The sequence below is a fragment of the Equus quagga genome, chromosome 15, assembly GCF_021613505.1.
Source record: "Equus quagga isolate Etosha38 chromosome 15, UCLA_HA_Equagga_1.0, whole genome shotgun sequence".
Classification (NCBI taxonomy): Eukaryota; Metazoa; Chordata; class Mammalia; order Perissodactyla; family Equidae; genus Equus; species Equus quagga.
Genome location: NC_060281.1, coordinates 47476326 through 47620504, shown reverse-complemented (window position 1 = coordinate 47620504; position 144179 = coordinate 47476326). Strand labels below are relative to the sequence as shown.

The 144179-nt window shown below is 40.8% G+C and overlaps 1 protein-coding gene and 2 long non-coding RNA genes across 5 annotated transcripts; 1 reads left to right on the top strand and 2 right to left on the bottom strand.

The window, feature by feature from the left end:
- Window positions 1-75527: 75527 nt before the first annotated feature.
- LOC124225997 (uncharacterized) lies at window positions 75528-105021 on the bottom strand. Of its 2 annotated transcripts, XR_006885183.1 has the most exons (4): window positions 104700-105021; window positions 93084-93227; window positions 77021-77094; window positions 75528-75758 (listed from the first exon to the last, which is right to left on the bottom strand). It is a non-coding gene; the product is annotated as an uncharacterized LOC124225997 (long non-coding RNA). The 2 variants fall into 2 exon arrangements; XR_006885182.1 differs by having other exon boundaries at window positions 75528-77094.
- A 34-nt stretch (window positions 105022-105055) lies between these two features.
- STMND1 (stathmin domain containing 1) lies at window positions 105056-130721 on the top strand. Its single transcript, XM_046638739.1, has 5 exons — window positions 105056-105304; window positions 115106-115286; window positions 119477-119628; window positions 126081-126212; window positions 126901-130721. Exons 1-5 carry the CDS (start codon window positions 105224-105226, stop codon window positions 127183-127185), a joined length of 831 nt encoding a protein of 276 aa, XP_046494695.1. The 5' UTR covers window positions 105056-105223; the 3' UTR covers window positions 127186-130721.
- A 444-nt stretch (window positions 130722-131165) lies between these two features.
- LOC124227307 (uncharacterized) lies at window positions 131166-140844 on the bottom strand. Of its 2 annotated transcripts, none has more exons than XR_006885447.1 (4): window positions 140653-140844; window positions 140125-140209; window positions 133583-133759; window positions 131166-131648 (listed from the first exon to the last, which is right to left on the bottom strand). It is a non-coding gene; the product is annotated as an uncharacterized LOC124227307 (long non-coding RNA). The 2 variants fall into 2 exon arrangements; XR_006885446.1 differs by lacking the exon at window positions 140653-140844 and adding an exon at window positions 140437-140568.
- Window positions 140845-144179: the final 3335 nt, after the last annotated feature.

Here is a 144179-nt window from a genome sequence, read left to right as displayed (position 1 = left end):
ATCCTCCGGCCTGGGGAAATCAAAAGAGCATGTGGTTTCTCTATTGACTTGATGCCACAGGAGTTTCGAGAAAGGAGAGGACCACATGGATCAGCGTAATCCAGGAAGCTGAACCCAGAAGGACAATTGGACTTTAGATGAAAAGAGGGAGGGCATTTCGAGGTGGGAGAATAGCACGAACCAAGCAGGCAGGAAGAAAAAACCTTGATGACACACAGCAGAGATTTCTAATGAAAAAAATCTGATGGTCTGTGTTGTGTTGGGATGACTGAAAACTAAGCCATGTGGCCAGAAACCCAAGAATAGACCATCCAGCCCTCATGAGCTCTTTGCACAGGATCCTTCTCAGGTCTCCACTGGAAACCGCCTCACACCCAGCCTTGGCGGCTCTTTCAGTCAGAATGGAGCAAAGGGATTGCTCTTTCTGCCCCAGTGCATGGCAGGGGATGGGCTTATGAGGACATGACCAGTGGTTGCAAACTCAAACGCTGCCCCGGCCAAATAGTTAACGTAAATGCATGAAACAGACTGGGTGGAGGATTCTGGCATTTCAGAGATGTCAACTTTGGTTTTAAATTTTGCGGTGACATTTAGCTAGCCTAGAGTCATGAATGCAACTGGAAGTAGTGGAGGCTGTGACAAAAAAAGGGAGGGCTGGGACCTTCTTACAATGGGCAGCAGTGACTCAGCTCTGGCCAGTTGTTGCTGTCAGGAATGCAGGTCTGCTTGCCAAGTATTCCACGCCTGCAAAAGAAGTACATTATCTCAAGTTGTGTGTGAAATCTGTGTTTAAATGTTGGATCTCCTTTTTAAAACATGGTACAGGTCAAACAAAACATTTGGCCTGCAGGTTGTCACTTTATGAATCGGGGCTCCGATTAATCAAGTTTATTCTGAAAACTGTTCTAAGACTGAATTAAATAGACAAATTTTACTATAATTCTTATGATTTGGGGGAAAACGGTTGAGTGTGGGGACCACCTTACTTTCTTTTTGATGAAGGAGGGAAGTATTTTTTCTTTGATGGCTGCCTTGAAAGGAGCTTGCACGGAGTTCCAGGAGCCCTTTGCTCCTCTCTCCATACCCCTCGTTGGCAAGTTGGGGTCACCTTTCTGAGCCTCTGTTTTCTTTTGTTTATTGAGACATAATTGACATATGTTAGTTTCAGGTGTACAACAGAATGATTTTGTGTTTGTGTATTTTGTGAAATGATCACCACAATAAGTCTAGTTAATATCCATCACCACACATGGTTACAATGTTTTTTTCTTGTGATGAGAACTTTTAAGGTTTACTCTCTTAGAAACTTTCAAATGTGCAGTAGAGTATTATTAACTATGGTCACCAGGCTGTACATGACATCCTTGTGACTTACTCATTTTATAACTGGAAGTTTGTACCTTTTAACCACTTTCACCCATTCCACGCCCCCCGCCCCCGACCCTGTGCCTCTAGCAACTACCATCTGTTCTCTGTATCTATGAATTCAGTTTTGTTTGTTTTTTGTTTTTAGATTCCAGATATATGTGAGATCCTATGGTGTTTGAGCCTCTGTCTTCTCATCAGTAAAATTGGCAATCTAATTAGAGGTCCTTTTAGTTCAACAATCTCTCATTCCTAAGGTGCCATCTGTGTTTAAAATTCCATGATTCTTATTCCAAGGTGGAAGAAGATGTGTTTTCCAGTTGATTTCACCTTACAGAAAGCTCAGAGAGAGTTTCATTTTGTGTGCTAGGCTCCTGTCATTCTTCTTTTTTTTTGAGGAAGATTAGCCCTGAGCTAAGTAATGCCAATCCTCCTCTTTTTTTTTGCTGAGGAAGACTGGCCCTGAGCTAACATCTGTGCCCATCTTCCTCTACTTTATATTTGGGACGCCTACCCCAGCATGGCTTGCCAAGCGGTGCCATGTCCACACCCAGGATCTGAACCGGTGATGCCGGGGACATGGAAGCAGAACATGCAAACTTAACTGCTGCGCCACCGGGCCGGCCCTCCTGTCATTCTTTAAGGGAGGCAGTGCAGTACAGCAAGGTCATTGTCAACCTTGGCCGCACATTAGAATAAACTGGAGAGTATTGCAACAAACCCAATGCCAGGACCCTTTCTGAGCCACTCAGACGAATTGAAGGGGACTCTGGCAATGGGTCCCAGGCATGGGGATGTTTTCACGGCTCCCCAGGTGATTGTAATGTGCAGCCATGATTGAGAACCACTGGTGGAGGCAGAGGTAGGCTTTCAACCCAGGTTCTGGAATCCGGCAAACCAGGGCAGTGGTGAGCCACAATGGCACCTGAGGCAACAGGAAAAACGTGGCCCCTATATACACTTATCAAAACACCCTCCCCTAGTTTGGACAAGGTGGGAAAAGATAATAAAATCTCTACAGAAATCATGACGACTATAAGGTCTGTGTTGCCCAATCTGTTCTTGCACTATTGTCAGCCTTTGTCAACCTGGTGGGGACTTGATGGTCGGCAAGGGTGGGAACCGAGAGCTGATCGGAAAGGATTGTTCCTGCTGTGCAATAATGCAGAGTTGTAAAACGAACCGCCAGCAACAATAGCCTGTGTTTAGTTAACATTGTGATAGTTTGCTCATCATGGATATTTTTGCATTAATTTAGACTTTTAAAAGATATTGACTTCAAATGGTGTTTATCTTGATTACTCAGTTTTTTGCCCCTGCCTTAAATTCTGCACCCGAGTAGAAAGCTTTACTCATCCCACCCTAATCCCAGTTCTGAACCTGGGTTCAAATCTTGCCTCTACCCGGGTAAGTGACTTAATCAATCTAAGCCTCACTTCCTCCTGTGTAAGATGCGGTCAATGCTAGCACCTCCTTTACAGCGCTGTGAATTTTAATGAGGTGATGTAGCACAAAGTGGGACTTGTCTAGGATGCGCTAATATGGGTTGGCCAATATTACATAGGGAGATTGTGTAACACCATGGAGACCATGGTTCTAAATCTGCCTCCTTATTCTACGAAAGTTGGCTTACCAGGGTTTGCCAGCTCTCTTTGGGTGTAGGATTGAGGTTGTTCAACATTATAAACTGTCTCCAAGCAAGGGGTTCTAGATTAGAGGTGTTCAGACTCTTCCAGAGAACCCTAGGGATCCAGGAATATTTATAGGACAATATAAATTACCGGATGGGCATAATTATTTTAATCTGTTTTATATATTTGACTCTATGCAAATTTTATTTAAATCAATTTAAAGAAAGAGTTTCATTGATTGAAAATGTTTGAGAACTACTCTTCTGGATTATGTTTCTCCACAAATAATTCTGCTGGGGGCCGTGTGAAACTTTGGATTATGATCCAGCAGGTGTGGGGTGGGGCCTGAGGTTCTGCTTTTGTAACAAGCTCCCAAGCAGGATTGGGTACAAAATTTGTGGGGCTCAGCACAAATGAAAACACAGGACCTTTTTTTCAAAAGTTAACAATTTCAAGATGGTGATGACAAAGCATTAAACCAGGTGCAGAGCCCTTCTAAGCATGGGGCCTGTGCCACTCTACAGGCCACAGGCCCAGGAAGCCCACTCGGCTCCCAGGTTATACCCACGCTGCTGACCCACGACCACACTTTGAGTAGCACGGGTCTAGTCAGTGGCGTCCGATAGAACTCACTGTGATAATGGAAGTGTTCTAGATGTATGCTCTTCAATACAGCACTCAGCCACATGGGGTTATTGAGTACTTGGAAGGTGGCTAGCGTGACTAAACCTCAAGTTTTATTGAATTTTAGTTAAATGTAAACAGCTCCATGTGTCTAGTGGCTACCATATTGGACGGTGCAATTTTGAAATTTGATTGTTAACTTTCCCCAGCAGGGCAGCTTCTCATTCTTAGCAAATTGTCAGTCTTCAAGTTGACTACAGAACATTATAGTTAAGGGAAGTCAGGCCAGGTGATTTTCTTTGTGCTTTAACAGATCTTTCTAATCTTTTTTCTATTTTAATCTGACAGGTAATGCAATTCCAAATATTCTCACGGCAAAGACCTGGCCTCATCTGGGAAATAATAATTTTTTACATTAAAAAAAATTCTATTTAATTTACTGTGGAAAATATTGGCAATTCATATGTTAAACCTTTCTTGTCTCTTTTCATAGGAAATGATTGACAGCCTTTAAGTGCTGTCTGTGTCTTTTAAAACTAACGTGAGTGACACTCTTCAGGCAGAACACACTTTCCTGAGGCTGGAAATGTGACTTGATCTCCTTGATGTGAAGATGGTGTTCAGGTGTCTGGGCTGGTCCTCAGGCTTTTAGCTCTCTGTGGTCAGACATCTTGTTTCTGGTAATTAGACTGAGCCTGCACACAGAGTAAGGACGAGGAGGACTCGCATGAGTGCCACCAGGCTTGCTATTATGAAACAAAGAGGCACTTCAATTCTGAAGGATTTTTTTTTCCTTTTAGCTTGGGCTGAATGAAATCTCCAAATTGCTAAATTGCTGATCTCCAGAGAGGTTTTCTCATTTCCAAACTCTGTTCAAGACTTTAAACTTTCTTTTTGAAACAGGATTAATTGGGCACTCAATGAGAGAGAGAGAAGATAAAAATCTAATTTCTTGAGTCAAAGAAATGGAAGAAGATGCTACCTGATGTCAGAAGACCAGGAAGGAGAGAAAGAATGTGAGAAGGGGCTCGTTTAAAAATAACAGCCAAAAAGCCAAGCTCCATTCAAATAGGAATTTACAAGCACCAGGAAAAAAACAGCTCTCGGTTTCTGTGACTTTTTTCTTTGGATCTGTAGTTAGTTCTTGGCTCTTGACATCAAAGCACAAAGCACAGGAAGGATTAAACATTCTCCAAACGGGTTACTGCTTCGAAGCCCCAAGATACACTGTTTAGAAACCTAACACCTCAAAACAGACCCAGGCATTTATAAGAAGTTAGTAAATGAGAGAATGACAATGGGGGAAAAGGTGGTATTATTCTAAAGTGTTAAGTCAACTGGCCAAACATTTGGGGGAAATAAATATTGCTTAATACTTATACTCTAGAACAAAATAAATCCCAGATGGATTAAATATTTATGCGCTAAAAATAAACAAAAACCCAAACTATAGAAGTGCTGGTAGAAGAGTGAAATTTCAGGGTCAGCAGTGTGTGTGTACTTAATTTGACCACAGTTTACTCTCCCTCTGGCAGTGCGGGAGTGGTTGCGTGTCTGTAAATCCACACCAATACCTGACATTACCTGGCTTCTGGTTTTTGCCATTCTAATAAGGCATAAGTTTGTTTTAAAATGCATTTTTTGTATTACTAATGAATTTGAACATCTCTTCAAATAATTGTTAGTGTTTTGGGGATCCCATTTTCATAAAATGCCTGCTTATATCCTTTGCTCAATTTCCTTTGGGATTTCTGTATTTTTCTTCTTGATTTGAGAAGGTGCCTTGTGAATTCTAGATATTAATCTCCTGTCAATTTGGACACTGCAAATACCATTTTCCTCTTCGTCATCTATTAACTTTATTTAAGTTAGTCTTTGTTGCACAGAAGTTCTTCATTTTGATGGAATGAAATCCATCTCACACCGATCCATAAGTGGATTCAGTGTGTCTGTGATGGGAGCTGGAGGCAATTAGAGTGTCCGTTGCTGGGAGAAGGAGGACTGAGTGAAAATTAGAAGCAATGAACCAAATGCACACAGAACATCAAGGATGGACCTTAAAAATATAGTGCCTCATGAAACAAGTAGGGAACAGAATGAGGTATAAAACACAATATCATTTCTGTCAATTAAACGTGTGAACATTATATAATACATATTTAGCAAAACATATGCAAATGAAAAAGATACATATTTAGCCCATTAGAATGGTTGTAGGGGGGAGGTTGAAATAGCAAATGAGGATTAAAGGGAATAAATAAATAATAGAGGAGCCTAGGAAGGCTCAAGCACTGATAGTGTCTTATGAAATGAAGAATATAACTAACTGAGTCGACTGCACCCATCTATCCTTCACTCAAATACTGAAAGAGAAAATACTGGTAAATATTTTTATCATGTTAAGGTAAGAAAAGACTTTCTAAACATGATGCTAAGGACAAAGACTATACAGGAATAGGATGATAAAGCTAATGACAAAATATTTTTTAAATTGTGGTAAAATATAAATAACATAAAATTTACCCTCTTAACCATTTTTAAGTGTACAGTTCAGTCACCTAAAGGACATTCAGATTGTTGTGCAACCAATCTCCAGAACTCTTTTCATCTTACAAAACTAAAATTCTGTACCCATTAAACAACCTCTTCTCATTTCCGCCTCCTCTCAGCCCCTGGCAACTACCATTCTACTTTCTGCCTTTATAAATTTGTCTACTCAAAGTATCTCAGATAAGTGGAACTGTACAGCATTTGTCCTTTTGTGACTGGCTTATTTCACACAGCATAATGTCCTCAAGGTCATCCATGTTGTAGCAAGTGTTAGAATTTCCTTCCTTTTTAAGGCCGAAGAATATCCCATTATATATACATACTACATTTTGTTTATCCATTCATCTATTGATGGACGCTTGGGTTAGTTCCACGTTTTGTCTACTGTGAATATTTGTCTATTGCTGCTATGAACAGGAACATACAAATACCTCTTTGAGATCCTGTTTTCAATTCCTTTGGGTATAGATCCAGAAGTGGAATTGCTGAATCATACGGTAATTCTATTTTTAATTTTTTGAGGAACTGTCATATTATTTTCCATAGTGCTGCATCGTTTTACATTCCCACCAACAGTGCACAAGAGTTGGAGTTTCTCCATATCCTTGCCAACAGTTGTTATTTTCTGGGTTGTTTTTTTAGTAGCCATCATAATGGGTGTGAGGAACATAAAATATATTTTTAAAAAACATACATGAAATTTTAAAAACATCTAAAAATCTGGGGAAAATGTTAGCAAGATACATGGTTTATATTTCTAATAAATAAAAGACTCAATAAGAAAAAGATGAATAGGAATTAAAAATAGACCATGGATATAAATGGCAACTTATTAGAGAAGAGCACAAATAGACTACAAGTAGCTCATAAACATGCATACATGTTCCTCCTTTTCAGTAATTAGAGAAACGTAAATTAAAACAAGATGATGCCATTTAGAGCATGTCAGTTGGCAAAGATGGAAAAAAATGGTAATACTCAGTGATGCTGAGCATGTGGGGAGCAGGTGCTCTCAGACAACACTGGTTGAGGAGAGAAGAGAAACTCTAGTCGTCTTCAAATGTTCATTCTCCCCATTTTCCTTGGTAGTTGAATCCATTATTTTTTTTTTTTTAAAGATTTTATTCTTTTCCTTTTTCTCCCCAAAGCCCCCAGGTACACAGCTGTACACTCTTCATTGTGGGTCCCTCCAGCTGCGGCACGTGGGACGCCGCCTCAGCGTGGCCCGACGAGCAGCACCATGTCCGCACCCAGGATCCGAACCAACGGAACACTGGGCCGCCTGCAGCAGAGCGCGCAAACCCAACCACTCAGCCACGGGGCCAGCCGCCTGAATCCATTGCTTTTTAAGCCAACTACACTGTTGCTTGGAACAGAGACAAGATCCCAGGTTCTAGCTGTGACCGGTTTTGGCTGATGAGATAAAAGTGAAAGTGTTGTGTAGGAATTCTGGGAAGCTTCCTTAAAAGAAAGGAGAAGGGTGTCTATTTTTGCTCTTCTGCTTCTTCCCACTGCTTTAATGGAATATAACTGTGATGGCAGTCACTCCAGTAGCCATCTTGGGCCACAAGGTAACTTTGAGGATGGAAATAGGGTGGTACTGGTGCTAGGAAAGAGAGACCTTGAGCATAGATTTAGGTGTCTGAAACTTGGCCTCCTGGCTCCTATATAGCCACCTACAACCAGAGGTCTCCATTAAGCCACAAACTGGCAGTGGAAAACTCCCATTAAAGACAGGTGAGCAGGGGCAGTCACATATCTCTAAGGGGACCCCTGACCTTTATAAGCCTCCATCCCCTCTGAAGATGACCAATGTTGCCTGAAACAAATATTATAATAAAAAAGTATTATCAAAAGTTCATAAAATGCAATATGTGTAATAGAAATTTAAATGATTTAGCTTTCCACTGCTCTGTTTTGTAAAATTTTAGCAAATAGACTTCTGAAGTTATTAAAGCTTAAAGCTGCACTAAGACTTGTGGAACGCCTCATGTGACAGGTAGCACTTCCTTTGACATTAGTTTCACTTTAGCTACTCGTGCACATGTGTGGGTGATATACTTTCCGTTTCTTCCGAAAGCCTTTCTGTTCCTTTTTAACTGGTGCTCTATGCACGTAGAGAGCTGCTAACGTGAACTCACTCCCTGCTCTCCAAAGTCATACTATTTCCAGGAAGTTATGAATGAGGTTGTTGAATCAAAGCAAAGGCATGGGAAGAGGTTTAAAAATGGGGGGACTGGTGGGTTCGTTTGGCCTGGAGAAGACGAAACTCAGCACAGGATAGCGTCTTTAAATTCCTGAGGGGCTCGAGAAGCAGAGATTACATAAGGAAGTGCTTTCTATGAATAAAAGCTGTCCATCCAAGAACAGGGCTCTCTTGAGAATTCATGAATTCCCTGCTTCTCCTGTAGAGGACGTTGCTCCAGTGGACTGCACCAGGTCAAGGTCCCATGATGCACTGGGGTTTTGTGACTGACTAAACACACAACTGCCTTATCAAAGGATGAGAAGAAGATCTCAGTGGGAATTGAATGTCTGAGGAGGAAGCTTTGCAGCACACTCCTGGCAGCATGTGGGGAGTAAGTCTGGGGTGTGAGCTCAATTTCCTTAATGCCCTACTTTCCAGTTGACCATCAGCGCCGGCTGGACTGCTCTACCCATTGTCTTCCAGTCCCTCTCTGCCATCTAAACTGCCTTCCTCTGCCTACTCAACCTAACCATTTTCCAACGCCTCTTTCTCCACAGAACCTTCTCTTCAAACTTCATCCTGCAGTTCTCCCCTGCAGCAGTTACTGCGGGTCTGCTTCCACATTACTGGTAGACATCCCCGGGCTCTACACACCTGCCCACTCGCCACAGAGCAGTAAGACATAAAAGTTAAGAGAATGGCCTTTGGAGTAAGACCAAAGCTGAACTCAGGTCCTACCAATAGGTGGTTATGGGTTACCATTACTCAGCTTTGGTTTCCTCATCTGTCAATTGGGGAGGATGATGCAAATGATAGCTCATGTTTGCACCAGGCGCTAAGTGCATCAGATGGATACTCTCTCCTAAAAGGTAGGCACTCTTCATTCTCTTCACCTGACCACCCATAGGATTGCCGTGAGGCGTGTGGAGTGCTTCATCCCATGTACTCTCAGCACCATATAAATGCTACCTGTTGTTATTACAAGGCAGGTCATGGGCTCAGACACCGTTACAGCACTGGTAGCCTAACTCCACTCCTTTCTCCCTACTGGTCGTAACAACCTTCCATGACATGATGGCAAAGTTGAGAACAGCTAGTCTGTACAGTAATTCAGCACTTATTCAAATTCATCCTGGACTGTTATTACTGGGCTGCTCACGTGTCTATGTGTGTCTTGTCTCTGGAGGATAAGAACCATTGTGACACTTCCGGGTACCTCCTCCAGAGACTGATGAGCATCCTGAGTCTACACAGTGATGATGAATGGAGAATGAGTGTTGGAGGAGGTGAATCCCAGCTTGGGCAATTCCTCCAAGTCAGGTTGGGGAAGCGAGCCTTCCCAGGCGCCAAATGGATGCCTTGGAGAGAAATGACAGTCGGTGGGAGGGACCTCAGATACTGGAGAGCTCTGGGGCCTCACAGCTTCCGAGCTTGCCTTGGCAACAGCTCTTTTCCCTATTCTCTGTTGAAAGGGAATTATGTGACTGCTGGCACTAGGCAATTATCATTTGTGAACAGTGTTTTTCTTGTGTCATGTCAGAGAAAGACACACACAAACTGTGCCTATGAACAGTACATTCAGGAATTATAGGCATAAACCAATCTAGTTTTAAAAATGATGTTGCCATCTAAATTCTATTAACCCTACAATGAATCTCCCTTAGACCAAAATATTGCAATTTCCTTCTCTTTTCACTTTCTTTTTCCCCAATTTAATTTGATTTTTGCTCTCTTTAGAGGATACACAGTAATCGGGTTAGGCCATCATCCTTTCAGTATTGCCCTTAAAGTTCCTTCTCTTTCTATTTCAGCCCATTCTCTGCTTCTTCCTTAATCCACTTTCTGCCCAGTGAATATTCCAAGAAGAACTGGACAGAGATAAATCATTTTGCCTTGGAAATTTATCAGGTTGAAAAAAATAAACAAGCTGATGCCCTCCAAAACTCAGAAAATCACGTTAGCCTAAGCTACCAAGTCTGTTTATTTTCCTTTATCTAAGGGATAGATTTCATTATGAAACCTGGGCCTGACCGAATGGCCAAAGGAGTCCCTAACGCTAAGGAAGTGCCAGAAATAATAAATGGATGTGTTTGCTGTTGAAATAGTCCACTCTGGGTTTCAGAAGGGATTGTGTTTGTTTTTTTGGAGGATAGTGAATCATATAGGTTTTAAATAATAATTCTGCAACTTCAGCCCTTTTTGAGGGCATGCAGAGTTGTTTGCCAATTCCTGAGAGCCCAGAGAGTAATTGATTTAAGAAGACTAAGGCAATATTGCTTTTTATGCAGCTTCAGGTATAAACAAATATTTCCTTTTAACACATTTCTAAAGTTTGGTATAATAACATTCATCAAATTAGATGAAAACAGACATATCTTTTAAAAATCCAGGCTTCTTTCATTCCTTCTTTTTCTGTCTCCAAGAAAATGAAGAATAGAATGAATAAGCTAGAATTGGGCAGCTGATGAAGGCTAAGTGGCTTGTTTATTTCTCTCTTATAAAGTTTAGTTACGTGTTGCCTTGAAAAAGAGAGAGCTCTCTGCCTACAAGATCTAGTCAAAAGTGCCTTTTTTATTCTTTCTGAAAGGAAAACGAAGAAGTAATAACAATATGATGACACTTCCATTCTGGCAAGGCGACCCCATGTGTGGTAGTGCAGCTGTGGAGAGTGCCGTGGTCTGGAATCATTCAAAGAAGCATCTTTGGCAATGGGAGCCTCAGTGAAACTCCACAACAAAAAACTCAGGCGATCAGACTCATTTGCTAGCTCCCATGTTCTGGTCAGCCTTTCTACCGTCCTTGGTCTGGCTTCACACACTGGCATACCAACCTAGTAGGATTCTGCCACCCTGAGACAAGACGGATTTGATGTTAGGATGACCTTGAAAGACATCCTTCTGTTAACAAGCCTGCCAGGTTACAGACATCCTTGGTTACAGCTCAACCAGTGTGGCTTGGAAAAGTCTCCAACCAGGATGACTGGGCATGAATCAGTGGGCGATTCCTGCAGTCAAAAGATAGGGTCCATGCTCCTCCAAAGGAGAAAACAAGTCGTTTAATATGCAGGGACAAGATAGAATATGTAAAGGCCCATTGGCAAAATCTTGGTCTCTGTCAAATTTAAAATTAGATGGGTCACTGATAGAGAGATGAATGGATCTCTCCAGATATCAATAAACATAAACCAACAGGACTGTGTCTGTCTGTCTAGTGAGCTATCTCTCTATCACGATATAAATATAGTTCCAATTAATATGTTTTGCTAATACTTATTATACTTTATTTACACAACTTAACTTGGCAAATAATGCCATGATGTTTACTCTCGTTTTTTTAAATGAGCAAAATTAGAAGTAGCTCATCCTTAGGCAAGGCAACAAGCAAAAGTCTGTGATCGAATCACTGTCAATGACTCGTAGCGGGCTGTAGAGAAGACTCTTAGAAATGAAAATTGACTGGAAGAGTAGGCTTGTACACTTTGTGAAGCAGACATGAACACAATTACAATTTGCCTCAAACTTTGCAGGCAATTTACCTTTGGATTGATGTCAAACAGGGAAAATTTCAGCCTGAGGACACTTTTTAAAGAAACTGATCAGTGTTGAAAACAGAGGAAACAGAGAGAACAAGAATGGGTGTGTTAATGGGAACTCCATCTCAGTCATGCCGGTGGTGCTAATGCGAATACGACAGTGGAACGAATATCATTGAAACAGATAATTCTTCTTGTTCCTATTTCCCCACCATTCAACCTGCCAACCTGTCATGATTTGGAAGTAGGAGCTTTCCTCCTCCTTTCTGTTTTCAGTTGACATTTATATCTGAGCACTAAGGTGCTGCCAGAATGTACCTGTGAAATGGCCTGGAAGGGAGGGGTAACAGGCCAAGGTCCACGACCACAAAGAATACGTGAGGATCTTCAGTATAACTAGAGACCCAGCAGAAAACATACCTCAAAGCAACTTTATCACAAGTGACTATCTTTGTTTATCAAGTGTCAAGCTTATTATGATTGGTTACCTTTGTTTAATGTGTCCACCTATTTATTTGTTCAAATAATACATATGTGTCATTAGAGTTATCTGAAACCAATGTAATTCATTCAAAGCGTCTCTGCTGAATCTTCTCTCCATTATCTATCTCTGCTGTCCAGGGAGGGCCTAGGTCATGATGCCATCTGCTATGTCAATAAACAAGCAAAAGGCAGGGGCTGGAGTTAGGTGATATGCTTTCTGTTCTAGTAGGCATGTGCTTTAGTAGGTACGTCTTGGGCCCAGAGCTGAGCCTCTGTCTCTTTAGGTACTGGAGTAAGTATAAGCAGACTATATAGGCATACACTGATGTCATCTTATCCCTACTTCCATTTTTAAGGGAGAAGTCACGTAGAGTGAAAGGTCCAGTTGGGAAAAGAAAATGAAGGCCAAAGGGACGGGCTGTGGGATTCTACCTGGGGTTCTCATCAATCCTATCTCCTTACTGTGGGGCTATCTCTGTAGTTGTGGGTAGATGGTTTTCTCCTTGGCTTTCAATTCATTCCAGTTCATTCCAATCCAATTTAATTTCTCAATACACACACACACACACACACTCCCACACTCCCCTCTACCTTTGTCTTCACCTGGGAAAGAAAGAGAAGAATAGCTGAGGTGAGAGTGGAAGCCATAAGTCAGGCCACAAGGGAAGTAAGAGGCCAGCAAAGGAAGCAGATAAGGCAGCAAGGAGAAGCTTAGGAATGAGGACTGTGAGAAGTACAGTCTTGGGTGAAGCATGGATGACTCAGTGGGTGAAATCACGTGAAAGCTATTTTAGCTGCCCAGTCTGTAGTCTCACCCCATTCCTCGTGTTTGTTTTTCTACCTTAGTGGGAATTTGTGCATATGTACTGGGGTAGGGAGGAGAGGATGGTGGGTTTGGAGTAGCAGGAACAGAAATATGGGAAGAGGAAAGGAACAAAAGGGAGAAGGGAAAGACTGCTAATGATTCCCTTGATTCTACACTTTCTTGACTTTGCCTCTATGTTTACTCTGCATAATGTGTGATTACAAGAGCAGGTACTGCAGATTCAGCAGCCAAGGCGTGAAAATTGGAATCACTCACCTTCAGAGAAGGACACATTTGTGATAGGATAAATGGAATGACTATGTTCATTCATCAGAGGCTGCTATGCAATGAATTTCCAACTGGTTAACGTCTAAATAACAAGGTTTGCTATAATGAAGGCTGAAGGGCACTGGAGTTTGGTTCTTATACTACAAAAAGCATCCAAATTTACACTTATTTTAAACTTGGTAGGAAGTTATTAATAGAAAGAAATAACAAATCCTGACCAGCGGGTCTTCATCAGTGTAGGCAAGTATATGAGAAATCAGTGGCCGAAAAAGAAAAGACTATGGCGAAAAGAGAAAGAACGTTGTAGAGATAAACTTTAGTAATGCCTATCCAAGCACCACTTAGGGGAGAAGATGCTCCCAGGCTGGTGTGAGCTGTGTCCCCATCTTAGTGAGGGATGTGTGCAACTATCATACTCTATGCTGTTAAACATTCAATCCAATTCTGATGCCCTGCTCACAAATCCCCCTGTGATGACCTGACTTCCCAGAGAGCTTGCCTCAAAGGAGGAGAGGACACAGTTCGGGCTAATGCAAATTTCTGGGCTATCCAGAGTTACATTTCCTATTGTCGATTAACATGCTTACATGTTATGTATGTATTTTAATATTCTAATTGCAATTCTCCTGAGTCAAAAATGACATCCTACAAAGCTTCCTTCCTTCAGAGCCATACGTAGTAGACATTATCAAGATCAGCAGTTGTTTCCAAATGGGCAGCTCCCACAATCATCCCCAATTTTGGCATCCCCAAAACAATGAAATCAAATTGTATAAGATAAGTCAATTTCAAAGGTACCTTAAGTGAGTCATTTGGCAGGGCTGACTCAATTGGTTATGTATTGGTTTTGAATTTACATACCACATACTTTACTTTCCATTGCTAGTTTCATCTTGCTCTTTAGCCTCTGTTTATGCTGATGGCACAAAACGTGAGCTTGTCATCCCTTCTAGCTTAAAGTCATCTCCTTGGGTTAACTCTCCAGTCTTTCAAGATTTCTCCCCTGTTTGGTTGGTGGGGCCGTTCTCTGGGTCTTCCCAGAATCTGTGGTGGTGTTGCTTGACCCACCTGTTCTTTTGAGCATCTAGCTGGCACCTGCGCCTAAGACTCTGGATGTGGCCATTGCCTCTAGGGTTGAAGTCTCCACCCTCTGTGGCCTCCTCATCCCAACCCCAGCCTTCTTTCAGCAACCAAATCTCTAAGAATATCGAGAGCTCCCGAGGAGGTTCTAAGGCTCAGCTGCCAACCCCTGAGCTGTAGGTCTTGTACCCCTCCATGCCATGTTGGGTGTAGAGCCATGCCACTCAATTCAGCTTTTATTCCAATGCATGGCTGGAGGGATCTTTTAAAAAGTCAGATGCTTTTTCATCATCCCTTCCCCTGAAGTATTCAAAAGCTCACTATTGCTTTTAAGACAAAGTTTCTTAACAGGGCCAATGGAGCTCTGCACAAGTTGCTCCTGCCCTGTTCCCACCCTCATTAGGCTCTATATTCTCTCCGACCCCTGACTTCTGCTGCAACCCCACTGACTCTCTTTTGGTCTGTACTATCCACCATGCTCCAGCCCACCACAGGGACTTTACACGTGTTGCATCCTCTGCCTTAAATGTTCTTTCTTTCCTCTTGCCTGGTTAACTATTATTCACCCTTCAAATCTCAATTCAGCCATTAAGTATTCAATGGATGAATGCACTGCTAAGGTACTTAGGCATATCCTTTTCATGCCAAGGGTTTCAAAACTGTTTTTAGCAGCTATCATCTTATTTCTTAGTGAAGCAGGAGTAGAGGACCAAAACTCTGCCCTTCACTTCCTCCTTGCTTTCAGGCACTGCCTTAGACCCCAGGACTCTGACAACCATAGTGGGAAAACCACTGCTTTCAGCAATAAAGAGTCCTTTGAAGAAGAGGAGGGCATGAGGACACCTATGCTTTAGGAAGATCACTCTTGCAGCTGTACAAGTTTTATCAAAGTGGGTATCATACATCTCTCATATACAATTTCAGATATTTTCAGTCTCTCCTTTCTCTTGTTCCAGCTGCAGCCATGTCAAACAACTCTACATGGGCTCTGGCTGAGCTAATGAAGGTACATCCTAATGGTTGCTTGCTTCTTCCCAGGGCCACATGCCTCTTGCCTCCCACTGTGGAGTCTCCTTGTTGATATCAAGGTGGGATGCTTCACAAGATCCTGCTCGACACTCAAAATGCTCACCCAGTACATTCAGGAACTTATCACCCCATGAGGACGAGTTCTCCCTTTTTCCCCTAGAAGGTTGGTCCTCAGATGGAACTTATGTGCTTTTCAGAAGATGTTTTTCCAGAATCAAGCAACCAGTCGCTCTTAACAATGGCCAGTGTGGTCATACATCCTATGTCGACTCTCCCTCCTTCCATGTCTCTCTCTTTGTCCTTCACTACTGTTCCCTCGGTATGTGGTCCCTAAGAAAGCAACAGCTTCTACCTCTGGCTAAGACAGAGGGCCAAGACTCCAAGGCAGAATGACTTCCAGCAGGTTCCAGTCAGTGGAAGTCCATCCCTGCATCTGGTTAATTTGTGGTTTGCCAATAATTCATGTGAAAGACGACCTAGGTCTCATCACAAGGAGTGGCTATGGGGATGGAGAAAAAGCGGTAGACTAGAGAGATATTTCGAAAGGAGAAAAGGTAGGATGTAATGACCAGTTAGATTTGGTCTAGGATGACTCCCAGCTTTCTAGCTGGTCCTCTTGCATAGGAAGATGGAAGTTTAGTTTTGCAAATGTTGTGCTTTTGGTACCTGTGACCTTAAAGATGTAAGACTCATCGGGATGCCTGGAGTCAAAGAGAGTAGGGGCTGGATCACCCACAAAAAGCATGTAGAATAAAAAAAAGAGCCAAGGAAGCCTCTGTGGGGTGAAGTGGGGTAGATCAAAAAAGAACAGCTATGGAAGAGGAAGGTGAAGTCCGAGATGTAGGAGCGTATGAGTCAGGTGGTGTCTAGCTTAATCATGTGACAAAATGACGTCCAATACATTTTTCCATGAGGAAATGGAAGATTTAAGAGACAAGGTCAAAAGAACTTTGTTTATACAAAATTAACATAGTGACTCCTGACTTGCTTTAATGTATATAGATATATAACATTCAACATAATATGGGCACTAAACTGTAAATCACTTTCAAACTTTGAAAGATTAAACAATATGATCTCTGCAGAAATCATGGTATTTAGGGAAAAAAATGTGCACTTCAAGACGGAGAAAAAAATCAACTTGCATGCAAATAAATGGGCATTTCAGTTTTAGGAACTCTAATATAAGGATTTTTTTGGCTGCATCTATACTGTAGGCCCAAATGTCCATTTGGTGGGTGGGAAGGGTAACTCCTTTTTTAGGTCTGTAACTATATTAAAAAATATAAAATAAGCATTTAAAAACAAACAACTGGTTGGAGTTGTAGAGTTTTTAATGGTCATTTACAAAAGTGGCTATTACAGACCTTTTGAAAAACCCACTTTAATCGTGTATTCTGGAGCAAACTCAAAATATCGTGAAAGCAAAGTGAATACTTACTAATTCATTTAGATAAGTTTGAGAAAAGGCAACCTGAAACTAATATAAAGTTATACGTCACTGAGATATGTTCATATCTCAATTAAAAAAAAAAAAAGGGTATGGGGCCAGCCCCGTGTCTGAGTGGTTAAGTTCGTACACTCCGCTTTGGCAGCCCAGGGTTTTGCTGGTTCGGATCCTGGGCATGGACATGGCACCGTTCATCAGGCCATGCTGAGGTGGTGTCTCACATAGCACAACTGGAGGCATTCACAACTAAAATATACAACTATGTACTGGGGTATTTGGGGAGAAGAAAAAAAAGATTAAAAAAAAAGAGTAAGGAAGTGATCTAGTTTAAGAAGCAAATTTAGCTAAAATACATGAATAAAAATTTCTGGATACCACTTTAATTTTCTCAAAGAACATTCATAATTTAAAAAATAAATTCATACAAAGTTCACTTGTTTTCCCATATATATTTTTATGAGCACATTTGATACATATATATGTATATAGAGGTGTGTGTGTGTGTCTAGGTGTGTGTGTAAATATAAGTGCAATAAAATTCTATTTTACACACACACACACACAAAGTCAGGTTCAGCTTCTAGTGTACTCAAAATAATTCTGTTTTTTGAAATAGTGAATCATACTGTTAAGTTCTAAAGCCTCATTGCTCTACTAAATGATCAAATGATAATATCTATGCATTTGTCCACTAATATGAAGTCAATGAACTTTACTTCTAGGAGCAGTTTTTTCTTTTGTTGTGTTTTTTTGGTGAGGAAGATTGGCCCTGAGCTAACATCTGTTGCCTTCCTTCCTCTTTTTGCTTGAGGAAGATTATCGCTGAGCCAACATCTGTGCCAGTCTTCCTCTATTTTGTATGTGGGATGCTGCCACAGCATGGCTTAATGAGTGGTGTTTATTAGGTCTGCACCCAGGATCTGAAAATGTAAACCCCAGGCCGCCAAAGCAGAGCATGTGAACTTAACCACTACACCACCAGGTTTGCCCCTGAACTTTATTTCTAATTAGAACAATGGTGAAGAAACTAACAAACAGATCTTAAGCTGATATCAATAGGTCATAAATAGGAGCCAAGGGACTATTATAACATGGCAAGATTTCTCATTTAATCTTGCCCAGCAGGGTAACTGCTTTTAGCTACCTGTGTCACATGATGTATTGACAAATATATAGCTTTGTAAAATACACGTCAAGATGGATTTGGTTGAATAATATATATTTGGCCTTATTTTTCTCCCTGGCTTATGTTATAGTCACAAAGTCGCAATGACTTTGGATAATGGTGGTTGGATAAATGAGGGACAGTATGTGGCTTTTGATTTTCTAAGAAGGCTGAGTTATAAAAACTTTACGTATCTGTGAGCTTTGGATAGAGATCCAATGTAAGAAAAGTCTTTTAACAACCCCTGGAGATGGTTCCATTCAGCAGGATGAGCTAACCTGGGAAACAGTCACTTCTGGCCAGTTACCCTGCTCCGGTTGCAGCTGTTGATTTGGTAAGCAGTTTAGTTGGTTGGTTGGCAAAGTGCTGTGAGAGCAAATGTGAAACCCCAGTACACACACACACACACACACACAGACGCTATGCACCCATACGAGGTTACAATCACTGAACCTAAAAGAAGAGACACAGATTTTCTTACAAAGTGAAAATGAATAAAGCTACATGTCTCAGTATCTGTTATCATCGTCCAAATGGCATTCAGGCATCAACTGGGACATTTGTTAGCTATTCAGCTTCCAAGATTAACTCAACAATAGCAAACAGGAATAGAAATTTTAGTAAATGACAAAAGACCCAAAAGGAAAATGCATCCTCAAGGTCTGGCTTCCTTAGCAGGGAACTTCCATCCTCCAGCACTCTTGCCTGAGATAAAAGTCGTGAAGGGGTAATACCTTAAAGAGGTAGTGTGACTGTGGCCTCTGCAACTCTAACCAGTGGGACAGCTCCACTCTTTGACAGGCAACACTCCAGCAATTTCGAGTGGCCATTCTAACAGAACGGGATCATTGCCAAAGGACCATGAAATACATATTCTCAACCCAGGGGCCTTGCTTCTCTGTGTATATGGACGTCTGTTTGGATGCATTGTCCAGGTGTCCATGTGAGATCAATTCTCATTCTCTTTTCTCATCTTACTCTTTAAAATGCAAGCTTCAATATCTTAGGAAGAAAGCTTTTCTTGGAGATAGATTTAGAACACATGGAACTAAGTCTACACAAGGGAAAAGGACATTAATGTGAATTTAGTAATGTGGGAAATACTCTTACAACAAGCGGTCTTATAGAGCTCCTTTGTGTCTCTCCCACAATGATACCAATGCATTGCTGTACGTCAAGCAGGTCACTGCTGAGTTTTTCACAGTTAGTAATGGATGCTTCTGATCTGGTTGCACAGACAACAGGCAATAAGTGACATGAAATTTTGGAAATAAATCATTGGGCCCCTTGAGCCCAAGGATGCAATGTTTCGGGTCACAATTCTTTCATGTATAAAATTATTTCCCACTTACTCCATTTACAAGTCTCTTTACTCTCGTTTCTTCTACACACCATTGCCAGGTTGATTTACATAATGATAGCTCTGCTCTCAGCCCTGCCCTGCTCAGAGGCTGCTCTTCACCTTTAGACTGATGTAGAAATTTTCATCCACAACCAAGACCTGCTGGTATGAAATTCCAGCCAATCGTTCAACTGTTTTCCTCACAATGTTCCTGCTCATACTGCGCACTTGAGCCAAAGTGGACTGATTTTCATTCTCTGTATGTCTTTACACTGTTCTTTCCTCAGTTTCAATCTTTTAACGTCTTTCTTATCCCCTAAAGTCCATCTCACATCTCATCTCTTTAATGAAACTTTTTCCTGGGTCCTCCGATAATACATGGTCCTCGCTCTTTCAATAGTAACCGAGCCTTGTATTTCTCTTAACTAGGTCTCTTAATGAGGTATTTCCCTCCTAGACGTGTGTGTACTCATTTCCATGCCCATCCTCCAGTTCGACTGAGAGTTCCTCAAGGGCAGGCATTGTGTCATAATCTCATCTGTCTGCCACTGCCCAAACCCTACAGCACAGTGCCTTGCTCAGAATGGATATCTGTGGGAAGGCACTGAATCAATATATTTTCTGTTTATTTATAAACAAGCAAAGGAGTGTCAGGTACTAAATGGGGCTATGGAAGTGAAATATTAGATAAGAAGATTCCACAAGGAATTTGTTGTCTCTCTTCCCTTTAGAGAAGAAAGAATACCTTCCCATCCAGCTTTCCTACTAACCTGTTACTGTCCCATACCATAAATATCCCAGTGAGGTCAAGAAATAGCAACAGAGAAAAACAGGATTTCTGATGTCGTGGTACCTTTGGAGTGCAGGGGCCTTCGCTTCTCCCAGCATCATTGTAGAGAGTCTGTGAATGGTGGGGGAAATGCAGAGAGAAATAGAGGGGTTTGGGAACACCTTACTACTAACAAGAAATCAGGGAGGGAGTGGTGAGTGTGGGGATGGGAAGAAAGAAAGAAAATGGGCTACTAAGTTGAAGATAAAAAACCTTCCGGTTGGTTGAGACCAGGCCTGTTGAGAAGCCACCACACAGCTCTGGCTCTTCTTATAACTTCATCTCTGTCCTTGCCTGCTTGTCTATGAAATTCCACAGAGACGCTGAGAGTCCAAAGCACTGGAAGATTCTTGAATCAAAAGGCAGTATGTAAAGGCAAAGCATTGTCATTATTATTATAAGGAAACTGTCATAGATGGAAACAGACACCACAATGCATAATTTTTTAAAAATAAATACCATGCTGTCAAATTGGATAGTGACTGGCTGTTAGATAATTTGGCAACTGCGGAGAAGCAAATGTTCAGGAGAGGTGAGTATTTTTCCACTCTTCCAGAAGGCTGGAAGCATAAACAGCAACAATTTTTGCATCAGTCTTTCAGTCGTGTCCATCAAATTAGGCTTTCAAGTTTAATGCTGAATAAAATACCCTAAACACAGCAGAGAGCAAGCCCAGACTGAACATCTTGAAAGCGGTAAGCTGAAAGAGAGAGCGTGCACATTCCACGTGAATGTTTCAGCAGTGTCAGAAAATGCAGCACATTAAAAAAATCAGTCTGTGGTTTTCTTCAGTGCCTTCCCTTTTAACAGTCCAAAGGGAATTCGTGTTTTAACCAGACGATGTACTCTCATAGCAATTTAGACAGAGTTGATAGCATCAGAAGAGGGGAGCAGTTAGCTGGGCACCCTGTACTCCACAGCAAACTAGGACACTCTGAGTGCAGAGGAAACTTACACAGTAGGTGTGTCCCTCACACAGCCCAGCTCTTCATGCCAACGACGGGCACAAGGTGGAACAAAATCAGCTGTGTGTCTGGATTTACGACCAAGGGCACAGTGAGGGAATGAGAGGGTGCAGCGACACACTTGCCCATGAGCAAAGAGATTGGCTAATAATAGTTGTGTTTATACCAGGGAGAATTGAAGCCACAACAGAAGGGGAAACTAGAGACATTAAATTTTAGTAGAGCTAATTTTGGAAGAAAGGGGAAAGTGCTGAGGGAAATGAAACAGGATAAAGCTGTTGAAGAGAAAACCACCAAGGAAATAGAAAGTGTTCAAAGATAAATTAATGCATGACCAAAATCACTACCAGCTACCCAGTCATAAATATTCCAACAGGGTAAAAAAAAAAACCAAGGTGGATTAAAAGTGGGAATCAATGGTAAGAGAAACAGAAATGCTGTAAAATAAGAATTTGTGGAAGTATAAGAAATCAAGGATTGGCTAAAAGGCTATCACTAGATGAAAATAAAATGTGGAGAGGCAATTTTTTTGTTGGACAAACACCTCTATTTACTCCTCTATACATTTTCCTCCCAGTTCACTTTCTGTCATCCTATAAATACTCCCATTTGTACTTTTCTGCCTGGAAACCCCTTCTTGATTCATCTCATGTTTGCTCCTGTATGTTCTTGATTGAAGGTAAGGAGGTGGTTTATCTGAAACTGGGGGGAAATCCACCTCAGGGAAAATACTGAGGACTCAGGCAATGGCTAGACTGCCTCTTAAGAATACTTCCCTCAACATCAGAAGAGGAGGTGAGAGAAAAATTTCTGAGGTACACTACGAAGAAGTCAAGGTGTCAGCAGAAGATATTCAAACCAGCGCCTCCTTATGGAGAACACAGAGTTGCCGATGAAGGCACACAAGAGTATTTCTGTTGCACTGTTCCCTTAGGGACAATCCTGTGAACTCAGTGGGAAGAAGGCACACGTCTATCTCGGTGGCTTTGCACAAGGGGAAGGAAGGCATGAGGGACCCACAGCTTTTAAGTCTTAACTTCCTAATAAGTAGGTCAAGTGGACGTCTGCAAATTAAACATGGGAATCAAGAAGGGGCAAAAATTATGCCTCATGGCTAAACTACCAGCAAGTGACTCCAACTCAGCATGGTAAAAAGAGAAGAAAACAATAAAAAGAATTGAATCCTCTGCTCTGTGGAAATCAAATATGCTTATCAGCAAGCACACATACTCGGCAAGCCAAAATAGCCTGAGTTTTAATATTTCACTTTCATAGAGTATAGGGGTCTTGGTTTGGTGAGTTGCTTTCATCTGGGAAGGTTTTCTAAATATTAGTAGTTACTACATACAGATGAGTCCCTTCTAGAGGCCCTGCTGGGAGCAAGCCACAGGTCAGGAATTTCCAGTCAACTCCACCATCTTTGTGTGAGCTGTACTTGGAGGGGAATGGACACGGCTAGACTTTCCACATATACCTCCTACAGTAGAGAGAGTAACATTTCCTCACTAAGAGATCTGGTGAGTAAGAGTCCCAGAAAATGGAGTAGGGTTGGAGCCAGCTTGAAGACTGAGGACAGCAAGCTGATTCTTAGATTCTGGAGAAGGCTGGGAAAGAAGAGGCTATGCCTGGCTATCCTAATGTCCTAGATCACAGTACATTAACAACAGGAAATTAGCAGAAGGCTGTACTGGGTTGAATAATGTTCCCCCAAAGTGCATATCCATCCAAAACCTCAGAAAGTGACCTTATTTGGAAATAGGGTTGTTGCAGATGTAATAGTTAAATTAAGATGAGATTATATTGGATTAGGGCAGGCTCCAAATCCTATGACTCATGTCCTGATAAGATACAGATACAGACACACACACACGGGGAAGATGGCCGTATGAAGATAGAGCAGAGATTGGAGTGATGCACCTACAAGCCAAGGAATGCCAAGGATTGCAGGCAACCACCAGAAGCTAGGAGGAGGCAAGAAAGTGTTCTTCTCTAGTACCTTCAGAGTGAGTGTGGCCCTGCTGACACTTGATTTTGGACTTCTGGCCTCCAGAATGTAAAGGAATACATTCCTGTAGTTTTAAGCCATCCAATTTGTTATGACAGCCCTAGGAAACTAGTACAAGGGTGATCACAGGCAGATATTCTGACAATAAGTGACAAAGGAGTGAGGAAACAGTCAAAACAACTACAAAAAGCTGACCCAAGGACAATAAAAGCACTGCCTCTCAGGACATTTTATCATAGAGTAAACAACCCAATGTGGCCCCCACACACAGTTGGGGGTGGAGGGAAAAGTCAGAGGACACTTTTAAAATTAAAATTAAAAAGATTCGTCTCAGGGCAATTTTGATGTGCATGAAAGTAACACTCAAATCTCCATTGTCCAGATCCTACAAAGGGAACAGTGAGCAGGGGCAGAAAAGAGAGCATCTTTTGTTTCCAGAGGTCAGTGTTCCCAGCAGCACTCTGCTGGAGCTATTCCTTCCCCCCTGAAAAGCACAGGGGAAGATAAATTGCTCCTCCTAGGCAGGTTGCAAGGGGAGACCAGAGGGTTTGTTGGAATCAGCACAGTAGGAGATTCAGGCACTTACAATAAACCATGGAAGTCAGGCTGGGAAGATGTGTGAGGTAATGGCTTCTCAGGTGTTCTGCTATATGCCTATGGCCAGTTTCTTCTTCCATTCCTCAGTGTGTATTTCCAAGCCTTCGAGACTTTCCCTGAGGCTCCCAACCTCTTCCTTCTGTTCTTTTCTTCCTTGGTTTTAGACATCCTTGCATTTTGCTACACAGAGAAATTTCAGGCTATCCACCATGCATTTCCTCAACTTCCTGCCTCTTGTTCTACGAGTACTCGTTATACATCTTTCCTTCCCGTCTAGAAAGAACAGTGTCTCCTTCATGTTAAAAGTCAACTCCCCCACCTGCTTCTGCATTTTCCACTCTTTTCAGAGACCTTGCTCCATCAGCTCTTTCCTCTTTCATTCTCCAGCCTCTTCTTGTTCCCTTCGGGATAAAATATATTCAATCTTCCTCAATTTAGAAAACCTCTCCCTGGCTGCTGTGATAGCTCCCGTCACCCTCAGTAACTACCCTCTCCTACTCCTTCCCTTCTTGAGGCTTCTAGGAAGAATAGACTGCATTCGACAGGTGCATTTTTGCACCATCCTGCTGCAAGTCTGTCTTTTGGCCCCATTACATTGAAACCATCAGAGACAAGGTGGTTGCAAAATTAGTGGACACTTCCTAATCTTATCTTAGTTGATATCTCCATTCTATTTGGCATTGCTTCCTTGAAATTCTATTCTTCTTTGACTTAAATAACATCACTCTCTCCTTGTTTTTCTCCTACCTCTCTGGAAAGTCATTTTTTATCCCCTTCCCTTGATCTCCTCTTGTTTTGGGATTACCCCCAGGGTCTTCCAATAGCTTCCCTTTGTTTACAATGAGCCCTTTCTTTTTTATTCTGAGAGAAGAATGCTTGGGAACATTCTGCCCAAAGGATACTATCCACGTCCATATCTTAATACATGCTGATGATTCCCAAATATAGAGCTAAAGCTCTGTTCTTTCTCACTAAATTCATGTCCCACAGGCCTTCCCAATTCAACATGTTCAAAGTTAAACTAATCCTCTTGCTCCATTCATCCTTCTTTCCCCCCACCCCCGCCAATCAAAAACCCTCTTCTCCTCTTTAGCTTCTTTCATTCACTGTTGATAATTCACCTAAGGTTTCTTGACATACAAAACACTAGATGCTTGGTCCTGAGTTTGCAGAGATAAATGAGATCTCAGAGGACAGAAGGAGAGAAAGACAAATATATATATTACGTTAAAGTTTAACAATGGAAACAAAATAGGAAGTCTGTACAAGATATAGAGGTAGCATGGAAAAGATGATGATTTGGATCAGAGGAGGAGTAGATTAGGTCAGCAGTGCCAGGGAATGCTCCCAAAGATAGATGAGACAGTCTCTTCCCTCAAAGAGCCGCTGGTGGGTCTCAGTTCATGCCCACCACCACCACTCCACCACTGGAGCCTGAAACCTAGGAATTTTCCTAGAGTCATCTTCCACATCTGATCAACTCTTATTGTCTTTTATGCAAAAATCTCTCAAAATTCCTCTTGGACAATTCAATTTATCTCCCAATTGGCTTAGCTCCCACTGCATCCCCAGTTCTACCTCCATGAGAGCAAGGATTTCGTCCACCTTGTTCACTTTTCTATCATGCATAATTAGATCAATTTCTGCACATAGTGGGTGCTTAATAAATACCATTGGGAAGCAAGAATGCTTCAGAGTGACCAGAGTGATATTCCTAAGCCCTAGATCTGATCGTGCCACTTTACTCTTTACAAATCTAAGTAAAATAGAAAATTGGCTTAGTCAACAAAGACCTTTACATGCCAGTCTCCACGGTTCATGGCAGCACACATATCACTCTCTCAAGCTTCCGTGTCTTTGATTGTTCCCTCCCTTGAAATACATGGACCTTGCTGGTCCACAAGACTGCCTTCTACTCATCTTTTATGATTCAGTGTAGGCGTCTTCTTTTTATTTCTCCCATGCTTTCTGACCAAATAAAGCCACGACTTGTCCTTGATCCTTTGTGTTCTTAGACTCTCATGTGTTTGTCACTAATGATCTCTTTGACATATTTACATATCCACTTCCCCACTAAAATTGTGAGCTCCTTGTAGACAGGGCCTGGGAGTCAGAACAAAAAAAGCCACCTAATTAGCACGTGATGGTGTCACTCTTGGGCCAAAGAGAAAACCACAAGTACAAAACAAACACAGGCTGATTTGAGATGCTTTTTCTACTCTACACGTATTGCTGTCTCCCTGGGTGAAATTATATTATGTTTATATAAGAAGGCAATCAAGTGTGTAATATATTTAGAAAGATTTCTATCAAAACGGTTCCGATTTTTAAAAATATTTGGGAGCTTACAGAGGATAAGCGTTAATTATCTAAAGACTCATTGGTATGGAACACCTCATTGCCTTACAAAACTAGGTAAATGGATATATATAAAGATTACAAAACACGCAGCAACACCTTCAGAGACAACATGAGATGACAAACTCCATTGGTATGATTGGCATCGTTGAGCCCCAAAGGGAAAACTAGAAAGACCGTGGATAAAAGCCACAAAACAGGGGAGACTATAAAACATTCAGCAGGAGAAAGGAAGGGAGATACAGTGCTGTGGGAGGGACAGAGTTCTAGAGGCCTGAAAGGGAACTTTCTTCTTTTAGACATAAAGGGAGACTGCTGCTTATAAACTGCTTTCAATAAGATGGCATTTAGCATGACTTTGACTCTCCTGATTTGCAAAGCATGATTGTGAATATTAACTAACTGATCAACCTGCAAAACACTCTTTAGAATTCAGTAATACTGGATCCCAATTAAAGAGGAGAAAACATGCCAGGAGAACCCACATAAAATCCTGTGGTTGAGCTGGAATCCTCAGTAGCAATGAGGTCAGCCATTGCAGATGTAAATTGGTCAGGTCTTAGGCATGGGCCAGCATTTCACAAGTTCTGGAACCTTCATGAGATGAGTTTAGTGGGTAAAGGACAGACCTTTTTTTCTAGCTTTATTGAGAAGGACAGTTTTTTTTCTGAGGAAGATTCACCCAGAGCTAACATTTGTGCCAATCTTCCTCTATTTTGTGTGTGGGATGCCACCACAGCATGGCTTGATGAGTGGTGTAGGTCTGCCCCCGGGATCTGAACCCACGAACCCAGGTTGATGAAGCAGAGCACGTGGAAGTACTAGGCCACGAGGTTGGCCCTGAGAAGGACAGATATTTTTAATTTTAATAGTTGATTAATTTAATGTGCCTTTGGACAACTTCTAAATATAGCATCTTATTTGTAATTATAATGCTTAAGATGAGTTAAAAATTTAAAAGGTAAGTCTATTCAAAGAAAAATAGTAGTAGTACCCATATCATGTGCCAATGGTGTTACAGGAATAACTGAAGTTTTGGGAAATGCTGAGCAAGAACAATACTCACTGTTATTGTTTTAAATTTGTGCCTGTTTATCCTTCATGTCTATAACTTAATGATTATAAATTTGTAAAGCTTTTATTTCTGATGTGGAGTTAAAGGAAAAGGGATAGAAAAGGAGGATGATATGAGGAAAAAGGAAGCAAGTAGGGAGAGCCATACATGCAAGCTCTAAAAACCGGCAGAAATAAGTTCTTTGAATACAGTGTACAAAACAGCCTTCATGAAGATGCAGCTCTATTTTATTTAGAATTTGGCTCTCTTGAGTGCCCTGGGGAGACAGGCATCTCATTTTCTGGAGGGGCCCAGAGAAACAGCAGTCACTCGGCATTCTCCTTGCCAACATCTTGCACAAACAGCACACAGCAGCAGCTCGATCTAACAACACTGAGCACTAAGAGCCGAGCTCTCTCAGTGGAGACAAGGCTCCTGGAGGTGTCAACTAAAAAAAAATAAAGGATTCTTTTGAAGTTCCTTTTTTTTTTCTTTTTTCAAATTACCTCTTCTAATTGCATGCTTGTGGTTGATAGTAATTTCACAGAAGAAACCAGACTGAGAAATGTAAGAGAAGAGGTGACACAGAGACACGTCATGTCAATTCTGCAGATTGCTGAAGCAGGAGCCAGTAACCAGATCTGCCAGAATACAAGCCCGTGACATCACATTTCAGCCAAAAAGGGATGCTTTGTGGTTTCCTATAGAAGGGTTCAGCCTCTGGCCCTTGGCCATCTCTCAGCCTCATCTCTGACCACTCCAGCTGAGATAGCCCATTCTCTCAGCCTAGTTGGTACCTCTTAGTTTTTCAAGACTAAGCCCAATCTCGCTTCTTTCAGAAGACTTCCCTGGTTCCTGTGTTCTGAGTCAGATCCAATGCTCTGGGCTCCTGTAGGGCCCTCTTCCTCCTCCCTGCCTCCTTCCCTCCCTCCCTCCCTCCTTATCTCCCTTATTAGATCCTTCAGCAAGTATTTACTGTGTACCAATGACTGTTCTAAGCACTAAAGCTTTCATGGAGTGCACATGGGGAGGGGTTGGGGTGAGAAACAAAACGCAGCCCTCTTCCCCCGCAAAACACTCCAAATTATAAACGATATAATTTTTATTTTTATTTATTTATTTTTTTAGGAAGATTAGCCCTGTAACATCTGCCACCAATCCTCCTCTTTCTGCTGAGGAAGACTGGCCCTGAGCTGACAACTGAGTCCATCTTCCTCTACTTTATATGTGGGACGCCTACCACAGCATGGCCTTACAAGTAGTGCATAGGTCTGCACCCAGGATCTGAACCGGCAAACCTCGGACCTCCAAAGCAGAACCTGCGAACTCAACCGCTACACCACTGGGCCAGCCCTTAAACAATATAATTTATGATAATAAAAGTCTGTGATGACAACAAAAAGGGTCCTATGTAGTGACCTGAGGAGAGTTGTTTACTTTAGATTGAGTAGACAGAGAAGGCCTCTCTGATGAGACCATTTTAAGCTGAGACGTTGATGACACAAAACAGCTATAAATGGGAAGATGTGGAAGGTCAGCAGCAACGGTATATGAAAAGCTTCTAAGACAAGGAAGGGCTGGTGGGAGTTTCAGGAAGAGAAATGAGGTCAGTGGTCTTAAGTCACTGAATAAAGAAGGGGTCAATATGGGGTCAAAGAGGGAAGTAGGGGCCAGGAACCACCGGGCTTTGGGCTTTTTAGGCCATGGCAAGACAATTGTCCAAAGGCAGTTGGAAGCCACCTACATAAGTGGTTTTCGACCAGCGTGAGGTGGGAAGATCTTATCAAAATCACCTGAGGGTCTATTTTTAAAATTCATTTGTTGCCAGACATTCTGATTCCACAGGTCTGGGTAGACCAGGCAACACATTTGGTGAACCGTTGACCAAGATGCTCTGTAGACACATTAAACTTGACCTGATCAAAACAAAACTCATCATCTTCCCCTCACTCATCTTCATTGCCCTTGTTATGTGCCGCCAAGTCAACTCTGACTCCTGGAAACCCTGTATATGAGTGATGTCCACAGTATCCGGTCCTCAACAGCCTTACTCAGCTTCTGTAGACTCTTGCATACGGCTTACATCTCACCAAAATGGCTCCTTTTGTATCCTATTGCTGACATTGGCAGTGCACAGTCAACTAAGTTGGAAATCAGAGTCATCCTTGATTTCTCCTTCACCTTCACAACTAAATTTAATCAGACTGAGTCCTGTTCATTTTATCATCAAAATATCTCTTGATCGGGTCTCTTCTCTCCTTCCCACTGCCAACTGCATTAGTTCAGACTTCATTGTCTGTCATCTGATATTTGTAGTAGTCTTCCCAACTTGCCCAAGGTCTCCACGTGCAAAGTATCTTCCACACTGTAGTCAGTGTTCTCTTTCTAAAAAAGGGGCCATGATCACAGTGGGTAAGTCTCTGTTTGAGAGGGAGTATACTGATATTTCCTTTCAGATATTGCCGGCTTTCTTTCCTGTTAAATATCGCTGACAACTCCACGTGCTTACAAAATAAATCTCAAGCCCTTCCCATGGTTTATCAGACCCTTTTGAATCTACCTCAATTTATGTCCCTCACACCTCTCCAACACTCGATTTCCTACAATTACTTCTTGCTTCTAGGACATTCCCTGCCTTTTCATGCTTCTCTGTCTTCTCACAAGCTGTTCCCTCTATCTAGACTGCTCTTCTGCCCAGGCAAACTTCACTTGTTTTTAAAGCTCTGGCTCAAATGCATCCTCCTCTATAAGTGTGGGTGCTCCATTATCAGTGCCCCCACATATAGCTCTTAGTACTTTATATTTTCACGACTTCTCGTTTCGGTTATAAATATTTGAATCCCTATGAACCTCTCAAGAGCAGAGACTGGATCTCATTTATCTCTTTCTTTCTAGCACCTACTATAGTATCTGACACAAAGTGCCCAAAAAGATATTCATTGAATGGATAAACCAATGAATTACCTGTGTCCCCCACCCCCGTTTGCCATGTATTTTTATATCCAACTCCCCCACCCCATTTGCAAGCAAACAAGAAAACAAACAAGGTCCAATATTTCAAGCCAGTTCTGTTGGATGGCCCCCATGGATACCTCTTCAGTCACAGATTTAAATAATGGAAGGTGATGCTAAATTGGAATTATCTTGGCACAGTTAACTGCCTCTGAGATTTATCTGAGTTTGGGCCAAAAGATTTCATTTTTCAAGTGCTTTGCCAAAATGGCTAAAACAGAAACAAGCAGCCACTGCTTTAAATATAGTTTGCTTCCTCTTCTGTTCAGGGAGTTACTGGCCCACTTTGAAACTGGTGAAAACTCTCCAGGGGAGAAAAGCAATGATCATTCCTCTTAGTTTAACTACAGGTAGGACAGCCACCCAGAGACACTGGACTGTTTGAACTATTTGTCCTGGCACTTTTATTTGGCTTTACCTGATATAGTGCTCTGCTAAGAACTTGCTAATGAAAAAGTGGTGTTATTAACATTTGGCTGTGCTTAGAAGCCTAGGCAAGAAGGTCAGCAAGATCTAGAAAGAAGATGTCAGTATGTCTCCGTTGGAAAGGTTTACCCACTGCAATCACAAAGCAGAACACAGAAAGCAAAGGCAGCTGTAGGGCTGAGTTAGAAGACTTTTGATGCACAATCACGTTGAAACACAGCCAGAACCTAGGGAGAAAGGGGCTGCCATTGCACAGAGAAGACCTCTGTGTTGGCTCCCTTGGATTGTTCAACTGTGTCCATCTTTGCCTGGTTAATGGAAAGGAGCTTCACTGAGCTGTGCCTTCACTGTATAGAACGCATGTTGCCCAGCTTTAGAGTGAAGCCAACCCTACTGGCAGGTTTCCATTTCCTCATCTGTAAAATAGGGACATTCATGTCTAGAGGAGTTTGAGTCTTTGAGTTCAGAGGAACCAAAGATTGCTAACGAGGGATATGACTCACATCAGGGAAAGCTGCACAGAAGCTGTGGGCTTTGAGCAGTACCTGGAAGAATGCACAGGATTTAGAGTTTGAGAGAGGAGGACAGTGCTGTTCAGAAAGGGACACTGATGCATGGAGGGCAGAGACAGGAAAGGGGGAAGTATGTCGCAAGGAAGGTTAGTAAACCATTTTGGTAGGAGAGCTAAGTTCCCCCATATCTGTCATTTAAGTCTTTTATCTGCTAATGTTAATAAATTTCCTTGTATATACTAAGCACTGTACTAGTGGCCTAGGGAGGTAGAAAAAAGTGTTCATGTCCTCAAACAATGCATAGTCTAGTGGAGGAATCAGACAACTAAACAAATTCAGAGCAATATGATGGATACTGTGGTAAGAGGTGGAAGCAAATACCTTGGAAGCTCATATAAAAGACTGCAGGATTGCCCAGAGAATTCACAGAAGCCTTCATGGAGGTGATGACCTTTGGATTGAGTCTTATAGATAAGTGGAAGCTTGCTAAGTAAGGCAGAAGAGAGCTCCAACAAAGAGTCTCTCTCTAAACCTCGCCTCCTGTTATTGTATGAACCCTCAAGTACTTCTAACTTCCTTGATGTTCCCATATATGCCAGACTCGTTTCTCCTCTTTCTCATCATTATCCACTCTTTCTCCTCATTACCTACTGTATGTGCTGAGCCTGGAATGCCCATTCCTAAATACCAAGACCCAGCACCTCTTTGAAGCCTTCCACATGGTCTCCCCAACTATAGTTAGTTGGAGAAATAATATCAATGCTGATACATCTGAGATGTCAGGAGATGAGACAATTTAGTGTATAACAGCATAAAGGTTGGTATAAACTCATACAAAAGAATTGCTCATTGGGGTCCTTCTACTCCTGTTCCCAAAAACGTCTCAGGAAAATGTGATGCCAAGCTTGCAAATGGCTTCCACTACTCCAGTCCATGGTGTTCTTTCCCTGCTTTGAAATTCTAAAACGCTCTTAGTTTGTCCTGCCAACTCAGCATTTATAAATTTATCATTTAAAACATAAATTCATCATTTTTATTGTTTCTTATGTGTCACTAACTAAACAATAGTTAGTTGTATAGTTAGTTGTATCTCACTAACTAGAAAATAAGCTCCTTCATGACAGGAATCAACTCTCATATTCTTCTGTAAGTAGTGTGACCCTATGCCTCTGGGATCCAGTAGCAGTCCCGGTCACACCAATTACGTGATTGCCCTACTTCGAAGCTTCCCAATAATCAGCCCTGTACTGGAAACAGTTGCAGGCACATAAAAATTATCTGAATCATTGATTTCCTCCAAACTTTCACCAGCCACCTGATCCTAAAGACAAAATGCCTCAGAGCATCGCCTTGCCTGAGACAGCGGCTCCACAGAATTCAATGAATCCAACAACACCACTTTTATGGAAATGATTCCTCAAGCGACACCTTGAGCCCTGACACGTCACGTGGTCTTCAAGACTCCCATTGCCCTGTAACCCCAGGCACTTAAACTCAATATGTCCAGAATTCATCCTCACCACCTTACCCTGAGACATGCTCATTCTCCTTCCTTTCTTATCTCAGGGAGTGGCATCCATTCTGCTGCTCAAGCCGAAACCCTGAGACATCTTTCTCTTCAAACTAGAGTAAGCATAAAACTGTCACACTCTTGAGAGTGAACAGAGGTGCCAATAGTAATTACTCTGGCACAACTAGGACTGCTATGGACAAACCAGGACCTATGGTGACTCCACTTCTTATTGTCTCTCACCACTGCCTTTCTTGATGATTAATCAGTTGCCAAGTCCTGTTGATTCCATGCTCTGCTGTCCCTGTTGCATGTTGCCATCATACCACGCTTTGATTGTTGTGAGGGTTTCCAAACACATTTCCCTGCTCACAGTCTTGCAAGTTTCCAATCTATTTTCCTCCTAACAGAGGGATCTTTCTAAAACATGCATTTAATCATCTCACTTGGTGCTTAAAAACTCTTCAGTGATCTCACATTTTTTTAGGAAAAAAGTTCAAGCTCCTCAATCTGGTCCCCATTTACCTCTTGGACATCATCTCTCATCATCCTTGCAACTTATGCTGCAGCCAGATTGAAGAACGCTATGTTTCCTACCACTGCTGTACTCTCTCATCATGCGGCCTTTACACGTGCTCTGCTCAGAGTCTGAAACCCTTCTCTCCCCTCACATCTTTCACAGGGTGAACTCTTCTTTATCTCTCAGTACCCCTTCAATCTTACCCCCAAGGTTTACAACTAACTTCTATCCAACAACTGGAAAGACCTCGCTAAAACACAAATCTAACCACTTCGCTTCTTTGATTAAACAATTCAGTGATTTCTGATCTCCTACAGCATAAATTCCAAGCTCCTTAGTAGATCTCCACCTGGAATGATCCTCCATATTTGGGGGATCATGGTGCTAGATTTGACTCTTGGTTCTAACACTTAGTAGTGGGGATCTTGGGCAAATTTTTAACCTATCTCTGTGTTAGCTTTATCCTCAGAACAATAGAAATAATCATAGCATCTATCTTAGAGATGATATGAAAATTTTGTGATGACATGAGTGTTTTTTATTTATTTATTTATTTACTTATTTATTTATTTATTTTGGTGAGGAAGATTGGCCCTGAGCTAACATCTGTTGCCAATCTTCCTCTTTTCACTTGAGGACTATTGTCACTAAGTTAACATCTGTTCCAGTCTTCCTCTATTTTATGTGGGATGCCACCACGGTGTGGCTTGATGAGCAGTGCTAGGTCCATGCCTGGGATCCAAACCTGTGAACCCCAGGCTGCCGAAGCAGAGTGTGTGAACTTAACCACTATGCCACAGGGCTGGCCTCTACATGAATGTTTTAAATAGTGACTTTCAATGAATATTAGCCATCATCATTAGTATCCTTATTGTTATTAATGGTCTAGACATCATCTCCTCCAAGAAAGTTTTGTTCAACCTCCAGCTTTCATTCATTCACTCAGTAATATTTTTTAAACCCCTATGGTCTTCCAGAGACTCTCTAGATACTAAGAAATAAAGATCAGTAAGATAGTCATCTGCTTTCAAGAATATCATAGCCTAATCCTTCCCCCATGTCACTAGTGGTAATTGTACCACTTTACCATGATGAACCAGTTTCACTATACGTCACCTTCTCCATGAGTTTGTATGATCCTCAGAGGCAGAAATGGAGATATTCACTCTTGATTCCCCAGTGCCTAGTACACTTCCTGGCACATAGTAGGTCCTCAATTAATGTTTGTTGGACTGAATAAATACCACATTTCATCATTCTAGTCTTATACAACTCTTAGCAAATATTCTGCAAGCAAGTCTCAAATTCATAAAAACCAGTTTATACCAGTTCTAAAATTTCCTTTCTTGTTTCTGCTGTGCTGAGGAAAATAAAAGTGATACTGCACAGTTTATCTATTATATCTGATGATTTCAGAAGTCTGCAAACTTGAGACAAAATGTGCTACAGCCTGTTATAAGTTATGGATAGAAGTGAAACAATATTCTACTTTTCTTAGTAAGCTCCATAAAGATAATCATTGTGTACTTCTCTGAAGCATCAATAACAGCCCTGTACTGTGGACAAATTTCAGTAAGGATCATTCTAACTTCAAGCCACCTGTCCATCCTCTCTTTGTCCATCCATCCATCCATCCATCCATCCCTCTATCCACCTGTTCATTCACCAATTAATATCAATTAAACTTAAACCTAGGGCTGGCCCTGTGGCTGAGTGGTTAGGTTCGCGCGCTCCGCTGCAGGTGGCCCAGTGTTTCGTTGGTTCAAATCCTGGGCGCGGACATGGCACTGCTCATCAAACCACGCTGAGGCAGCGTCCCACATGCCACAACTAGAATGACCCACAACGAAGAATATACAACTATGTACTGGGGGGCTTTGGGGAGAAAAGGGAAAAAAAATAAAATCTTTAAAAATAAAAAAAATTAAAAATTTAAAAATTAAAAATAAGATCTTATTCTAAAAAAAAAAAAAACAAAAAAAACTTAAACTCTATGACCAGAATGATGTCAAGGAACTAAAGTCTTATGTATTTCAGTATTTCTTATAGAATTTTCCGCATTAAAAGTAGGAGTAAAGAAAAAGATAATATGGTTGTCTAATTTCTCCTTAACACATTTATTATTGGTATTTTAATTTAATCGTGAGCAGTTTTGTCAGAGTTTATAATAAATATGCCAGTTTGGGGAAAAGTTACCTTTTTAAGAAAGCAAAATATTCTTTTTAAGCTGCTTTGAGAAACTAAACATGAGTGAACAGATGAAAGGCCTAAGAATTTAATAGAGGTAGAACCTCAAGGTCTAACGAACAAATGGAAGGAGGTGATCACGTGGTTCTACGTTAAAGAGAAAATTGCCCAGAGCTCACTTGGCAAATTGTAATCATTACCAGCTCCAAGCTTGCTAATAACATTAATAAATCCAATCTCCCAAACCAAACTTAATCAACCCGGAATAATTGCAAAGAATATCAGCCATAGTAAAAGGGAAAATGCTTAACCATGGACTCTTTGTGTGGTTGCATTCTCTCAGAAGCAACATATCAAGGAATACTTTCTTCAAAGAAAATCCCACGAGAACAATTCTATCACCATAGTCCATGGTGTTCAGTACTCTCCACAAAGTCTGATCCCTTTCAAATCAAAGAAGAAAAATCTCCAGGCCTAGATATGTCATTTCTTGCATAGTTATAGAGCTCCACCTGCTGAACAAGGCATGGACAGCACACTCACAAGTCAGGAAATCTCAAGGGTGATAAAAAGATTGGCTCAAACCTGTGATGACCAGGAAACAATCACACACTTAGTTTTGCGAGAACTCTTTTTCGGGAACCCTGAGCATGTAAACCTTCGGCCAAGCTCATTTAACTTCATTAAACATCAACAAGCAAAGGTTGTATTCTTACTTTGTATAGTCTAGTCCCAAGGGGATAATCAGGAAGTTGGAGGAATTTAGGGCAGTTCCCAGGCTTACCTCTCTTCCTTCTGCTGTACATGAGGGCCTTCAGCTCCTAATCCTATACGGAAGAAGACAAATATATCCAACTATAAATAACTGATGATATCATCCCAGAAAAGCTTGCTTTCTCTCTCTGCTCTAAAACCACTGCTACTTTTTCCAGGTGTTTCTCTTGAGAAGGGACCATCAGCACTTCACAGAGTACGCTGCCCACCTGCTCTTCCGGAAGCAGCAACCCACAAGCTCAGTGACAATAGCTGAAGTCATTTTCTTCTTTGGGGTCCTTTTATAGCAAGTGTCTCATCTTTAAATCTGAAGAGGCTGACAAATAGGACTTTCTTGGTGGAGGAACTTAGGGACACCGTCTGCCAAGGAACAACTTTCAAGCCTTCTGGGCTCTGTCATTGTCTGAAAGATCGTAATTCCTCCTTAGTAATTAGTCACTGTTTCCTAAGATTCCCTAAGGCTTTCTAATTATCTAAAAAAAACCTGTAAATGGTGTGTTTTATATCCTACCTGTAGATTTTGCTCCCTCACTTTGAATTCTAGTTTGCCGGTTACTTACTTATGCTAGAATCATCTCATGGAATCGTCGGCTCAGTAGTCTTATGCCTCGTGTCCTCTCCTATTGCCCAGGTGCAGCTCTCTGCCTGGAGGCAATCATCTACAAGGGGACAGACTCATGGACTGGGATGTCGGGAAGCCTCTGAGAGACCATGCAAATCAGGCCAGCCTTTCCAAGTGCTGAAATGAACCTGCAGGAGCCTTGCAGGCAAAGGTATATTTTGGGACATCAGCACTGCATATTTAGTGTCAAATCCCCTGTTACATATTAGTGTTTCTCTATCTCTCTCTTTCTCTTTTGCTCACTCTCACTCTCTCTCTCACGCGCACACGCACACACACACACACACACACACACACTGAGACACATAGATACAATCTGTGTGTTTCTCACTGTGTCTGATTGTCTCCTTCTGTGTCTGTCTATCTTCTTCTGTGGCTTTCTATTCTCTCTTTCTGTTTCTCTCTCTGTGACTCTGTCTCTCTTTATCCATTTGCTTTTCCCATGTTACTTTCCCCAGTGTATCTTTTTCATTAAAACAAGAAAATCCTATTGTCAAATGGCTACCAGTAATTGGTCACATGAGCCAGTGTGACCTACCCTGTTCTTAAGTTATTCTTCTTGTACTGTAGAGACCTGAGAGGATAATGGTTTTCCAGGGAAGAAGAAACTGATGTTTTTGTATTCCCAAGATTTGGATGCTTAAGAATGGTCTAGCAGTCTGCCAAAAGATATAGAGAGAAGAAGCATGCCTCTGGGAATACGGAGTGCCTTGTCTTCTAACCATGCCCAGGCAATTGTCAGGAATTCGATCACTTCATGAGAAGTGATATGGAGCTGAAGCCCAAGTCACATGCCATCAGGATTCAGATTAAGGCTATTTTGATGATTTTAGCAAATGGAGAGTATTCAGTCCTTGCCATAGGAATGTTTCAAATCAGCCTTCGACAAATTTCTGATGAATAGACCTAAAAGCGATCTCTTGTAGCCATCCCTCCCCCACAAGGCTCTCCAGCAGTCTCATCAATGTCTGGTGGACATTCTGAGTGGAATCTTAACTTCATAATTGGGAGGAGGACAGTGGAGCGTTAGTAAGAAAGAGAAGGAAGGATAACCGGAGGGGACAACAACACTGTAGAAAAGCACTTTTTAAAACTTGGAATGAATATATTCCAAGTTGGGAAATGACCCACTAAAGTAAGTAAAAATTAACTAAAGTTACCAATTTCTAAAGAGTAGATTCAAAGAGAGTATTTCTCACGTACTAAATTGGCATAGATTCTAAACTGAGAATACCTGCAGTGCTGTTAACGGTATGGTGGAAAAAGTACTCTTAGGATACTCATAAAAGGATACAAAGGTTTTGGAAATCAGTCTGATGGGATGTCAAGATCCTTTAAATTTTTCATATTCATTGACACAGTAACATAGAATTTTGGGTAGAATTCTAAGAATAGGTTCTGAAATCGATTTAAAAAACAATGCACAGAGATCTTCCTTACAGCATTACTCATCATTCCATAAAGAAAGAAAAACTAGAAACAATTTGAATATCCACCATAAAGGAAATAGTTCAGGAAAAATAGTTTGCAGAGAATTTTAAATATAGAGGAATGCTTATAATAAAATGCTAGGAGAAAAAGAGCAAGATATGAAATGATCTCAACTATGACATGAGTAAGAAAAACTGAATGTAGAATTATACGTAGTTTTTTTACTTCTGTTATTTTAAGACCTTCCAAAATCTCTACAATATGCAAATACCACTTTAATGATGAGGGAAAAAATGGCGCTCTTTTGGCTGTAATCTGAGAGGTAACAGCTTTCCAATACTTTGATTGAGACCTTAGAATTTAAACTCTTCTCACCAGTGCACAATGCTTGATTAGCTAAAGTGTTCATTTATAGCATTAAAATAATCCTCTTAGTTCACCATAATGCATTCTACTTTCACCCTCAGAAAATTGCAGAGGGCAGAAATTCAAACATTCATATAAATCTTCTGAGTGGACTCACCATCTAATTCTCTAAAGTTTGGTTCCTTGAGAAAAGAAACTGTGTAAATGTTTCCTTCTGAGATTCGTAGACTCTGATAAATTTCTATATTTATCTTTTATTAAATTATAATAACCACAGCCCTGATTACCCACTCACACATAGGATTTTCAGAAATCTTTTGGAGCAGCTTCCCAAATCCTTCCGGCTTTTCTGTAGTTGTAAAACTCAGACGGTTTAGTTAAACTGGCTATTGCATGAAAATATGGTCTTACAAGTTGGCTTGCAAATGTTCTCTGGTAAGATTTTAGTAAGCATATTTTGGTGAATAAACGGAACTAGAAGAGTGACTGAATCATGTCCTAAGATGCCGTTGTCCGGGAAAGGATAGTCTTGCTTAGAAACTCTCCCCTGGGCCCTAGGGCTGGCTCCAGGGTACCATAGGACTATTGTCAGTACCTGTTTCCATCTAAATTTAGTAGGCTCTCGCAGAACCTGTTGGTTTGATAATTTCTTGCTTTTGATTTGCATATTCTGGATGTCTATATTTGTCACATAAATGTCCTGGTAATATTTTCTCCTAATCTGTGGCTTACAGATTCATTTTCTTAATAATGACTTTTAAAATTTTTGATGAAGTCCAATTTGTTATTTTTTTCCTGTTAGTTTTAGTGTTTTATGTCCTTTCTAAGAAATATTTGCCTACCTCAAGGTCACAAAGATATTCTTCGATGTTTTCTTCTAGAACCTTTATAGTTTTAGCTTTTAAGTATAAGTCTATGGTCCATCTCAAGTTAATTTTTATGGGGCATAAGTTGGGATTCAAGGTTGATTTTCCCCATGCCTTTGTTTAATTGTTCCAGAATGATTTTGTTAATAAAAACTCTACTTTCCTTGTTGAATTCTTTTGACACTTTTGTTGAAAATCAATTGACCATATATATATATATATATATATATATATGTGTGTGTGTGTGTGTGTGTGTGTACGGGTTTATGACTAGACTCTATTATATTCCACTGCTCTATTTGTATATCCTTATACCAATATCACACTGTCTTGATTACTGAAATATAGTGATGCAATTTTTATTTATTTTATTTTTTATTTATTTATTTATTTTTGTTTCTTTGGTTTTTGGTGAGGAAGATTCACCCTGAGCTAACATCCATGCCAGTCTTCCTCTCTTTTGTATGTGGGGTGCCTCCACAGCATGGCTGATGCGTGGAGTATGTCCACTCCTGGGATCCAAACCCACAAACCCAGGCTGCTGAAGCAGAGCATGCAGAACTTTAACCACTTGGCCACGGGGCTAGCCCTATAGTGAGTCTTTAAATTGCATATTATAGGACTTCCAACTTGGTTCCTTCTCTCTTTTTTTGTTTTCAAGATTGTGTTGACTCTTCTGGGTCCTTCACATTTCCAGATAAATTTTAGAAAGAGCTCTTCAGTTTCTACAAAATGGCTGTTCTGATTTTGATTAAGAGTATATTGAGTCAACAGATAAATATGAGGACAGTTGACATATTAGGAATATTGAGTCATCTTATCCATGAGTGTGGTGTGTCTTTTCATTTATTGGGGTCTTCTTTAATTTCTCTCAGGAATATTTTATAGTTCTCAATGTGGAGTTCTTGTATGTCTTTCATTAAATTCATTCCTTACTATTTTATGGTTTTTTAATTGTTTTAAAAGGATTTAAAATTTTTTCATTCTCCTATTCTTTACTGTTAGTTTATAGAAATGCCACTGATTTATGCATATGGATCATGTATCCTGTGACCTTGCTAAATTTACTTATTCTAGTAGTTGTTTTGTAGAATATTCAGTATTTTCTATATAAATTATCATGTTATCTGCAAGTAAAGACCATTTTATGTCTTCATTTGCAATCTGTATGCCTATTTTTCTTACAGCTTTAAGGTATAGTCATCATACAAGAAACTGAACATATTTAATGTATACAATTTGATACGTTTTGACTTATGTATGGACCCATAAAACCATCACCACAATCAAGATAGTGAATATATCCATTACACTCAAGTTTTCTTGTGGCTTTATGTACTCCCTCCTGTCTGTATCCTCCTCCCCCCCATCTAAATGCCTTTATTTCTTTTACTCATCTTATTGCCTTGGCTAGAGCTCTGAATTACAAATATTAGAAATAAAAGTGGGAAAATCACTGCACATCCTACAGATATTAAAAGGATAATAAGAGAATATTATTAATAGCAATATTTCACAACTTAGATAAAATGGACAAATTCCTTGAGAGATATAGCTTACTAAAACTGAAACTAAATGAAATGGAAAATCTGAATTACTCTACATCTATTAAAGAAATTGAATCCATTTTGTTCCCTCATTTTCAAAAGATTCTCCCAGATATTCCTAGTCATTTCCTTTGTTTTAATTGTCTCCTCTACCCTGATGAATTCCAAATCTCTATTTCCAGTCCAAATTTGTTCTTGAGGCCCAGATCTTATATCCAGCTGCCTATTTAACTTCTCCACGGGAGTGTCCAGACTTAGCATACCTCAAGCTGAACTCATTATATTGCTCCCCACTTCCACTCCACCTTGTCCTACTATGTTCCTTATCTCATGAGAATGGGAAGTTCAGTTGTTTGTATCAAAATCTAGGTGATATCCTCGACGGCTCTTCTTCCTGGATCTCCCACATTCAATCAGCTGCTAAGTTTTCCAGTTGGACCTCCTAAATATCTCACAAAACCATCCAATGCCTTCCAACCCCACTATATTATCCTAGAGTAAGCCACCATCAATTCTCACTTCAATTCGACATTCGTGTTCTAATTCTTCTTGCTCTCAGTCGTTTCTCCTTCTTATCTGTTCTCCACATTGCAGCCAAACTGGTATCCTAAAACTGAAATCTTATCACGACATCACCCTGCTTAAGACCATTAGATGGCTCTGCGCTGTTCTCACAATGAAGTCCAATGTTCTTAACATTCCCCTGGGCCCTGTGTAATCTGATTGGTGAGTGGCCCCTCAGCATCCTAAACTTCCCCTGTCATAACACTAATTACGTGATAATATCTCAAAATATCATCCTTTGTCCTTTTCTTTTCCCAGCATCCTTATGCTTGCGTGACTTCTCCATTTGTCAGAGGCATCTACTCTGCCTCGAGGAAACGTAGGATTGTTAAAGCAAGAATTTAAAAAGCAGGAACCAGCCGATGTTCGGTATTTCTTTTTTTTTTAACCTCTAAACAGGCTTTTGAATATCTGAAGAGAAGTCCTGAGGGAATCAGAGAACAGAGTTTAGACCATAAAAATAGAAGTAGAAAGAAGATAAGAGAAAAATGGAGCATCGCCTCCCCACCACTACATCTAAACGGAGGGTCCTTTGGGCTGAGGAGCAGGAGCATGATAGAGTGGAGGATGGGCATGGCCTTAGAGGAAGCAGGGACTGGGAATGAGAGGTCTGACTGAGCAGGACAAATATAGAGAAGCAGCGTCAGCGTCAGGAGAATTGCTAACCATGGTATACCAGGGATTCCTGTTGAAGCAGAATCAAAGCCTAGAGACAATTTGTTGCCATTCCAGGGCATACCACACACTACCCAAATGGGGAAGTCATGTCAGCTATTCATCTTGTCCTTGACAGCTTCTATTATAATAGTTAATTGTTTATTTCTTTCCATCTGAAATGTATGGGTAGTCACTTCTCTCCTTCACTTATTAAGAGCTTAAGATACTCACAAATTCTTCTCCCAACAGAGGGTGATGGGGCCTTGGCATGCAGAGATGAGACGGTGGAAGGAACAGTCCCAGCACTGAGACTTGGGTGTAAGTACACGATAATAAAGAGCATTTATATCAAACACTTACTACACAGTAGCATAATAACTTCATTACTTTTCCTACCCTCCACTATTCTGTAAGATTGTGAAGGCACAGATCATGTTGATGTTGGTCAGCATTAAGCCCCACTGCCCACTGCAGTGCCTGGTATGTTGTAGGTGCTCAGTAAACATTGGTTGGTTACTTTAATGATTTCATAAAGAATGAGTGACTTTAAATTCATTGATTTTAGTGGTTTCTTTGAATAGTGATTGATCGATTTCTTTAAATATCAAGATGGTAATATCTTTTTATCCTAAGCATATAAGGTCTAACACTTTTAAAAATTAAGGTAAGGAACCGAACTATGAATAATTGTAAAGTAATTTTCCATTTTCCTGTTCTGTTATTAAGACTTTCAAGCCTTAGAAGCCTGTTTACAGTCTCCTGTATTCATCCTTTGGATGTCCTATATATACTTGGCATTTCAAATGGGAAAATCATTGAAAGTATGACACCCAGAGAGTTAGAACATGCATGTATGTCATTATGAGCAAACTCTGTTCCTTCCATTTGCAAGGAACAGTTTATGTACAGAAAAGTATTAATTAGACATTTTTCTTTTCTATTTGTGGTAAAGTGAATAATGCCCCTCCAAAAATATCTATGTTCTAAGCCTCGGAACCTGTTACTTTATATGGCAAAAGGGACTTTGCAAATGTGATTAAGTTCAGCATCTTGAGATGGCGAGATTATCCTGGATTCTCCAAGTGGGGCCAATATAATCACAGGAATCCTCATAAAGAGGCAGGAAGGTCAAAGTCAGAGAAGATACGATGAGGGAAATATAGTCAGAGGGAGATTTGGAAACGCTCTATTGCTGATTTTGAAGGTGGAGGAAGAAGACTTAGACCAAGAAATGCAAAAGCTGGAAAAATCAAGGAGATAGTTTCTCTTCTAAAACTTCCAGAAGGAACACGGCCATGCTGACACTTTGATTTTGAGACTTCTGACCTCCAGAATTGTTAAGACAACAAATTTATGTTGTTTTAAGCCACTAAGTTTTGGGTCAATTATTACGCAACAATAGGAAAATAATATAGTTCTAAAACCTTATCAGTTGCATTAGGCATATCCAGAATGCTCGCTGAGAGAAGGTGTTTGAGAAGAACTTTATGAGATGATGTTCAACTGGGACAGAAAAGGAATTCTATAAACAGATCCAGTGATGCTAAGGAGCTTAAATTATTCATTTATGTATGAATTGCCTTATGAATATTTATGAGCATATGTCTGACTATTATAAACATATCCAGATTATATATATATATACATATATATATATATACACACACATCGCACACAAATACACACATATACACCATCTTGGGAGAGGTGTAAACAGAAGAGTGTGATACAAGAGTACCTAATCCATTTTTAAATTACACATGCCTTACCCAGATTTTCCACATATAGTACTGTATTTTTCTTGAAAAAAACAAAGTGTTGTAAGAGTTGGTTTTGGAGGGAGGAGATAGAGTTCTTGAGAAGTAAATGAATTGATAGTTAGAATTAATTAAATGAAACAATACAAAGATGTACCAGTGTTTCATAGTAGAGTGGCTATTGACTTTATTGGATTTTCTCTAAGAATATGAAAAACCCTTATCTTTGAGCATAACCATAAAGCATTTTACGTCTGCTTTATATGCCACAAGGGTCAAGGCCAAGTGTATAAATAGAGGTCATGAGTTGTGGTGCCAACTTCTAAGTGTAAATTCTCCCCAATTGCAATGCTTTGAGAGGTACCAGTGGGACCCTCCTAGCCAAAATAATACTCTCCACCTTCATCAAAATGCCTGAAACTCAATTAGTAGCAATTTGTTCAATTATGTTAGCAACATCTTTAGTCTTAGTCTTCTCTTGAGATGCCAGCATCCATAAGATAGGGAAGCTCTCCAGGTCATCGTCACCAGTGACCTTAGCAGGAATAATTAACGTGGATTCCTTTTTAGGGGAGTAGGAGGTGAGCAAGAAGGAGAACACTAGAAAAGAAGGAAAGAAACCAGAATCTGCCTAAGGCTGGCCACAGCTAGGGTCTAGGAACTCTGCGCTCAAATTTTTACCAAACATAGCTGCAAGCAAAATTGCAAAATAACGATTGCTAACTGCATTAACTGGGATATCGCTTTAACCTTACAACAGCCCTGTTTATTAGATGGCGATACGATTCCAAATTTACAGGTGTAGTAAGTGAGGTATAGAGCTCGAAGTGAAAGAATCAGGACTAAGTGTCAGATCTGTGGGACTCACTCTGCTTCCATTTCTCCCACGAAGCTTCTGTTTGGCACCAGCCTCTTCCTCCACTGCTCCTTGACTCTCCATCTCAGATGCTCTGTGCTCTCCTACGTCGCTCAAGGTGTCTCACTCCAGAACCCCCACTCTGCTAGGCCTCAGACTCCTTACGATTCCTTCTCTAAGTGGAGGAGCTGGGGTTTGTTTAATGCAACATAGGTTGCAGAGGCACTCCTGAGAGAACTATCATGGGCTTAGCAGGAAGTCCAAGGCGGCAGAAAGTTAGTACGGCACTGATTTAGTTGTAAGCAGCAGGCCGTTACTGTACAGGCATGTATTTAATGGCCAGTGGAGGCCTGCTCTTCACAAGGGAACTGTGGTAGGTACCGGACAATTGCAGTTAGAGCTGGGGAAGTCTGAGAGAATGCAGTGGACACACAACCACAAAGCTGGGAGTTTAGAAGCAAGACTTTAGTATAGGAGGAATAAAGCACAAAAGAAGATATTGTGCTGGGCTCCCAAAATTGTGAGCCAGTATTGGAATTGGAGTACAAGAAACAAAGCAAGAGCCTGATTGCTAGACTCAGACTCGAGGTGAAAGTCAGCTGAGCAGAAAGTTTGCCTTGACCTTGAACTATACATCTAAGACTCTAAGTTCCTACAGCTGATGGTCATATAGACTGAGCCATTGTTTTTCAAACTGCAGGTCATGACCCATTAGTGGTCATGAAATCAGTTTAGTGGGTGGTAAAGACCACTCTTGAAAAGAGACTAGAATCAAATAGAGAGAAAAGAAGATAATGCAGTACATTGCATATAGTAAGTGTTTCAGTTTTAGATATATGTGTCTTGTGATGTAAAATATCTTTCTTAAACTTACAGTGAGAATTTTGAAAACTTATGATTTAAAACTGGAGGATATAGAGTAGGAAACCAGGTTAGGCAGTGTGTTTAAATTATTTTCTGCTTTTCCCAAATGACCGTGAGCTAACATAATAAACCAATCCAGACTGTGGTGTGGCTAGATATGAATGAATTAAGGAGTACAACTTCCTTCGTGGAGATTTTCCACATGAAGCCCTGCTTGAGAAAGAAAATTGGAGAATAAAGATAGAGAGCTTTTAAAGCTAAATGAGCTATTGGTGGTTTCCATGCCTGCCAGATTCCTTTACATGTTAACAAACGTATCACAGGATCACTAGCTTGGGAACCATTACGCTGTTCTGCCTCCATGAGGCCATGAACTAGGACCAGCTTTGAGGATCTCCCTCTGGCCAATATGGCAGTGCCCTTACGTGGCTGAGTCCAGAGGTTTTCACCTCTTGGTTTATTGCAATAGTTAATACCAATGAATCCAAAATCTGGATCCCAAAACCTTCCTTTGTCTCCAGTTCCACATCTTCAGTGACTCGCTAGATATTTTCACTTCAGCTTTCCTTTCCCTGTCCAATCTTATCCAAAAACTCTATCTTCTTTTCCCAAACAAGCTTCCCCTGCTACCTTTTCTGTCTCTATTAATGGCACCAACACCCTTTCACTCACTCCCATTTCAAAGTTTGGAATCATGTTCAGTACTCTTTTCTGCCTTCTCCACAAGCACGTACATAGAACGACAGAACAGAATAAACGTTTGTTGAGATGTGGTCTTTTCTGTCCCAGGTTCCCCATTTCCAATTTCTTCCCCATATCACCGTCAAAAAAATCTTCCCTAAAGTAACTTGTAGTCACGCTATTTCTCCTACTCAACATGTGACTCTCGTTTCCTGCCGTGAGGCACTTCCTTGAATCATTTTCTGGCTGTTTCCACTCTTCATCTCAAACTCCTTCCCTCTGCCTCCCCAGATATAGATTCATCTCCACCTATTTATTTAACAAACACTTAAATTGCACTTAACTCTCCCCAAGAACAGTTCTAAATGCTTTACAAATATTAAATCTTTAACCCACGTAAAAGCCCTGTGAAGTAGATAATACGATTACTTCCCATTTTACAGATGACAAAACTGAGGCTCAAGGAGGTATGTTAACCCAAAGAACATCCAAATTCATGTAGCTCATCTCACTATTTCCCAGGAATGTCGTGTTTCTTCCATCTGCAATGTTTCTCTCACCTAGAGTGCCATTCCATCCGCCTGGTAGTGATAAAGACGCTATTCATCCTTCAAAGCCCAATTTCTAGTATTGTCCCTTTTTCCTGGCAACTAATCTTTCTTGAAAACTCCAGATCTCTTAATATTTATCTCCTTTGAGTCCTACAGTGCTCACAGTCCACATGAAAGTTGGCACTTAATGATACAGCTGTCTAATATTTCTCTAACTTTTCATGTCTTGGAGGCAAGGACCATGGCAAATAATTGTTCTGCATTCTTCTCTCTCATTTCTTTCCCTCTTGGCCCTTTTTATTCCTCCTCTCCCTCCCCCCCAGCCAAGCCTTGAAAATATTCGGTACATGAAAGATACTCCACAAATAATGAATTGACATTAGAACTCATCATTTGGTAGATAGAGTGGGAAAGCCTAGCACGTTCACTCAGGTCCTCTGAGAGGTAGATCACAAGACAGAAATAGACATGCAAGAGACTTATCGGGCTAAATGTCTGTGAGGAACAAACAGGAGAGAGCCAGTGGAGGTGAGGGCACTGCAGGGCTGACCCCTATGAAGGAGAAGGGAAAGGAAGGAAGATTGGCTAGAGAGAATCTTAGACTGCAGGACTGTTCCAAGAAAATCTTGGTCTTGCAACATCAAAGTCTTCAAGGTAAAGTCCCCAGCAGGAGAAGTCTGGCATTTCACAGCAATGGGCTGCATCAGGACTCTGCTGAGCCAGCTCATTGCCTGGAGCAGCCCAGGGGAAGCATGGCCTGGGCATGAACATGGAAGCAGATGTGGAGCACCATCAGGTGTGACCATTAGTCAATTGTGCCTCCTGCAGCAAGAGGTCTGAGTGGCATGTTTTTATGGCCGTTGGTCCTGGGGCATTGGAAAGAACACTGGATTCAGAATCAGTAATCCAACCTTTGGATCTCAAGTTTATCCCTCATTAACTCTGCATCTTCACTAAAACTCATCTTCATCCCTTCATATGTTAAATGAGAACGACCAACAGCTTCATGGATTATTGTGAAGACCACACTTCAGCAACAGTATACAGCATTTGGTCTACACTGACTGTGATTTCATCAGCTTGACCTAATTATAGTAATACCTGATGATTGTGGAACTTCTCACGGTCACAGTAAGCTTTGTTCCAGCCAATGATCCTGTGAGGAAGGAAGACAACAATTCCTTTCCACATTCACTGTCCTCTTGGTTCCCTAAGAATGGCTCTGGAGGGGACATTGGGGTTCTGAATACAGATGGGGGCAGGACCCAGAGTCACTTGCCAGGTAGGACCTGGGTGAAACCATGGCAGGTGAGAAAGCAAATTCCTGAGGAAAAAAATATGTAGAAAGGATCAGATGAGCCCTGGTGATCCAGGTAGATGCAAGAGCTGACCCAGAGCATCCACTCAACCTGAAAGCGGGCTGGCCAGGTCCAGAGTCCAGCAGGTCATAGGTAAAAGTACCACCCGCAAACCTGAGACACAGGAAGTGAGTTCCAATCTTGGGACAGACAATAATTGGCTAATTGACTCCCCCATCCACCTTATGTGCAGGTGGAAAGGAGGCACACACGTGTGTGTGACAGAACCCAGGAGAGAAAGAGACTGCCTCTCTGTAGGAGCCACTGTGGGCCCTTGCAGCAACCATTTGCTGAATAGAATTCCTCTTCCCTTGAGGGTCCAGGCCCTCAAGATTAGTGTCAAGTAAATAGTCACAGAACTGGCCCCTTCTCTTCACAGAAAGCATGGGAAAGTCAAAGCCAGGAGCAAAGAAAATGTCTTACTCTTCTATGTAATACCAGGTTCGAAGAATGCCAAAAGCATCCATAATCTCACTCCAGGAATGTCAGCAGAGGCACCAAATTTGGAAAGAGTACGACCAACGTGCTAGAAGTTGCACATACATAGGTACTAGAATTTGAAAAGAAATTAAACACGAGTTCTGTTATTGGTTGAATTGTGTCCACTCCAAAAAAGACATATTGGAGTCCTAATCCCTGGTATCTCAGAACGTGACCTTCTTTGGAAATAGAGTCTTTACAGAAGTAATCAAGTTAAAATGAGGTCATTTGGGTGCACCCTGATCCAATATGATAGATGTCCTTATAAAAAGGGGAAATTTGGACACAGATACTCACACAGAGGGAGAACACCATGTGAAGATGAAGCAGAGATTGGGGTGATGCTTCTACAAGCCAAGGAATGCCAAAGATTGCCGCAAACCACCAGAAGCTAGGAGAGAGGCATGGGACAGCTTCACCCTCACAGCTCTGAGAAGGAACCAACCTGCTGGCACCTCATCGTGGACCTGCAGCCTCCAGAACTGTCAGGCAATAAATTTCTACTGTCGAAGCCACTCACACTGTGGCACTTTGTTACAGATGTCATAGCAAACTAACACAGGTTCTACAAGAGTTCGCTCAAACTGGCATCTGTGCAGGAAGGAAATGGAACTTGCCCTAATGTAACCGCAGGCCCTCCAGGACCAGTTCAACTGACCCCATCTCTTATCAACAGAGCGAATAAGAATTGCCTTTCAGAAAATCTGCAAAGTCATGTTGCCAGAGCATGCGCAAAGGAAGAAATCTTGACCAGAAATGACCACGGAACCAAAGATCCTCCTTCCCACAGAACCCAAGGACGGGGACAGGACTGAAACTCGAAAGTCTGATGCTTATCAGAAGTGAAGGGTCCCTCATTCAGGAAGATCTGGTGTTAAAATTCCTTCCCCATCTCATGCAAAAATGTTTAGAACCCTATCATAAAAGTTTAGAACCTCATCATAAATGTTTAGTACCCTGTCATAAATGTTTAAAACCTTACCATAAATACTTGAAGCCCACCAATTAAAACCTGTGCTGCCAGAGGTTTTGTCCACCAGCCTGTTCTCCCTAACCTCTTAAATTTTGCCCCAAATCCTGAATCAGGGAGACATATCTGAGGGCACACACTCCCTGTTCTCCCTGCAGATCGATCTCATCGAATAAAGCTGATCTCTTTTCCCAAAGGCTGACGCCGTAATTAGTTGGCTGTTTACGTGCATCAAGCAAGAGAACCCCAATTTTGTGCAGTAACACTAAGGCTACTTCTTTACTTCCAGTTGAAGTCAAGAGGGTACCTTCTCCCGCCTCTCCTCTTTTTCCTCACTGATGCCCCCATCCCATCAGCCCCAAAGGTTTATCCTGGAGGGATCGGGGGATAGGGTGAGGTTGTGGACTGATCTGAGGAGTAGGTTGGGGCTGGGAGGTATTGCTCTTCCGTTTTTCCTAGGTCATGTCCTGCCACGAATTTGAAACAAAAGACCAAATGCCCTTGATCAAACTATCTCTGCATCAAGATACCAGCTTCTAAAGCTAGGAGGAGCATCCACGCTCACATAGCTTGGCCTCTGTGAGTCACAAGGAGGCCTCTGGAAGCACCCTCTTTACTCCTTCACTTATCCCATGACTTTCATTTACACAAATGCAGGCGCCCTCCTGGTAATCAGAGGAGGGAAAAGCTGATCTATGGAAGGCAAGGCAAGAAAATCTGCGATCAGCTGCCTAAAAATAGATGCAAGACCTCACCACTTAGGAAAACAAGGTGCCAGCCCCCTGCTGTGAGCCTTTGCCTCGCTGCATGCATTTACTGGGTGCCCGGATTTGCAGTGTAGACCCGAATTATTCCAGCCTCCAACACTGTGCCCAGGCTTTAAATGGAATAACTGTCTGTGGTAACTTTTGGCAAGAGCTGGTAAGTTGAGGTTTTCTTTGAAACGTAGACAGGCGTAGCATTTTCTCTCACAGAGGCAGGGCTTTCCAGCAAGTGTGAGCTACAGGACTTGCCCATTGTTAGGAGGGAAAATTGCCCATGGTAAATACCAAGTGGGAGAGACAGGTGTCGAAATCTCGAGAGCAGAATTTGCCGTGAAGCTCCAAGATTTCGAGAGAAGAAACCATCTTGGCATGTCATGCTGCGCATGCTACATCTCTGTTAAATAGAAAAGCTCCAATTTTAAAGGATGAGAAAGCCATGAAACAAGATATGAAAATTATGTCATGCCCTGCTTCACCTTCTCCCAAGGCAAATAAAAGTCTTGAAATGAAAATGTTTCTGCTTTTTTTCAAATCTTTGCATGAATTGCACCCTTAGTCATACATTCTCTCTCATCTTACAAGCAGCTTAAATGGAAGTTATTAGCATGAATGAACACTCTTTCTTAATGGCTGGATCCTGGATGAAGTCGGTTGTAAAACTCAGTCAGATGAAGAAAAGCAATTAATAGAATTGGCCTTCATCTAAAAGAGACTTACATTGTTTGTGCAGCTGTGTATTGAAGGAAATGAATACGGCGGTTGGTTATCAGGAAAAATAGAGTGAATCCTGTCCACAGGTAAATTCACAAATGTGCTTCCAATGGAAAACCCAAGCCTACAACCTCGAGGAATTGCACCAATGTATCACAAGATGAGATTTGGCCCAGTGCCTAGAAGCTGACGAGGTCACAAAACTCATTACTCAGAAAATAAGCAGTGGGCCAGGCTTTCATTGTATTGCATTTCACTGTCGAATGGAGTTCCCTCCATCTCTTCTCCTGCCCCCACCTCCCATCGTTGGAAGTCAAATATAATTCCCAGGTGTTTAACTTTTGTAATCATACAGACACTCGACACGTACTCTTTCATCCCACAACCTGATTTTAGTTGTGGCTCTTCTTGCTCTGTCTGGAGGCATCTCAGCAGTTAATGGGAGTGATTCAAATGATGCTACTCCAATTCCTGCTATTTTAAGATACTTGGCTTTTCTTAGCCATGGATTTCTTCTGTCTAAATCTGCCCGACTGAATTGGAAGCTGCCCAGAATCATCTTCTTTGGAAATTACATTTGTGCATCTAGGGTATATTTGTCGTACCGCCCACGCTCAAGCCACTTTTTGAGAAGAGCAGAGCGAGTCATGTGACAGTCATCAGTGTATTTGCACCCGTTTTTGTTTAAAAACATAATCTGCATTACAAATTGCACCAATTCCTGTATGTAGTAAGTCATCATTCAATAAAAAGCACAAATGTATGCCTGTCACATTCAACATAATAAACTGCAAGTAAATACATCTTTTCTTAGTCCAAATCAGTCAGTAAATGATGTCTTTATTTTCTCTGTTATGCACCAAGTTTGCAATCAGCTTTATTCTTGATTCTCTCAGGCCAAGCCCGCACAGCTTAAGAGCAGAGGAGGAGCGTGCTTTTGTCAAAAGCGATTGGACATCTGAGGACAAGAACATGACTGAAACAACCCATCTCTCTAATTCACTGTGTTCTACTTCATCAGCATCACTCCGATATTATCATCATCTTCATCATAACCTCCATCTAAAAAAGATTTATTACACAGTGTTTGCGTCTGTGGTCAATATATAATACAGACAAGACAAGTGCTCCCTTCCTGCTAAGGATGAGTTTGCAATTTATAAAGGAGTGTGGTGCAGAGGAAACACCTTATGCTTTGAAATAAAACCAAACTGGGTCAGAATCACAGTCTTATCGCATCCATTAGATATTTGAGTTTGGTAAGATTATTTGACTTCTGAGAGCCTCAGTTTTCTCATCTACAAAATGAGGATAATAGGTACTTTACAAAAAGAGATGTGATGACCTTAAATTACACGTGTGTTGTGCTAGGTACACAGTACCTGCTAAATTAAGTGTTAACTAGTAACACAGACATGTTACGAAAAAGCCAAGATAGCCAGGCTATGTCTACTGTGGACATGTTACTAGTGACAATGATTATAACAATGGCTACCACGCTTTCCTTTAATTCTGTAACAACTGGGTAAGGTCAGCTCTGTCATTTCCTTCTTACAGATGAAGAAACTGATACTCTAATTGTAAGCCAGATTTTTCTGCTTTAAATTTGGGTCCCTTTTCACTAAGATCATGACCGTGCCACTGCCCTCTTCCTGTCCCTCAGACAATTGAAGCTTATTTCTGCCTTAGGATCCTTGTACTAGCTGATTTCTCTGCCTGGAAAATTCTACCATTTTATAAAATGGTATATGTCTGACTACTTCTCACTATTTAGGTTAACACTGAAATGCCCTGTCCTCAGAGAGGTCTTCCTTGCCCACCCTATTTAGTGCAGGGCCATCCTCCCAGGCACTGCCTTCCTCCCTGCCCCAGACTTCATACCTTTACACGCAGGAGTCCATGTGACATAATGATTATGAATGAGGGATCAAGAATTAGATGGTCTGCATTTAAGTTTTGGTTTTACCACTTACCGCCAGGGTGACCTTGGAGAGTGACTTAATCTTTGTTTCTGTGCCTCAGTTTCCTCATCTATAAAATGGGGCTGATAATAATGTCACTGGTAGCATCAAAGTCCTGGGGGATTAAACCAATTAATGCATGCAGAGCATGTAAATCAGTGTCTGACACAGAGTCAACATTCCATAAATATTGATTAAGCTTTTATGGTTATGTGGCACACCTCACTCTCTGACATTATCTCAACTGTTTGTGTTTGTCTATTGTCGTCCCCACCGCAATGAAGGCACAGAGGCTACCTGTCTTGGTCACCACTCTATACCTAGCATCTAGAATGGCACAGAGTAAGGACCTAATAAAAATGCTTTGTTAATGAATAAAAGAATGTGAGATGTGTGTATTAGAGACCATTGACAAAGCTGTGATGGGAAAGAGGTGAGGACAGAGCTGCTGTAGACTTAGGTAAGATCGTTTCCGGGGACTTTCTGCTTCTAGTTCACTGTAGGTGATGCGTTTGTTCTCCCAGTGCCTTCCAAAGCCCTCTGTTCCCCTCTGATTTTATCTCTGTGCACCCAAGCCAAGACGCCATGCAACCAGCCCCTTCACAGGTGTGCTCGTGACCCATGGGTGTAACTTCACAGACTGTTACAACTCAGGAAGAAAGAGCCATGTTGAACCCTCTAGAAACAATAGCAGATTTTGTGCCTACTCAAGAAAGGCAAGCAGCGGGCCGACTCTATAAAAAATCAGCATCTCCGTAAAAATAGAGCAGTGTCCAGAAAGTGAGCAAAAAGGAAGGGGGCCTTGACAAAAGCCACCTCTGCCACACACCCTCATATACACACACACTCTCACATCGCAAAACAGGGACTCTCTCCCATACAACACACATGCACAACCTTGATGTGCTGTGCTTTTTCATCAGTCATAGGAATCTGTTCAGGCTTATAGAGGTTGTCCGGTTCGATTACTCATTCAATGCATGAAGCCCTGCCAGGTGGTCATCGCACTTTGCCTCCATCTCTTTATCTGTCCAAACATCCAGGGCACCTGTCACCATTCTTCACCTGTCACCATTTCAGTTGCCAGTGCCCTCCTGGTTGTTCTCTCTGTATGTTACACTTTGCTCATGACTAGGATGACATATGTCCCTATTTGTCCAGGACAGCCCCAGTTTGCACACATTATCCCCAAGTTATTACCAGTGGCACTCCTCTTCATAAATGTCCTGGTTTGGACATTAAATTATGTGGTCCCCTAATTATGCTCAGCTTCAACTGTGAGGCTTAGAAGAAGATGCAGAAATCCCAGTGGGGGTCATTTCTAGTGCTCCCCAAAAAAGTGCCTGAGAACAATCCACTCAGTCTTCTAAATCAATAGTAAGCTACCAATCTTTGGCTGTTCCATTTCTAAAAGGAGGGCAAAGATACAGAATGTTAAGGTATCAGAGTTATTGAAAAAAGTCAGAATGCAGATGAACTATAATAAAATGTGATAAACTATAACAAAATAGAGAAATTGGAGCCTTACTTCCTTCAACTTTATGCTATGTACATAAGTAGGTGTACTTTGCCATTTAGAAAGGTGCAACCCTGAAAAGCTGCCTGTAAAATAAATTTCTGTTTCCTATAGCTTATTGTTGAATTTGAATTTAAAATATGTTGTTCAGCATTTATGTATTCTCCTGGAACAAATGGATTTAAAAGTCTAATAAACTTTCACCTAAGTGTGACCGGAGTGAACACCTATGCAGTTTGGGATGCAACTAATGTGCACCAATTCTTCCCCAAAGTGCACATTCTTGACACTGCACACTGATTTACACACTCACTGCTCAGAGCAGGAGGTCCAGATCAGTCTAATGTTCCTCAGGTCCCTTTCACTTGTGTTCTCACCTCCTCAATAAGATTCTAAGTCTGAAGCAGGAAACAAGTTCTGCAGTTTTCTTACTTTTAATTCAACTTGTTTTTTTACACAAATAATCTATGAATACATTCTCAATGTAAAATATTCAAATACTTCTTTGCACTCTTCTTCTATACCTCAAAAGATCTTGCACATACTGGGCATAAAATAGGTGTTTAGGAAAATAGTTTAATAAATGATATGCATGGAGTCGTTCAGCGTGTTTGAAAGTGCTCCAGGTAATGTTCAATTAAAAAATTTTTTTTCACTGTGAAATAGATTATACATACATAAGAGTATGTAAAACGTGTAGAATGGAAACTGTACTAATATTATGTGTAGAAATTAAACTATACTAATATGAATGCTCAAATACTTGCCATCCGGCTTAAGAGACAGAAGATGACCAGTACCTTAGAACTTCTCTTCTTGACAAGTTCCACATAAAACCATGTTGGAATTTTGTTGAAATTTTCACTCAATGTCTACATACCTTTTTATTGTTAAAATAGAGATACAGAAAACCACACAAGTTTATAGCCTAATGAGTAATTACAAGGTAAAGAAACAGAACTTGGCCAGTCATCCTAAAATCCCTTCCTTGTTCTCTATCCCAAACACTACTTCCCTCTGCCCCAAAAGCAACCACCATCTTAAATTTTATAGCAATTGCTTTCATGAGGTTCTTTATATTCCAATTATTGTCTTGGCTATTTTCTTAAATTTGTATACCATAAAATTAACTTTGGGTGTAGAATTGACTGAATTTTAACACATTCATAAATTCGTATAACCACCTCCACAATCAGGATACAGAACACTTCCATTGCCCTCAAAATTTCCCCGGGCTACTACCCCCAAGTCAAACCTTTGCCCCCCTCTAACCATTGTCAATCACTGATCTCTTGTCTATCCCTATAGTTCTGCCTTTTCCAGAATGTAATACGAATGGAACAATATGGCATATAGCCCTGACTAAGCATGATGCATTTGAGATTCATCCTTGTAGATGGTATCTTTTTATTGCTGAGTAGTATTCCACTGTATGGATCACCGCAGTTTAGTTAATCTCTTCACCCACTGAAGGACATTTAGTTTGTTTCCTAGTTCGAGTAACTATGAAGAATACTTCCATAAACATTCGTGTGCAGATTGCTGTGTGAACACATGTTTTCGTTTATCTAGGTCAAATACTTAGAGTGAGACTGTTGGATCAGATTGTAAGGGTGTATTTTACTCCATAAGAAACTGTCAAACTCTTTCCTAGAATGACTGCACCATTCCACATTCCCCCCAGCAATGCATGAAAGTTCTAGTTGCTGTGTTTCATTACCATCACTAGGAATTGCAATTTTATATTTTTATTTTTGTTTTAGCCTTTCTAATATATATGCAGTAGTATTTCACTGGTGGCTTTAATTTACATTTCTCTAATGAGTGACGATGTTGAGCATCTTTTCGTGTACTTATTTTACATCCCTATATCTTACTTAGGGAAGTGTCTAGTCAGATCCCTTTTTATTTATTTATTTATTTTGAGGAAGATTAGCCCTGAGCTAACATCTGCCAATCCTCCTCTTTTTTCCTGAGGAAGACTGGCCCTGAGCTAACATCCGTGCCCATCTTCCTCTACTTTATATGTGGGAGGTCTACCACAGCATGGCATGCCAAGCTGTGCCGTGTCTGCACCCGGGATCTGAACGGGCCAACCCCAGGCCACCGAAACGGAACGTGCACACTTAACCGCTGTGCCACCGGCTGGCCCCAGATCCCATTTTTAAATTGGGTTACTTGTTGAGTTTTGAGAGTTCTTTATATATTCTGGATATAAGTCCTTTGAGGCATATGATATTTGCAAATATTTTATCGGGGTCTGTAGCTTATTTTTTCACTCTCTTACCATTGTCCCTCAGAGAGCAAAATGTTTTCATTTCTTAATTTTGAAGATGTCCACTTTATCATTATTTTCTTTTATGGATTATGTTTTTGGTATGATATCAAAGAACTCTGCCTAACCTAAGATCATAAAGAGTTTTCTCTTGTTTTCTTCTAAAAGTTTTATAACTTAAAAAAATTTAGACTTCAATATAAAGTCTAAGTGAAAGCTTTGGATAAGGTGTCAGATATATAGGTGTCCAATTGTTTCAGGACCTTTTGTTGAAAAGATGCTTTTAGTCCATTGAATTACTTTTTACCTTTGTTGAAAGTAAATTGACCATATTCGTATGTCTATTTCTGGACTGTATTTTCTATTCCACTGAACCATGTGTATGTCCTTATGCAAAGATCATACTACCTTGATAACTGTAAATCATAAAATCTGGCAATGTGAGTTCTCTGACTGTTCTTTTCCAAAATTGTTTTGGCTATTGCAGTTCCTTTGATGTTCCATCAAATTTTAGAATCAGTTTGTCTATTTCTACAAAAAAAGTCTACTGGGATTTTTTATTAGAATCTTTAGATCAAGTTGATTCTTCCAATATATCAACAAAATATGTCCGTTTATTTGGGTCTTCCTTGACTTCTTTAAATGACGTTTTGTACTTTTTAGCATATAGATCCTACATGTCTTTTGCCATCTTTGTAACTAAATATTCAATTTTTGGAGCTAAATGGTACTGCTTTTTAAAATTATGGTTTTCAATGGTTTATTGATAGTAGGTAGAAATAAGATTGATTTTTGTATGGTGACCTACAGCCATGCTAAATTCACCTATTGGTTCTAGGAACTTGTTTTATAAATTCCTTGGTATTTTCTATGTAGATAATCATGTCCTCTCTGAAGGAAGAGGGTTTTATTTCTTCCTCTCTAATATGTATATCTTTTATCTATTTTTTCTTGATGAACTGCACAAGCTAAGCCTTCTAGTGTGATGTAGAATAAAAGAGGTAAAAATGGATATTCTTGTCTTGCTCTTGATCTCAAGGGGAAAGCATCCTATCTTTCATCATTAAGCCTGATGTTCACTGTACATTGTAGGTGTTCTTTACTGGGTTAAGGAAGTTCCTTGCTATTCCTAGTTTGCTAGGTGTTTTGTTTTTGTTTTTGTTTTTGTTTGTTTTTTTTTTTGAGGAAGATTAGTCCTGAGCTAACTGCTGCCAATTCTCCTCTTTTTGCTGAGGAAGACTGGCCCTGAGCTAACATCCATGCCTGTCCACCTCTACTTTATATGTGGGATGCCTACCACAGCACGGCTTACCAAGCGGTGCCATGTCTGCAGCCAGGATTAGAACTGGCGAACCCCAGGCCGCTGAAGCTGTATGTGAGCACTTAACCACTGTGCCACCGGGCCGGTCCCCTGCTAGGTGTTTTTATCATGAAGATGTTTTGGATTTTGTCAAATGCTTCTATTGAGATAATTATGTGTTTTTTGTTCTTTAGTCTGTTAATATGGTGGATTCCATTCTCAAATGTTGAACTAGCCTTGCATTCTGAGATAAAATCCATGAAGATGTGATATATTTTTCTTTTTACATGTTACTGGATTTGATTTGCTAATATTTTGTTGAGAATTTTGGAATCTACTTTCCTGAGGGATATTGTTCTGTAGTTTTCTTTTGTTGTACTGTCATTGTCCCCTTTTAAGATAAAGGTAATTCTTGTCTCCTATAATAAGTTGGGAAGTGTTCTCTCCTCTTATATTTTTTGTTTCCGATTGGCTGCACGCATGCTTAGCTTGGGACTTCATGCAGAGCTTTATGGATTCTTTTCTCACTCTCTTTCTCTTTATGATTTGCTTCATGCTCTCCAGCTCTCAGAGTCGTCTTTTCCTGGTCCCTTGGCCAGAAATATAGGATTTTTTTTTGAAGATTGGCACCTTCGCTAACATCTGTTGCCAATCTTTTTTTTTCTTCTCCCCAAAGCCCCCAGGTACATAGTGTATATTCTAGTTGTTAGTGCCTCTGCTTATGGAATGCGGGATGCCACCTCAACATGACGTGATGAGTGGTGCCACATCCACGCCCAGGATCTGAACCTGCAAAACCCTGGGCTACTGAAGCAGAGCGCACGGACTCAACCGCACGGACTCAACCACTTGGCCACAGAGCGGGACCCCCAGAAATATAGGATTTTATACTCCCCATTCTGGTACACACTTTCCTTGGCTAGGTCCACTTCTAGGGTGAAGCAGTAAGAGAAAAGAAACAACAATGACGAGATTCCCCTCCCCCTCACACACACACACACTTTCAGGTAACAGGGACTCCTTTCCGCCATGTCTTTCCTCAGAAAGAAGGATTCTTTCTCTCTCAGAGTTTCAGGTGCCTGTGCACTACTGCAGCATTGTTGGCAGCAGCAATTCATCTCCAGGCCCAGGTCTTGCCTCATGGAATGGCCAGGAGAGAAAAAAACAGGTGATTTCCCCTGCTGTCTCCATCCTGCAGTACCCCCTCCCAACCCCTACCCTGCATCCTCCTCCTCTTCCTAGAAGGTTTTCTCTTGGAGCTTTTTCTGCCCGTTTCTATTGGACAGATCCAGGGTTTCGGCTGCCATAGGACTAATTGGGGAGATACAGGAGGAGAAAAGAACCAGGAAAGTGGCAACCATATTCGCCATCCTTCAAATTTTTAATTCCCTCTCCAATCCACCTGCTATTATTTACTTTTGGAGCCCTCAAGTAGTTGCTCTGTATATTCTGTCCAGGGTTTCTAGTTGTAATTTGTGGCGGACACAGACTATAGTGTGCTTACTCCATCAGCTGAAACGAGAAGTCTGGTCTTTCCCATTTAGACAAAATTTGATATGTATATTAGGTCTCTTTTATCCCACAAGTTCCTCTCTATCCTTTTCTTTTCCTTACAATTTATTTGTTAAATGACCTGGGCCATTTGAGCTGTTGTGTATTTCCCATACTCTAGATTTTGAGGATTAGGACTCAGGTTTGATCACTTTTGCAAGACTATGGATGATAGTGTGTTCTTTCAATGGGGAGCAAATGATGTTCTGTTGTCTATTTTTCTATAATCTTTGCAGCCGTTATGCTAAGCATTTAGAGCCATCAATTCATTAGTGGGTGCAAAATGACAATGCTAGCTTCTATAATTTCTTTTTGATTTATCCATTGGAATGCTTTTATAAAGAGACACATTCCTCCATCTTTTGTTTGGTTATTCAGTGGTATAGTTCTTACAGACAAGTCAGGATAAAGGCTTCTTTTCCCCTTTGCAATTATCATCTCTATTAAAGCTCAAATTGTTCCATCTTTGACCAGTGTGAGCCTCTTCAAGTTGGCTACTGAACCCTTTTGACATGACTCTAGTAGTCTCTGACAACTCCCTTGCTATGTGATATGACAGGCTATTTCAAGAGCATTTTGTACATTTCCCACTCCAAACCTAGGATCAGCCACTTCTCCAAGAAACTTTGATATCCTTCAGTGGGAAATCAAATGCTATATCAACACCATCATCTAGATGCCAGGGGTGCTTATTGCTACTGGGCTGGTCCTTGTTTTTAAGGAATTTTTAGTGGATCGAGCTAGAAAAATTGTACATGAGATAAAATATCTAATTAGTTTATACTGCTACTTTCTATTTAAATTCAAGCTTACAGAGTTTTTACTTAAACTTTTCTATATTACATCTATATCTCCTTTCTTCCTCACTGGTTAGAAAGGACACTGGGGATGGTAGAATTAGAATATACCACAATTATTTGTTTAAATCACATGGCATACACAACAGTCTCAGAAAAGCAAGCTAATACTCCCACCATCAATGTAATTACTGAAAACACTTTTTAAAATTTTCACAGTCTCCTCATTTTTAACAGTTGTCCAGTGTCTACATTGTCAGAGCATATATCCATTACATACTGTATTCTCTTATTTTTGAGCCTCAATCCTCGTTCTAAAAGTAACAATATTCATCAACTGTTCTAATGTCACTGTCTGTCTAGTTATTTTGGTTTACTGAAGATCATTCTTTGGTAGATTCTTCAGGAGGAGCTCGTGTGAACAGTATACCTTGCATTCTTGTATGTCTCCTTGAAAGTCATGTTTCATTTTGTTCCAGTTAACTCAAAAGTTGGTTTTGCTGGATATAAAATCTTTGGCTCATTTTTTCCTTTCTTTACTATATTAAATTATCTATTTCCATGAGCTGTTGTTAGAAAGTCTGGTGATAATCCGATTTTTTTCCCTGTATAAAATTGCATGTTCTTTTTGGTTATATGTCCAAAGGATTTCTTGCTTTTTCTTTAGGGTCCAGTAATTTTATTAGACTAAGTCTCAGTGTTGGTCATTCTAGGTTGATATTCTCAGATTCACAGCATGGCCTTTCAATATGTAGTTTCAAAATATTATTTTATTTCAAAAAAGATGTCTTGAATTACAGAATTTAAGAGGTGTCAAAGAAAATAACCAACCTATAAATGAAAATTTGGGTGAGTTTATTCTGAGCTGAAATCTGAGGACCATGGCCCGGGAGAGTCTTTCCACAAAGGAACAGAGCACTCCAAAGAAGTGGGGGTACACAGGGTGGTTATATACTCTCAAAGAGGGTGTTTCACATATGATTGAAATGTCCCTCTTGCAATAGTCACAAGATTGCCCTGTTGGCACAGTGCTTGATGGACACAGCAGGTAGTGGTCTGCTATCTCAGAGGGCGTAGCAGGAGGCAAGTCTATTGTCTCGAGCTGGGTGGTCACAGGTGGGCGCTGCAAGCAATCAGTTGCTAGCCTAAGGAAAGATGCTTAATCCTTAAAGAAATGCCAACGTTGGGAGGGGGAGAGAAGTTGCACCTTTATCTCAAGGGCCTTTGTTCTTGCCATGGGGAATATCTAAAGCAGATATACAATGCATGCTCAACGGCCATAGTCAGGCCCTTTTGGAAAGACAAGGTCAGGCTGAATTAGGTTCACACAAAATGGCTTCCTCATATACCCCAATATATCCTATTACTTGCCATTCTTATTTGTCAGAGGTATTTAAAATCATGTAAAGTCCCTAACACATTTCCTTACATCTATTATCACTCAATTAATACTAGCTACAATTTAAATATCAAAATTCAGAATGCCACCCCACCCCACCTCACCACCCCAGAAAGATGAAGAAACATTTTCAGCTTCAGATTTCTAAGAATCTGAATATACTGTTTGATGCAGAGAGGGATGGTAGTGGTGAACTGGTTGTGTTCAGTATAGGCTGTCAAGAGCTAATATCCTTCATGCACACACTAGGTACTAACCAGGACTCTGTAAACGTGTGCTGTGATTTTTGAGCTTTGGAACCAGAAATCCCCTGTAAATTAGTGTGTTATCGTGATTTATAATAAGAAAAATATATGTGATCTTGGTCCTGTTTCTGGCACAGAGCTCCTAAAACCCTTGGAATTTCCAAAGTGATGAGAGCCCTTAAGTTGTCTTTTGTTATGTCAATGACATGAGATTTGGAAAGCCCCTAGGTAACCTAAGGAGGGGGGCTGGTTGCCAGGAGAACCATCCTTGTGATTAGAGTGTTGGAACTTTCAGTCCCACCCATTGTCTTCCAGTCCCCTCCCCACCCCAGGGAGGGGAGAGGGGCTGGAAGTTGAATTAATTGCCAATCACCAATGATTTAATCAATCATGACTATGTAATAAAGTCTCCATAAAAACCTAAAAGGATAGGGTTTGGAGAGCATACTGTTTGGTGGACACGTGGAGATTAGGGGAAAGTGACAGGCATGGAGAAGGCATGGAAGCTCTGCCCTTTCCCTCATACCTTGCCCAATGCATCTCTTACATCTGACTGTTCCTGAGTTATATCCTTTTACAATAAACTGGTAGTCTAGTAAGTAAAATGTTTCTAGAAGTGCTCTGAGCTGTTATAACATATTAGTCAAACCCAAGGTGGGAATTGTTTGAACCCCTGATCTATAGCTTGTCTATCAGAAGCCTAGGTGACAGCCTGAAATTGTAATTGGCCTCTGAAGTGGGGAGAAGGGGCACACAGCAGTCTTGTGGGACAGAGCCCTTAACCTGTGGGATCTGATGCTCTCTCTGGGTAGATAGTGTCAGAATTGAGTTGAATTGTAGGACACACAGCTAGAATCCAAGAATTGTTTGGTGGTGTGGGGAACTGCAGGCCCCCCCTCCAACACACACACTGGAATTGGTACTAGAATCATTTTAATTAGATACTAAAATGAATCTAATTATAGTCTTTAGAAACCTGGAACAAAATAGAATCTTCATGGGTAAAATGTATTGCCTCATTACCCCAGATAGGACTGGGCTTATTTAGATATAGGTGGAAATTAGAATGGATTATGTCTATATGAAGCACTGAACATTTTGTCTGCCCCATTATATCTCTCTCACCAATGGCTCAATGTCTGACACCTCCACATGACCTTGCCAAGGGTAGCTCAGGTAGCAGATACACAGCTGGGATCTGAATCTTTCTCACTCTCATGACCAAATCCTCTGCATTCTGTTCTACTTAGCTGCCTTCACATAGTTGAGGCACACATCGGAACTGCAGTAGCTTGATGGGCTTGTCTTCCCAGCCTGACTTGGAGAAAAACCATACATTAGTTCCAAACACTTTGCCTTTGCTTCCCCGTTGCCAATCTTAATAGTCAGTTCTAGTGGTGGCTGACTTTGCAACAATATGTACTCTATTAACTCGAGCTGTATTAAACCCGTAGGAATCAATCCCACAGATGCCAGCAAGCTTTTGCCCGTGTTACCGCTTTTGCCCTTGGTGGTATCCTGCTGCTTTGCTCCAGTACAAAGAGCCTCTTGAATGTTTTCCCCGCCGGGTTGGCTGGGTTGCAAAGTTTGCTTCTCCACATTCTGGCGTCAGGCAGCATTGTTTGGTGCTACGCTCCAGTGTTTACTTAGGACAAGGGTGGGGACAATTTTCTGTAGAAGGTCACTAGCTGTGGGAAAAACTTGCTTGGAGGCTACATAAGTAAAATGGAGATAAATATAAAATATAAGGCTCAGCCACTTTGGATATTAAAAATTGTTAACAGGAAAACAAATGAGAAGAAAACAAATAATAAAAATGATTGTTTCATATCGCAGCTCTATTTAAAGGAGAGATTAGGAGACAAATAGAAGGAAGAAAGAAAATAGTGTTGAAAATAGAAGAAAAAGAGAGAGCTACTGATGAATGGAGTAAAACCCAAAGATTTAAACAGAGCAATTGAATATGCTTATACATATATATGTAGATACATATGTGTATCTACATATATATTCAACTGAATAATGTGATGGTTAATTTTTTTCTATTCATGTGTGGCTTATAAGAAACACATGCAAAACATAAGTATTCAGAAAGGTTAAAATTAAAGATTGAAAAAAATATTCTGTAGAAATATCAACTCTATTAGTTTTCTGTGGTGTATAACAAATTACCACAAACTAAACAGTTTAAAGAATTTCAAGGTTTCTTTGGGTCAGGAGTCCAGGAACAGTTTAGCTGGGTCTGCCAAGGCTGCAATCAAGGTGTTGGCCAGGGCTGCATTCTCATCTGGAGGCTTGACTGGGGAAGGAGCTCCTTCTAAGTCTCCTCAGGGTGTTGGCAGAATTTATTTCCTCACAACTGTAGGATTCATGGCAGCTTTCCTCTTCAAAGTCAGCAAGAGAGAGAGAGAGAGAGAGAGAGAGAGAGGCACTAGAGCAACCCTGCTAGGCACATGGAATCTTAGATAATGTCACACAACCATATAAGTGACATTCCATGTGATGGGTCATTTTATGTGTCAGCTTGACTAGCTAAGGGATGCCCAAACAGCTGGTAAAACATTATTCCTAGGTGCATCTGTGAGGGTATCTCCAGAAGAGATTAGCATTTGCATTAACAGACTGAGTAAAGAAGGTAAAGTGACTAAAGTGAGTAAGTGAGTAAAGGTGAGGTTACCCTCATCAATGCAGGTGGGCATCATCCAATCTGTGAGGGCCTGAATAGAATGAAAGGTGGAGGAAGGGCAAATTTGCTCTCTCTGCTTGAGCCCGAGACACCCATCTTCTCCTGCCCTTGGACATCAGTACTTTTGGTTCTTGGGTGTTCAGCTCAAACAGGGACTTGCACCGCTGGTCCTCCAATTCTCAACTCTTCAGACTCAGACTGAATTACAACACTGGCTTTCCTGGTTCTCCATCTTGCAGATGACAGATTGTGGGACTTTTAGGCCTCCATAATTGCATAAGCCAATTCCCGTAAAAAAAAAAAATCTCCTTTTACATATATCTACATATATCCTATTGGTTCTGGTTCTCTTGAGAACCTTGACAAATACAAATACATATATTCAATTGTATATATTCAAATATATATTCAATTAACTACAACATTTAGTATGTATATACATACTATACATTCACATATGTATGTTTATGTGTGTGTGTACATATATATATATATATGTAGAGAGAGAGAGAGAGGCCAAAGGAGATGCCCATTCCTCTGGCCCCACTTTGCTTTCTTTATTTCTCCCCTCTTTAACTCCTTCAGCTGTCTGCTGATGCCCCGCCTGCCTCCTGTAGACTCTCTTCGGCCCAGTTCCTGACCCAGTTGTAAAAGGAAAGGTAGGATAGCCACAGCCTCATTGCTATCAATTGGTGGATCTTGGAATTGAATCTCAGGACATAGACATGGGTTCCAGCTGCCCAGCCTCATCTGCTTGGCAACCCTGGTGGGTCAACAAGGCTCTGTGACTCCCCAGGAAACCTGGAAGGTGAGGGTCACAATCCTGGGTCTCTGTGGTGAGCCTGAGCTGAGGTTCTCCTCCCCACCCAGTGATTGTTGGCGCCATTATTTTGCTATGGCCAGGGCACGTTCCTCCACATGGAGTGAGTTTCCTTCTATGAGAATCACGCTGGGAAGAATTAATGATGGGGCAGGAAAAGAGGACTCAGAGGCAAGCTTTATACTGGAGTGAGGGAAAATCTCCTCCTCTCTCTGAGGCCTGGACTAGTTTTGGCCCAAGCTCTGAGATCTGGAGCAATCTGGAATCTTCTTGTGCAGGCCTGGCAAGGCACCTGGAGGATGGCTCAGGATCTGTGCCGTGTCAGTAAATTTCTCTCGGGGCGAAATTTGAATTATGCTTCCTGCCCATTATTTCTGACCTTCCAGCAAACTCTCATTAAGGCACAGGCTGATGTTTACCCTGTGATGGGGAATTAAGAGAGAGGAACCTTCCCAAGTTGATGACAAGATAAACAAGGAAAAGCAATGCCTTCTCCCTTGAGGCCAAAGTGGCCTAAAAGTATCAATAGTGGGAGAGGAGAGCTGGACCCACGAGAAAAAACACTCTCCCAGGCAGTGTAAGGAGCTGCAGCAGCATCACATGACAAGAGGTGGGTACTGGCAGTAAGACCTGAGAGACCTGTACCTGCTCCCAGAAATCTCTGGTGAATATTTTGAGAGAGAAGATTTAGGTAATAAAACATCTGATGTCAACAATGTTGCGTTACTGTAATAACATCAACTGTTGTTTGTTGTGTACAAAATGCTTTCCGTGAATGATCCCACTTAATCATCCCAACAGCCCTGCAAGGTTAATATCTTTATGGGTCTTTTGCATATGAGGAAACCTTAACTGAAGCTCAGAGCCAGGAAATAGCTACTAAATAGCACTCAAGGCTTTGAACCAGGTCCATGACTCCAAAGCCAGGGCACTTTCCACTACCTCATACTACCTCGCCCTGCTACTTTTTCACTTAACAGGTTAGGAAATCATGTGAGAACAGCGACAGTATTGCATTATGTAAATAAAAAGTCACAAAGGGCATAGGCCAGGCTCAAGTACTGTTCCTCATCTTGCGGCTTTTAAAGAAGTTGCCAACAGTCACTTGTATGATTCCACTGTTTTGGGGGCGGCCATGGGCCTAGGTGAAAATATAGTTTCTTGCTATTTGTCTTGTGTACAGGATTAAGTTTAAGTTCAAGAATGCATTTGGCTCTGAGTCCAAAGTTTCCCCAATCGGGTTCAAAATCATTTCCTCTCTTAATTCTGTTCTTAGACACCTGCCCTCAGTGTAACCTGAGCAACTCCTATGTTGCTCTATTCTCTTCCTTCACTCGCTTGTCTTCTGCATCATTATCCCAGCTCTTCCACAGTCCCTCTCAAAGCAAATATCAGTTACTGAAAGAAATTAATATGCCACAGAGGCTTCCTTCGACAGCAAAGCACGTATTACAGTCACATCTCAGTTCAAGTAAGCCTCTAATTCAGATACACGATGTTTAAACAGCCTTTAAAGATAGACCTTGAAGAGCTTTTTTTTGAGAAGAAAATGTAACACAAAAATATACGTTTTAAAGAATATTCACATAAGATCCAATATATACCATTATTTTCTCATACATGAACCCTTTCATTTTATGTTTTATTTCTGAGCCATTCATGTCACTTGGATTTGCAGTAATTTCATGAGATTCTAGCAGAGAGATATACCACTTTACAGCACTTACATTTGCAGTAAGGGTAAGGGTATTTGGTTACATTAAAATTGTGACAATATTTTACACGTGTTAAGCAGTTTTAGAATGAGAAGGAAAGCACTCCCATAGCCAGGACCGTAGCCCTATTCTCTGCACATGAAGCAGAATATAATCTGGTCATTTGTCTTTGTGTAGTGGGTTTTCCAAGGTTTAAATTCGTATGGTATTTGTGTGGCTATAATCTCTCAAATATCTTGTCCTCTCATATTGTGATCCTATTGCATTTAAATGGAAAAAAAAATCAAGTCAAACTAAAACGATCGAGGTCCCCATTATTAGAACATTTATTAGTACTTTATCTGGGTGTTATGAGGAGTGACAGAAATATACTTTCCTTTCGGGAGGTCCATGCTCATCACAGGCAATTTGGATGTACACGGACACAAAAATGGCCTTTATGCCACAGGAACAAACTTTAAAATAGCCTATTAAACTGATGTATAGGAATTTTCCACCTGAAATCATATTCCCATGGAAAAAGTTTCCCTGGTTACAGTTTTTTTTGTTGGTTTGTTTATGTTTGCCCTGTCCCAGAGAGAATTTTAGACAGCTGGTCACTGCTGTCTGTCTGATATGACGTGCCATGTATTATTAACAAAAATCCTTCCAGTGCCCACTCTGACGGCATGAGGATGTAGTTAAAGCAAGCATTTTTGAGTTTTCTTCGTGCACCATTAAGATATCACCAAATTTCATCAACCTCGACCTAGTTGTCACTTCTAATATCTTAACCCACGATATATGGATTTTTAAACATAGATGTTACTGTTTTCATTTAAGTGGCTAAGAATTTTTCCGTGTTCACAAGTAATGCAAAACAAAATGATAAAGCCTGATGTTAGTCTGAAAACAGGAAAGTATTGATGGAGGCATTCTAGGTGATTCTGTCCCGTAGGCAGATTCATCCTAGGGGAGCATGAGGAAGCTTAGAAATAAGGAAGACTTATTTATCCAGTTAATCAAGACCAGGAAGTGGTGACTTATGTTGCATGCACTTTCATGATAATAGTAGCAGCTTTCATTGATTAAGTACATACTCCATACCAGGCACTGGAATAGGCTGGGGCTTTACGTACAAGCTGTGGGCCCTGCTCAAGGTGATTTAGCAATGTCAGGCTTCCAACCCAGGTCAGCCTGGCTCTAGGGCTCTCCCTTGACCATGATGATTCTACTTCCCGTCTGGCGTTATAACACACACTTGGCATCATGAAGTCCTCGTCTGCTTTTGAGATGGCGGAAAGAAGCTAGGTAGATGTCACTCACACCCACACCATAGCAAGTTTAGGCCTCCATTTGGGAATAAACCTAGATGAATTGCAACTCTCTGCACTCTCCTGGTTTTCATTTGGATTATCAAATATTTCAAGCCTCTTAGATCGAGTGACTACATCACAGATGTTGTCATGCAGGGGCAAACATTCCTCTTCCTTCTCTCAGGCCTCCATTTTGTTACTTCTAATCTACACACCCTCTGGTAAATATCAACAACATTTTGAACCCCAGGCCAGAAGCTACAAAAAAATGAGTTTGAGTGTTGATTCCTTGATTAAATAGCAAGGTAGAGATTGACCGTGAGATGTATGAAAGGTGACATAGCTCAGCTTGCCTCTTCCAGGTGGTTTCTTATGAGGAACAGGTTTAGATTAAGGAGCAGAAATGATTCATTAGGAAACATTTGGAAACTCTTAGGAATTACACTCACAAAGAAGATACCGCTCTTTGGAAATATTGAGAATTCATGTTTATCTAGTAACCAGGAACATCTGGGAGTGGATTGCAGAGAAGCATTTATATTTGCATAATAATATATATAGAAATTATTTCCACTCTATTCTTCGCTCTGCAGAGGAGAAGTCAATGTTTAAAAGAATAGGGAAATTAAACACAAGGACAATAGAAAGAGTTCAATTGATCTGAAATGTTTGTATACTAACCTGTGCATTGCACAGTGCTGAGAGCAACATAGTAAGAACGAAAAAGATGAAATCTTTGTCCAAGAATAAATAATAATCTAAACATGCCTATTAATAAAGAGGTGTAAAATCTGGGGAAAATATATTGGGAGGAATTTCCAGGTCATACTTGATGGAGGGGGAGATGGGAAAAGAGAGTCTTAAATGATAACAGATGCACAAAGTTCTATCAGCAATTTTGTCCAAGTAATATATATATATAAAATACATATATTTATCATATTATATATACAATACATACAGCTCAAATCGTACCCATGTCCAATGTTGACCTGATAGTCTTAGACTAATTAACAATTACAGAAGACAAAAACAATAACAATGATGACAAGATAGGCACTTCAAAAGAAAAGAATTTGAATGTCAAAGGATTTTTAACTGAGATCCTTGGGAAAACTGATAAAGCTCAGAAACAGTTTTGTACAAAGGAATCTCCTTAAGATAAGGCTGTAAAAATTAAATGTGAGTGGAAAGATACATTGAGCTATCATACAATTGGGAGCGGGTAGGGCCCAACCCCTCATTCCTAGTGACACTTGATTTCTTTTCTCCTTCTAAGAAATACCACAAGGTTGCAATTATCATCTAAATTTTATTAAAAATGAGAAATATATTTTCACGATTTTTAGGGATTTTGGGGGGTTTTTTGAGGAAGATTAGCCCTGAGCTAACATCTGCCAGTCCTCCTCTTTTTGCTGAGGAAGCCTGGCCCTGAGCTAACATCCGTGCCCATCTTCCTCTACTTTATATGTGGGACGCCTACCACAGCATGGTGTGCCAAGCGGTGCCATGTTCCCACCCGGGATCCGAACCGGCGAACCCTGGGCAGAGGAGAAGCGGAACGTGCGAATTTAACTGCTGCACCACTGGGCCAGGCCCAAGGGGTTTTTAAAATCAAATCCCAAGAAAATCATTTTCTCACTATTAACTATTATATTTTGGCCTCAGCTTTTTTTTTCTTCTTCTCCCCAAACCCCCCAGTACATAGTTGTATATTCTAGCTGTAGGTCCTTCTGGTTATGCTATATGGGAAGCTGCCTCAGCATGGTTTGATGAGCGGTGCTACGACCCTGCCCAGGATCCAAACCAGTGAACCCCTGGGCCACCCAAACGGAGAGTGCAAACTTAACCACTCAGCCATAGGGCTGGCCCCTGGCCTCAATCTTAGGAGGCCTTTTTTCAACTCTGGTTATGCTGATACAACTTCCTGTATATTGTTAAGTGAACAGAATAGATTGCCAAATTGTTACCTCTTGCTTGGGTAAAAAATTTTAAATTATGTACATATATATGTATATGTATATTTGTATACACACAGAACATTCTTAGTATGATACATATTGTATACATATTATATAGATGTATATATAATATACATATTATATAGATGTATATATATATAATATACATATTATATATAGTATGATAAAATTAGCTATCATCAATGATTCTTGTGTAAGGTAGCAGGAGAAAATTAAAAACAGATTAAGGTAAAACATAGCTGCTATGATCCCTGTTTGCATAGCTGGTCATAAAGCCCAAGCCGATATTCACAGCTCCTTCCTCCACATCCGTTCCACTAACCCTTTACCGGCATGTAAGCCAGTTAGAGTTCTTTACATGGTGGGATGGTTCAAACTTTAATTCCTGTAGGATCTAAGTTCTTGGTGGTCCTGTCCTTACCTGTTTGCTCCAGATTTCCATTAAGCAGAGCTAGCAAACAATGGAGTACTAAGAGGAACACCAACAAATCTCCTGGGTTCTAGACATAGTTTTTCTGGCCCACGTTATGTAACTGCAATTCAATTTCCTTTTAGGGATCAGTACTGGTTATTCTAGAAAATCCAGTGACCCCTCTTCTCTGCTTGTTATTTTAGTGGTATGTGGAGCCTTAAATGATCAGGAGGCACTTTTGGCACCCAATATAATGGAAACGTTACTCTATTCCCTGGTGGAAGCATTTCTCCATTGGGTATTAGAATCTCCAAACCCGTTGAGCTCAAGGTTGTAGGGATGAAAAATCAAAAGACTTCATCACCAGCACAGCTCCACTATAAGAAATATTAAAGGAAATATCTCAAGAAAAAGGAAAATGATACTAGATGGAAATATGGATTTGCACGAAGGGATGCTGAGCACCAGAAATGGCATGCAAATGTAAAAGATTTTTTCTTATGTCCAATCTCTTAAAAAGATAACTGTTTAAAGGAAAAATAATAATGTTATGTAAAATGCATGACAACAATAGTACAAAGACCAGGAGAAGGGAAATGGAATTAACTGCTGTAAGGTTCTTCTGCTGTATGTGAAATGGTTTCATATTGTTTGAATATAGATCATGATAATTTAAAGATGTAAAATATAAACCCTAAAGTAACCACTAAAACACAATCAAGTTATAGCTATTAAGCTAACAAAGGAGATAAACTAGAATAATAAAACACTCTCAATAAATCCAAAACAAGTCAGAAAATGAACAAGAACAGATGGAACAAAAAGAAAACAAACAGAAATATGATATAGGCCAAAGAAGAAATCAAAAAGGAAATCAGGAAGTATTTTGAAATCATGAAACACCGTTAACAAAATGAAAAGTATGGCACAAAATGGGAGAAAATACTTAAAAGACATATATCTGATAAAAGACTACTATCCAGAATATATACAGAATTCCTTTAAATCAATAATAAAAAGACAACCCAATTAAAAGAGCTCAATGGGCAACTAACAAAAGGAGTTATCCATATAGTCAATAAACACCTGAAAAATTGTTGACATCATCAGAAATCAGAAAAAGGCAAATTAAAATTAAAATGAGATACTACTAAATACCCAGCAGAATAGCTAAAAGTAAAAAAACAAACAAAAAAATCTACTAACCATATCAAGTGTCAGCAGGAATGTAGAAGACTAGAGCTTTTATATATTCATAGTAGATGTGTATGATACAATCAATTTGGAAAACTGGCAATTTCTAGTAAAATTAAACATGACCTAGCGAGATATATGTATCTAAGATAAATAAGCTGGCAACACAAAAAGGCTTGTACAAGAATGTTCATAGTTGCTTTAAGTATGTAGTCCAAAACAGACAAGAACCCAAATGTCTGTGTACAGGAGAATGGATAAACCAATTGTGGTATGTCCATAACATAGAGTACTACTCAGAAAAAAAAAAGATAACCTACTGGTGCATGCAACACGTGTGAATCTCAGAAATATTATGTTGGATTAATAAAAACAGATCCAAAGGACTCAAACTGAATGATTCCATTTAAATGGAGTTCAAAACAGGAAAAAGTAACTTAAGTTGATGAAAGTCAGAAGAATTGTTTATTTGATGCAGGATAGACTTAACCAGAAAGGAGCATTCATGAGGAAACTGACTGAGATGAGGGAAATATTTTATATCTCGATCTGGGTAATGGTTGCATTGATGTATACATAGGTAAAAATTCATCAAGCTGTACACTTAAGATTAATACATGGTGTTCTGTATAAATTATACAGCAATTTAAAAAATATGACATATGGGGGTCAGCCCATTTGCATAGTGGTTAAGTTTGCACACTCTGCTTCAGCAGCCCAGTGTTCACAGGTTTGGATCCTGGGCACAGACCTAGCGCCACTCATCAAGCCATGCTGTGGTGGTGTCCCACAGAAAATAGAGGAAGATTGGCACAGATGTTAGTGTAGGAATCCTCCTCACTGAAAAAAAAAAAAAATATATATATATATATATATGACATATGAATGAATTGATGGGGCCCTCCCAGGATCTTGGAAAGGATCTGTGCAAAACGATCAATTCCAAAATCAAGTCTAAGATAAAATGATAAGGACAAAACCAAACTAATAAATCTATTCACCAAAAATGCAGGATATAAGATCTATTTACCAAAATCAATTGTATTGCTGTACAATAACAAGGAACAATTCAAAAATAAAATGAAGAAAAGAATTCCATTTATAATTGCATCAAAAAGAATAAAATACTTAGGAATAAGTTTAACAAGAGAAGTATAAGACTTGTCTACTGAAAACTACAAAACATTGTTGAAATAAATTAAAGACCTAAATAAATGAAAAAAGTCCTATGTCTGTGGATAAGAAGACTTAATATTGTTAGGATGGCAGTACTTCCAAATTGGTCTATAGAAGCAACGCAATCCTTATCAAAATCCCAGCTGGTTTCTTTGCAGAAATTGACAAGGTAAAATTCATACAGAAACTCAAGGGACCCAGAATAGCCAAAATAATCTCGAAAAAGAAGAACGAAGTTGAAGGACTCAAAACTTCTCAATTTCAAAACTTATTACAAAACTACAGTGATCAAGAATTTGGTATTGGCCTAAGAACTGAGATAGAGATCAATGGAATAGAATTGAGAGTGCAGAAATAAACCCTTATGTTCACAGTCAACTGATTTTAGACAAGGATCCCAAGACTTTTCAACATGTAAAGAATAGTTCGACAAATGGTTCCAGATCAGTTGGATATGCATGTACAATAAAATCAAGTTAGACCTTTTTCTTACACCATGCATGAAAACGAACTCAAAATGGACCATAGACCTAAGTGTAAGAGTTAAAATTATAAAATACTTAGAAGAAAATCTCGTAGTAAGTCTTTGGGCCTTGATTTAGGCAACACCTTCTTAGCTATCATATGAAAGTACAAGTAACAAAAGAAAAATAGATGAATTGGATTTCATTAAAATTAATGAAAATCTAAAGTAAAATCTTTTGTACTTTAAAAGACACCAACCAGGGAGTGAGAAGATGACCCACAGAATGGAAGAAAATAATTGCAAATCAGATATCTGATAAAGGACTTGTACCTAAAATATATAAAGAACACTTACAACTCGATGACAAGTCAAACAACCCAATTTACAAATAGGCAGCAAAGGGTTTGAATTAGATATTTCTCCAAAGAAGTTATACAGATGTCCTACAAACACATGAAAAAATACTCAAGATCATTAGAATTATGGAAATACCAACATATACTTTAAACAGGTGAAATTTACAATATATTAATTTTATCTCGATAAAGGTGTTTTTTAAAAAGTGTAAATAATTCCTGAAATATTTATGAATAAAGCAATACGCTGTCTGGAATCTGTCACAAAATAATCCGGAAGCAGGAAGAAGAGGGTGGGAGTATAGATGAGATAAGGTTGGATACGAATTAATAATTTTCTCAAAGCTCGGTGATAGATACACTATTTCCTCAACTTTTTGTATGTTTGAAATTTCTCATAATAGAAAGTTAAAAATATATACTTAGAAAGTCCCAAGGTATACACAAAAACTTGTACACAAATGTTCATAGCAGCATTATTCATAATTTCCAAAAAGTGGAGATAACCCAAATATCTATCAACTGATGAACAGATAAATAAAACATGGCGTGTTCATATAATGAAACATTATTTAGTCATAAAAAGGAACGGAGTTCTAAAAAATCCTACAACATGAAAAAACCTTGAAAATATTATGCTCATTGAAAGAAGCCAGACACAAAAAACTACATATTGTATGATTCCATTTATATGAAACGTCCAGAAGAGGAAAATTCATGGAGACAGAAAGTAGGTTAATGGTTGCCAGGATCTGGAGCGGAGAGGGACGGAAGTGACTGATAATACACATGGATTTCTTTTGGAGCAAGGAAAATGTTTTGGAATTAGATAGTGGTGATGTAACCGAAAGCTCGGTCTCTGAACCCGACGCCAATCCAAATAACGAGAACAGAGTCTTGAGTGGAAGAGGAAAGGTTTTTACTATGCCAGGCACAGGGAGCAAAGCAAGAGCTCATGCCTCAAAAATTGCTAGCTCCCCGATGAGGAATGGGTAGGGATTTTTATTTGGGGTTTTGGGGGGGGGGGGGGGGGGGGAACATGTAGCTTGTGCAGCTCGGTGCTTTCCCACCAGCCTGCGTGTGGCCTTGAGAGGCTGCTTGCAGCAAGGCGGGGCAGGGGGGTGGGCGGGGGGTTGGGGGGTGAGATGGGAGGATGGCAGGTGGGCGTCCTTCACCGTTGTCTCGTCTTCTTGTTTGAGGCGGGTTCGAGTGCCGGGAGTCGAGGAGTCGAGGTGTGGGAAGCCTCCGCTCCTTGATACTCTTGAGACAGCGGCTTTCCTGGCAAACTCAAGGACACATGATTAGCTAAACTTTGGTGTGGCTCCAACTCCAGGCCACCTGGGCTTTTAACAATTTGTAACTCCCATTTAGTTGTAAAGCTCAAGGAGTCCAAGTTTAAAGAAACAGGTATTTACATATGAGTGGAGCTAGAGAAGCAGGAAAGGCGGTGGTGGATTTTAGTTTTAACCCCGTATACGCTGGGTTCAATGTGGAGGAACTGATATCAGGGCTGATGTTAAGAGCCTGTAACAGCGATTGCGCATATGCTAAAAACTACCAAATTGTGTACTTCAGAAGGGTGAACTTTATGGCATGTGAATTACATCTCAATAAAGCAGTTATTAACAAAAAAAGGTAAGAGCCAAGAAGTAAGTCTGACCAGGTCTCTAAAATAAGAGATTTGAAATGAATACTGAACACAAAGTATAGATCAAATAGTGATTTTTAAAAAATCTGGAAAAAAAGAGCATGGAGAAGTGGTTTATATTACAGAAAGAGAGATGGTCCAATTCTGTAACCAGAGGATAATGCCTGACAGAGGTTTTGCCTGCTTCTACCTCAGGTTTACCACAGGATGTAACAGGTAATGTCCGCCCCATCCAACACACTGATACCCCTACCCCTGTGCTTGAAGTGCCAGTTGACTGTTGGGAGCTTTAATGTGGTTACCATCCACTCATTAAATATTTGAGGATTAACACACTGAGTTCCCCAACATCGTTGAGAAACTCTGCCTCCTCTGATAAATCCGGTGGGCTCCCTGGAGGAGTGAGGGGATAGATGGTGGATTCTCTGCTGCAGCAATGAGGCTGGACTTCCTGAAAGAGCTGGGGACAGGGCGCTGATGATTGAACAACCCTAGGAAGTCTCCCAGAAGTCTAGCTTCTGAGAGGAGGAAGTCTAGAATTGCTTGAGATTGCAGGAGCCATAGATTGGTTACAAAGGGAAGTTGCTACTAAGTCAAGGTCAGGAATTTACAAGCAGGGTTAACAAGTTCAGAGCATCCTGAGGAAGTGGACACAGGACATGTTGAGGCAATTATAATTCCTCGTTTTGACATGAATGTGGACTAAAGTTATTCATGACACAAACATCACCAACAATCAATCTGCAAGTCTTCGATTAGCATTACATTTGTTCTAGTACTATGCTAATTTGTTAAGACGCTATTAGGCTACCTGTTGAGGGAGAAGGTGGAGTCATTAGATACAGACGATAGAGCTGTCAATGATCCGAGGAAACGTGGATAATAATGACCAATACTTACTCAACACTTGCTGTGTCCCAGGCACTGTGCTAAAGATGGGAAATGTTTTAATTCTTTTAATCCTCACATTGACCCTGTAAGGGAAATAGTATTACCTTTTTATAGGTAAGGGAAGTGAGGCTTAAAGGACATGAATCACTTGACCAAAGGCATATAGCAGTGGGGCCAGAATCTGAAACCAATATCAGACACCTGAAGTTTCCTTCTTGTCCCCTACAATCTATGACCTCAAGGCCATGTAAAGACCAGAGGTTGTTAAATATAGAGATCATCTATTCTAAATATGTGACATTCAAAAGGGAAGGGAAAGTTGAAGTGAGGGTCAACAAGGCAAAATGAGTTATGAAAAAGGGAAGTTGAACCTAAATATATAATGGGCTTAAGTTCACTGTGACCTTTGTGGGAAAGGAATTTAGAAGTAAATCTGAACTTACATTGCAAAACAAGCTGTCAGATAAAGTAAAGGCAAAATAGTGTGTAGCCAGAATTGCTGTGATTAGCCAAATAAACAGAGTACAGTCCATAAGAATAAAGACACTTATGAATCATTGGTGGGCATGAGTGGGTAACCACACATGCTACTAGACCAACCAGAAGTTAGAAATAAAATATGCTAATCGTTGCTTACAAGCATACCCAGTTCCAACTACATTGAATGCTCATTAGATTGATACTATAGTTTTGGAAAATAAGGGTACAAACTTTTTTAAGGATTTGGCTTAACTTTTATTGAGCCAGGGTGAACTAGAGCAAGAAAGCATTCTTTAGCATGGAACACCAAGAATTTCTTGGGAGAAAAAGCAGATTTCTATTGGAATAATTATTAGGACCAGGACTAATCAAAGGATGGACCTGCCTGATCTGGGGTTTCCTGTGTGTGTTTTGATGGGATTGCTATTAACTTCCACGCTAAAGTCTACTAGAGCCCAGAGCTGTTGAAGCTGCATGTGTTTCATTGATAGTGCATCCTAGGAAAAGCCACCTGCCTAGTGACACGCAAGTGCCCCCTTTATCCTAGAGACTGGCACAGACTTGGATTTTGTTCCACTCATTACCTTCAATGCCATTGTAATCACCTATTTCTCAGAGCTCAACATCAACTAATTTATATGAGGAATGAAAATAAGTGTGCAAGCTATAGTCCCCAACCTTAGTAAGTTGTCAGTGTCCTTCCTGAAACATAACTAATATGCATGAAACAGAGAGCGACAAGAAAGATGTATAATGAGCGAAGAGTATGGTATAGGCTTTAGAAAAGGGAGAAATTAATGTGACTACCATCATTAACGAAGATCTGACAGGAAAGCTTGCGCCTAAAAGGATTTAAATAAATGTAAGCCAAAGTGTATCAACATTTCATATTATATCTTTTAGTCCCTTAGTTTTCCTGTTTGAAACAATGAAGGTAATACTTGCCCTGTCTTATAGCTGTAAGGGATAATGACCAACTCCAAGATGTGGAAATATCTGGAGGAAGGACATTATCTTGTTAACCAAATAGAAAAGGCAAGAAAGTGGGGGATAGGCATCAAAACCTGAACAATTGCATCCTTTAACATAACCTGGACCAGCCTAACGGCACAATTTTGAATGTCCCCTGTATGGTGTTTCTCTAGCATTGCACTGGCCAGAACTTAGCATGTAGATTCCTTTTCACACATTTCTTATTATTTGGCAAACTTTGGAATCTTCAACAAGAGCAAGCAGTTATGTAGCACCAGGGACACTTTAGAGACATAGCTTTAGAGACATATCAATACACTTAACCCTCTTGAAACAAGTCCAGGTGGTAAGTGCTATTATCATCTCCCCATTTTCCTGATAAGGAAACTGAAGCACTGAGAAATAGCTTGCCCAAGGTGTTGCAGCTAGTGAATGGAAGCAGCGGATTTGAATCGAGATAGTCTAACTAGAGCCCATGCATTTAACTTCCAAGCTTTAAGGCAATCCCCCAGCAGACCATTGTGATGCTTTGCAACTGGTCGATATTTCCAAGCGAAGGAAAAGCAGCATAAGGCTCTCCCAGACAAAAGTGTTGCAAAAGATACTGTGCAGGAGGTGTCCACAGACTGCAATTTCACAGCATACCAGAGAGGGTAGAGAGGCCACCTTTACCACCTAGATGCTTTATCAATGATTCTAGAGAGAACCTAGCATAGAGGCCATGACTGGGGAGGGTTGGGCGACAGAGAAACGAAAGATAATAGGAGTAGGGATGTGGAAGTGGGACAGCAGGAATGGATACAAAGTGGTGTAATAGTCTGGAAAGGATTGGAATGCAGGGCAGTATCTTAAGAATCCCAGGCTCATTCTGTTTCATTGAGAGAAAATTTCCTAGCAACAAATCATCCCAGCATCTCAGGTCTTCTATCTACGCTGAAATGTTAATGCAATGAACCACAAGGAGTGTGGTTTCAAAATTGATGGGCTAGCAACACAAACTGGGAATTCTTTTGTTTATTTAAATTTCTATGACAAGGAGATTTGACCAGGGTGAGTTTATGATCCTTGGCACCTTCACAAAAGCACGATCTGGATATTTTTCTTCTAGACACTGTTTATCTAATTGACAGATATTAACATTGTAAACATTTTAGAGGAGACGCTCTGGTAGATGTTGGGGAAATAGATGAAGAGGACCAGCCACTGCTCTCAAGGATCTCAGACCCATATGTGATCGATGACAACGCAGCAAGTGTGTCAACAGAAAACTGATCCCAAAAAGGCCCAGAGGGTAAAAGCCTGACTCTTCCAGAAAGTTTCAGGGAGGAAGTGCTATGGCTGACTATTGCAAGAAGACTCAGGTGGAAGGGGAAGATAAGGAAGGACATTCCCGGCAGAAGGGACAGCTTGGCCAAGGTATGGAGGTATGAGGGAGCACGATGAACTCAGGTACTTATAAGATGGTATTCTCTCTCTTCGTTTTCAGCTTAAACAGAACATGTTTATTATCTCACAATTTCTGTGGTTCAGGAGTCTGAGCAAGGTTTAACTGTGTTCTCTGCTTCAGGGTCTCTTACAGGGCTGCCATCAAGGTGTTGGCCAGCAGTGGGGTCTGGTTTTAAGGCTTGTCTGGGGAAGGATCCACTTCCAAGGTCATGTGGTTACTGGCATGATTCAGTTCCTTGCAGGCTGTTGATCTGAGGGCCTTGGTTCCTTGCTGACTGTTGACCAAAGCCTGTCCTGAGTTCTTTGCCACATGGGCCTCTCCAACACAGTGGCATGTTTCATGGAAGCCAGCAAGGGAGAGTCTGCTAGAGACTTGGAAGTTACAATCTTATGTAATTTAATCACAGAGATGACACCCATCATCTTGCTGGATTTCATTGACTAGAGGCGGGTTATTAGGCCAGCCCACACTCAAGGCAAGATTACACGAGGGCATCTATACTAGAAGGTGGGGATTTTGAGGGCCATCTTAGAATCTCCCTGCCACACAGAGACAGTTCCGTGTAATGGTCTGAGGTGGTATTTGGAAGATCGTATTCATTACTATGATTTTCCATTTATTCCCAGCTAGGAATGGTTAATAACAAGTCAGTAACAGGTGGTGGGGAAGGAGGAGATTGGTAACTTTCTACCCATATGCCCTGCATTGTTAAAAAGACCCTCCCAATTGAAAAACATGATGGAAGATTCTAGCTGTCTCTATAACAGTCTGCTAATTTGCTTTTTTTCTTTCTGCTAATTTGCTTTTTTTCTATCTTCCCAGTCACTGAAGGGAATTGGCGCACCTCTCTGGTACCCATGACACCAAGCCCCTTCCTGGGATGACAATGGCTCCAGTTCCCAGTCTCTTATTTCCTGTCCATGGCAAATTTCTCCCTAATTTGATTACTACTATATTATTAAACTCCATTATCATATTACCCTTTTTAGCATATAGATAGAATTTTTAGTTTTCCTAAATGCTTGAAATAATTTTTACCCCTTTAAATGCTTTTTCAATGAATGTTACTCATTACTGCTGAGATTGATTCACCTCTGGCTCTTTTTAAAGGGCGTAGCATTAAGGAGAGAGCAGGTTTTGACAAGCTGCTGTCAAAAGAAGGGTTAAGTCCACAGATTTCATTGTAATTCCTGGCACAGAGTTTGAGGTAATATTTTGTACTTATTTTGTTACATGAGCTTTATCATATAACCTCCCCCCGTGCCCCACCACCCAAGGACCTTACGGTGTGACAGTTTCAGTGACAATACACGGCTTGTGAGTCCCCTGAAAGAGATCAGAGAGTATCTTAGAAACAAAGTAGGATTTGTCTCTCTCTGATCATGATAACCAGAAATGGAAAAGAACACCGAACCAAAAATAGTAGCACATTTACTCTGACAGAATAGAAACTGGCAGCTTCTGCTTGTGACTTTTAGGATCTCGAGCTAGCAACACCTCTGTGACTCCTTCTACTCATCTGTCAAGCAGCAACGATGATGGAGATGCAAATGTATTTCCCTAAACAGAGTCCAGAATTAGTACAATTTGGAGCCCAATGTGAACAGCTCTGAATCTTCTCAGAAGAAAGGCCCAAAATAATCAAGTAGCCCACCAGCCAAACGGCAGGCAGAGATTGCCGTGGGTTTTAATAAAATTCTATTTATAGCCAGAATTCTGAAGCCACATCCACAATTGTCTGTTAAATAAAGGAAACACAAGATGATCGTATGCACCATTGAGAACACAGTTAAGTTGTAAAGATTCTAACACAGAAATGAACAATCTTGACGAACAATCTTTAGATGTTATGTCAGAAGGTAGAAAAATCACATGCTTTCGAGTCCAAAAGTATGGATCCTAATCTTCGTTTGGCTATTGTGTGACTCCCACAGCCACTTCAGCCTAAGTCATCAGTTCTCAATCTTTTCACACAGGTACCACTATCTGCAAAGGGGACCAAACGGATGACTTGCCCAGGAATTTGGGGGAGAGCCTGAAGCCATCTCCTGTAATCATAGCATCTCATTAAAAAATTCTGATTTATTGTAAAAATCTATTTGAACTTGTGTCTAATCCATTTTTGTATGTGTTCTTGGTTTTCAAATAAAAATGTTTTAAATTAATTATTTCATGTAATATTTACCTTCCAGAAATTGTGCCATGCTTTGCCTGTGACCTTGAGTAGTCAGTGGAGATTGCTATAAATCTCCAGATTTTAAAAGTTCTGGGGCTGGCCCCGTGGCCGAGTGGTTAAGTTTGCATACTCTGCTTTGGCGGCCCAGGGTTTCGCGGTTCGGATCCCGGGCGCGGACATGGCACCATTCGTCAGGCCACAGTGAGGCGGCATCCCACATGCCACAACTAGACGGACCCACAACTAAAATATACAACTATGTACTGGTGGGATTTGGGGAGAAAAAAGCAGAAAAAAAAAAAGATTGGCAACAGTTGTTAGCTCAGGTGCCAATGTAAAAAAAAAAAGTTCTGGCCAAGGTGATTATACAAATGAGGGAACTGCTATCACTATGAAATCATGACTGTCATCGTCAGGTGGACTCCCAACATAGCCCAACTCTGCAATGAGCATTTCAGAATGTCCCCACTCTCAAAGCTCTGATTCTCCTTCCTTCCCTAATCATCCTTCTGAGTGAAGGATTCTTTCTCACCCTAAAAAGAGAAAACTGAGCCCATTAGATAGGACCTTTCTCATATTCCCTCTAGACAGTTCACTCACCCACCTGTGTCTGTAGCAGTCCTTGCCTTCGTCTTTTCTGTTATCATGTATGAAGCATCTATCCCGTCTTCAAAGGTTTTGTCATCTCTACTGTCTCTTACCTTCTCGGGGACCATTCTCTGGGTTATCTCCCTAATCTTCTGCATCCCTGATCTGCCCCCCTTCCTGAATAGATCCTTCCTATCGGTATCAAATATGTTTCATCTAAAAAAAGCAGTCAAAATAAACAACCCAGGGCCCGCCTGGTGGCGTAGTAGTTAAGTTTGCACACTCCGCTTCGGCGGCCCAGGGTTCACAAGTTCAAATCCTGGGTGCAGACATACACAGCACTCATCAAGCCATGCTGTGGCAGTGTCCCACATAAAATAGAGGAAGATTGGCACACATGTTAACTCAGCGACAATCTTCCTCAAGCAAAAAGAGGAAGATGGGCAACAGATGGCAGCTCAGGGCCAATCTTCCTCACCAAAAACTAAAACAAACAAAAAAAACAACCCTCCTTGATCCCATCTCCCACATCTGCTAACTATCTACTCCATTTTGGGGGGGGGGTTTGTTTTGTTTTTGTTTTTTTTTTTGTGAGGAAGATTGGCCCTGAGCTAACATGTGTTGCCCATCTTCCTCTTTTTGCTTGAGGAAGATTGTCGCTGAGCTAACATCTGTTTCAATCTTCCTCTACTTTATGTGGGATGCTGCCACAGCATGGCTGAATGAGTGGTGCTCGATCCAGGCCCAAAATCCGAACCTGCGAACCCCAGGCCACCAAAGCAGAGTGTGTAGACATAACCACTATGCCACCGGGCCAGCCCCACCTTCTGCATTTTTTCATTCAGAACCAAAGTTGTTTAGAGCTGTCCCTCATATAGTCTCCATTTTCTCACCTCTCCTTCACTTTTAAAATTATTTTTACATTTTTTTACTAAAATAATACATGTACATAGTTTTAAAAATTCACATATTACTACAAAGTATATTGAAAATGTGCTCTCCTGCCCTACTCTCTATGCCCAAGTCAGCTGGCTGCAGGAAAATACTTTCAATTATTCTAGCTTTTAATTTGGACATTTCTATTCATATTTCTAAATAATATTCTTGAACTTTATATAACTGGACACAATACATCATCTTCTGCACATGGAATTTTTTGCTCAGTGTTATGTGTCTGAGAGGCACCCTATAGTTCAAGCATTTTCACTACATATTGTGTTGTGTTACATTCTGTTTGATAAATATACCACAATTTATATATCAGTTCTTTTGAGACTGGTCATCTGAACTGTTTCCAGGTTTTTGCTGTTATAAACAATGTTACTGTGAACATATTTCTACATATCTCTGGGCATATGGCAAGATTTTCTCCACATTCCTAGATGTGGAGTAGGAGGGTCATGCAGAATGCAACTTGTGTTTCCATATTCTCTATGAAACAGAAGTTCTTCATATTAAATTAGGATTAAAGTAGTCAGTGTTATCAGTCTTACCTTTTATGATTTGTCCTTTTTTGTGTATTGTTTGGAAAGTTGTTACTTACTCTAAAATCATGCAAATGTCTTCTATATTTTCTTCGAAAAGTTTTAAAGTCTCACCTTTCACCTTTAAGTCCTGAAGCCTCTATGATTTCTTTTTCAGTATGGTGTGCCCATTTCCTCTTCAACCCTTCAGTCTTGCTCCCGTTTCTACCACTCACCTGAAAGTGCCCTAGGGAAGCTAACCAATGGTCTCCCTATTGCTTAATCCAATTATCCTTTTCAGGCCTCATCTCACTTGATCACTCAGCAACGTTGGACACAGTGGCTTACTCCCTGCTTGAAAGATCCTCTCTTCTCAGCTGCCTTTTCCTGGGATTGGTTCTTGGCCCTCTTCTCTTTCTACCCTGTTTTCCCAGCCAATCTCATCTATTCGTAGGGGCTTATGCTGATGACCCCTAAAATTGAATCTCTAGGCCACATCTGGCTCCTGAGCTCCAACCTTATATCCCCATTTGGATGGTTCCCTGACTTCCGAAATGATCATGTCTAAGACTGAACCCTTGATCTTCTGTTCCTCTTCCTGCCTTCCCCAATTCAGTAAATGTCACCCATCCACCCTGTCATGTGCCAAATATCTGAGGAGTCATCTGATACCTCCTTTTCCCTTAACTCTAACATCCAAGACAACAATGGATCTTACCTAGTTTCACTTAAAATGCATCTGGAATCTGATTACGTATCTCCATCTTCAGGACTAAGCATTTATTGTTTATCACCTGATAACTACAATAGCCGCCTAATCATTCTCCCTGCTTCAACTCTTGTTCCCTTTCCATTTTATCTCCAAATAGAAGCCAGACTGATCTGACAAAAATATAATTGGATCTATGTCAACCCTCTACAAAAACCTTCAAAACTTATTCTTGTGCTTACCATGAAATCCCAAACTCTTGACATGGCCTAGAGAGTACTATGCATTAAATGGCACCAACCTGTGTCTCTAGAATCCTGGGTCAGCCTGGAATAGTCTTCTCCAAGTGTTTTTGTTTATCTCTTCTCTCAAGCATCAAGTGTCAATTTCTGACCCCCACCCACACACCATTATATAAGCTCACGTTAACTCGTACTGTCCTTTATATCATCTAATATGGTTTGCGATCAGATGTCTGTCTGATCCTTAACTCATTGTCTGTATTCCCACCAGACCCTGAGTTCCTGGGGGCAAGGACCACGTCTGTATGATTATTGCTGTTGTTGTTATTATTATTATTCCCCCAGTACATCCCAGGCCTAGCACGGTGCCTTGTCCATACTGGGAACTCAATAAGCCCATGTTAAATGCAGAGAGCACACATAGCAGATTATGCCCTTTCCTCGCTGAGAAGGCTGCATAGTCTTGTCTAGTTCCTAGTACAGGGGACTCAGGATCTCTGGGCTCCAATCTTGTTTCTAGGAGAATAACATTGGGAGATTCACTCTTCATGTCTCTGAGCCTCATTTTCCTTATCTGGAAGCTTCCCTTTTGCCTGCTCCTGTGTTTGCCCACCCCCTTTAAGGCTGATTTCCTTCTGAAGGGGAAGATAGCAGAGAGGAAGAAAAGTTTTTCCCACAAAGCATGCCCAAGTGTACCAGCTGCATAAGCTGATTATTACTGTTACTTTAAAGCAGAAATGTAATTAGTGTATTAGTACTTAATTGTACAGTAGGCTATTAGTAGCACAAAATCCATTCACCTAAGGTTATTCCTGTAGATGATTTGGACACAATAATGGCAAGCTTATTACTATTCCAGCTTCTCTGAAGTATTATTGCCCCCTGGTGGTGATGTTAATTACTTGGCCCTGTACGCTTGAAGATGTTATTTAAGCAGAGAGACGAGAATTTTCCCTGAAGATCGTGGTATTCCCTTCTCTCTAAGTGAAACCAGAGACAAAAGACATGAGAGCATTTTCTTGAAGAAAACTTCTGTGTCGACCCCACCTGCATCTTTTCCTTAAGGGCTACGGCTCCATCCCTTTGACTGCCATCCCCACAGAAGATGTTTTTGTCCCCTCTTAGGTGCTGTCCAGGGAGGCAACCAGCAGAGGAAGGAAGCCACTTGGTCTCAAAGAACAACTGTTTGGGGATGCTCATTTTAGAGAACACCTGTGCAATATTCAGTCTGATAGCAGCTAGCTTTTTTTGTGGGATTTAGGTGTTCAGGCAGCAAAAAATGTTCAAATGTATGAAATAGAAGCACTGCCAACAATCAAACATATGAAGCTACATATTAGTAATAACTGCATACAATAACTGCATTCTAAGCAAGTGTCACCTGTACGCATTTTCTTGTTTCCAAATGCGTTTTCACTCTTCAAATCAGAAACTTACCCATGAGACACAAATCAACTACTCACAATTCTGCAGCCTTGTTCTAGCCTTCGAGACACAGTAGAGGAAAGGGAGATATAGGGAACGATGTTTCTAATTGATAGAAAAAGCTTCGACATAGTTGAAATATATATATTAGTCTTTGCTCTATGTTCCTTCCAATAGAGAGAGCATTTCCCAAATGCTGGCTTCATTTATCCTTAATAGAAACAACTCAATAAGGATGGACAAACTGTTCACAAAGCACAATTAGCAGTGGAAACACTGTTTTTCCTGCTATCTGCATTCTCATTTTTTCTCTGTGGCCCTGGATTCGGAATCAGAAAGGTCTGGGTCTGAATCTTGGCGCCTTTACTTACTAGCTGTGTTACTTTAGGCAAGTTACTTAAGATTTCTAAGCTTCAGAATCTTCTCTTCATCTTCAAGATGGGTGTAGTAATATCTACTTCATGCATTTGTAAAAATCTAATATGATATTATATGTAAAATACTGTGCAAAGTGCCATGCACATACTGAGCATTCAAGAAACAGTAGCTGTTATTATTACTATAATTATTTTGAAGGTTATTTAAAACCTTATGAAGGGTCTTGAGGAAGAAAATAACATGAAATCAATCAAACCTAGTTTCTTGCATCCAGGAACAATGTTTAGTCACTTAGAAGAGATTATGAGTACAAATAATTGACGAATAATATCCTTTTCCTATGCTTATTCCTTTCTGTCTCCATGGGCAGGCAGAATTCTAACACGGCCCCTCACACCCCAGGACCCTGGTGTATGGATATTGCCTGGATAGTCTCTTCTCCTTGAATGTGGGTGGGCTCTGTGATTATGATGACGTGTCACAGTCATGGTTAGGTTACATGGTTAGGTTATGGCAAAGGTGAAGGCATTTGCAGATATAATCAAGGTTCCATATTAGTTGATTTTGAGATAATCAGAGGTGAGAATGTCCTGGGGGGCACCTGGCCAAATGAAGCGAGCCCCTTAAAAGAAGATCTAGAGGTCAGAGATAGAAGAAGCAAGAGAGTCTCTCCTCCTAGCCTTGAAGAGGCAAGCTGCAATGAGTCCCACAGCTGCAAGGAAATGAATTCTGCCAATAACCACATGAGCTTGGAAGAGGATCCTGAGTCCCAGATGAGACCCCAGCCAACACCTTGATTGCATTTTGTGAGATACTGAATGAAAGACCCAGCTCAGCCACACCTGGACTCCTAAACCATGGAAACTGCAAGGTAACAAATGTGTGTTGTTTTAAGCCACTAAACTTGTGGAAATTTGTTACACAGCTGTAGAAAACTAGTACACTCCCCAGTTACTATTACTAGTAGTTACTATTACTAATTACTCCCCCAAAATACTATCATGATATTCCCTGGTGTTTTCATTTCCCAGAGAACTGGGAAAAGAAACTAGATATCAAGAGTCTTTCTTTCAGCTATTTACTGCTTCTTTGACTCATGGATTATTTAAAAGAATGCTTTTTAGTTTCTAAATATTTGGTGGCTTATCCAGAGATCATGCTCTTGTTTTGTTTTTAATTATACTTCCAGCATATTTCCATTTCTCCCCTCCTGGCCTTTGTGCTATTGTTGTAGTCAGACATTGCACTTCCACATATATCAGAAACCCCACACTGCCTTGCTATTTGGTTTGGACAATCAATGATCTTTTAAAGAGATTTAAATAGTCAGAACAACTCTCGTCTCTTTATGCATGTAGGTACCATTTCCAGTGCTCTTCATTCCTTTGTGTGGATCCATATTTCTCTCTGGTATCATTTTCTTTCTGCCTGCAGGACTTTCTTTAACATTTCCATATATGTGTCTGCTGGTGATGAATTTGCTCAGCTTTTGTATATCCAAGAAAGTCTTCATTTTGCCTCTTTTTTTTTTCTCTCTCTCTCTTTTATTTAAGGAAGATTAGCCCTGAGCTAACATCTGCTGCCAATCCTCCTCTTTTTGCTGAGGAAGACTGGCCCTGACCTAACATCTGTGCTCATCTTCCTCTATTTTATGTGCGATACCTGCCACAGCATGGCTTGCCAAGCAGTGAGTAGGTCCACACCTGGGATCTGAACCAGCGAACCTCGGGCTACTGAAGGGGAACATGTGAACTTAACTGCTGCACCACAGGGCCAGCCCCTTCATTGTGCCTTTGTTTTTGAAAGGCGTATTCAAAGAGTATAAAATTATAGGTTGCCACATTTTTCTTTCAGAATTTTTTAAATGCTCAGTACTTTAAAGTTTCTCTGCACATAGCAAGTATTCTTTCTGTCTGCTTTTAAGATTTTCTCTTCATCACTGGTTTGAGCAATTGATTATAACATACTTTGCTGTAGTTTGCTTTATGTTGCTTGTGCACAGGTTCCTTGAGCAACTTGGATCTGTGGGTTTATAGGTTTCATCACATTTGGAATTTTTTCAGATATTATTTTTTCAAATATTTTTCCTGTCTCTCCTCTGCCTCTTTCTCTCCTCTCATTAGGGAGCTCCAATTACAGGTACTTTATGCTATAGGAAGTTGTCCCTCAGCTCACTGATACTCTGTTCATTCTTGGTTTTACTCTTTTTTCTCAGCTTGTTTCACTTGGGCTAGTTTCTGGTGCTATGTCTTCAAGCTCACCAGTCTTACTTCTGCAAGGTCTAATCAGTCATTACAATGGACTGAATGTTTGTGTGCCCCTAAAATTCATATTTTGAAATTCTAACCTCCAATGTGATGGCATTGGGAAGTGTAGTCTTGGGAGGTGATCAGGTCATGAGGATGGAGCCATCATGAATGGGATTACTGTCCTTATGAAAGGGACCCCAGAGAACTCTCTCACCCTCTTTCTACCATGTGAGAATACACTGAGACGTCTGAAACTGGAAGAGGGCTCTCAGCAGAGCCCAACCATGCTGGCAGCCTGATCTGGGACTTCTAGCCTCCAGAACTGGGAGAAATAAACTTCTGGTGTATCAGCCACCCAGTCAATGGTACTTTGTTACAGCAGCCTGAATGGACAAAGACCACCATTAACGCCATTCGGTGTATTTTTAAAAACCTCAGACATTGCAGTTTTCATCTCCAAAAGTTCAGTTGGGTCTTTTAAATATCTTTCGTGTCTCTACTTAACATGCTAAATCTTTCCTCTGGCTCTCTGAACACCTGGAATACAGTCGTAATCAGTTTTAATCGTCTTGTCTGCTAATTCTAACATCTGTTTTACTTCTGGGTCAGTTGGGGTTGACTTATTTTTCTCCTAACTGTGGGTCATATTTTCCTGTTTCTTTGCATGCCTGCTAAGTTTTTATTCAGTGTCTGACATCATCGATTTTACCTTGTTGGATCCTGGATAGTGCTGTGTTCCTATAAATATTCCTGAACTTTGTTGGGGGGTGCAGTTCCATTACTTGGACAGTGTGCCAGGTATTGCTTGTTCTGATTTGCTGGGTGGGACCATAGTGATGCTTAGTGAAGGGCTAATTTTTCCCCATTACTAACAACGAGTACTTAGTACCTTCTGAGTACTCTAACCTGTGCCTCCTGAGGTTTTCTCGTCTTGCTGGTAAGAAGAGGCACAGTCAGAGCCCTGAGCACCATTCCTTCTAATCCTTTTGGGTGGTTCCTTCGCCAGCCTCAGGTGGTTCTCTCATATGCTCGTGTTGATCGGTCCTCTGTGGAGTATCTAAGGTGACCCTCTGTAATCTCCAGAGTCCCCTCCCTGTCTCCTCTCAGGTACTTTGTCCTGAAAACTCTAGCCATCTTTTTCCTCCCTGGACTCTCAGCATCTTCTCCTCAGTTAAAGGAGTCCACTGGGCTCTTCTGGGGCTCTCCCTTCCTGCACCATCATCTGGAAACGTTCTCAAGGCAGTTAGCGGGAGGCATTCATAGCTCAATCTATTTGCCTTCCATCTCTCAGGGATCACTGCCCTTCATTGCCTGATGTCCAGTGTCTTGAAAACCACTGTTTCACATAGTTTGGTTGTTTTTAATAGTTTCCAGTGGGAGGGTAAATCTGGTCCCTGTTACTCCATCTTGACTGGAAGCAGAAGTTTCTCTGGACCATGTTCCATCAGGGAAAAGGGAAGAAGGTGGGAGGCATCATTCTAGTGAATTTCTTGAAGCTGTCTAGATATATGATAATGATACAATTGAGACAATTTTTATGTCCCACCCTCTATTCTTTTTATACAACAGATTGAGGAAAGAGGACAGGTGAGATGTCTCTTTTTTTTCTTGTGGCAACTTTGAAACATCCTTTGCTTTTTTTCCCTAACAGAATGGGAAATAAAAGAATTTTTAAATTGTTGCTGAATTTAATTCAACCTAAGCTAAAAGTGTAAGAGGATAGGAAGCTGAATATTTTCTTCTAGTAGTCTGAAGCGATATCGCATTTTCTCTGAACAATTGAAAGTACACTTTCGCTACATTGTGTACTGTCCTTTGGAAGTAAGATTCTCCCTGTGAGGTGACCATCATGGCTAATGTCACGGCAAATACCTATCACTGTTGCCCTTTTAGCACTTCGCTGGTAAATAGTCGGTCTAATTAATAGTCAGTTGGGATTAACCTAGAAGGGAACAAGAATAAACTCAGCAGGAAAATTTGAGGCCTGCCCACAATGGATAGTTCTTCGAATACTCCTTTTAAGGCTGCAGATACTGCGCTGAAAGGGGCTGAGGATGCTGTTAGCTATAAAACCTGTCGGGAAGAAGAATGTTCCCCACAACAGTGCTTGCCGGAGTACATCACTGTCTGAGCAATATCCCGCGGTCCCCATCCCTGCTAACACCACCTGTTTGTAAAGTAAAATACATTAGGGGAAAAAATGGAGGAATTTTGTCATGAAATACAGTATTATCCTCTGCCGAGTGCTAGAGAAACTCTACTAGGGGAATAAGAAATAGCAGGATCCACACAGGTGAGGTGGACTTAGGAGCGTTGGGTGCAACCATATCCTGGGCCCATAGCTTGATAAATTATCTCCTTTCTGATGCTCCATACTGCATACGGTGAGAATAATAATGCATGACCTCCTCAAGAATAAGACTAAATGCTACTACTTCTCTTGGGGTCTCATCCAGGCCTAAGAGCCATGATGCTGACCTCGTCCCTGCATTCTCCTAACTCCTGTGCAGCCGCACTGGCCTCTGTGCTTTCTCTCCCACATTCCAAGCATGCTTCTGCCACAGGGCATTTTTGCTTACTGTTCCCTTGGCTTAGAACACTCCATCCACCTACATCCGTAAGGGTCGTTTCCTTTCTACTTCTCCTGACTCCCTAATCTAAAAGTGCACCACTCCTCCAGTTGCTTTCTATTCCTTTCTGAGCTTTATTTTTATTTTATTTTTCTGCACAGCACTTTTCGCCACCTCCCATGGTACATGTCTACTTATTTGTTTATTCCTTTGCCCCTCTGGAGTATAAGCTCCATGAAGGCCGGGACTTTGTTTGGTGTCTCCTGTATCCTCAGCACCTGGAACAGTGCCTGGTGCACAGTAGGACCTCGATAAATATTTGTTGAATAAATAAGTAAGCAAGCACGTAGAACAAATGGCAGGCTAAAGAAGTGTGTGCAGATCATAGGAAAATTGACTTGATTACATGGAAGTAACAAATGATGTTTGGCCATAAAGTTAAAATGTAATATAGCAGGCAGTTGGTGATACTATAGGAGTCCGCAGGTATGGGTTCAGCTAGGATGCCTGAGTAGCAATCTAGGAAGGCGATGAAGGATTCATGAGAGAAATGAGGATGGTTGGGTCTGAGACACTTCCCCAAGAAAGAATTAGTAAGAGCCACTGGAAGGACAAGGCCTCAATCACAGATCCTACAAAACATCCCACACAGGCTGGTGTACACTCCATAGAGAGTGGAACAGCACAACCTTTTTTGACCCACATAGTTACTTAATATTAGTACCTGAAAGCATGGTGGCAAGGTACCTAACCACAAAAAGAACAACCAGCAGACACTTGGGACCATTTACAAAACTGAGCTAGAGTTTTGCATTGGCACGCTCCCCTTCTGAGCCAGCATTCCTAACACAGACTTTTTTTTCTAAGAATAAATGATATTTTCGCATTCTAGGTCCACAGTGTCTGCCTGATTTTTCTACTCTTACAATGATTGTCACTAGGAGAATTGTACCCACCGACATATAGCTGAAAGGTGGGTCTGAAGCAGAAGTTATCATGGGCCAACTATGTGCCAAACAGAGCACCTGACTCTTAGTAGATGCCCGATCCAAATTTGGGAAATTAAATGGAACTGAGCAATTTCTGCGAGTAATGACGCTGGTGCCACCCGGTGTGTGGATGAAGCCCATTCAGGGGAGGTGAAGAACTGAGTTCCTCATTCCCATGGATGCTGGTCCAGAGCATACTCACGCGCTCTTATCTGTTTGGGAAAGTTGTCCTAATCTTCTCCCTTTAAAAACAACCTTAATATCCACCCTTCTGTCTCTGTCTCTGTCTCTGTCTCTCTCTCTCTCAACTTCTCTCTGTCTCTGTCTCTCTGTCCCTCCCTCTCTTTCTTCCCCATTCCCAACCCCCAACAACAATACTTGTACCTGAGTTTTGCAGTCTTCATGGAGAGACAAATCGGTGGCCACCCGCCATGATGGTTCTCCCGGTAGATTCAACAGACTTTCTCAGGGAGAAGAGCTGTAATTTCCCTCCGAGTAATTACTATCAGGCCCTCACCGCAGCGAGTTCTGAAAGAGAACAGAGAACAGGCAGCTCTCTGTAGCTGCTATAACGGGAGAGCCTGACAAAAAGGAAGACAGAGGCAAGGAGGGCGAAGCAGGGAATTCTGGGGCTTATGTGACCCCGAGCTGTGCTCAGAAGGGGGTTTTTCCAGAAGGAAGAATGTTGGCATCCTCCACTGTGAGAGGGGCAGAGCTCGAGTCCTGTCGGGGGTTTATGACACACAATACTTGCGCTCTTTGTGTGTTTTCCTAGAGCTTTGGGATCTGATCCGTCAGACTAGAGGGGGCTGAACTATGGTAGAAAAATGAGATGCAATCAAGCTTGCGGTTATAAAAACAACAGCAAAAACTACATTCGTTCGAAAGCCAGGTTATTCGAAAAAATTATTTTCTTCACTTGCAGTGATGTTAACTTGATAAAGTTGTGGACTTTCAATCAGAATTTAGAATTTTATCTACTTTACAATAAAAAATAGGCGGACCCTAAATGTCAAAATATAGTTTAAATCACCTTAGGTCCCACGTGTTGCGTAATTACTGTGAGTGAGTGAAGCACTTCCATGCCTTTTTTTCACATTTAATCCTCCCAATACCTCTAGGACTAGGTACTATTGCTCTCTCTCTCTCTTTTTTTTTTTCTGGAGGAGATTGGCCCTGAGCTAACATCTGTGCCCATCTTCCTCTATCTTTTGTGAGATGCCGCCACAGCACAGCTTGACGAGTGGTACAAGGTCCACACCTAAGATCCGAACCTGCAAACCCTGGGCTGCCAAAGCGGATCATGTGAACTTAACCACTATGCCACCAGGCTGGCCTCCACTATCTTGTATTTTATAGATGAGTAAATTGAGACCTAAGAAGGTGAAATAATTTCCCAGAGTCAAAGGTGAAACCAGATCAGTCTCCCTCCAAAGCCCAGGTTCTTCTCTGCTCTCTGCAATGTGGCTAGCATTCCCGTGCATTTGAATAACTTTAGATCATTCTTGAAAATACCGATTCTGGGGCACCAATCTCGGAGATACTGATCTGATAAGTTTGTTCACGTTGCCGAGAAGCTGCATTTGCGACAAGCAGCAGAGGTTATTCTGAAATGGATGTTACAGTACCTCACTTTTAGAACCAGTGTTCCAGGGGCTATTAAATATCCAGCATCTCCCAGTCCAGCCCCTTCATGAGAAGAGCGAGGGACCAGCCTCCAGAGGTTAAATCACTTCCTAGAGGCTGGTCCACTAGCCCAGAGCAGGACTGGGATCAAAATCGAGCCAGCTGGCCCAGCATTCTTTCCACCACATTCCAGTGGAGAAAAAAGCTCAAGTCTCTTAGAGAGCTTTGTTCTTCCCCTAGCCTTTCAGTTCTGCCAGCAGCCAAACTCCCCTGGAGCGTCAAACAATATGTTCAAGGCCAACACGGAAAAATCACACCACTAATTCAAAAACTCTCAGTGCTCGGTGCCCACGTACTGCCAAAATTGGAAGCAGTGAAAATCATTTAAATATTACTTTTCTTTAATTGTGAGAATATCAGTGTGTGAAAATTGCCATGTGTAACCTTAAGAGTTGTTACAGCTTTCTAAAAAGCAAGCTTTCTTTTCCAACTGCCATTCAGCAAATATTGTTTCTCCTTTCACACATCCTTATTAAGCTCTCAGCCCAGAATCAGACCCATATAACATCTAAACGCGGTTCAGAACTGGTTCTTAAGGGCAGATGTAAATGCGAGTCTTATAATCCTATGAGATTATTACAGCTAAATTTACTGTTAAGCTGCCATTCTCTGAGCTATTACCCAGATTGGCGTTTTTCTCTCTGTATTTACCCAGTTTGTGTTGAATGAGCCAACATCAAGATTGTTGGCTGAATGCCAAGGTTTGGCAAACAATTGTCCCCCTGTTTGTGGGCTTATTTATTTATTTCTGGTTGTTCTCTGCAAGAATCTGTCATATCAAGTCCCTTTACGGGATGCCTAAAATATCCTTGCTCTCTGCATTTTGAAGCAACTCCGTTATTCATTGCTGGTGTTATTGCAAGCGTTCGCTCACAGATTGCAAAAATCTTGATTATGCAAATGTGTTGTGTGTTTTTTATGACAATGTTCTGGTACAATTTGCCTTTAGTAATAGTAGTTTTCTGTATCGCGCAACTGTTCACAGACAGGTCTGTGAGCTTTCTAAATACACTTGGTACTGTTACTGAGGCAACCTGCCCCAGCGGATTCCAGAGATAGAAACTTCAGAGGCCCCTTCACATCTGAGCGACACAATGTGTGTATAAAGGAGAGGACTGTTCTAGAAATACAATGTTTGGGTTAAAGTGTCTGACAAAGGGACATGAAGAAGCAGAACAATATGGGGTTTTAAAATTAGGTCTTTGAATTCAAGATGACACTCAGAATGCTCCCATTTCTTACAATCTGGCGCTCTCTCCTCTTTTTCCAGAAGCTACAATGCTCCTTGCACTACGTCTCAGGATGCAAAACAACAGCCCAACACAGTGAGGTTTTGTCCCCGCTCCGTAACCCTCCTGTCGAAGGGGTGCTCCAGTGAAGCATGGCAGGGTTTTAGCAGCTGAATGAAACCAGTTAACAAAATGCTTTACAGGCCTGGGAGTCCTGTTAGTTAATGAGATACATTCCCCCTATGTGGCAGCCGCTCTCTAGGACTTTTTTTTGCCCTTCTGGAAGCAGTACAAACTCCTTCAGGCCATTAGGGTTCCACAAAGTTATTTAATACCCTTGTGGGAATTACTTTATCATTTTAAGTCAGAGATCAGCAAACATTTTCCCTAAAAAGGCTAGATAATAAATATTTTCAGCTTTGCAGGCCATATGGTCTCTGTCACAATCACTCAACTCTGCCGCCGCGGCACAAAAGCAGCCGCAGATAGTATGCAAACAAATGAAAATGCCTGTGTTCCAATAAAACTTTATTTATGGACACTGAAAACTTGAACTGTCTATAATTTTCACGAATCACTAATTAATGTTCTTTTTTTCAATATTTCAACCACTTAAAGATGTAAAATCCATTCTTAGCGCATGTGTCAGATAAAGACAGGCAATGGGCTGGATTGGGTCCATGGGCCATGGTTTTCCAATCTTTGCTTTAAGCCAATAATTGACTGATAAAATAGAAACACCAACACAGCCATCAGCTTCCCTCATTTACCTAATCCTTAGCAAGCACTCAAAAATGTCAGCTGTTAGCGGAACGATTAGTCAGTGGGAATATGTTTGGGAATGAAAGTCAGCACATAAGTTTTCTATTCATCGAAGAATGCTAGTAAACTCTGAATTCAGTGGTGGGATCAGAACTGATTTCTCAGACTTCCCCCTTCCTAAAAAAGCTTGGGGTTTGAACTAAAACCAGGAAGGTCTCAATGTGAAATCCAAACCCCTCAGCTGTGTGGTACCCACCCCGCCCTGACATACCAATGCTCTGAGTTCTACAGGGAGACATCTCTGCTCTCTGGTTCACTTACCATTCCTGGAAGGGAAATTTTCTCAGAACAGACAGAAGAGGGAAAACTAACTCCAGAGCTTGGGTGATGGCAAGTAAAGATGTTCTTTTCTTCTTCACCCTGGCCCACTAACTCACAAGATCCCTTCTCCACCAGGGAAATGAGAAAAGAAGCTGGTGTGGTCCACAGCCATTCGACCCTGACCACGCCCCATCTCATCTGATCTCGGAAGAAGCTAATGTGCCACTGGGCTCCTACTTGTAATTTTATGCATAAAGGTGCTTCCCTGACTGAGAATACCTTGATAAAATCAGGCCAGTGTTTCTTTTCCTCTGTACTTGATTGTCTAATGGACTTTAATTCTTCTCCATCATTTTCCTCTTCAATTCTTCCTCCTTCCTTCCATTTTTCCTTTTTCCTTGCTGTCTTTTGAAGTAATGATGTAACATTCAGACGTGTTCTATACCCTTCTTATTCCAGGTATGATCCTCTACCAACAGCCACAGCATCACTGGGACCTTGTTAGAAATGTGGCACTTACAGCCCTTCCCAAAACCTACTGAATCAGAATCTGCATTTTAACAAGATCACCAGGGCGTGCACTTTAAAGTTTGAGAGTCACTAGTCCTTACAGTGTCCTCATTGCTCCAGAGAAGAAAGCTCAGGACAAACCTCAGGCTTAAATAAATTCTGGAGGGACCTGGAGAGTTGACCTTCTCCAGATTATTCAAAACTGAAGAGAAAAATCAAGGCTAGTAGTTAAGCTTTAAAATGAGCAACTGGAGGCCCAGCATTGGTGAGAATCAGAGGGTTTTTGGCTCTAGCAGTCTTAAAGGTAGAATCAGGTTATCCCAAACCAGAGCATGATCCTTAAGTACCCAGAGCATAGAACCTTGGTGTAACGCCCCAGCTCCAGGGTGAAGGGAGACTGGAAATGATATGTACACACATTCTGTGGTTAGGGCTATGGGTGGCTAAGGCCACTTCACTGCAGAGAGAGATCAGAGAACAGTAAACAACACAGAGCCATTCCTTGGCATTCTAGAATATAAGGGCAAAGGCAGTGATGTTTTGGGAGATATTTAATAACCAGCTCTCTGGGGGAGGGGAGAAAGTCCTGATTTGTAGCATTTATCGATTTTCATGGCTTACGTATTCCCACCTTGGCTGATTTCCCTAGAAAAAGGACATTTTCACAACTTTGCTGTAGTTATAGGATGCTTCAAAAGATACTGGCACAACACTTTTGTGTACCACTCCCTTCATTCACACTGAATGAATAGCAAACCTCTGTTCACAGATTGACTTAAAAGAAAAAATGTTTTGCAGTATTTCACTCTTACACATCACTCTTACATCCTACAGACTTTCATTAAACTTTCTCAACAACATTTTATAGGTGTCCTCTGTCTTGGATTAGTCTAGTTGAGAATTTTCCCATTTCCAGTTGGAACATTTCATGTGACTTATTACACCATGAGTTAATACTTTCAGAGATATTCCCAAACGCCATTTTAGCCTTGTTTCAACTTTCCATTCACAAATTTTTAATCCTTCTGGCTCAATAATTATAATGCTTTGACTTAAGTTTCAACTCATCTTTCCTCTTCCTCTATTTTAGTAAGAGGAAAATTGACAAGGCAACACCATCCAGGCAGGAAGGAGAAAGAGTGAATGACTTTAAATGCTATAAAGTAAATAACCAGCTTCCAAAAACACAGCTGACCATTAATTTCCTTTGAAGGATCCAGGATTTTTACATTTCCAAGAATCCTTGCTAGTATTTTCCTGGTGTTGTGGACACATGGAGGGACTGAGTCAGGCCACACAGTTCCTCATCCCAGATCCCTCATTAACAGCCCCTCACCCCTGCCCATCTAAATCACTCAACCTCTCAGCATCTTTGCAGCAAGGTGTTGGTAGACGAACTCTAAGATCCCTTTCAGCTCCTTTTAAAAAAAATTCTCGTTCCGCCCGGGCAGCAGACAAAACTCTCTGTCTGCCATTAGCGGAGGGGCCACTCCCAGCATTCACAACTCCGGGAAAGTCCCGGAGAGAATCCCAGAGGGCGAGGCGACCCCCGAGCTGCCGTTGCCCACCCGGCAGGGCAAGGGATTGCCAGAGATCTCGGAGAGGACTGGGGCTGGGTGGAGTTCCAGAGACCTGGCTCCGTAGCCTAGGGGGAAACCCTACAGGCTCACAGCAACCTCAGTGAAAGCCTCTGTACAGCACTAGTAGAGAGCACCCATCTGGCAGCCACAAGGCTGGAAGACCCCGGGACAAAAGTAGCATAGCTAGGTGAGCTAACCACAGACTGTAGAAGAATGCCAATAGCTCTGCTGCGACCCATAGTGGACAAGTGCGATTTTGTGGGTGCCGACAGTGATGGAGTGGCAAATATAAGTGATCCTACCCCTGGCCGCTGGAAAAGCCCATAACACCGTTGCAGACCCCAAGGAGGGAGCACGTCTAGGTGGGCTGCAACAGTAGGCACCAGCAGCCTGAAGCCACCCCGTGACAGCCCCCACGGCAGAAGAGGGAATCCAAAGGACCACTGTGACTACGAGGAGGGGCCCAGGCCCAGTTAGCAACTGCGGATAGGGTTCCTGGTTGGTGCAGTATAAACAGCTGCTCCCCCACCACACCAGCAGAAACAAGTGGAAGGAGCAACTAAACTCTATCTCTATGCAGAGGCACAAATCTACAACATCAAGCAATATGAAAACATACATTAAATCTCCAGAACAGAAGGAAAATAACAAATACACAGAAAACAATCCCAAAGAAAATGAAATATATAACCTAAATGACGATGACTTCAAAACAGCCATCATTAAAATACTCAATGAGTTAAGAGAGAATTCAGATAGACAACTCAACGAGTTCAGGAGCTATGTCACAAAAGAGTTTGATACGATAAAGAAGAACCAAACAGAAATACTGGAAATGAAGAACACAATAGAGGAGATTAAGAAAAATCTAGATGCACTGAACAGTAGGGCCGATAATATGGAGGAAAGAATTAGCAATTTGGAAGATGGGAATATAGAAATGCTGCAGGCAGAGGAGGAGAGAGAACTAAGACTAAAAAGAAATGAAGAAACTCTCCGAGAACTATCAGACACAATTAGGAGATGCAATGTAAGGATTATAGGTATACCAGAGGGAGAAGAGAAGGAGAAAGGGGCAGAAAGCCTATTCAAAGAAATAATGGCTGAGAACTTCCCAAATCTGGTGAGAGAGATGGATCTTCAGGTGACAGAAGCCAATAGATCTCCAAACTTTATCAATGCAAGAAGACCAACCCCACGGCATATAGTAGTGAAGTTAGCAAAAGTCAACGACAAGGAGAAAATACTAAGGACAGCCAGGCAAAAGAAACTAACCTACAAAGGAACCCCCATTAGGCTATCAGCAGATTTCTCAGCAGAAACTTTACAGGCTAGAAGAGAGTGGAATGATATATTCAAAAATCTGAAGGACAAAAATCTACAGCCGAGAATTCTCTACCCAGCGAAAATATCCTTCAAATACGATGGAGAAATAAAAACTTTCCCAGATAAACAAAAATTAAGGGAGTTCATTGCCACAAAACCTCCTCTTCAGGAAATCCTCAGGAAAACCCTCATTCCTGAAAAATCAAAAAAAGGAAAGGGGCTACAAAACCAAGAGCAGAGGAGATAAGTAGAAGGACAACAACAGAGAGTAGCAGCTCTTCATCAGAACAGATTAAACCATGGGACAAGAAACAAAGGAAATTGAAGAAAACCGGAAAACAAGACATAAAATGGTAGTGGTAGGCCCCCACATCTCAATAATCACTCTAAATGTAAATGGATTGAACTCCCCAATCAAAAGACACAGAGTGGCAGGATGGATCAAAGAACAAGACCCAACAATATGCTGCCTCCAGGAAACACACTTCAGCCCCAAAGACAAACACAGACTCAGAGTGAAGGGATGGAGAACAATACTCCAAGCTAACAATGAACAAAAGAAAGCAGGTGTCGCTATACTAATATCAGACAAGGTAGACTTCAAAGCAAAACAGATAAAGAAAGATAAAGAGGGACAGTATATAATGATAAAAGGGACTCTCCACCAAGAAGACATAACACTTATAAATATATACGCACCCAACACAGGAGCACCAAAATTTATTAAGCAACTCTTAATAGAACTAAAAGAAGACATCAACAACGATACAATAATAGTAGGGGACCTCAACACACCATTAACACCAATGGACAGCACATCCAGACAGAAAACCAACAAGGAAATAATAGAATTAAATGAAAAATTAGACCAGATGGACTTAATAGATATATATAGAACACTTCATCCAAAAACAGCAGGTTACACATTCTTCTCAAGTGCACATGGAACATTCTCAAGGATTGACCATATTTTGGGAAACAAAGCAAACATCAATAAATACAAGAGAGTTGAAATAATATCAAGCATCTTTTCTGATCATAATGCTATGAAACTAGAAATCAACTACAAGAAAAAAGCAGAGAAAGGTGCAAAAATGTGGAGCCTAAACAACACGCTTCTGAACAAACAATGGAGCACTGAAGAAATTAAAGAAGAAATCAAATATTATCTGGAGACAAATGAAAATGAGAACACGACATACCAAATCATTTGGGATGCAGCAAAAGCAGTCCTAAGAGGGAAATTCATTGCAATTCAGGCTCACCTCACTAAACAAGAAAAAGCTCACATAAGCAACCTCAAACAACACCTAACAGAACTAGAAAAAGAAGAACAAACAAAGCCCAGAGTCAGTAGAAGGAGGGAAATAATAAAAATAAGAGCAGAAATAAACGATATTGAAACAAAAAAGACAGTAGAAAGGATCAATGAAACAAAGAGTTGGTTCTTCGAAAAAATTAACAAAATCGACAAACCTTTAGCCAGACTCACCAAGAAAAGAAGAGAGAAATCTCAAATAAACAAAATTAGGAATGAGAGAGGAGAAATCACAACAGATACCAATGAAATACAAGGGATCATAAGAGAATACTATGAAAAACTATATGCCAACAAATTGAACAACCTGGAAGAAATGGACAACTTCCTAGACTCCTATAACCTTCCCAAACTGAATCAGGAAGAAATGGAGAATCCAAATAGGCCAATCACAAGTAAGGAAATAGAAACGGTAATCAAAAACCTCCCCAAAAATAAGAGTCCAGGACCAGACGGCTTCTCTAGAGAATTCTACCAAACATTCAAAGAAGACTTAATACCTATTCTTCTCAAACTATTCCAGAAAATTGAGGAAGATGGAGTACTCCCTAACACATTCTATGAAGCCAACATCACTCTGATCCCCAAACCTGACAAGGACAACACAAAGAAGGAGAACTACAGGCCGATATCACTGATGAACATAGATACAAAAATCCTCAACAAAATTCTGGCAAACCGAATACAATAGATGCAGAGAAAGCATTCGACAAGATCCAACACCCATTTATGATAAAAACCCTCAATAAAATGGGTACAGAAGGAAAGTACCTCAACATAATAAAGACCATATATGACAGACTCACAGCCAACATCATACTCAACAGACAAAAACTGAAAGCCATCCCTCTGAGGACAGGAACAAGACAAGGGTGCCCACTTTCACCACTCCTATACAACATAGTACTGGAGGTGTTGGCCAGAGCAATTCGGCAGGAAAAAGAAATAAAAGGAATCCAAATAGGTAATGAAGAAGTAAAAATCTCACTGTTTGCAGACGACATGATCTTATATATAGAAAACCCCAAAGAATCCATAGAAAAACTATTAGAAATAATCAACAACTACAGCAAAGTAGCAGGATATAAAATCAACATACATAAATCAGTAGCATTTCTATACACTAACAATGAACTAACAGAAAAAGAACTCAAGAACTCAATCCCATTCACAATCGCAACGAAAAGAATAAAATACCTTGGGATAAACTTAACCAAGGAAGTGAAGGATCTATACAATGAAAACTACAAGACTTTCTTGAAAGAAATTGACGACGACATAAAGCGATGGAAAGACATTCCATGCACATGGATTGGAAGAATAAACATAGTTAAAATGTCCATACTACCTAAAGCAATCTACAGATTCAATGCTATCCCAATCAGAATCCCAAGAACATCCTTCACAGAAATTGAACAAAGAATCCTAAAATTCATATGGGGCAACAAAAGACCGCGAATTGCTAAAGCAATCCTGAGCAAGAAGAACAAAGCCGGTGGAATCACAATCCCCGATTTCAAAACATACTACAAAGCTACAGTGATCAAAACAGCATGGTACTGGTACAAAAACAGGTCCACAGATCAATGGAACAGAATTGAAAGCCCAGAGATAAAACCACACATCTATGGACAGCTAATCTTCGACAAAGGAGCAGAGGGCCTACAATGGAGAAAAGAAAGTGTCTTCAACAAATGGTGCTGGGAAAACTGGACAGCCACATGCAAAAGATTGAAAATTGACCATTCTTTTTCACCACACACCAAAATAAACTCAAAATGGATCAAAGACCTAAAGATTAGGCCTGAGACAATAAGTCTTTTGGAAGAGAATATAGGCAGTACACTCTTTGACATCAGTTTCAAAAGAATCTTTTCGGACACTATAACTCCTCAGTTGAGGGAAACAATAGAAAGAATAAACAAATGGGACTTCATCAGACTAAAGAGCTTCTTCAAGGCAAGGGAAAACAGGATTGAAACAAAAAAACAGCTCACTAATTGGGAAAAAATATTTACAAGCCACTTATCCGACAAAGGGTTAATCTCCATAATATACAAAGAACTCACACGGCTTAACAACAAAAAAACAAACAACCCGATCAAAAAATGGGCAGAGGACATGAACAGACATTTCTCAAAAGAAGATATAAATATGGCCAATAGACACATGAAAAGATGTTCATCACCACAAATCATTAGGGAAATGCAAATCAAAACTACATTAAGATATCACATTACACCCGTTAGATTGGCAAAAACATCCAAAACCAAGAGCGACAAATGTTGGAGAGGTTGTGGAGAAAAAGGAACCCTCATACACTGTTGGTGGGAATGCAAACTGGTACAGCCACTATGGAAAACAGTATGGAGATTTCTCAAAAAGTTAAAAATAGAAATACCCTATGACCCAGCCATCCCATTGCTGGGTATCTAGCCTAAGAACCTGAAATCAGAAATCCCAAGAGTCCCTTGCACCCCTATGTTCATCGCAGCATTATTTACAATAGCCAAGACGTGGAACCAACCTAGATGCCCAGAAACTGATGATTGGATACAGAAGATATGGTATATATACACAATGGAATACTACTCAGCCATAAAAAAAGACAAAATTGGCCCATTCGCAGCAACGTGGATGGACCTCGAGGGTATTATGTTAAGTGAAATAAGCCAGTCAGAGAAAGACGAACTCTATATGACTCCACTCATAGGTGGAAGTTAATATATTGACAAGGAGATCTGATCGGTGGTTACCAGGGAAAAGGGGGGGTGGGGGGAGGGCACAAAGGGGGAAGTGGTGTACCCACAGCATGACTAACAATAATGTACAACTGAAATCTCACAAGCTTGTAATCTATCATAACATTAATAATAAAAAAAAGAAGCATCTAACTCAAAAAAAAAATTTCTCAAAAATAGAAATTAACTGAAAATAAGATAAAAAAGGGAAAAATTCAGGAAAGAGCAACTTGTTGCTCAGTTGAGCAGTCTCCCTGGTCTGCCTTTTTTGACGGATTACACCGTTTTTACTTAAATCTCTGAGAGAAATAAGCATACCCATGCTCTTTCGTTATAATGTAACAGCTCATAAAACGCGTTGTCCATAAAAATGAGTTGCATGACCCATCTCGCAGCCGCTGAGCTGTTTATGATCCTAAATGTCTGGTTTTCTTCGTTGTGTGGGTTTCTGTTTGTGTGACTGTCGTCTCCGAGGTCGCCCCATGACACTGAGGTCTGGTGCTGTCCCTGCCGCCTCCACTGCCCACCTGTCCTCAAGAGCTGCTTCCGTCGACTGGACGTCTCACAATCGCCTTGCAGAGTCTGAAGCACGAAAGCCAACATCTCGAGCGCACAGCCCAGGCACCGGGGGTGGAGGCGTGTGCCACGGCGTCTCAGGAAAAAATAAGAGGTCCCCGCGGGATGCTTACTATCTAATTCGGCCAGGCAGCCGGCTCTCCCCTCAATTCGTCCTGGAGAAGGCTGCCGTTTGCATCCCAGTGGTAATTTAACGTCTCTGATTTTCCATTTTCCAGTTACAAAAGTCCCACCGCCTCCCAGGACCTAGGTCCGCGTGATGCGATTTATTGTGGCAACAGTTCCCGGCAACTGCCCAGGTACCGAGCGCCTCCTGCCGAGCCTTTCAGCGCGGGCGGTGGGAGAGGCCGGAGGGCACGGGCGTGCGGGGCGCGGGGGCGCTGGACTGCGGGCGCCCGGCGCAGGGGCGCGGCAGGGAGCGCTCGCAGGGGCGCGCGGTGAAGCCGGGCCCGGGGAGAAGCGCGCGGCGCGCAGCATGGGCTGCGGACCTTCCCAGCCTGCTGAAGAGGCGAGACGCGTCCCAGCGCCCAAGAAGGGTTGGGAAGAGGGAGTCAAGGTAAAACAAACAAACAGAAACGGACAAACAGGCATAAAGCCTTGGGGGCGACCGGCGTGGGCTGGAGCAGGTCCCCTGGGGCTCACAGCCCGCCTAGTGGATGAGCAGTGGGGTGGGAGCAAATTTATTCAGCCGGTGTTTAACTGCTGTCTGAACCGGGACTCCTGCTGCTGTAGGACTAGCTTTGAGAGCGTTTTGTGTTTCAGGAGCCTGCGAAGGGCCAGAGGCAGGAAGAATGAGAAGAGCGGGGCGTTCTGCGCGGAGCTGGGGTTGGTGGTGATTCTCGAGAGGGTGGGAGTTCCTGGGAGCTGCCATATATTACTGGCTTCCGGAAAGTGGGCCCTTTGGAAATTACTTAGAGCTGGAAGAGATCTTAGAAGCGGTCTGGCTGAGTCTTCTTGCTTCCCACATGAGGACTCTAAGGCCCAAAGGGGTGGACAGCTTGTCTGAGGCCCCATACTTTGTTTAGGGGCAGAGCTGGAGATAGAATCTAATTTTCAAGTCTCATTCCCACACTCTTTCCATTCTCCCTCAAGGTTCCACCCCGTAATTATTCTGGAGACATGAAGGGGAATTTTTTCCAGGGTGGAGCATAGAGGGATGGATTGGTCCAGGCAGAAATGAGGTCCATGATTTCTTCCCATCTTCACCACCATCAAGACTCCACAAACAGAACTAGGAGACCACAAGGCTCCCTTCAAGAGGAGTTACCAAGAGATTATGTTACCATGTAAATTATCATCAAAAGCAGGATACTTTTAAAAATGAAAGGGAGCCCTATTAGTAAATTTACCCAGACATCTAATTTAAGCCCATACTGTCCACAGCAAACCAGGATTTGTGGTCACCCTTCCTAAAAGGCATCTTTGGAAGTACTGGCTAAAGAACACCCACTTTCTCTCAGCAGGCAATGTCCAAGACACTATTTGGTGTCAGTTACAGAACCTACTATGTGTGGGGCACAGCTGCTGGGCTCTCGGAGGACATCGAAAAGCAAACCAGAGGCTAGTAAAGGCTGAGACCCAGGCTTAGTACCTGTGCCCTGGGGAAAGCCTGTGCCCAGATGCCCACCCATCTTAACACTTTCTGCTGTCCATCCCAAATGCCACTGTCTGTGTTCAGGGCCCTATTCCTTCTTACTAGGTTTTTCTGCCTCCCCTGGTGCCACCCTGACCCATCTACCTCCCACACTGCCACTGTCTCCCTAAGAAATGATTCTGAGGGGTGTGCAAAACCCCTTACATTTGGTCCCTCCAGTCTCTCTAAGGTCATCCTCTCCTCTCCAGTCCCTCTTACTCGTGGACTCTTGGATCTGCCAAAGCAAGACTTGCAGTGTGGTTTTTCCAGGCTTCATCACAATCTATACCTTTCCACACACTCTTCCCTTTTTCCAGAATGCCCTCCCTGAGCCCCGTTCCCTGTTTGTGATGCTTTCCTACTCATCCTTCAGTACTGAGCCCGAACACTGTCGCTGTGATGCTCCCTTATCACGTGGTCAATGTCTGTGTAAAGCTCCCTGTCCCTCCTAGATTTATGAGCTTCTTGGCAACAATGTGGTCATCTTTGTTATCACTCAGTGTTGCTTTGGACTAATATGTATGAATACATTTTTACTCCCTTTTTCCAAAAAGTATATTAGTGTGATTTAAACTATCCATTGTGCCTCACTCTTTTTTCCACAAAATCTTTATTTTAGTTTTTATTTGTTTTACTAGCATGATGACATATAAGATTTCAATAGAAGAAAATTTTCACTATTTGTTTCTCTTCTGACTGTTATCATTTGTTCCATTTCATGGTTATTACTGAAAATAATTCTTTTACTTATTAGAGAAGGAAGAAGTGCTAAAAGCAATCCTCTCTGGATGAGAAGTACTCTGAGTCCCTCTAGGCCAGCCTCCCCCAGGCTGGGAGGGTTTCTGGTTTCTTCCTGAATGTTCTGGGTAAAATGGTCGTTGCCTCGCCCTTGGATTTTTAGACAGGTCCAGCTGGTCTCTCTAGACCCTTTCTCCATTGCCCACCCCCACCTCCCCTCCAACTCCAACCTTCCACATGACCTGCAGAGTGATCGTCCTCAGATAAAATCTGATTATGTCACTCTGCTGAAAAAAAGTTTCCAACTCATTAGGTAGCCACACAAACCAGCAGTAAAGAGTGTGGCTACCTCCATTTGATTTCTGGGTTCACTGTTTCTTGGTTGTGTAACTTTGGTCAAGTTATTTAATATCTCTGTGTCTCAGTTTCCTTATCTGTAAAATGAGGGTAATAATAATAACAGTTATTTTATAGAGTTATCATGAGGATTCAATGAATTCCATTCACGTAAAATGCTCATGCCAATGCCTGGCATAGAATGAGTGCTTAATATTAGTTATTACAATTGTTATTATTACGGTTATTTATGTAAGATAAAATTCTAAATCTTCAGCGCGCCTCAATAGCCATCCTCAAGCTGACTTCTGTCAAATTCTCCAGTTTCCTCTCTCCCCACACTCGTATTCTAGTCAAACCCAGCGACTTGTTGTTCCCCATCCCATGCTGTTTCTATCGCCAGGCCTTCGGCCCTGCTGTTTCCTCTCCTTTCAGACCTTTCCTTCTCCACCGTCTTGAGCCACCGGCAAGCATGTCCTCATCTTTCAGGACCGCTCTTCCTGACACCCTCCTTCCTCCCTGCTACTGCCGCCAAGCTGGCAGTGTCGACCTTACCCCTTCTCCCATCGTATTTCAAAACTTTCTGTTGTTTCCATGTTTGCCTCCCATCCTGAGCTGTTACCTTCTTGAGGACGGGAACTGTTTTGTGTCTTTGTATCTCCAGTGCTTACTGTAGTCCCTGATGCAGACCAGGCACTAACTAACATTTCTTGAGTGTCTGCATGCCGTCCCTCCCAGCTCCTCTGATTCCTCAGCGTCTTCTTGCCTCCTAGTCGCATAACTGAACTAATGGCATTCAACATGGAGGAAATTCAGTATTAAAATAACCTGAAAGTAGAGTCAACTCACGCATATACATCTCCTTCCCCTCCCCAGCACTTGACCTTGGAAATCTCATCTGGGAAAGATATGATTGTTAATTAAACACTCTCAAACTATCAAACAGTACTGCTTTCGCTACCTTCATAAATGCACTGGGCTGAGAGTTTAGCAGTTCAGCAGCGTCTTTAAAACGAAATGAACGTGTTTGCTGGCATATTCATGTTTCTTAGCAGCACAACTTTAATATATTCTAAATCAAACTTCTTGAGATCTGCCTACAGACTTTCCCTTCACTTCTGCCTTAGTCTAAAGTGGCAGAAAAGACACTGTAATAAAATAATGCATAATAAGAAAAAAATGGGAAACTTTTCTTAGTTGGAGAAATGGTCTTCTTCTATATGGTTAACTCAAAGTTTCTTGCCTGTTATAAAAGGGGAGAGACTAGATTGGAATAAATGATCTCTAAGTATCCTTCACAGTTTTTCCCTAAACTTTGAAAATTCCTGTTTATCATCAGCAAAAAGGACTAAATTACTTCTTTGTGTTTTTTTGAGGAAGATTGGCCCTGCGCTAACATCTGTGTCCATGTTCCTCTATTTTATATGTGGGACGCCTGCCACAGCATGGCTTGATAAGCAGTGCTAGGTCCGCTCTCGGGATCCGAACCAGTGAACCCCAGGCCGCCGAAGCAGAATGTGCAAACTTAACCACTACACCACTGGGCCAGCCTCCTAAATTACTTCTTCAAGTCTGATGTTTAAAAGATCATATTTCTAAGTGCTTTTTGGAAGGTTGCTATTTATTATTACATTCATTAGAAGTAAAATTTAAAAATCAAATTTTGAAGAACAAATTCTTCCTATATGTCTACAGACATATATTTATAAAACACATCTGCCAATAATTTGATTTAAGAAGCGTTCAGCTCCAGGGAGCCTTGGCAAATGACTCCCTCCAAGCTGTTTGACAGATTTGTTTCTCAAAAGCTTTGGAACACAACATATAATACCTCCAGACCAAAAAACAAAACACAAAAAAACCCCACAAAACCCTATCTATAGTTAAAAGTCATACCATTTTTGCAATGCTGATAATTCCCATGCATCGCTGTTAGCTTGGAATTCACAGCTTTTCAATTCTGTCTAAAATTGGTAAAATTTTATCCCCAAGACAATAAAGTATAAAATCAAATTGATACAGAATGTAGAAACACACTGAATCTGTACTTCTGCTACAACTTCATCTCAGGGAAAAAATGAAAAGTTCCACCCAGCTGCCTGCTCCCTCCCCCAGTACCACTGCAGACAGACTTTTTATAGGTGTGAAAATGTAAACTTGGCATGCACAGATAAAACAAGAAAACTGTTTTGCCATATCCCCAAGAGGCATAGATCTAATTAATTTGTAAATATCTCTGGTCTTTGAACTATGACTATCCTCAAGTCTAGATTATGAAATTGGGTTAAAATTTCCAGAATGTGGTCCACATAGATAAGATATTTGAAAGACATTCTTAGTTTTCAAAAGAGAAAATCCTTAAATTTCTGCTGCGGAAACTGAAGGCTGTATATGTTATTTTATGCTGAAAGATTGCATTTCATCTGCTACAGTTTAAGTGTTGGTCACTCACAGAGTTTGAAGGCAGACTGCATCTAAATAAGCATGAATGGGTAAAGATCCTTGCTAAGGCCTGGATTAGTGGCTTTGATGAAACAATTGGGAAATCATTCAGAGTTGTGGTATTTAAACCTATTCTTCCTTGTAGTTGACAGAATATCTTTGTGAAAAGCTACCTTTCAGACTGAAAATATCCACATTCGCTCTCAGTTCCAATGTGGGCATTTTGTTTATTGTTGTTGTTGTTAAATCAGTTAGATTTTTCCGAATCTCCAGTGGGAAACGTTAAATGACAAAGTGAGTCCCTGCATGTAACTCAGTGCTTCACTAGGTTCAAAAAATGATGGATCCGTGAAACAAAATGGACTTGTGAAAATACCTATCTTACTATCACTGCTTTGAATACTTTATTTGGGAAGCGGGGAGAGAATGCATAATGTGATTTTTACCTTCAGTTTGAACTCGGAGCCCCTAAAAGTAAGCACCAGGCCAGGTCTCTTTTCCTTTGTTACATGTAACCACCACAACAAAATATATTTATGACATATGTCTGATATGTCTAATATAGGATGATTATTATTATAGAATAGTATAACACGTAATATGTTATATGTAAGGACTCTTTTCCTGGGTCTGCTGTACTATTAAGGGCCTGCACGGAGAGTAAATGTATCTATAAAGACAGACAGATGGAGAGAAAAAGAGCAACGCACATCGTTGCTCTCAGGCTTTCTCCTTGTGCTGATTGGTATTTCAGATCCATTGAGTTTTTGTTTGCTATTTTGTTTGTTTGATTGATTGTTTGTTCAGGTGGGTGATTTTTCATATTTTCCCATGTAGTTCTGAGCCACAGAACTCATTAACCGTCAGCACGATGAACCGACGTTGGTTTTGCTGGAGGGATCGTGTTATGTAAGCACGATGAGAAGGAGCTATGTAGTCTCCCTGCAAACATGCCAGAATCCCTAATTGAATTATGAGAACCTAGCTGGTGTTCTGATGGGGGTGAGGCGGCCACTGTAATCTAGCTATTGCGATTCCTACTTAGCCTCTGAGGGACTTCCACCTTTGGTGTGCTTCCAGAAAGTGGTCCATGTGCTTAGATTTTTAAAATTTGTATGATTGTCATTGTGAGAGTACTAAGAGTTTCATGCCAGTGTCCTATTTTGTATTCAGTTTTCCTAAACAGAACGTTTTCTATTTAGTTTCTACAGTCATAATGTAGAACCAGAGGGCTCTCCCTCCTTTGAACTGAAGCTCTGAGGGCTCTGTTATCTACCTTTCTGATATTTCTGGCCCAGCCTCTTTCCCCCATTTTTACTACCACTGTCCTAGTTCCTGTTTAGTCAAATCTCACTTAGACAATTGCAATGATTGTCACTGGCCACCCTGTTCTGTCCCTTCCTTCCTCAACTTCCGCCATTTGCACAAACCCAAGAGTGATCTTTCTAAAAACACACCTGATCATTTTATTTTACTTCTGTGTAGAAAAATCCTACAAAATATTCCTGTTGTATTCAAAATAAAATCAAACTCCTTTACTTGTTGCAAAAGACTTCCTTTTTTCACCTCAGTACCCACCACTTTCTGCCTCCATCACTGGAATAATTCAAGTTCATGGACACAATAGTGTTTCATACCCCATCTTTGTGTGCACTTTGTCCTCTGACTAGAATGACCTTTGCTCCTTGTTCACTGGAAGCTCATTCATCCAGACCCAGTTCAAGGATCTCCTCTTTCACACCTTTTTCTACCCTCAACCAGATGCGAACCTGTATCAGTAAACAGGGCTGTGCTGCAAAGAGTGGGAGTTGGAGGGTGGAGTCCTGAGGGCCTTTGAAGACTCATGGGAGAACAAGAGCACCCCTTGGGTCAAAAAAGTGAAATGAATAGATATAAGAAGAGCCAGAAGACAGTACTCTGTAGAAGATGCATATATTCTTGCCTCTTCCAGAGACACTGAGAAGTCTTCCTCTGACAAGTGTGTCTTAGTTGGAGAAGAGATTGGCTGATAACATCTGCCAGAAGCCTTGGCTTCCATTGAACAAGAAGTAGGAAAGTTGCAACCCAGCAATGAAAGAAGGGCCAGCCCTGGGAGAGAGGAGACATGGTAGTTAGAGGGAATATGAGAAGACTTTTCTTGAACATAGTAGTATTTAAAATATGCTTCCTCTCAAAATAAATGACAGTTTTTTTTTTAAAAGATTTGCCCTGAGCTAACATCTGTTACTAATCTTCCATTTTTTTTTTCCTCCCTAAAACCTCAGTACATAGTTGTATATTCTAGTCGTAGGTCCTTGTAGTTCTTCTATGTGAGCCACTGCCACAGCACGGCTACTGACAGACGAGTGGTATGGTTCTGCGCCCGGGAAACAAACCAGGGCCACTGAAGCAGAGCACACCAAACTTTAACCACTAGGCCATCAGGGCTGGCTCTAAATGACAGTTCTTTAAATTGAATTAATTTAGTTTTGTAAAAAAGTCATTGCATTTTTTCTTATTTTTCTTCTTTTGCTGTGGAACTGTGAAAAATTTGACGTGGACCAGCGTTTTGAAGTCAGTGGTTTACTAAATCACATATAGTTCCTTTTTACACTGTATTTTGACCTGTTACGAGCAATGGAATTGTCCTATGAAGAAATAGACATCCTTAGAAGGAGAAGGTGGGATTGTAAGTCAGTGCACGATTTACGGAGGGTCCTCTGGAAACACATATTAATATAAAATGTGCATATTCTTTGAGCCAGCACGTCCACAACTGGGAATTTATTTTCATGGATTGATTGGGTGGGGTCACACTCATGTATATGGACTAATATTATGCCAGCACTGTTTATTATAGAAAAGTCAGAAACAACCTAGATGTCCTTCAGTAGGAGCTAGTTAAGTAAATTGTGGTACAGTTATTAAGTAAATTGTGGTACAGTTACATAATAAGCTACAATGCAATTGTCAAATAAAGACTACTCCCCACGGTTAAATAGAATGAGGTAGACACACGTATATTGCCATAGGAAAATGTCTCTGATATGTTGTTAATGGAAAAAACAGGCTACAGAAATACAACATATCATTTAACGTATAACCTGATTTATTTTATTCTTTAAGCAGCTGTATTGAAATATAATCCACATATCATACAATTCACCCATTTAAAATATGCACTCACAATCATCAACACAATCTAATTTAGAACATTTTTACCCCCCCCAAAAGAAGCCACCACTCATTAGCAGCCAACCCCCATTTCCTAAGCAATCACTAAATCTACACTCTGTTTCTATCAATTTGCTTATTCCAAACATTTCATATAAACAGAGTGATCTTCGTGTCAGGCTTCTTTCACTTAGCATACTGTTTTCAAATGTCATCTATGTTGCAATACGTATCAGTATTTCATTTCTTTTTATTACCAAATAATATTCCTTTGTGGATATGTACCACATTTTATTTATCCATTCATCAGTTGATGGACGTTTGGGTTGTTTCCACTTTTTTGATGTGACAAATAATAATTACAAACATTTGTGTACAAGTTTTTGTGCGAATGTTTGTTTTCATTTTGCTTGGGTATATACCTAGGAGCGCAATTTTGGGTCATATGGTAACTCTGTGTTTAACTTGTTCAGGAAGTCTCAAACACTTTTCCAAAGTGGCTGCACCATTTTACATTCCCACGGCACTGTATTAGGGTTCCAATTTCTGCACATCCCAGCCCACACTTCTTATTATGTGTCTTTTTCGTTATAGTCGTCCTGGTGGATGTGAACTGGTATCTCATTGTGGTTTTGATTTGCATCTCCCTAATGACTAATGATATTGAACATCTTTTAATGTGCTGATTGGCCAATTCCAATTTATTTTTAAAGCTTATATTTATATGAGCAAACACATCTGGGTAGTGACATACTAACGTTAATAATGCTTTTGTCTAGGGAAAGGTACTTCTGATTTTCTACTGTATTTCTGTATCATTCAGGTTCTACCAAAGGAACAGAGGCAGTATGATGGATGGCTGGCTAGACAGATAGAGAGAGAGGTAGATAGATAGATGTATTACAAAGAATTGGCTTATGTAATTACGGGGGCTGGCTAGGCAAGCCCAAAATCCATACAATAGAGTAGATGGTCAGAAAGAGTAGGCTTGAGCCAAAGCTGCAGTCCACAGACAGTATTCCTTCTTCCTCAGGGAGATCTCAGTTCTCTTAAAGCCTTCAACTGATTGGATGAGGCCCACCCAGATTATCAAGGATAATTTCCTTTACTTCAAGTCAACTGATTGTAGATGTTCACCACATCTACCAAATACCTTCACAGCAAAACCTAGAATAGTGTTTGATGGAATAACTGGCTATGATAGCCTATCTCAGTTGACACATAAAGCTGATCACCTTAACTTCCTTCTGTTTTAGTTAATTATTTTTATGAGTCTGTATTACTTTCTTAATCAGCAAAAACAATAAAGGTAGTTTCATTCAAAAAAGCTTTTTACATTGCAGTATCTTTACTTTTCACATTTGATGATTAAACTTGTTCGTCTTGGTATCCTCCAGAGTGCTCACCATAAAGCTTATACCTGGTGGGTTCGTATTAGATACTATATTAATTTTCTATTGCCGCTATCACAAATTAACATAAATTTAGTGGCTTATAACAACACAGCTTTATTCTCTCACAGCTTGGAAGTCAGAAGTCCAAAATCAGCTCCACTGGGACTAAAGTCAAGGTATTGGCAGGCCTGGCTCCTTTCAGAAGCTCTGAGGAGAGAGTTCTTTTCCTCACTTTGTCCAGCTTCTAGAGCTGCATTCCTTACATTTCTGGGCTGGCGGCCTTTCTCTTCCTGTGCTGGTACTCGCTTCCATCTTCACTGCTAGTACTGTAGCATCTTCAGATGTGTCTCTGCTTCTCACATCACGTCACCGTCTCCTTTTCTGTAGTCAAATCTCCCCCTGCCCCCCACATATAAGGACACCTGTGATTACATTTCGAGCCCACCTCGCTAGTCCAGTATAATCTTGCCATCTCAAGGGTCCTTAATTTAATCACATCTGTGAAGTCCCCTTGGCCACATAAGCTAACACTGACAGGTTGCTGTGTACTATTCAGCCTGCCACAGGTACTAGTTGGCTAAAATATTCACAAAGCAGACCCTGCGACGCTGTTTTCATTTTCTAAGAAACCTTGTCTCACAAAGCCATTCCCTTTTCACAGGCTGATGTCGCTGTGGCTCATTCCGGGGAGGATGGCAGACCCCAAATTGAAGCTGCGCTGCCCAAGGAAACTGTGGGCAGCCCTAAAGGCCTGGAAAAACAGGCCCAGTTGGGAAGCTTACCCGGAACCATTCTAGAAAGTTCTCTGTCTCCTAGTGAAAGAAACAGAAGAGTAAATTCAGGTAACAATCCCCATTCATGTTGCTCTCCATAAAATACTGTTTCCCTGAATACGTTCTATAATGTGTGTCTGGGGACCATTTTCTCACAGCTTTGTAGGCCGGGCAGGGCTCTAAATGGCAAGATGCCTATCTCTAAGACGTTAGGATTCAGCCTTAGGCCTTTGCTGTGTGAGTAAATAATACTAACCATTAATCTTCTTGTCAATGAAGTAATTAAAACCGTCTCTTTTTTTTTTTTTTAAACTAAGAGCCCTTATCGGTGGTTGGGAACGGGCCCTTGGAACATTCCTTTCAACCTCTCCTATGTTAACATCTTTCCAAGGGCGAGTTCTGTGTTTGAAAAAAATAAATAAAACCTACATCAAACTATTTCCCCTGTCTCTCTCCCTCTGAAGTATCAGCAAAAACACAATCAAAGAATCTTTCAAAAACGTGAAAGAAGTAGTTATGGCCTGGTGTGCTCTTCGGAAAGTAGTTCTGGTTTTTCCTGTGCATGTTTTCACTTTACTTGAGTTACCCGAGGTTAACTTAAGAGCTCTTATTTATATTCCATCCACCGTTGAAACCATTGAACTTAACAGACTTCGAGGGCAAGAACACAGTTTATTTGGAGGGAAGGCTTTCGTTTCACCCCTCGCCCCTGCAGTCTCTGCCCTGGTACAAGTTAGAATTGGAAAGTAGGTGAGTTAATAGGTGAGATTCCTTTTTGTGGACTCTTGCGGCACCCTCAAGTTATCACAAACTTCACATTCACCCTGGTCTTGTGCTTCTGATCTGGTGTAGACGTGACCTCTGAGAATGAGGTCGGAGGTAGGGGACGCAGCGCAGGGATGGCCCCTCCATCTCTCTGTGTTGGGCCAGCACAGGTATTTTTCCTCTCTGATAATTCTGTTGATGAAAATCCCTCCAAGACTGCAACACGAATGCTCAGTATCCATGGTGTCAACAGTCTACAGATTGTCAGGTGGCAGGGACCTGTGTCTGTGCCCTGGGACAGTCAGTCCTGCCTGCGGGACAGCAGTGTGAGGGGGGCCACAGGTAAGCAGGGTCGAGCTGAGAGAGAGCAGCTTGGGAGGGAGTGAACTACCAAGTCAGATGTTTTCAAAATGTGGTGTAAATTAGTTTTCAGAAAAGATCTTACCATGGAAGGATTAAGAACTAGTGCCCGAGCTCTGTGCTTGTTCTCTGCCTGGTTTCTCCTCTATCTCCCAGGCCTTAGCTTCCTCCTTTCTGCATCCCTGCTTCTCTCATCTACAGAGTATATCTGCTAAACATTTCAAGCTTCACATTAACATTTTCCAAGTATTTCTTTAAAAAAAAAAAAACCTTATTTTGAATAGTTTCAGATAAGAAAAGTTGCAAAAAACCAAGAATGCCTATATTCTTTCACCCAGATTCCCCAAATGTTAACATTGTGCCACATTGGCACCATCGTTCTCCCTTTCCCTTCCTCCCTCCCTCCCCTCTCTCCCTCTCCCCAGTGTGTTTTTTCTGAGAGTGAGTCACAGACATAATGATACTTTACTCCTCAATACATCAGTATGAATTTCCTAAAAACAAGGACAGTCTGCAAAATCCCCCACCCTACAAGGAGCAAAATCAGGAAATTACCACTGATGGAGTACTATTATCCCTCTACAGACCACATTCCAATTTAGTCAATGGTCCCGCAAATATCCTTTATAAATTAATTTCTGCTTCAAGATCTAATCCAGAATCACATGTTTAATTTAGTTGTCATGTGGCTTTAGTCTCCTTTAGTCTGGAACAATCCCTTGGCTTTTCTTTGTCTTTTATAACCTTGATATATTTGGAGATATAGGCCATTTATTTTGTAGAATGTTCCTCAATTTGGGTTTGTCTGATGTTTCCTCATGATTAGGTTCAGGTTGTACATTTCTAGCAAGAATCCCAAAAATGATATTGTATCCTTCTTAGTACAACAAATCAGGAGGGATGTGATTTCTATGTTTGACTTATATTGTGGGGTTTTTTTTTGCCTTGCAAAAGATTTTTTTTAATGTAGTAAAATTGATCAATATTTTCTTTTATTGAATCTGGATTTTGATTCATAGTTAGAAAGCCTTTCCGTACATCAGGGTTAAAGACGAATTCACCCATGTTTTCTTATATGACTTCACTTTTTACATTTTTGCTTATGAAAAATTTCTAATGGTATGAGAAAATGCTAATATAAATACTCACTACATAGGAAACAAAACTGTGTGTTCAGTATGATGTCAAATTTATAAAAAAAAATTTTATATATTAACAATAGTAATCTCTGAATGGTAAGAATATGGATATTTTTATTTTCTTTTTTACTCTTTTTTATATTTTCCAAGTTTACCATGATAACCATGTATTACTTTTATAATCAGAAAGAACTACAATGTTATTTTTAAACATTCACCCAATAGTCTTCAATGTCCCAATGAATCGTGAAAATTAGTTGAAATGACTGATATAGTCCAGGGATTTCTTCATAGGTCAGCTACCGTAAATGTCAAGCCAAATACTTTGGTGGACTCAGAAAAAGATGGATCGAAATGGTTAAAATAATTTTATTATGTTAGTGACAGATGTCAACGATGACACTCTTTTTAGAAACATCCAAAGAGAGAAGTGGACCATGACCCATGGGAGCTGTTTACATGACATATTTGGGAAGGAGGACAGTGAGGTGGTGATGAACATAGGTGCTAAGGTCAAATAGATTTAGATTCAAATCCTAGTTAATTCACTTCCTAACCGTGTTACCTTGAGCAAGTTAATTAGCCTCTCTCATATAGTTTGTTTATTTATAAAATAGGGGTAATGATAGCTTTCTCAGACAGTTTATGTTTGAACTACATGTTATAAAGTATATAAAGTACTTAAGATAGTACCAGGTACTTAAGTGCTCAATAAATAGAAATTGTTATTATTTTGACCCTCCAGAGAAGCCCACCTTCTAACAAAAACTTATTCTAATTCCCCTGAAGAGGAGTCACCTTTAACATCTGTATTCAATTTTTCTCTGTTGTTTCAAGTTTCTATTTTACCTGGAAGACATGTTTTATGACTCTGTACCAAAATCTGCATAGAGTGCTTTCAAAGGAGTTTTAGCTCTGTTTCACACACGTCCATGGGTAGAAGAAACAGTACTAGAAAGATAATGAAATGGTAGGGAACTTGTTGGAGGCACTTGCAGTGGTCAGTTAGAGAAATCTCATAAGAGGAGGGGCAATATCCTGAAGTGAGAGACTTCTGGTCAGTGTGTGTGTGTGTGTGTGTGTGTGTTTTCTGTCTTCTCTCTACAAATTCATGACAACTGTCTTGTTAACCAGTGCGGTTAGACATTTTCCCAGAAAGCCCCCATCCTCTAAATGGCATGGATTTGGTTACTATCAGGACTTCCTTAATGTTACAAAATAAAAGACAGCTCATTTCTGAGGACTCCATATTGCACCTTTATTTTATAATGTGAAGAGGTAAAAACAACTGCTTCTTTGCTTATTTATATAATTGGGTGATGTGTAATGAGAAGTGTCTCATTAGTGCAGCTTGTAATAGACTGTTTATCATAAACCCATAAACTTTCGGTGCTCATTTTTAGAATCACTAATAAAAATGTAGGTGCTCTCAGTGGACTCTAGTTCTGATTTTGTTCAAAGACTCTTTTCAAAAACTCTTACTTTTACTTATGGAGATTTAGCAGGTGGCGTAATTGTGAACTCAAGGTTGCAGAATGAGAAGTCTCTTGGCAACATCACGCTGTTTATCTTTTGTATACAAAGCATAGAAACCAAACTGCAACTCATCAGAGTCACCACAAGGGTATCTCATTCTTAGCGGTGGTTTAGCTTCGTAATTAGTGCAGGGAAGCCGTGTAGTCATACCCGAGCGTATAAGTGTTGTTACAACAAAAAAAGTAGAACAGAAGCACATGAAAGACTTTTTGTTATGTTAATATGAGACCTGCTAAGTAAACAGTATATTATGTTGCTGTGTAATGTGTACCCTCTGTAAGAACATTAAGACTTTAAACTTCAAAGGATTTGAAGATTTATAATAGACACGGATATTTAGGTAAGAGCGTTGAAACTAAGATTTAATTAACTAGCATAATTTATAAGCATCCATTCAGCATTTGATGGATAAAATCTTCATGCTTAAATTTTGCTTTCTTTTTTCCTTTCCTTTGGAAGCCCTAGTGACCAATGGATTAATCCACAGACCCCAACCCCTAGAGAGTGGAGAGCGACAAAAGTCGTCAGACATCCTGGAGGAATTAATTGTTCAAGGAATAATACAAAGCCACAGCAGAGTGTTTAGAAACGGAGAATCCTATGATGTCATGGCAAGTAATTTGTAATTAACATTATCTTATAGCTAAAAATAGCAATAGAATGTGATCATGAGTTATTGTTTCCAGCAGGCACATTTTAGAGTCACAATACAGATTATAGCATTTATGTAAGCCAGTTTTTTCTCCCATAAATTCCCTCACCCCTCTGCACACCATCCTTCTCTATGGATTCAGGAATTGCCCTAATCATTAATGATTTGCCCTAATCATTAACAATTAATGAACCCAATAAAACGTATCTTGGGTTTTCCCAAATATGAAACACAGTAAGTCCCATTGAATAACATGCCTTCGTTCTTTCAGCAATTTTTATTAAGCATTGCCTATGTACTGGGCATTGTGAGTCTAAAACTAAACTCTGACTTCTTCAATAAGAAAATAGGCCTAAATGCCAAAGCTGAAACCAATAAGCTTATACATTTATATTCACACCCTATGGTCAAACATGAGGAAATGAATGCAATAATAGAAATTGTTATACTCTTATTTTTCTTTGTTGATTCATCTTGGCTAATCTCTCATTGTTTCTCTTTAGTGTGAGCAGTATTTTTATTCTGATTTTAAATGGTTGTGGCCAAAGTCTTGAGTTCCTAATTTTTCAGTAAGTTCTGTGTAAACCTGTGAAAAGGATAGTGGGTTTTTTGTCGTTGTTTTGTTTTGTTTTCTTGTTTGTTTGTTTTTTAAACCAGTGCTCCCAGGAAGCACCAGTAGTCCTAAAGGATAGAGAAAAGAAAGAAGATGAAAAGAAGAGATAGGAAACAAAAGAAGCTTAAGGAAAAATGATTTGAAAAGAAAATAAAGAAACAGAAATGGTGGAAATAGAGACCAGAAATTACATCAAAGGCTCCTCAGTGGAACCCTATGTTGCAGAGAAAACGGTCAATGGGGAATAAAATGATTCGTTACTGAAATCAAGTTTGCCACCTAAACCCGGTCACTTAGTGTTGAATAAAAGTAATTTCCTTCTCTGTGTGTAGGAAATCCTGAGAACTCATGAATAAAAGCCAAAGTGGCATTTTCTTTTGAAGAAAGAAAATAAGTCCTGCAGAAAGTATTTGGGGAAAAGAGAGGAGATTGCTAAACCTTATGAATGATATTATCAGGCTGCCAATAATAAGAAGGTGTGGGAGAAAAGGGAAGGTAAAGGTGGATTATATAATGGAAAAGATAATGCCAATATAATGACAATTTACAACTGTACAATGCTGTCAGGATACAAGGCATTTTGGAGTAGCTTATGTTATTTGAAAGCACGGGAAGAAGGATGGTTCTTTAATAAGGGAAAGGAGAAGAGAGATTTTTTCCTGGCTGTAGGTGAGTCTCTAGGGGTCAGAAAAAAAAGATGTGTCAAAAGAAAAAGACAGGAGAGCAATCTCCTCCAGAAAAGACTGTGGAAACACTCAGTAGCTAAACGATGCCTCCTTAAGGGAAATGCTATAGAACCTTGATGCTAACACCAATGGGAATAGCATTAAAACATTTCTCAGTGATTCAAACACCAGAGATGAGCGGGTTCAGACTCAGACCTTGCAAGGGCACAGGCAAGGTTAACTAACATAAGCTACATCATGAAAGAAACATATCTATTAAAAAAATGAAAACTATGGGCTTGGCTTTCAATAACATCATTAAGTGAACCAAAGATGAAGACTGTTCATATTATATAGAAATGAAATGGTTGTCAGGAGCATAGTTGGAGTGTTCTCAAAAGGATTTAAATGTGACAGGGCTGCAGAGGTAGGAAGAATAACACAGTTCTCTTCTTTTCCGTTTTTCTTATTGCTTTGGAATTGGGCCAAGATGTCCTAACATCAGCCAGACTTGCAACAGGCTGGAGCAGTACCACACAGCTGTGTGTTTCATTGCTTGGTGCAGCGGTCCTTAACCTGCTGCACATTTGAATCACCTAGGAAGGTTTCAAAAATCCCAGTGCCCAGGCCCACCTGGCACCAGTGGCTGGGGGTGGGCCCCGGCTATAGTGCTTTTGAAAGCTCCCGAGTGATTCCAGTGGGCAGCCCAGGCTGAGAACCACGCCCTGAAGTTTCAACAAACATGTATGCAAAGCCCTCAAAAAGGGTTAATGCTTTGAAATAGAAATCCCCCTTCATTGTGAAAGAGAATTCTAAAATATTCTCAAAAATCTAACATTTTCAGGTATAAGACTAAGATTACACCCAGGAAGCATATGGAAATGAAGGAGATATAATTCTTAGTGTCACAGGTAGAGTCTTCGATTCAGATGGAGAACATAAGTGTGTCAGACACCAGATGTCTTGCATATTTTGGGAAAGGTTACGAGGCCAATGTGAAAAGTTGAGAATGAATATTGAAGGACTGAAAGGGGAACCATATGAACAATGGAAATATTATTAGATAGTTAATACTTTAAACTATTAATACTTAATAATATTTTTTTTAGAAAAAAACCCAGATGATAAAATTGGATAAAAAACAAACCAGAGAGTCAAGGGAAATAAAAAAGGGATGGTCAAAAAAGGAATGCTAGTGTCAGCAGTTATTACAGTGTGATGAATTCAATCAGGCATGTAAATGCTATTTCTTCATTCGTACAAAAAAATCTTTTAAATAAAATATTTTCGGGAAAAATAGAATAATAAATGTGAGAACACTTTAAAACAAGACTTCTTATGTAGGCCAATAGTATGCTTAAATACAAGAGAATTTTAGACGCAGATCTGTCTCCTTCTCAACCAGGCTGTTATCTTTAATTCAGTTATCTTTTAGAGTGAAATATAATAAAGGATGCTGAAAAGTGGAGGTCTTTCATTCATCTTCTCAATCAGGGGACTCTCCTGTGAGCTACTCTCCCTAAAGGTCCATGGCGGTATCTGTGTCCACCATAGGGCCCCCCTTCATCTTTTTTCTTGACGTTTATCATTTGCTTGTTGGCCAGTACTACAGCAATTCTGTAGTGCCCTCAGGGTAACCTGCTTTGAAGCATAATCATACTGTTCATAACATAGATGTTATGCTCACTCAGAAAGAATTATAATGATATGTAAGAAATATAATATTAAGAAGCTAAATATCAGACTAAGTGAGTTTTTCAGTGTATTTTAAAACATTCTAATGAGACTTAAGTGGCTGTATTATAAGCGTGCATTGGTTTTATGTACACATGTAAATATGTGTATGGATTGGTATAGATCTCTTTAGGGAGATGTGATTGTCTCTCATTTATCCACATAAATATTACCTACTTTAGGTGTCTTTTATCCCAAACTCATTTCTCCCTGCCTCTTACTGTGTCTGGGTCTCCCTACATAAGACTCTGAATTCTCTGCTGACTCCTCCTGTCTCTGGTCAAAGTTTATTTCCTTCTCCAGGTGACTTCTGTACTTGGTAACCTTTAGTGTAGTTAAGGAGTTTATTCACATTGCATCAGAGTCTCTAACATTATTTGTTGAACCTCATGGGGAGTTGTTTAAGGAGGAGGAAGTTGACTGGAAAGATTAAATAATGCCAGTTAACACCCAGAGTGACCTTCCCCAGGAGGTCTAACAGTGACAGAGCAGGAATGGCACATGTCTTGTGAGAAGCTTTGGCCTATTCTATGCAAGACTCTGGTAAGGGAGCATAGCCAAGGTAGGTTCATCTGTTGGTCAATAGTTAATTAGGAAAAGCTCTGAGGAATATGCAGTGGATGCAAGAAGTAATGTATGCAAGTTGGGTTGGCTAGAAACAAGACCCAAATCTTATCACAGCATCTTTGGGCATGGCAGTGCTTTGATGGTGTCCTTAAAGAATATAATTGAACTAGTAACTTCTATAGGTCTTAAAGTTGATGTTTTTTCTTTTTTGAGTTTCTGTGGGTAGCACCTCTCTAAGTATAATGTGATCATTGTTACCATTTTTAAGTGGCAGCAGTTGGTAAATCCTGACTTCATAAAATCCAGTGGTAAACAATACAATGTCTTTCCTCAGATCTTCAATGCTTTTTTTAAAATGTCAGACTCAAGAAAGGATGAGGGCTACACAGGTAGGATTAACTTCCGCAAGGGGGAGAAAGTTCATCATGTCATAGGCATTGCTTTGAGATGAAGCCAGAGGAAGAGTCCACCCAAACCGGAAATCCCAAGTTCTCTCAGAACTGCTGATCTCATCATTTTAGCCAGGGTTCAGAGTTCTTTGTGAAAGCCTAACTGAGCCTTTCTTTACTGGATCTTGAATTACCATTTCGTTTTCTTTTAGCCCTCTATGAGTGAACTTCCCTAAAAAATGCTTTTCATTCTAATTTCACAGTATCTCTAATTGAGCCACCATAGCAAGTATGTCCCTCTTTTCAGCAGATGGCTTGTGCCAGCAGGAAACCAGAGAGCCAATTGTCATAAAAATAATGCAGTGATGGGGGAGGGGAAGTTGCTTTGACAAACATCCCACAGTTTTCATGTAGTGAACAACTTCTTGCCGCGTAACACTGTCTGATGGCTCTAACTGAGCCAAAACTTCAATCAATGTTTTCCCTTTCAAAGACTTTTTAAGAATTAGACCTTAAAGCAGGAAGGAACCTTAGCAGTCCTCAGTCCCCTCACGACTTTTGCATTTGAGGAAACTGCCTCCGCAGTGAAGAGGGGCCTTGTCTCAGGTCACATGGTGATATTAGTGGTAGACCCGGGGTGGAAGCCACCCGCCTGCTGGCCTCGAGATCTGACTCTCATCTCTCCCCTTCATGACAAATAGTGTATGTTGGTTATAATTCTGTGTGCTGTCACTGAATAAAGTCACTGCTTTCACTGAATGAAAAGTAATTACCATGTACTGAGTGGCTGCTATGTATGTACGTCCTCTCTTTTTCTTTAAACAATCCTGTGAAAGAAGTATTGTTAAACCTATGTTACATATAAGGAAAACAAGGCCTCCAGAGTTTAAGAACTCACGCAGAGCCACACCGTGGCTGAGCCAGGATTCAAACCCGGGTCTGGCGGAGACTAGCTCTGGTGCCTTTTTGCGCTGTGCTAAACTGCATTGCTTCGTTTGATTTATACTCTCAGTACCTGCAGTACTGTAGTATGAAGAGACAGTCTTTTAGACATCACAATGGATCTCAATAGCTCCTCTGTCTTTAAAAGTCTTTGGAGAAATTTTCTAGAACAATATTCAGTTCATTTGATAATGAAGCCTTGAAGCTGATTAAGACCTTCCCCAGTTGAAATAAATCTATATACACTGCCCTAGAAAGATGTCCATATTAAATTAAGTGAAGAAAGCAAATTACAGAGCAGTATATACAGTATAATCCCATTTATGTTTGGTTGAACATCATAGATGTACTGCACATATATATGTATAGAAATATATGTGCATAGAGAATTCTGGAAAGACACTCACCAAACTCTTGAAAATGGTTCATGCTGAGTGGGACTAAGGGCCAGGTGGTTAAACAGATCATTAGGAGATTATTTATATATCATTTAAATTTTTCACAGCCAATGTATATTACCAAAAAAACCCTAATTTTTAAAAAGAAAGACATGCAAATTAAAACTTTCTTTATAAACCCTTTGCAACAATTTTACTTTTTCTATAATTAGAAATTATAATCAGAAAGCAGTTAATACTGCTTTGAACTGTGTAAAGGGTAGGCAATTATATGAAACAGTGTGGGTTTTTTCTACTGTCATGAAAACATTTGCAAAGCCCAGCACAGAGTTGCTGCATGAGTAATTGTTAATTCTTTCTTCCACGAGACCAAAAGTACTAAAAACTAATGGCGATCTCAAATGAAAGTCATCTGTAGCTTGTGGAATATTATAAAATTGTTGGGTTTAACTCTTTACCTTGAACTACAAATTTGTCGCTCGTTCGCCACCTTTTTCCCTCTTGTATTTGTTCTCAAGGTTTTTTTCCTTCTCATGAGTCTTCTGCCGGTTTCAGGACATTGTTGCATTCTTTTGTGTTTTTTTGGTAATAGCTTGTTTTTTTTTTTCTAGGCATCTAATAGGTTTTTTTCTTTAGGAATTAATTCTGTTTTTACTAGGAAATAGATCTTCAGGAATTAGTTCTGTCATTACCAGCTTTCGCATTGTTGGGGTTTTTTTGTTGTTTTTGTTTTGTTTTGTTTTAAAGATTTTATTTTTTTCCTTTTACTCTCCAAACCCCCCCGGGACACAGTTGTATATTCTTAGTTGTGGGTCCTTCTAGTTGTGGCATGTGGGATGCCGCCTCAGCATGGCCAGATGAGTGGTGCCATGTCCGCACCCAGGATTCGAACTGACGAAACACTGGGTCGCCGCAGCAGAGTGCGCCAACCCAACCACTCTGGGTCACAGGGCCATCCTGCGCATTGTTGTTTTTTAAACTTGCCCCTGGAAAGTTTAGACTTTTAGGGTTTACACTTTAAACTGTGTTTATTCTGCCTCTCCCCTTTCTCCTCTGCCAGGGAATACATTTGTTTCTCCATTTTAAAAAGTGTCCTCCTCCAGGTGAACGCAACTGAGAAGTCGCTGAGAAAGCCCCCAGCCAGGCTGGAAAAACTCGAGATCAAAAAGGAAGTAAAAGATTTCCCAGTGAAGGACATGGAAGAGAAGATGCCAGTGGTGGAGGAGTGCAGGAAGGTACCGGAGCTCTCGCACGAGGCATGTCTGCCGTCTGAAAGGAACTCACAAGGAGTCAGCTTTTCATATCAGCAGCTTTTAGACAAATTGCACGGATTTGTATTAAATATTTTAATGATCTGTATGCTTCTTATGCTGTATGTTTAATTTTTTAAAATTCTCTTTGTGTGGTGAAGAAATGAAACAATATCTTGAAGTTGGCTGAATTAGTTTCATCCATATAGCCTAAGGAAGCAATACCCAATTCTCAGAATTCAGTAAAGCATGGAGTTTTCTTTATATGAAAAAAGAAAAGCTTCAGTTGGGGCTCGGGTTGGGAAGAGGTGTGGGGTGGAGGATGGGAGTTGAGAGGAGGCTGAGCAGAGCATCAGACAAGAACCACAGCATTTGCACACGTGGTCCCCATAACCCTGTGTCAACCGTTCTCCCAGGAACCAGCCTCGGCAGCTTTGATCTGACAGCCTTCGTTTCCATCCCTCTGCTTGGCCCTTCAGAGAGCAAGGACTAGAGTATAAACTCCATGAGGGCGGGGAGAGTGTCTGTCTTCTTCAACAGTCATTCCTCAACCTGTGTTTGTTGTGACCGAATAAGGAAATAGAGAAGCCATACATGTTAATGACAGGCAATCTTAGTGAGAAGTTGGAAGTGTTATTTGGGCTCTTTTTCATTCTTTAATACTGCTTTTCAGACTAAAGAAGAAGAATTAAGGAAAAGGCTACGGAGTGACCGACTTTTGCCCCCAGCCAGTCATTCAGCTTCAGCTGAATCGGGTAGGGCCAAGGTTCCATTTACCAAACAGCTTACCCCTGGGAGTTCTGCTGTGTTTGAACCATCTGACCTGCAAGAAGGAAAGCCACTGAAGAGGAAGAAGAGTAAGAGTGATGCAAGCTCAAGTGATAGAAACTACGATTATGAAGGGATTGGGGTCGTGGAGTCAGACATGTCCTACAACCAAGCGGATGACGTATTCTAATGAGCTATCTTATATGAGTTTCGTGAACAGGCATCCATTCTCCCCAGTTGTGACATTTGTAGTGTGTCTCATGTTTTTCTTTGACTGCCTGAGCTCACCCCACTGAGTTTAGGAGTGATTGTGTGAGCTCCATGGGTGGGAGGTTAGTTGAGTAAATTAAATGGCTGTGCTAGCTAAAAAAGGGAAGATTTGACTGGTTTCGCTATTATATAGTTGGCATTCTCCTCGAGTGTGGCTTCAAATATTGTGAAGATGTCTATAATTTGTGAGTCCTTCCAGCTTACATTAATGTGTTTGTGCCAAATGAAATCCTTCTTTTTCGTTCCTGCCTCTTCCCTATGTCCACCCTCTGAGGGTGCTTTAAGACAAAAATGTATGGATTTGTATTAAGTATTTTAATGATCTGTTTGCTTCTTATGCTGTATGTTTTTTTTTAATTATTCTCTTTGTATTGTGAAGGATCAAAGCAATATCTGGAAGCTGGTTGAATTATATATTATATATATAGGTTAAGGAAGCAATATCCAATTCACAGAATTAAGTAGAATATGGAGTTTTCTTCATATGAAAAGAGAAAAGCTTCTGTTGGGGCTCGGGGAGGGAGGAGGTGTGGGGGGTGGGGAAGCTGAGAGGAAGCCTTAACAGAAGCGCCTGCCTTCCCTGCGGGCACTAATTGAGGAGTTTGCTGGCCCTCCTCTTGGTGGAATTATACTTTGCTTCTTCTCTCTCCCTCACCACCCACATCCAATCAACTATCAAGTCCTATAAGCGTACATTCTAAGGCTCTCTTGTATCCATTTTCATACTTCTCCCCTGTCGCTGTCTAGTTTAGACCATTCTACCATCTTTCAACTTACAGTAATCTTCTCCATATTTATACAATAGTCAGTCTTCTGCTTAAAACTCTTTCTTGGCCCCAACTTATGGTCAAGATAAAGTCCGGACTCCTTTTTGTGACTGGAAAGGATCTCAGCTTTCACAATTCACTCATGCTGAGCTTCCAGTTCCTCAAACTTGGCACACTTTTCCTAGCCTCTGGGTCTTTGCACATGCTCTTCCCTCCTTCCTCTCTCCCCTTTTCGTGACTTTACTTGACTAATGCCTTCTTGTTTATGTCTGCACTCAGACACTACTTCCTCCAAGCCTCCTGGTCTGGGCTGGTGCTCCTCTCTCATAGTTGCCTTTTGGCCCTGCACTGCTGCTCATCTTTGTGCTTACCCCCTTCTGTAGGAATTGCTTGAAACATTTCCGTTTTCACCACTAGATATTTCAGTTCTGACAGGTCAGAGGACGGGTCTGTCTTGAGCATGGGTGTACCTCAGTCAAAGTACCTTGGAAAGTGAATGGCTCATAATAAGTGCTGTGTAACTATTTCTTTCATGGCTGTATCAATATACTCGTACATCTTCCAGAAGTAGGAGGACAGCCCCAGGAGATGGTTTGTTTTCCTGGGAACCAGTGGCTGGGAGTGGTGATGATTTGAGTTGCGGACCACTCGGCACCTCCTGTTTACACATCCCCTTCGGGATGTTGCAAATGGCGGCTTGTGTTCCTATAGCCTGTAGGACTGAGGACTCCTGCAACCAGTGAGGTACGGTGGTGGTGGTGGAGGGGGACTTTTTCAAAACTCATTCCAGAACCCAAACCTGTAAGAATCAGAGTCTACTGCTTACAGCGTGACCTAGAAAGTCCTGCAGTCTCTCTGTGTCTGCATTACCTTATATGTCAATTTGGGACAGCGACCTTCACGCAGTTGTACCAAATGAAATAATGCATTTAAAAGTACTGTGTAAACTAGAATACACTCTAATATTTATAGAATATTATTTCTGTAAAATCCCATGTGAGCAGCATGCTGTTTTCATCTGTCCCTGTGAGGATAAGCTTGTGGTAGCACGTGCCAATCTTATAAAATATTCGAGTACCTAAATTGATTGTATTAGGACATTTAGGAAGGGATTGGGGTGTCATTCAGATCTCGACAAATAAAATTTAAGTACCTAAAAATACATTCAATGCAAATTTATAGTATCTTGTAAGTTAAATCCTCAAATTTGCTAAATACCCAAATAATCTTTTCTCTTGAAATCTTATGCTCTTGCCTATGCTGTATGGCGGCTAACTCTGTAGAGTTAGAATATATACAGTATAGATGTGAACATTATCATTGATACCCTGGCTTGAAAACCTCTCTGCATATATAGAGTTAAACATGCCAAGGACTAACGCCCTCTAAATGACAAGCTGTGTATTTTCTTTCTTTTTTTTTTTTATTGCGGTAACACTGGTTTATAACATTATATAAATTTCAGGTGTGCATCATTATATTCTGATTTCTGTGTAGATTACAGCATGTTCACTACCCAAAGACTAATTGCCGTCCATCACCACACGTGTACCTAGTCACCTCTTTCCCCCTCCCCCCTCCCCCCTTCCCCTATGGTAACCACCAACCCAATCAGTTTCTGTGGTTGTAGCTGTGTATTTTCTTAGTGAGACCATCCACTTTCGCAGGATGAGAAGAGAAAAGATGAAAATGTGGCCCACCTAGATACCCGGAACTGCTCTAAAACTCTAGATTACTGCTCACAAAACTATCTAAGGGTTTAGGGATGAGGAAACGGAGGCTCAGAGACTCCAGGCACATCCCACCTTCTCAGAGCCGCCAGCTTCACCCGCGATAGAGCATGGGTTTGAACCTGCTCTGCCTCCAGTGTTGACCCCTTCCCTGAAACACTTTTTTTTTTTTTAACTTCAAATATAAATGCGACTTTTTTCCATGATCATCTTTCCTTTTTTTTTTTTTTTAGGATAGATTATACTGAAGAGTAATGGAAAAGAAAGATTGAGATTTCTAAAATAGAGCCTCTGGGATCATGTTAATTTTATGTATTGAAATAACATAATTGGTTTGTCCATTCTTAAAACATAAAAGTTTTGAACAACCACCAGGGTATTTGAACTAAAATCAAATCACAACCTTCAGGAAGTTATGAACCAGGAAGACAAGATTAAGTAAACATCTCTATAATCATTTTAATTGGGGTCAACTTAAAAATGTCTGTACACATTTCTTGTGAAAGATGACCTTTCTCTGTCTAAAGATACTTTGACATCTAGTAAATTGTCTAGTTTTTTGGGGGGAAAAACATTATGGATAACATACTTAAAATGCTATTTAAAAGGTGTATTTTTAAATATTTCACATATATTTAAAGTAATACACGTAAGATTCTTATGTCAGTAAAAGTAATTTTGTATCGGGGGACAAAAATAGAATTTATCAGAGTGTTGCTATAGCGACTACCAGTAATTTCTGACTGTGCTTATTTCTGTGTTTGTTATTCCATTATCAGTAAATAGCTGGTATTTAAAGGAGTAATTATATGGTAAATACTGCATTCTAAAGATGTGCAATGCTACGGCGTGTCAGTGGATAGATCACTTTGGTGCCCATATAACCTGTGTACATAGTGCCTTCTTGTAAGACGGTAGAATTTACGTCTCGGGCAGGTCAATAAAGGGCATTATTTTAAAATAAACTATGGGAGACAACAGTTATGGTCTCTCTGTGTCACTTGTATTTGCTTTTTAAAAACAATAGCTGCCTCTTTGTTATTTTTTTTAATTACATAAGTAATATGTAACAGGAAACACTGAAAAACATATGCAAAAATTACCTGGGACTCAACATTTTTCCCTCCCACTAAGATAAGTGCTAGAAAATGCTATACATACTTTAATACTTTTTCCTCACAAAAATGGACTCACACTATATAGGCTGTTTTATAACTTGCTTTATTCACTCAACAATACAGTATCTTTCCATGTAATTAACCCTATTTCCACAGCATAATTCTTTTTTCTTTCTTTCCTTTTTTTTTTTTTTTTTTGCTGCTGAGGAAGACTGGCCCTGAGCTAACATTCACGCCCATATTCCTCTACTTTATATGTGGGACACCTGCCACAGCATGGCTTGCCAAGCAGTGCCATGTCTGCACCCAGGATCCAAACCAGCGAACCCCGAGCCACTGAAGTGGAACATGCTTACTTAACTGCTGCACCACCAGGCTGGCCTCCAGCATAATTTTTAATGATGTAACATTGTTTAATGTCCCTCTTATGTTTCTAGGGGTTCCCATAATTAAAGACAATCAGAACACAGGTTTCCATTTCTGTTTTGAAAATGTTGATAAGTAAAATAACTTGGACATTTCTCTGTTAACGCCAAGCAGCCTGAACCCCTTGGAGGGCAGAAAGTGCCATGCTCCCTCTCCCAGCACACCACTTCCATCATCTTTGTTCTTGGTCACTGCCCCTCTGTGCAGGACTGGGAGTGCAAATGAACCCTGAAGGTCAGATGCAACCAGTGTTGCAGATCCACCTGCAGACTCTTCTCCTCTTCAGGAAGTTGAATTCATTTCATCACAGTTTCTATGCAGCACACTGAAATCTCAACTATGCTTCAAAAACCCATGTGATAAAGAGAAAAAAAGAGTGACGATTATATCTGATATCCAAGTTGACTTCCCGTAGATCAGGAATAAAGGCTAACCACATTTGCAATGTGTTGTTGACAGAAAAGTGTTTGCAGGGAAGGGTCTGAAACCTTTTCTCTTATCATTTAGAAACGAGGAATTACAGCCATAAAAATCCAGTGATGGGCTATTTTAAGCACAGAATGGGATCATTCTAAACATCAGGGTTGTGAAAGCAATAATTCAGTTCCTAGTAATTAATCCATAAATTTCCTCTCCAATACAATTCAATTCCTAAACGAAGCACGATATATCATCTAAAAATGTGTATGACAACGTCATGCTTTTTCCTGCTTAATTTAAAATAAACAGCAGCGCTCACTTGTTAAATGGGAGAAAGAATGTGCAGAGAATTATTCAACTCACTATATTGGCCAATCCAGTGATTCTCAAAGTGTGGGACCCCCACCAGCAGCATAAGCATCACTTGGGAACTTATAATATATGCAGGCCCCACCCCAGACCTTCTGTATCGGATCCTGGGGCCAGGGTTCTGGGTTTAACCAGCCCTCCAGGTGGTTCCGACACACACTCAAATTTGCCCTATGGTTTCATTCTCTCATAGGCATGCCAAGCCCTGCCCACTCGAGACAAGAAGGCCACTTTCCAGCAGACCCAAGGACAGCTGCCTCCCAGGGTCAAGATGAACATTTACCTAGAGGCAGTTGTGTTTATTCTAAATACCCATTAATGCCATTTGTACTGACTATTATATTTAAGTTTACTAGCTTTTTTTTAAAAAAAAAATGTGATCTGTAAAGAAATAGACAAGATTGTAAAAAAATCTTCAAAGGTTCTACGCTCACATCATTTCATAAAATGTACAAATTTCACCCTCCAATTTAGGGAAACTGAAACCGCAGTTGTAGATAATGCATCATGGATGTGGTTTATGTAAGAATTCCCATCATGCCCTGGTGTTACATCAAAGTATTTTCAAATGAAACTATATGTAAATTTTTTTTTTTTGAGGAAGATTAGCCCTGAGCTAACATCTGCTGCCAATCCTCCTCTTTTTGCTGAGGAAGACCGGCCCTGAGCTAACATCCGTGCCCATCTTCCACTTCCACTTGGCAGCATGGCTTGCCAAGCAGTGCCATGTCCACACCCAGGATCCGAACTGTGGAACCCTGGGCCACTGAAGCGGAACGTGCGCACTTAACTGCTGCGCCACTGGGCTGGCCCCTATATGTAAATGTTTCATGTTAAAATATTTAGGGTATATATACATTGTTTCTTAAGACTTCTTGTCTGCTTGACTATTTTTTATTAACTAATAATCTCCGATTATGGCATCTAGTGTATTTTGAAGAAGTTTTATAACAGAATCTTGAATATATTGATCAAAAAATTTAAAATATTTTTTATTTAAAATCAGCTCTTTCTCACATGCCAGTAAAAATTGCTAAAAATACTTTTAAAACCAGTCATGAGGATTTGCAATTCTAAAAAAGTTGGGAGATGCTATTATTTATTTAACCGCTCCCTCTTGTCGGAGGTTTTGGTTATTTTCAATTTATCAATATTGTAAGTTATCGTAAATAATTCTACAGTCAACGTAGAAATGCTAGTTTGTTAAATTAGTCTTAACTTTGATCTCACAAGTTCTATAAAATGGAAAATTTCGTTTTGGATCTTGTGTCTACTGTTGCAGAGAATTTGAGAATGCAGGGATTGCCATTTTCACATAAATATTTTAACAATGAGTGACTGCTTGATTAGCCCAGATGACTTGGAACTATTTGTTTAATTCTCCAAAGAGTGACTACTTATTCCTTTGTCCTTCCAAATGTTTGAATCTGTGCAACTTGAATGCTGGAAATCCACAAGAGGAAACAAACAAGCAAAGAAGTAATTACCAGCTGCAGCTGAGGTCAACAGATTCGTTTGGACTTTAGTCCTCAGCCCAAGGTGAACAATTGCCGGCTGTAAATCAGTTGCTAGAAAGACTGACATCCTCCAGCAGAGGAAAAAAGTGAAGTCCTTGGCAGATGGTCTTGGATATTGAGTTAAGCTGAAATATTACATTCCACTTTCTGTAATATAAAAATCTTAGGTTAAATAGGGTCCAATCATTGTCAATTTCATGTCACTCAGCCCAATAAAAGCCTACTATTTCATAGGATCAAGGAGCATTTCAGGGCCTGCCTAGACAGTATTCCCCCAGACAAGTGTGAGGACAGCGGGGAGGGGAGGGAGAGCCTGGGTTCTCAGTGGGGGCCAGTAGGACCCTCGTTGTGCCCCATGGAACCGCCTAACAACCAGCAGGCTTGAGCCCTGCCAGGGGTGGCTGCCAGTCAACTGTTTCTCCCTTGTCCTCCTCATCGACTCAGTAACATTAGTGAATATTTCTCAATTTGTTTTTTCTTCCTCTTCTCCTGGTCTTAAGCTGAAAGTTTTGGAGTGATTTTAGTTACTCTCCCCTCACTCCAATTCCCGGTTTTTCTAAGTTAACTTAGTACTTTTGATTTAATATTGTGCAGTGTGAGTGCTTGACAGTTGGCTGTTTTAAAAAAAAAATTGAAAGGCAAGTGCCTGACATTAAGCTTTTGATTGCCGAGGCATCCACTTCAAAGACAGCTATCTCAGTAAACACATTGCCAGCTATCAGACTGAATAAAGAGCCACCCTTCCCCCCCAGTTTTAGAGATCTCTAGTTGACTTAAATAAGTGACCATTTGCTTGTTTGTGCCTTCTCGCTATAATATTTTAAATTCACCAATAAGGAGTGAATCCTCGAAATCCTAAGCACCCTACTCTCTACCCCAACAAAACAGAACCCCAGGTCCATGCTCTCTCTCTACCCACAACCTTGCTGTGTGGTCCCAGGCACACCCTGTACCCTCCAGGACCTGTGAGTAGTAAACCTTGTCCTTTCAAGGTTTCCTGATGGTTATTGCCAAGGTGCATCTTGCAATCAATCATAGTAAGAATCACAAGGGCTGGTCCAGCCACAACATTGGTTCTGAAAGGGTAAATGTCTATGGGGCTCACCGTGGGCCCAGGTGAGTGCCCCTAGGCACTTCTAGCCAATAGCATCACTATCGATAGGCTGAGACCCACACAAAATATATTGTTGAATTATCCATAAGCTGTGCTCTTTTGTTTCAAGAGTTCATATTTGTGCTTATATACAGGTTACCATCTACCCTTATTCACTTATATAGATATGGATATATTACAGATGTAATACCTCAAGTTTCATTGTTCATGACTGTTTCCTGTCATCTTCATCTTGCCCTATCTTTTTTTTTTTTTTGAGGAAGATTAGCCCTGAGCTAACATCTATGTCCATCCTACTCTATTTTATATGTGGGATGTTGCCACAGCATGGCTTGACAAGCAGTGCATAGGTCCATATCCAGGATCCTAACCAGTGAACCCCAGGCCACCAAAGTGGAACATGTGAACTTAACTCCTGCACCACCATGCCAGCCCCCATCCTGCCCTATGTTTTTTTTTTTTTTAAAGATTGTCACCTGAGCTAATATCTGTTGCCAATCTTCTTCTTTTTTTTTCTTCTTCTTCTCCCCAAAGCCCCACAGTATATAGGTGTATATGCTGGTTGTAGGTCCTTCTGGTTGTGCTGTGTGGGACACCACCTCAGCCTGGCCTGATGAGTGGTGCCATGTCTGTGCCCAGGATCTGAACTGGTGAAACCCCGGGCTGCCAAAGCACAGTGCACGAACTTAACCAGTTGGCCACAGGGCTGGCCCCCATCTTGCCCTACCTTAATGTCTGGGTTTGTGTTCTGGTTGGAGCATTCCCTTGAGGAAATCCTTCATTTGGGAGCACTTATGTGTATAATCTCTGAATTCATGCATAGCCTCAAATTTCTTAGATATGTGAGGTGGGATATCTTGGCTAGGTATAGAATTGTGGCCTTCTTTTCTCTCAGAAACCTGTAGGTTGGATTCTACTGTATTTTAGCTTCTAGTGTTACACATGAGAAGTCCAATGCCAGTATGATTCTTTTTCTTTGGGAAGTGATTTGTTCTTTTTTCCCTGACAATTTTATGATTTTTTTCCTTTCTTTTTTGAATTCAGGAATTTTATTGGGATTCTCCTAGAGTGTGTCTTTTCTCATAAGTGCCATCTGGAAATCAGTCTACCCTTTCAATCTGAAGGCCACCAATATCTATTCAAGTTATAGAAATTCTCTTTTATTTATTTATTTTTTTTGAGGAAGATTAGCCTTGAGCTAACATCTGCCACCAATCCGGCTCTTTTTGCTGAGGAAGACTGGCCCTGAGCTAACATCCATGCCCATCTTCCTCTACTTTCTATGTGGGATGCCTACCACAGCATGGCTTGCCAAGTGGTGCCATGTCTGCACCCGGGATCCGAACTGGCAAACCCCAAGGTGCCAAAGCAGAGTGCACAAACTTAACCGCTATGCCCTGAGCCAGGCCCTTCTTTTATTATTTTTTTAAAAATTGTCTCTTTTTCTGGAGCTCTACTATAGACTTAGGTATTTAGGCCTATTCTCCAAGTCTCTTATCTCCTCTTTTTGATATACTGTTTTTCTCTAGTCATTGAGATGCTTCTTGGACTTGCATTCCCAAGCCCACTGAGATGAGCCTTAACAGTAAACTTCTCTTCTATTTATCTTGGGAATAGCTTAATTGTGTATGTATTTTAGCTTTATAAATTCTTTATTATGTTGCCAATGACTCCCTTTATTTGATCTTATTTTTTCGCAACTAAATTTCTGTCTATCTCCTCCAGCAGCTTTACTTTCTGGGGCATGTATTCTATTTGTTACAACAGAAATACAGAGAATATAGAAATATTCTATTTCCGTCTTTTACTGCTGGCCTTGCTTAGGTGGAATTTGTTGTTGGTGGTGGTAGATGTCTTATTGGAACCCCTAACGTGATATTGTTTAAATACTCTAAAAGGCAACAGGCACAGGAGGACGGAGGCAAACCAATCTCCATTCCAGGAAGTTTCATGTATAGAAGTCAGACCGCCAGCCCTCACTGAGGTGCGTGAGGGAAGACTCCCTGACACAGGTCCTCACGTACTTTACCAATCTTACGGGCAGGAAGGGCTTAGCTACCCGATTTAGCTTCTTAACATCATGGAAGCCAAGTACCCAGGCCCATTTTGTCAGGGCAGATGGTGATTTTCACCAGGGGCTCCTTTTATCTGTAAAAGATACATTCTTCCCAATATCCACCATTGTCAATCCTGAGCTGCCTGAAACTGGTCTCCAGGCAATCTCCTGCCCCTGGGAGAGAAAGCCCCATGCTGGTTCTCCCTGCTGGAATCCAACGAACCGTAAGACCCTGAATTCACACAGCTTCCTAACCCCAGCAGTTGGCTGGCTCAGGAAGCTCAGGTCGAGTGGGGATGGGAGTAAAAGGAAAGAGATGGCCACATTCAGATGGCTACACTCCCAAGATGCTTTTGCATCCACTGAGAGGGCTGATAAGTATTTTTCTACTCATGGTTTAATAAGATAAAAATCTCTCATGCACAAATGTATTTGAATTTTCCCAAATGCTTCTTCCGTATATATCAAAACGGTCCTGTTTTTTCTCTCCTCTGACTCATTGATGGGATAAATTTTGTCACCATCTTTGCCAATACCAAGCAACACTGTCACTCCTGGAATAAACCCCCAACCAAATCATTTTATCAGTTAGGATGCTTTCACCTAAAAATAATAAAAAGCCCAACACACACACGAATTTAAACAATAAAGAAGTTATTGATGTATATAGCCAGAACGCCCAAAGTAAGGCAGGTCCATGGTTGGTTGATTCAGTGCTCAACAGCCATCTGGGACCCAGGGTTTTCTGCCTCTCTGTTCTTCTGCCCATGACATCAGCTTTGTTCTAAAGCACATATTCCTTCTGGTCATAGGATGGTTTCCTATGCTCCTATGATTTTGTTTGCTTGTTTGTTTGTTTTTGAGGAAGATTAGCCCTGAGCTAACATCCACTGCCAATCCTTGTCTTTTTGCTGAGGAAGATTGGCCCTGAGCTAACATCTGTGCCCATCTTCCTCTATTTTATATGTGGGATGCCTGCCACAGCATGGCTTGATAAGCCATGTATAGGTCCGCACTCAGGTTCCTAACCGGCAAACCCCAGGCCTCCAAAGAGGAGCACAAACTTAACCTCTACGCCACCGGGCCAGCCTCACTCCTATGGTTTTTAATGGCAGTTGGGGCTGCATGCTTTCTCTCTTACCTTAGGCAGAAGAGATTCATTTCAGGAAGCTCTCCCATAAAAACATAGAGGAAATTTTCTAAAAGACCCTGAAAACACCTGGATTGTGTTGGTGCCATTCCTGAGCCAGCCACTGTTGAGGTAATGGGAGTTACCTTTAGAACAAACAAATCCCCCCTCGGAGTTAGGGATGGAATCGCTTTCCCTAAGGCAAGTTGACAAAGGGTGGATATCTGAATAAAATTGGGTTCCGTTATGAAGCGAACAAGGCAAACGGATACAGGACAGGCAAACAACAATGTAGACCACATTTGTGAGGGATTATTATTTTCATGTGATGCTGCATTCATTTTGCTAATATCTTACATTGAATTTTTCATATTTTTATATAGTTTTCTTCATTATGGTTATTTCTCATGAGAAAAATATCTTGGGAATTTTCTACGAGAAACCTAAAACTATGCGGCCCATCCTCCTCCCAAGCTTCTAGATTGGGGTCTATCTGATTGTCTCCTGCTATTGCTCCTCCAACCACACACCACCAAAGGATTCAAATAATGTGCTTTCAACTTTGCTGAATTTGGAAAAGCTACAGTGATAAGCTTTAGACCATCCTTTCAATTCTACCAATATCTAATTTATTCATGCTCTGGTCTTTGATCAGTTTATTTTTAATACCCAAACATATTTTATTATATCTTTATTCTTTTTTAAAGTAAACTTTTTTATTTTGCTGTTATAAGAAATAATACAGAGAGATCCTATGTACCCTTTGCCCAGTAACATCTTGCAAAACTGTAGTACAATATCACAACCAGGATATTGACATTGATACAGTTAAGATATAGGATATTTCCATCACCATAAGCATCTTTCATGTTGCATTTTTAAAATTATTTTTTATTTTTAATTGTGGTTAAAAAAACACATAATCTAAAATTTTCCATCTTAACATTTTTAAATACACAGCGTGGTAATGTTAAGTACATTTGCATCGCTGCACTGCTATCTTTAGGACAGTACCGAAGATTGCTTCTCCTTACTCCATTCTTTGGTGAATATTAAGCATCTACTTCTGCTTAATATTCGCCTGGCCCTGTAGTGGATACAGTAGCAGTGTGAGCATGTCACAGGTAATGTGTAAGATGTGGTACCCGATTAAAGAAAACTTTAACCTTTGGTGGGAAGGGGGAAACACATGAAAAAATAACAAAATAGATAGTATATTCCCCCAAAGACAAATTATAGAATAATCAGACAGTTCTTATGTCTCATTCCTTCTTCCTTTCTTTTATCCCTTTCAGTGCATATTTTTTTAGTCTTCCCGAATTCTGCTTCCCTCTTTCTATGTCCTTTTTTCTTCTATTTTCTTCCCTAGATATTTCAGAAACCAAGCGTTGTGAAACTGATTACCTCCGGTAGAATTTCAAAGTGATTATCTAATTAATCACAGTATACTAAGAACTTTTCTATTTTTTTCCACCCGCCATGAAATTGGTTAAAATCACAAGGACTGTCCTTTATAGGCTTCCTCCTTCTATGGTAAATTGATTTGGTCTGTGTCCAGCAGGTGGCGCTAAAGGATAGTTAATAAAAGTCACTGCGTCTCCACTGTGCACAAAATCTTTTGGAGTTTATAGCATTTTGAGTCATTCTACTTGATTGCATAATAACCAAAACTTTGTATGGTCTATCCTTTGAATATTGTAGCTCCTAGATCACTATTACACTTCTCGGTTTTTTGTCTTCCTTATGTCCCTGATCTCTTCCCATTAGGGAGCCCAAACTTTTTCCTTTGGACTTCTCCTCTTTGCTGTCCACATACTCACCTTTGGTGATCTCATTCCATCTGCTGACTTGAAATACCATCTATATGTGGATGACTGCCAAATTTCTATCTCCAACGCGGACATCTTCCCTAAGTCCAGGCTCCATTCAGGTGTCTCATTAGCGTCTCAACTTAATATGTTCCATACAGAGCGCTCTGCTTCTTGCAAAGCATTTCCCATCTCAGTGAATGGCAACTCCAACCCCCTCCCCCACTCCCCGCATGGCTCAGGCCCCAAACCCTGACGTCCTCCTTGACTTCTCTCCTTCCTACACATTCTCTGTCTAGTCCTTTAGCAGATCTTGTCAGCTCTTCTTTCAAAATACATGCAGAGTCTGACCACTTCTCACCACCTATGCGCTAAATCCTTGTCCAAGCTACAACCATCTCTCACCTGGATTGTTGTCATAGCCTTTTAATTCACCCCCTCGCTTCTGTCCTGTCTCCTGTCTATTCCAAAGACAGCAGCCAGAGTGACCCTGTTAAAACATAAAAGAGATTGTATCACATTTCTAATCCACATTACAAAGACTTCTCATTTCATACCAAGTAAAAGCCAAAATAATTAGGTACAGTGGCCTACGAGGCCATAAATGACCACCCCAAATTTCCCTGGGCTTCATCTTCTAGTACTCTCCCCTCCCTCATTCTGCCCCAGCCACACTAGGACCTCATTACTCCTCAGGCATGTCAGACGTGGTCCCACCTCGGAGCCTTTGTGCCTCTTGTTCCCTCTGCCTGGGAGCCTCCTGCCCCAGACAGCCACACAGTCGCTCTTCCACCTTCTCCAGGCCAGTGAGCTCTCCCCTGACCGCCTGGTTTAAAAGCACAGTCTCACCACTCCCACAATTCTCTAGCCTGCTTCTAGCTTTGTTTTTCTCCGTAGTGATTTATACACACCAACACACACACACACACTCACAATTGGTTTACTGGCTCTTCCCAGCTAGAGTGTAAGATCCATGCGGGCGGAGACTTGTGTCTGTTTTGATCACTGCTCTGTCCCCAAGACCAGTGTGAGCACCTGGCACACAACTGGCTCTCGACACGAACTTGTAGAATGAGTAAATAAATGAATGATCACGCTGCGTTGAATTAATGGTTGAATTCCAGAATATATCTCGGTACACAAATCTCTCCTACTGCTGGTGACATATAGCACTTTGACCCTCTGAAATACAAGCCTAGGCAGATCTCCAAGTCCTTGGTCAAGGTTTTATTGAAAAGAAGATTAAAACTCAGAACAAACCAACTCACAGGCTTTAGTAAATCATTTACCAACATACACTCTGCCAACAACTTTCTTTCCTTGATCCAGCTTTTATCTGAATGTCCAACTTATAACGGAGTAAATTCTCCAAGGCTGAACACAAATGACACTTTATAAAATACCAGTCAGTGACAGAAAAACGTCCTCACCCTTAGAATCATCTACAAATTTAGGGTTTCTTCAGCCTAGCCAATATTTTAGAAACTTGAGAATGGATGACTATAATTTATTTTTTTGAACCACACTAAATTTCTCCTGTGGCCACTTAAGTATCTTTAAGCCCTAAGATACGTTCATTAATCTTAATAAAAAGGAAGGACTTTGGGTCTCTAGCTTCCAAATTACAATGTGTCCTATATTTCAAATGAGAAGGGTGTTATTGAGTCATTTCTCTGACTTTTTGTCAGGTAAAATAATTGCAGTTTATTTGCTCAGAAAAGTGAGCCACATCCAAACTCTCTTTCGTGCCAATGAGATTAAAATGCTAAGGCCTTTTTGGGAGGGTGGGGTAAGGAATGAGGACAGTAGCATTAATTCCTATGGAGAGAGTACAGTGGCCTAGGAATTCTCTTTGGAAATCTGCATATTTTCCATACTGTCTAGCCTTGAAAACAGTTTTCCGATCCAGCTATCTGATATGCCCAACCCCCATCTAAAGAATAATTTTGTCTTTTCACTTTAAATACTTTTAGGCTTTATGGAAAAAACCAACCATCTCTTTGCTTATATAGTTTGCCCTTGACTATCCAGTCTTTCATGCAATGTGTCAATTTACCGTGTATTTTGTGCTAGACATTGTGCTAGGTTTTAGAGAAGCAGAGAATATAGCGATAAAGAGAGTAAAATTTAACAGAGGCTCAGAATCGCTAGAAAGATATGCAAACAGATTGTCAAAATGCAATGTGATGCACTTCAAATTTGAGCACAGAGGAGAAGAGAGAGAAACTCTATTTCTGAAGGATTCGGTGATGGTTTCATGGAGAAAGTGACATTTAAGCAGAATCTTTCCTGATGAGTAGGAGTCTGCCCAATATAGAAAGAGGAGAAAGACTCCAGGGAGAGACTGTATATGCAAAGACAGAGAGTGTGAAAGAACAGGCCATGGCAGTAGAACAGGGAAATGTTTAGTGTGCCTGAACCAGAGATGCAGTGGAGGGAGATGTCACTGGAAAAGCTGAAGTGACTGTGCCCATGCTCAATGCTTGGGTTTTATACTGTAAACATGAGAGGGTTTTAGGCAAGGGACAAATGCCCCAATCTGATTTAGGACGATCACTCTAGCTGGTACAGTGCTTCTTGAGGTATGGCCCCAGACCAGCAACTGCAGCCTCCCCTGGAATCTTGATAGAAATCCAGACTATGGCTTCAACCCCAGACTTTAGAGTCAGAAATTCTCATCATGGAGCTTGGCAATCTGTATTGTATAAGGTGCCCAGCTAATTCCGATGCACATTCAAGTTTGAGGACCTCTGTTCTAGTAACAGCGTGGAAGATGGAGTGGGGGTAAGGACAAATTGAAACTCTGTGGGTTCTTCCAAATAGCTCATCCATGCGGGGGGGAAAAAAAAAGGCCAGGGGCATGAGTTTGGGCAAGACAGGATGCATCAGAAAGACCTTTCCAAAACTTCATGTTTGGCAGGAAACAAACAAAGGATGTCTGGAGCACCAGTTCTCAAATCTCATGGATTCCCAAAATTATCTATGTGGCTTTTAAAAAATATAACTTCCAGGTCCCATTCTCAACTCATGAAACAGAATCAGCATACTGTTTTGAGCTCCTCTTCCTCTGCTGTTCTTACGTCTTCTCTACATTTTGTGGGGGGTTTTGCTCATGGAATCCTCTCTCTTGCTAAGATTAACTACTTGCACTTTCAGGAGATTTCTGGTAAGTACCTCCTGCCTTCCTTATAGAGGAAGACAGCTTTCCAGCATGGGAGCTGGGAGGGGCTGTCACTACACAGAGACCCCTGGCTCTTAATTCCTGCCACTCATTAAGTCCCCTGGAGAGATTTTTTTAAATGCTGGCTCAACCTCAAGCTAAATAAACTAGAATTCCTGGGGGTAAAGTACTTCTAAAATGCTCCCGTGGTGACTCTAATGTGCATCTAGCATGAAGAACTGTGAAGTAGACCAACAGCTTCATCTTAGTGAGAAGGAGTCACAAAGAAAGAGATCCTAGAGCCAAGGAGGAGCATCTCATGTGACCTGGGTCCGATAAGGGCATAGTCAATGGTATTAAGATGCTTAAAAGGTGGAGAAGGATGAGTACCAAGAAAAGACCATTACATCTAGTCATGAGGACAATGCTGTTAGACTTCCAGGCACAGAAGGCGGAACAAAGCCAACTCGTAGAATCTCTCCCCAGTAGTTAAAGCAATGAACAAAATATTGAAAACGAACACAAAAGCCCAGGAAACAATAAAACAAAGGAAACAGTAAAAACTTACCTGCCTCAATTAAACAAGAAAAAAGGAAGAGCTTGATGTCATACACTTTGAAAAAGAAGCATCAAGGGAAGGACCAAATGATTCTGGAGTGGTAAGTCTGGTGCGGCTCCTGACTGCTTTCTCTTCCCCAAAAGCACTACTGAAGAAATAAGATGACTGACTGAGCCAACAACATCTTGAGCCTTCTCACTAACCCCTCCTGGTTCACAGAGAAGTGGACTAAGGTCATGGATTGGCATCCCTGGGAAAAATTGTAGAATTCTTCCAGATTAGAAGCCCTTCTCTCCCTTGGGGCCCTTGAAAGATGCTAAAAAGATTACAAGGGCTCCACACCCTCCAAGACATTAGGTTGAGCTGGGGAGATGAGCCAAACCTCACGGGAGTTAGATGTATCGCTTTCTAGGTCAAGTGGGCCCTGTTACATTTGACAGTCTCGGAACCCTTTTAGAGCTCACACCCGCTGGGCTGGCTCGGCCCCAGCTTGGCTCGACCACTACCCTCCTCATACCACCAGGTTACAGAACAGCGATCTAAAAGCAATATCCAGCCTTAAAACTGGAAAGGCAGACCAGAGCCAAGATGGCGCCGTGAGTAGTCCTCTTTGTCTCTCGCCCTTCAAGTCTACAATTATTTGGACACTTATCGCTTGACAAAGGATATCCAGACAGCATCTCAGGACGTCTGAGACACCCACGCAACTATACATCGGAAGGCGGATGGACTTTCCTCCTG

Coding starts and splice junctions, on each gene's coding strand:
- STMND1 (XM_046638739.1), top strand. CDS start 105,224: ATGGGCTGCGGACCTTCCCAGCCTGCTGAAGAGGCGAGACGCGTCCCA. Junction 115,287..119,476: donor AAACAGAAGAGTAAATTCAG/GTAACAATCCCC, acceptor TTCCTTTGGAAG/CCCTAGTGACCAATGGATTA. Junction 126,213..126,900: donor TGGTGGAGGAGTGCAGGAAG/GTACCGGAGCTC, acceptor ACTGCTTTTCAG/ACTAAAGAAGAAGAATTAAG.